At 40.4% G+C, this 144,179-nt stretch overlaps 2 protein-coding genes, 1 long non-coding RNA gene and 1 pseudogene across 9 annotated transcripts in view; 2 read left to right on the forward strand and 2 right to left on the reverse strand.

The window, feature by feature from the left end:
* The first annotated feature begins 27,729 nt into the window (after positions 1–27,729).
* Positions 27,730–30,869, forward strand: LOC148789847 (uncharacterized). 4 transcript variants are annotated; one of them, XR_016079317.1, is made up of 4 exons: positions 27,730–27,842; positions 27,925–28,142; positions 28,958–29,060; positions 29,988–30,183. It is a non-coding gene; the product is annotated as an uncharacterized LOC148789847 (long non-coding RNA). The 4 variants fall into 4 exon arrangements; XR_016079319.1 differs by lacking the exons at positions 28,958–29,060; positions 29,988–30,183 and adding an exon at positions 30,525–30,869; XR_016079318.1 differs by lacking the exon at positions 28,958–29,060.
* An 8,716-nt stretch (positions 30,870–39,585) lies between these two features.
* Positions 39,586–104,773, forward strand: LOC104603188 (uncharacterized). 2 transcript variants are annotated; one of them, XM_010267163.3, is made up of 15 exons: positions 39,586–40,031; positions 51,508–51,587; positions 51,803–51,920; positions 52,031–52,209; positions 58,102–58,184; positions 58,371–58,555; positions 81,415–81,476; positions 81,682–81,790; positions 81,875–81,991; positions 88,453–88,572; positions 88,716–88,836; positions 88,933–89,089; positions 93,857–93,929; positions 103,508–103,635; positions 104,445–104,773. In XM_010267163.3, exons 1-15 carry the CDS (start codon positions 39,959–39,961, stop codon positions 104,565–104,567), a joined length of 1,728 nt encoding a protein of 575 aa, XP_010265465.1. In that variant the 5' UTR covers positions 39,586–39,958; the 3' UTR covers positions 104,568–104,773. The 2 variants fall into 2 exon arrangements, with proteins under 2 accessions (XP_010265465.1, XP_010265464.1); XM_010267162.3 differs by having other exon boundaries at positions 39,595–40,031; positions 81,872–81,991.
* On the reverse strand, positions 60,425–65,155 carry LOC148789848 (THO complex subunit 5B pseudogene; annotated as a pseudogene). Its single transcript, XR_016079656.1, has one exon. The product of XR_016079656.1 is annotated as a THO complex subunit 5B pseudogene (transcript).
* Positions 104,774–143,436: 38,663 nt separating the features above from the next.
* The window catches only part of LOC104603189 (uncharacterized), a 7,412-nt gene continuing 6,669 nt past the window's right edge, over positions 143,437–144,179 (reverse strand). For both annotated transcript variants that reach the window (XR_016079207.1, XM_010267164.3), the window contains one exon: positions 143,437–144,179. This exon is cut by the window's right edge and continues 382 nt beyond it. The gene's annotated coding sequence lies outside the window, so the exon portion shown is untranslated.

Below are 144,179 nucleotides of genomic sequence, written 5' to 3' on the forward strand. Positions count from 1 at the left end.
CCCATAGCTTCAAACTAGCTGCCCACTAGGGATAGCTATTACTATACAATCATATCCTACACTCAGGATTCTATTGGCCAACCATGATGGAGGATACTCAAACACATATACGCAAATGCCACAAGTGCCAAATCCATGTTGAGAGGATCTACAAACCCGCCAACAACCTTCTCCCCATTATCACACCTTGGCCCTTCCATACCTGGGGAGTAGACCTCATAGGCAAGATACATCCCCCTTCCAGAGGGTACTACTTTATCATAGTGGCCACAGACTACTTCACCAAATGGACAGACACCGTACCCTTGCGAAGAATCTACATAGAAAACATAGCCAACTTCCTAAGACAAAGTATAGTTCACAGATTTGGAGTTTCAATGAGGATTCTGACAGACAACGGCCTATCCATTAAAAATCAGGAAGTCCGCGACCTTCAAGGGAATACAGTGCAAGATTTGGGACATCAACAACATACTACCCATAAGGAAATGGACAAGTAGAGTCCACAAACAAGACTCTACTAAGGATGTTGAGTAAAACAGTGGTCGACAATCAAAAGGGTTGGGTAGAAAAGCTGTCAGAAACCCTCTGGGCCTGTCGCACCACTATTAGGAAGAGCACACTGGCAACACCCTACTCATTAGTATAAGGCCAGGAAGTAGTACTACCAGCAAAAATACGGGCCGTATTTGCTCGAGTAGCCCCTTCAACGGGTAAGAAATATGAGCTGCATCTTCCCTCGGGTAGTGGTTTGATCTACCTAGGCCTTGTGAAGCACGATTTCATGGAGGAGCTCATCATAGAGCTCCCTAAGATTAGCAGAAATACACTTGATATGTTGGAGATGTTGGGCAGATATGGCGCTCCCGATGGGAAATGCCTACAAGGCAGCCACATCCTCTACCATGAAGGTAAATCCCCCAAACGCCCCAACAAAGGTGTGGGTACGACAACACCAGTGTTCCAACAAAAAGACCTATGTACTTCACTCCCTCCCCACTGGTAAGATCCATATAACAATTTATGAACCTAATTAAGCCAGAATCCTGTAGCATCCGACAATACATGGGATTCTCGAGGATATACCTCGCCTAAGCAGTATAGCTATTAGGGGATTTCGAACTATCCGTCTTGGACTCCTGGCACTTATAGGACATAGATTGCTCTGAATGCCCACATAGACACAACAACTTGGTAGCGTGAATGGGATCGAATATGCCCTCCACACCCCTCGACATGAGTACCGAAGGCCGGAAACCCAATTCCCCTTCGGCTGCTATAGCTGTTTCCCTCTCTAGTACTAGCTCTGTTGTGTCCACTTCCCTGACAAAATCAAAGAAAGGACATCTGTCCTCTTTTCCCCTTTCTTTTGATGGAGTGCCATGATAAAAAAACAAGAGTAAGATAAAATACTTCTCAGGCGGGCCACAGTCTCCTTATAAAATACTTCTCAGGCGCCAGAAGGGGAAACAACGTCAAGGAAGATGAAACGGTGCAAGTACGGGCACCCACCCATTGGTTAACGAAAAGGCAAATTGTGTTGACTTACAAAAATACCCTCCAAAGGGTGGGACATATCGGCGCATTAATTCAAAAGCAGTGCCACATCATCAACCGCCACTTTAAAAGATAGGATATCGGGACCATGCCTCACGCACAAGTCAGCACATTTAATACAAAATGATGGCAAAAAAACACCTAATGATAACCGCCACATCACCATCACCTCACACATCGTCGTCTCCAATAGATACCAAACACAACATGTCATCAGGCACCGCACATCCATCCCACATCGTAGTCCCACATCGAGAACCGTCTAACGCACAGGGGGCTCGTCACCCACACCAGCACAGAACACATTAGTGACTCCTTCTAATCCCCTTACCGTCGATGGCCTAGGGGGCTGACCATTAACAGAAAGGGGTAACACACATTGCAATACCCCGTGCCTATTGCTAATCCACTCCCTGAAAATTGCTAGGGGGTGCTGAAATATAGAAACTCAGGATGAACTTGCCCATCGCCAGAAAGGAGCATCACTCAAGGCAATTCCTAGTGTCTTTTGCTAATTTCCTTTCTGTCAACGGTCAAGGGGGTAGAAACGCACAAAGATAGTGTAGCATTGACCTTTGACAGGAAGGAAATCAGCAAAAGACAGGGGGCTAAACTATGGAATACAAGAAATCCCCACCACAAACACAAAGCGCACAATGTCTTTACAAAACCAAAAAATAGGGTAAATCCCCAGACCCAATGCACGCAAACGAACCCCTCACAAGACCTGAATAATGAGAAAGCGAGTGCTTATCGACAAGCTCCCACTTACCGATAAGCAGGGGGCTAATGTAGATATATAGTGTTCATCCAGACCCTTAGAGAACATTAAACACTGTAATGATACCACACAGACGCATGCGAACAGCCTACAGTCAACTTTCCCTCTACGATGAACCCATGATGCACCACTGGCCTGTGATGAGCCCACAGCGCACATCGCAGAACCACGATAAACTCACGGTTCATCTCACACTTTCGACGGGCCTGCTCGCAGCTCGAGCTAAGAAAAACCTAGGCCGAACCCACATTAAGACCCGCACATGCTCAAACCGACGATAAACCCACGATCCGCTACGGAATGTGGCAAGACACCACGTAGGGCTAACAAGATATCGCCTGCCAGGCGGTGATGTCACTAATGCCATGTCAATTAAGTAGGGCGCACAAGAGGTGGTAGAACACTTGAGTAATGAGGGCTCCTGAGTGAAAGGAAATCTAATCCTCAAGAAGATCCCCATGAGACACGTGGCGAAACTCCAGTGGTGCACTTAATGATTGACAACAAACACAATACCCCATTTCCTAATAGGAGATGAGCATTTTTATCTCCTACCATTTAGGATCTCGGGATCTCCCCCATAAATAGAGATCCTCCTCGTATTGAAAGTCATTCTGCACTCGAGCACCCTTGACCTCGAACTCCCAACTCTACCACTCAAAACCAGCACCCAAACCCAAGAATCCATTCTCTCTTCAGTTCCCGGTCTTTCTTTGTCTTTCAAAGAGACCATCCCCCAACCAAGCCATACCCTACCTACACCTACTTGAATTATGTGCATAGGGGATGGGGAAAGTAGTGAAGAAATGCAAAAACAATTTGAATATGAAAGTTATTGACTAGGCCACATAAAGGGATGAAAGTAAAGATGAGAAACAACCACTAGAAAAAGGGGATCATGCATGCCTTTGTATTTTGCTTGATTGAGAGTGTCGATGCATTGGGTGACACTAATTTATTTGGATCATGATGTTTTCTTTGACTGGTAGTGTTTTCATCCTGTAAAACGTGTAAAGGATCTAGACGTGGGCCTAAGTCAATAACGGGTCCTTGGTTGGACCATTTCATGCTTGAAGCAAGGGAGTTTTGCTTAAAGTTTTGATGTAGCTTGAAGCTGTGTGGCCCTAGATTTGGGCCTATTCCTGACATAGGCTGAATATTATCCCATGGTGGGTCAAGCAATTTTAAAAAATTGTGAGGCCCTTTGATTGGGCCAAGGACAAATGTGGGCTTAAGTTTATCCCATGGTGGATCTAGCGAATCAAGTTGTTGCGATAAATTGTGAGGCCTTTGGCTCAGGCCAAAGTCAAATGTGAGCTTAGGGCTAGCCCATAGTGCATCAGTGCCTAATGAATATTTACCAAGGATGGGTCAAGAAGCAGACAACCTTGCTATGGCAGTTGTAAAGAGTTTAGAGGCCTCAAACTTGGGCCTTGATTAAAGATGGACTTGGGTGTCATCAATGGTGGGTCAGTAGTTTTGAGAAGCATACCTTCTTGGTAATCCAAGATTTCTACCTTGATGTCTATATTAATGACATGATCTGAATTAGTCCATCCTAGGAGAAGCTTGATTTACTTAATTTCTTGTAGGAGATATAGGGTAATTTCTTCTACATTTGAGTCATAGATGGGCTCAAGATCGATTGAACTAGGTCATGCTTAGCCCATTGATATGCCTATATTTTTACATATTTTCATACCTCTAACTTGATGATTTTGGTAATAATGTTTTTGGAATTAGCATGGTATTGCATTAATTATGATGAAATTGTCTTGCAAGCTGACTTGGAGCATAATTGTGCAATCTTAAGGAGGAATTCGATTTAATTGATCAAGATAATCATAGAGGAAGGACCATGCAGGAATAATGCTCTAGGATGTAGCCATGACAGAGAGAATCCATTGAAATCGGATTTGATATGTATGCACAAAAATCGGAAAATTTCCTGTTTTGATATAGTTCCCGTATTTTGGGCATAATTTTCTTCCTACAACTCGGATTGAGGTGATTCAAACAGATAATTAAATATAAGAGATAGGGCTAAAACTCTTGTGTTTATCACTCAACCTAATTCCACCGCTAACCAAGTGCAATTCAAGTTTAAAATTTCGGGTCTGGCAGTTGACAGTGCAGAAGAGATAGGAATTCAACTAAGATAAAGACTAAGAGACCTAATTTGTGTTGAATTAGGAGTCTGCATTGAGAAGCAATTGAGGGGAGGGTGCACTATAAAAAGGACCACCGATTCAAGGCAAATGGGCGCATCTTTAGAGAGAATTCAGTAGAGAAGAGAAGAGGAAGCTGTCTCAGCACTTCAGAAGAGAAGATGAAGCAATTTCAGCACGCCAAAGAAGGAGAGGAAGAATCCGAATTCAAGAGGGAGGAAGGCTTAGTTGCTGCACTTGTCTTCGACCTCCAAAGGATAAAATTTTTTTGTTATTCTATTCCTTCTTTGATGTGTTCTTGCTGTGTTTCCCCTTTAATTTTCTTGAATATGTTAAATTTAATGATGTCTAGCTAAATTCTTTTAGCTAGGGTTTAGATGGATTTTGATCTTAAGATTATATAGTTATTTGTTTAATTCAATTCAATACCTTTATTATTTGCATGAAGAATTTTTATTGCTATGCTTAATTCTTTAAAAGAATTGGCCAATCTTTTAATGATTCGATGATTCACGCATGATTGACCAAAGGATTGTTATGAATTAGATCCCTAGGCAATAAAAATCGCATAATAGACTATGATATCGAAAGATGATTAACTCATGTGTGGGAATCAAGGAAGCTTAGTGAGTCAAATCCCCTTCTACGATTAGAGGTTTCCAAAGAAGTTAATGTTTATTTTTCCTTTTGACAATCACTTAGAAATTTGATGGTAGAATTGGATTAATAAAGGGTTAATATGACTTAAGAAAGCTTATTAATTAATTTAGGGAAATCTACCATCACATGCAAGTAACTTTAATATACCTTAGGGTAATTTCGGTCTTGAGTTGGATTAAATAGATAATTATGTAACATTGATTCAATGAAATCTAAACCCTATCTGCATTCATCCATCAATTCAATTTTTATTAAGTTCTTGGATTTGCATTAATTTTTTTTAGCTTTTATTCATTCAATTGATTCACGAGTTCAACTTAGGTTAGTTTAAAATTGATTTGGTACTATGATCTAGTATCTATGGGATTGACACTTTTCTCATCATTATACGCACATTTGACTAAGGTACACTTGCCTGAATTAACTGTGCATAAATCACACAACACCCATTCTGCATCCTGATGGGTTCCATGTTGCATCTTTAGACTTAAGTTGTCAATTACCCCCAAGTTGGGCCGATCAGGATCATGGTCAACTTGCTCTTGGTGTTCCCTACCAGTGGTGGGGTCTTGGTCAACCCAATTTTGGCTTCTCTTGCCTTGTCGTTTGCCTTACCAATCTTTTATTTTTATGATGAGGCTAGGCTCTGGATTATTCTGTTGTGGGTTTTGATTTACCCGCCTTGTGTTATGCCAGTCATTTGTGTCTATGTTTGAGATGGACTCTAGGTCATCTTGCTTCAGCTTTAGCTTTTCTTGCCATGCACCATGCCAGCCTTCTGATTTAGTAATGTGGTCCTGATCGGCCCATTTTAAGTCTTGTTCCAGTTTCCACGTACCATGACATATGTCTATGTATTTCTTCATACCATGCCGATCTCCTATGTCAAATTCAGTGGTATCCTATTGAGATTCTAGGGCAAAACTTTGCCCCTGATCTAGACCTGTACTAAGATTTTCTTGCATCCGGTTTGTGGGAATCACTTGAATTGAGGCAATAGAACCTTGTTCTAAGTCTAGTTGGTCGGATTGCACATTATGCTCTTCTTTTTGAATATGTTCGTTAATGTCTATCTACTTTATGGGCTTGATGAATTAAGTTGGATTGAATGGTTGATCTTCTTCAGTTTTCTGCTGCATCATAGTGATAATGTGTGTTACCATTTTTGGGGGTTCCTTTCCTAACCTTTGAATTAGCTTGATGAATTAGGTTGGATCAAAATCCTCGTCTTCTTTAGACTTTGATACAACTTTCACTGATTGGATGGGCTTGATGTATTTGGTGGGATCAAATTGTTGTCTCTTTTGTTGCATGGTGCTGACCTGATGACTTGGTAGGGCTTGTTGCAACTTTGTTGGGCCTTGAGGATCAATTTGATGTTGGCCTTCTAGAGCTTGGATCTGCTTATTCTCACAGATTGCTTGTTGAGGTTGACTGTTAGGAGGTGATGCACTATAGATCGCTGCTTGAGTTCGAAGCTCACTCCCTAGTTGGTCCACCTCTATTTCTAATGAGTCAACATATGTGATACCTCGATGGTGAATGCATTACCAACTATCAGAGAGTCTTCTAATTGACAACCTGCACAAACTAGGGCTTGAGAAGTAGGATGATAAGTTAAAGTCAACCTGCTAGCATATTGTTTATTCAAGGTCTTTAAGACCATTGAAATTTGGTCCTCCTCACTAGGCCTCTTATGAACTTGGGCTGCTTGGGCCCTCCACCTAGCTATGAAGTCTATGAATGATTCTACTGGTCCTTGCATGACCAATTCTAGTTTACGCTTTGACAATAAGATGTTTGTGTTATATGAGTAGTGATTTACAAATGCATCAGCTAGGCATGGCCATGTCTTCACTGGGCTAGGCTCGGTGTTCTTTAACCAAGTTGTAGCAGGTGCAATTTGGCTCCTTAAGAATGTTTGGGCTAGAAGCTCATCGCTAACGCGCACTGTAGTTTTCTCGCTTGTTTGTTGGTTAGGGGCTCCCTAAAGACTAAAGAAATGGATCAAAAAAAGGGGGGACTTCTGCAACGGGCTATGCCACCCATTACTTATGAGGGAAGTCGCATCCTTCCCATCGCAAGCACCTACAATGTCATGATCACATTGGTTTACCCTTTTTTCTTTGGAAGTTCAACGGACGGTCGCCCCTCCAACAAGAAAAGGTATAAATATTGAAACTTCTCTGCCATTTGGATTGGAGAATTTATGGAGGAAATCGGGTTTTAAATTTCCAGAAACTGCACGATTATATAGCCAAAGGGAATACGCCGCGCCTAAAATCATCCCAAGTGCTGTAGTTAAGCCCATGGACCTTAGTATTTGTTGATACATTCTGATGTAGGCCCTTGGGCATCCTGTCCCATCATATTTGTCTATGTCAAGCCACTTAAATCCTGGAGTAGCCTATGTCCTATACTCAAGTCAAGGTCTCCTAAGTCCAGGTTGTTACCTTGCAACTTGCTTAGCCTTCGTTGTATGTGGTCTAACCGTTGGTCCAACCCTAGGTCGATTGGGGTCACAGGCAAGAATGCTGCCCCTTTCATGGAATTTTGGGTGTGTGGGTGTATTGGAATAGAGGACCGGGGTGTTTGGGTTTGGATTGGTTCAGTTATTGTTGCCCCTTGCATTGGGACCTGGGCTCAGCTTTAGTGGACTGGCATTAGTGAGGGATGGATCGAGTAAGCATACCCTTGGGTGGGTTTCAATGGAACTATGGCCCATGATACTTGAGCTTGCCTAGGATGGACTTGAATGGGCTAAATTGGCATAGATAGGGCTTGTGAAAGTTGAACTTGAATATATTGCCCATGGTTGGGCTAAGCTAGGGTCCATGATGGTTGAGCCTGTGTATTTTGCCCCTGGTTGGGCTGAACTGGCATAGATGTGGCCCATGATGGTTGGGCTTGAGTGATTTGACCTTGGTACGGCTGAATTGGCATAGATGAGGCCCATGATGATTGGGATAGAGTGATTTTCCCTTGGTTGGGCTGAATTGGCAAGCATGGGGACCATGAAGTTTGGGCTTGGTTGTATTGCCCCTGGTTGGGTTGGAATGGCATAGATGTGGCCCATGATGGTAGGGCCTGAATGCTTTGCCCTAGTTGGGCTAGGCTTGACCATTGGGTTGGAGCTGCCTGACTTGACTCTTGAATAATCTATTTGAGTTTGGAATTTTTCCATATGTTTCCACCACATCTATTCAATAACCCTTAGGTATTGTGAGAAGTCCATACTTGGGTTAGGTTGGCCTTGGGTGTTTTGGGTTGTGTAGGCTTTTATTTCAAAGAAAAGGAAGAATTGTGTAGGCTTAAGCAATGAGAAAAACAAGAATACAAATGCAACAAAAAGAGAGATGCCAGACAACAAGAATTAGATCTGAACTTGCATTCTTACTTGCTCACGAGCTAATCTCGAGATATAGTGATCTAGCGCGATCTACACTCTTAGCCTTTTATACTCTCTCTTCTTCCTCCCCAGTGTTCTAACTTAAGCTTCAGAGTATTCCCGTCGGGTAAATCCTTGGGAATCCTTCTTCTTCATCTTCTCAGGTGTAGTTCGTTGCCAGCAAGGAGCCAGTCAACAGCCATCTAGGAGTGCTCAGATCATGCCGCATCATTTGGCACCGTTTGTGGGAAACGCTTCTAAAAGCCTTCCTCCAAGCCTTTATAGCATCTTCTTCCAAAAACTTAGCATTCTTCACGGCTTCTTCCAGCAATACCGGATGTGGCAACAACCAGAATGCTTCTAGGGAGCAGCCCCAGCTTCCTACTGTCTACATTGGACAGTTTACCGTCCCCCTCACCGTGGACGGAGTCCCCAGTTTGACTATGCCTCTTATAGTGGCACCCGCCATTGCTCCGCTCCACTCTACAGTAGGAGCAACCTTTGTGGAACCCTCGATTGTGCCCCCAACGGCCAACCCGAACCAACTGGAGGACTTGGTGCAATGCATGTGAGCCATTAAGGCTCAAATGCAACAATTCCAACAATTCCAACTCTACCAACAACAAGTGCTACACCATGTTTCCCAGTACCAGTACCAGCAGCAGTTTCCCCTTCTGCCTCAGGCCCAGCCGTCGCTTCCCCCTCGGCACCCGACCACGAAGCAGGCCAAGCCATCCCGCCGGAGTGAGCGGCCTCGTCGGGGAGAAGCTTCCCAGGTCCAGGATCCAGCCAAGAGCCTCGCCTCTTTCCGTAGCAAGAAGGAGAGGCCGGCTACCCCCGCCTCGCAGCTTGTGGGCAGGTCAGGGGCCTCTCACCCAACAAAGCCCGTGTCACCATAGCCTTCGCAGTTCAAGCTCCCGCTCACGGACAATCCGTTCGAGGTCCTGGCAGCAGATTACAAACAGGGCCCTTCGGTCCAGAGTTGTCACCAGCGGTCCGAGCCTATCGAGCTCGGCAACACCGAAGCGTCGAGCACCAACGCCGAGCCAGCAAAGCAGCAGTGAAGACGTCGGCGAGCTCGCCGAACTACTTCCAGAGCCTCTCCCGAGCTCAAAGGAAAAGAGGAGGTATGCTCAGCTGAAGTGAAAGCTACCCCCCTCCTCTCGGTTTCTTCCCTGCTATCTCTAGAACTCCTTGTTGTCACCATGCCAAAGGATTTCAAGCTCCCTCCTCTAGACAAGTATGATGGGTCTTTCGATCCAAATGACCATGTGGATGCCTTCCAGTCCTAGATGCACCTAGCACGAGCCAGCAAGTCTTGCATGTGCGTGGCCTTTTCCACTACCTTCAAAGGAGTGACCCGCACCTGGTACCAAAACCTCGCGCCCGGCTCGATAAGAAGTTGGGCGCAGTTCGTGCAAGTTTTCTCCTCCTACTTCGTCACCAGCAAGAGGTGCCCGCGAACTCAGGAGAGCCTCCTCGGCATAGTGCAAAAGGAAGGGGAGTCCATCCAGAGCTACATCAATCAGTTCAATGACGCTTGTTTGCAGATACCCGACTTGGATCACGCAGTTTGCCTCACAGCAGCCAAGCGAGGTATCACCCATAAGGACTTCAAGTGGCACGTAGTTGTCAACCAACCCAAAACCGTAACCGAGTTCCTTAAGCTCGTGGATCGGTTTATTGGGACTGAGGAGGAGATCAACCAGAAGGGCGAGTAGGCCCCAGAAAAAAAAGAAAGAGGGACCCAGAACCCCCGTCTCAGGGTGACGGCAGGAAGAAGAAGGACATAGCTTGGGGGGCGAGGCCAGTCCAACCCTCCCGAGCTCCAGCAACAGAAAGGGACTCCACGCCCCTCAACACAAAACGGATTGAGATCCTCATGGCGATCAAGGACGCTCCATACGTGAAGTGGCCACCTCGGCTGAAGGCCGACCCTAGCACCCGGAATAAAAATTTGTATTGTAGTTTTCATAAAGATCACGGTCATAGTACCGAAAGTTGTAAAAACCTCCGCGATGAGATAGAAGAGCTCATCCGTCGCGGATATTTATGAAATTTTGTACAAAATAATAATAATAATAATAATAATAATAAAGCAGGTTGACAAGGGGAGCAAAGGAGACGCTCTCGAGTCCAGCAGGCAAGCGGAGCAACCATAGAAGCCCCCCCCCCTAAGGAGAGACCAGTTCGGGGGATCATCCATGTTATAGTTGGAGGCTCGATCGTGGCGGGCTGCACCTCAGCTGTAGCGCGCGCGTCAGCTCACGAGACCGGCAGGGAAGGGCAGAACCCTCCGAAGCGTCCAAGGACAGAAGACCCCATCTTCTTCATAGAGGACGATGCACGCGGGGTCCACTACCCCCACGATGACGCGCTAGTCATAAAATTGAAGATCAATGACTTCGAAGTCAAGCGAGTCCTCGTCGATTCAAGCAGCTCAGCAGACATCCTCTTCAAAGCGGCCTTCGACAAACTTCAGCTTCAGGTGAGCGACCTAAAACCCGCGGACACTCCCCTGGTGGGCTTCAACGGAGAGGAAGTTCGGCCCCTAGGAAGGGTGATAGTACCTGTGGAAGTCAGCACCTGGCCTAGCATTGTGAGGCTCAACCACGACTTCTTGGTGGTCACGACCCCCTCCTCGTACAACGCCATAGTAGGTCGGCCAATTACCCATGCTTTACGGGCTGTGGTGTCCACCTACTACTTGGTCATGAAGTTCCCCACGGACTTCAGCATTGGGGTAGCGCGAGGTGACCAGCTTGAGTCTCGCAAATGCTACGTCGCCACCCTCAAGGGAAAAGCCAAGGTGGCCGACAACCTCGAGCTAGAGCGACCTACGGAGCAGAGCGAGGGGCGAGCTGCGCCTACGAAGGAGACCATCTCTATCCCAACCTCAACAGAGGACCCTGCCCGAACACTTCAGATCGGTGCTTCCATCAAGGAGCCCCTGCGATCCGAACTGGTACGCTTTCTACTTAAGAATTTAGATGTTTTCGCTTGGTCTGTGGCAGAAATGCCCGGCATAGACCCCATCATCATAACTCATAAGCTTAATACTGATCTTGCAGTTAGGCCCGTTAGACAGAAGAAACGCAACCTAGCCCCGGAGCGGTGGAGGGCAGTCGACGAGGAGGTCGGGAAGCTCCTTGCAGCCAATTTTATCAGGGAAGTTCATTACCCGGGCTGGGTGGCCAACCCCATTCCGGTGGAAAAGGCTAACGGTAAATGGCGCATGTGCGTCGACTACACCGACTCGAACCGAGCTTGCCCAAAGGACTGCTTCCCACTCCCTAGGATTGATCGCCTAGTGGACGCGACCTCGGGGCATGAGTGGTTGAGCTTTTTAGACGCCTACTCGGGCTACAATCAGATCAGGATGGACCCAGCCAGTGAAGAGAAAACTGCCTTCATAACCGAGCTCGGCCTGTACTGTTACAAGGTCATGCCCTTCGGATTAAAAAATGTCGGGGCAACCTTCCAAAGACTTGTAAATAAACTGTTTGAGCCATTGATTGGCCAAAAGGTGGAATGTTATGTAGACAACAAGGTCATAAAAACCCAACCTTCTTGCGACTTAATACAAGACTTGAACTTAGTTTTTGAAATTTTGCATAAATTCAACATGAAGTTGAACCCGAATAAGTGTGCCTTTGGGGTCACCTCGGGTAAATTCCCGGGGTACATTGTGAACCAACGCGGCATTGAGTCCAACTCGGACAAAATAAAGGCCATCTTAGACATACAACCTCCCCGGAAAATGAAGGAGGTTTAGAGGCTAAATGGCCGAATAGCCGCCCTGAGCCGCTTCATGTCCAAGCTGGTAGATCGCTGCCTACCTTTCTTTAAAGCAACGAAAAGCGAAGGGTTCGAATGGACCCAAGATTGTCAGCTCGCATTTGATGAGCTCAAAAAGTACCTCGCTAGTATACCGGTCTTAACCCGGCCCGAAGAGGGCGATGTTTTAGATGTGTACCTCTCGGCAAGTGACAAAGTGATCAGCTCGGTACTAATAAAAGAAGTAGATCGGGTCCGGCGACCTATCTACTATGTTAGTAAAGTGTTGCAGGGAGCAGAGACAAGATACCCAGAGATAGAAAAACTGACCTATGCACTAGTTATCGCTGCCCGAAAGCTCTGCCCGTACTTCCAAGCTCACATTGTTATCGTCCTCACCGACAAACCTCTGAGGCAAATCATACTCAAGCACGAGGTCTCCGGTCGACTAACGAAGTGGTCTGTTGAGCTCAGCGAGTACGATCTCCAATATAAGCCGCGGACTGCTATTAAAGCACAAGCGTTAGCAGATTTCGTTGCAGAATGCACTTTCAGCTCTGAAGTCCCCAGGCCAGTTGAGCACGGGGCCCCCAGTTCGGGCGAGCCCAAAGCTCCCAGGCCGGTTGAGTCCGAGCACCGTGAGGTTGCAGCCAGTGCGGCATCTCTCCAAGTTAGGCCAAGCGTGAATTGGGATGAGGAGCCCTGGATCCTTCACGTAGATGGCTCCTCGAACCAGCAAGGCAGTGGAGCCGGAATAGTCTTGCATGACCCAAGTGGCACAAAGTTGTAGTACGTACTACGCTTCGAGTTCACGGCATCCAACAATGAAGCGGAGTATGAAGCGTTGATAGCCGGGCTAGCTCTAACCAAAGAAATGAAAGCCAAGCACATCATCATCTGTAGCGACTCCCAGCTCGTGGTCAATCAGGTCATAGGAGAATACGAAGCTTGTGAACCGACTATGATTACCTACTTAGCCAACGTACAGGAGGCCCTGCTCAACTTCCAGTCATACTTCATCAGGCAAATCCTAAGGTCGGAGAACGCTGAGGCCGACACCCTGTCCCGGTTAGCCAGCACCAGTGATAACACCATGAGAACTGTGTACATAGAGAACTTGCCTCGGCCTAGCATTCTTGGGGGGGGGGGCAGAGGAGGTCACTCCCGTCATTCAAGCAGAGTTGAGCTGGATTGACCCGTTCGCGAGCTTCCTGCTAAATGGGACCCTCTCGCTAGATCGCAACGCCGCCAGAAGGGTAGAGCGTCAGGCGGCCAAATATATCATAATAGACGAACGACTGTACCGAAGATCCTACACGCTCCCCTACCTACGCTGTTTGCCACCTACCGAAGTAGAGCTCATACTCCGCGACACTCATGAGGGTCTGTGCGGCGGACACTTGGGGGGCAGGGCCCTCGCCCAAAAGGCACTACGACGGGGACACTACTTGAAAGAATGGTAGGATCCATCTATGGGACGCCAATAAGGTTGTCGAATGGGTGGGCGAATTTCAAAAATTTTCCTACCTTCTTCCAATTGGGTGCGTCCTACATACTGGATCCTTCACAAGAATCCTCTGGAAACTCTGAACACTGAATCTTTCTCAGTCTTTTTCGCACGACTAATGTCAAGAACTGATTTCTTGACTCCCTTTTGCTACAAAGATCAAATCTTGCAAGAGGGAATGGCGGCGGCTGGAGGAGAACTCCTAGGACGAAGATGGCTGAACTGCTTCTCTTCTCTCTGGAGTCTGTATGAGATCTAATCCCTGTTTGCAGGATAATTTCTTGCACCACAAACCCTTGGTTTGAAATCTGATATATTTCTCTTGGGTTTCTCCTCCTTTCTTCTTGATTAAGAAACCTCCTAATTAGGAGTTATCCCAATCCAATTCAGTATTTGGATAGGTGATTATCTTAATCCTATTTGCATATTAAGTTAGCTTACTCCTGATCTTATCAGAAGGTTACCAGATTCAAATATAATTTGAATTTGGTCTCCTAGGGTGGATAAGGTTAAAGGCCCAATCCTTTTACTAACATTAATCTCAGATTCGCCCCATAGATGGGTGATCATATCAACCCAGCTCGAAATGGGCTTTTGGCCCATTAAGTGTTCAGTGTTTAACTAGTTTCCAATCTTCTACTTCTTGGGTTTGGTAGCTTTCTTCTGTGGCTTCTTTGCCTTTCTATTTTTTTTGCCCGATTTGTTAGTTTCAACAAGCATAACCACAGGCTCATCCTTCTTGAGTAGATCCTCGGCCCTCTGCAACATATTGCTGAGTTCCTGTACGTTGACATTCAGCTTGTTCATATTTTAGTTCATTGTGAATGCATTGAAGGAAGAGGGCAAAGAATTTAGGATGGCATCCACTTGCGTGCCAAGATCTAGCCCGGATCCAAGAGCTTCTAGTTTGTTAATGTAGCCCATCATCCGAAGACAATGGTCATGAACTTTCTGCCCTTTGGACATCTGCGCGGTCATGAACAGTTTCAGGACCTTCTGTTGAGTAGAATAGTTCTGCTCTTCATACATTGTCTTTAGACTGTCCAATATGTCTTTGGCTAATTCGATCTGATCGAACTGCCTCTGTATTGAGTTGTCTAGTGAGGCAATGACAAAATAGCGGGCTAGGGAGTTCTTATCCTCCCAATCTTGGTAGTCCCTCCTACGGGCCTCAGAAGCCCTATCACCCGGACGCTCCGGGGCAGGATTTTTCACCACCTTATCTAACTTTTCGGAAGTTAGGACCAGCATAAGATTTCTGTACCAGTCGGCATAGTTTGGGCCCTTAAGCTTGTTATCGTCTAGAAGCTTTGCGAATTGAACATTTGCCATTTTCTAATAAAATAGCAAAGACGTTAGTCCACAACCTTAGTTTGATTCATGTTACTTACATAGACATGGCTTTTAATCTATGTTCCATTCCCATTTGTACATCTCTGAGATTTCCCTCCTTTCTCAGTGACGGAGACAACGAAATGTCTCTGGAAATGTGGGAAATCACATGGGGTGCGTGAAGCCAATTATTTCAGCTGCATAACCCCACCACCTTTCTGTGATGGATCATATCCACTCATCAAATGAGTTTCCCTTTGGCCTCTATCAGACAAGGTTCAGAGCCGTTTTCAGGTAAACCTTTCTGTCCAATGAGTGCTTACCCATCATATTCAGGTTACGCCAAGGTACCGTGAGAGAGTTCCCATTTTCTGGTGAAGCCCCTCCCACACCGGTCTATGATGCCCCTATCATCCTATGAAACACTCTGACAGATCCAACAGCAAATGGATAGCCCAATTTTATGGTGCGTTTCCTCATTACTGAAGGACCCATCATTGTGCTAACGATGAAAGGCCTTTAGAGAGTCCATCATATGGATCTCCCTATCACATGCACTCATATTTGTTGGAGGGAACGAGATTACACCCTACTTCTAATTTAGGTCAAACCAGAGTGGCTCCCACTGACTTTCATAAAGTCAGATTTCTGGTGGGCCTTAATCGGCTAGGGGTTCTATACGCATCCCTTTTCAGGGTTGTGGGGCCCACCAAGCAAGGAGGGGTCATCCAATGACCTTAAGGGACACCATGGCAATGATGTGCATTCAGCCATGGTGTGCGCAAGAGCCACTAACGAGTCTTCATGGGCCAAGTGCTTATGGCCCATGGTCGCAGCACATCAAACATCCAATCATCACATGTAAAGGAAGAATTGATCCAATCAATTAACTGCTATAAAGCCCATTAAACAGCCCATTAAAATCCATAACATTAACAATTAATGTCAACTAGGTGTATGGGCTGAATCGCAGTTAGCAGTTCGGCCCATACAGCTTTTCTCGCAATAGTGGGCTTTTGCAGTTTTAACCCTTTAAAACTGGACTTTACAGGTGGGCCGAATTAATCCCTGTAATTGAACATCAGATTTGGAACAACAAGTGTGAGAAAGATGGACTGAAAAACAGTCCCTTTTGAACCCTAGATTCGGTCCAAACAGTTTTGGTCCAATCAAGTTCGAAATGGTCCAAAACTGATTTTCAATTCAAGAATTAATTATTGAAAGATCTGAAATTAATAATCTTGATTTTAGGCAATCACAAATCAACTATGGACTGTTCGCACTACCTGCAAAACAGAGGTTAATCATTAACGTTGCAATTTCACAAACTGCAAATCGCAGGAAGCAATTTCTCCATCTGCAAATCTCTAGTGCCGCCATCTTCTTCCTTCTTCTTTAATCAAGAAAATAAATAACAGAAATCCTATTTCAATTAATTAATTACATTCTTGATGAAATCCTAAACATTCAGTCTAGAAAATAAAAAAAATTATTTACAGACCGAATTGAATGAAATAAATGAAAAAGGGTGCGCAGACCATCTGCGCCAAATCTGCATTGCGATCTCCAGGTTCGAACAGTCCATTAAATCAAAATAAATAAAGAACAATTCTAAATAAATTTTGGATTTAACAAAATTAATTTCAGATCAATCGCCCTTAACAAGAAACCATTTTTTTGAAAAAAAAGAAAGCAATATGCACAAATCTTGGCAGAACATCTTCTATCCATCTGTGTAGGGTCAGATCTGATTTTCTTTTGGTTCAAGATTCGAACCTGTGTCTCTGATACCACTGAAAGAATGGTAGGATCCATCTAATGGACGCCAATAAGGTTGCAGAATGGGTGGGCGAATTTCAAAAATTTTCCTACCTTCTACCAATTGGAAATCATATTCCCTAAATTTAGAATACTATATTCAAGGATCCTACTTGAACCATAATCGAACCAGATCTGAACCAAAAAGCAAAAGGGAGGAAGATACTTGATCCAGAGAAGCAGTATCTCCCAAAGTTGGTGTTCACGCCCAAAGAAGAAACCAAGATCCGCTCCTACTGAAGATGACACAGCTGTGGATGGAACGGAACCAGCAGGGTGCGTCCTACACACTGGATCCTTCGCAAGAATCCTCTGAAAACTCTGAACACTGAATCTTTCTCAGTCTTTTTCGCAAGACTAATGTCAAGAACTGATTTTTTACTCCCTTTTGCTGCAAAGATCAAATCTTGCAAGAGGGAATGGCGGTGGCTGGAGGAGAACTCCTGGGACGAAGATGGCTGAACTGCTTCTCTTCTCTCTAATTGACAACCTGCACAAGAAAGGAGGAGAAACCCATAGATGGGTGATCATATCAACCCAGCTCGAAATGGGCTTTTGGCCCATTAAGTGTTCAGTGTTTAACTAGTTTCCAATCTGCTGCCCAGTTGGACTTCTTTGTATGGCGTGGGACCCAAGCATTGATCTACACACCAGCCACATGGGTTCGGCCCAACCTTTATTACAAGGCCCAGCCGAATTCACTGAAAAATTCAGTGAACCCCTAAGTCCATCACATGGACCCTATGGGCCCAACACTTACATTAAGTGGTCCCTAGGCCAAGCCATCTTATAAAAACCTAGGGACTGTGGGCAGGTGCAAGATTAACCCATCAGGTATTATCCTAAATGGTCTTACACTTAACCTCAGCCCTTAATGATCAAGCACTGCCCGACAAGAGAGGACCTCTCCCTCGGCTACAAGGAACAGTGCCGCATTCTCCACTCACATGGATCTCGGGAATTAAAACCATTTGCAAACATTTCAAAACCGTACATATATATATTTTAATTTTGCAAAACAAAATTCCAATGATTGAAATCAACTGCCGGCAGTTTGGTTTCCATCAGAGAGAGTGCATTCCTGATCATTACCCTTGTCCGACAAAGGGGCTGATCCTGTCACTATGATCATCCACTCAGATGAATTCTCAGACTGTCCAACATACCCAGGTTTTGAACCCCATCTAAGGATCTCACTGATTGGCATATCAAAGACAGCCCGATCCGACACCTAGTGAAGTGTCATAATCGAGTCTAGGGGTCAGGTGTAACTTTCTAGTTTTGCCCTTCTATCTCCAAGGTCCAGGGCAATACTGGAAATCTGGTCCAGTTCAAGGATTCGAGTAATCCCATACTGCATGTGCCTTGGGTCTTACCCTGGTGGCTAAGACAGGCCATCCCAACACTTGGTGGCACACCAGTATCAGCCTTGGCCGGATAAATCTCCCTAGACTTATCCAATGGCTGTGAACATTTAAAACTAACACGAGTCTCTATAAGTGTCCAGTTTTAGGGTCTTACACAGAATTGTACCAAACAACATGAATCAAACATGCACTTTATTTATTTCCACTAAATAACAAAAGTACATCAAATCGGATTGAAGCTAAGGGCATACAAAACTGTCTAACACTACCGGCCAACAATGAAAGCAGACGCCATTGAGCTCGTCAGAAAGTGTGACAAGTGCTAGAGGCATGCCAATACCCACCATCTGCCCGCTGCCGATCTCAAGTATCTCACTAGTCCGTGGCCTTTTGCGTAATGGGGCATCGATATACTTAGATCGTTTTCACCAGCAATAGGCCAGAGGAAGTTCCTAGTAGTCGCAGTAGATTATTTCACCAAGTGGGTAGAAGCTAAACCCCTTGTAACAATCACAACCCGAAACGTTCAGAACTTCTTTTGGAAGAACATAGTGCGCCACTTCGGGTTACCTCGGGTATTGATTTCTGATAATGGTATGCAGTTCGAGGACATCAAGTTCCAGAACTGGTGCCAAGACAAGGGGATCCGGCAGAACTTCACTTCGGTCGCACATCCTCAAGCATACGGCCAAGCAGAGGTTACGAACAGAGCTATTCTTCACGGACTCAAAGTGCGCCTAGACCGAGCTAAAGGACTATGGGCAGACGAGCTACCCAGCGTTCTATGGGCTTACCAAACCACAAAGAAGACTGCCACAAGAGAAACCCCCTTCAACATCACCTATGGCACCGAAGCAGTCATTCCAGCTGAAATTGAGGTTCCCTCACTACAACTGGAAGCATACGACGACAAGGCAAATGAAGATGAGCTACGTACCAACCTCGACCTACTCGAAGAAGTAAGGGACCTTGCATATATCAGGACCGCAGCTTATCAACAAAGAGTAGCTCGGTACTATATTGCCAGGGTCAAGAAGCAAAACCTCCGCGTTGGCGACCTGGTCCTTCAAAAAGTTATTGTACCTGAGCCCGGGCCGGTAAGCTCGGACTGAATTGGGAAGGACCTTACCGGGTGAAACGAGTTCTCGGGGAAGAAACATACGAGCTCGAAACCCTTGAAGGGAAACAAGTACCTCGGGCATGGAATATTGTCAACTTAAGGCAATATTACCTATAACTACTGAGTATACCATGAGTCACTCCTAGAGCCCAAGGGCCAAAATGCCGAGTTAACACGACCTCGGCCCAACAAGACCCAATCACCTCCATGGCATGGGCAAACTTCAAGGGTAGACTATAAGTCACACCCTCAGCCTAAGGGCTAAAATACCAAGCTAACTGAGACCTCGGTATCAAGAAAGACTTAGTCACTTCAGCGGTGAAGGCAAAATATGAAGTATTAGAGGCATAAGCAACTCGGATTTAAACCCACGAAGCATAGCTCGTCCCAATACGTTGGTTGAACTAAGGAATAACTAACGAACGCATAGTTCGGGCACACGTGGTAATCACTTCGCGGTACACCATAGAGATGCCTCAAACGTTAAAGGACAGCTCGGGCATGTAGCTCTGAAAGCTCAAGTGACGAAATCGCTTTAGCATAAATAAAGGGAGCACACCATACTTAGAAGAAAAAGAAAGGAATTTCATTACCATTACAAAAAAAAAAAAAAACCAAGCAAAACAGCTCGAGAAATCTTAGTAGAAGGTAAAAAGGGCACAACCGCCCAAACAAGATCTTTTCAAGACCGGGTTTATGGCACCCGGGAGCCACCAGAAATCAGAGCAGAAAATCGACGCCGCCAGCCTTCGGGGTCCACCTCGTCCTCGTCCTTCGGGGAGTCAGGCTCTTCCTCCTCTGCCTGGTCCGCCGTCTCGGGAGACAGGCCCTTCATGGTGATGCCGTCAAGGTTGAGCCCGAAAAATTTCTTCTGGACCAACCAGCGTAGAGCTTGAATCCGGAGTAGTACGAGCTCGAGCCATACTCCACTTGGAGATCGTGATACTCCTAGGAGTCCTTGAAGTCCCAGACCGCTCTCTCCCGCTCGGCCTCCACCATGTTGTCGAAGTTCCGAGTTCGGTCTAGAAGAGTGGACTCTAAGTCCCGAACCTGTTGGCGAAAGAGCTCCCTCTCCGCTGCCACCCTCGTCGGCTCCTCCCTGTAGCGCGCGCTCTTTTCAGAACGCCTGGCAATCTGTGCCTCCTGGTATCGGAAGAGCATCTCCTGGGATTCTCTCCCCTTGCGAGTGTGAAGGAGCTCGCCCCGAGTCCAGTCGAGCTCGCCCTGGAGCTTCTAAACGATGACCTTCTGGTTATGAGCGTCGCTAGAGTGGACGTGCGTTTGGAGGGCCATGGCGTGGATGGCGGTGTTCACCTGCCAACAAGAGACTGAAGTCAGAAGACAACAAAAGGAAGCGAAAGACAAGAAGAAGAGAAGGACCACTTACCACCATACAGTGAGAGGCGGCGAGCGCGGCAAGATCCGCAAGCTCCATCGCCCCCCACTTAGCGACCTCCTCGTTGCAGATCACCCTTCGGCTCCTCTGTCGAGCCACAACGAAATCATTCACACCCTCCCAGTTCCCCACTGGGAACCACGGGTAGGGAAATGGCTGAGAGGGACCAGGAGGGACCACCCCTTGCTGCGGGAGCTCACCCTCCTCAAGGCTGGCCCCGCCAGCACCTCCTTCAAATGGAGGCGGCGAAACTTCGGGCGGCGGAGAGGTGAAGTCTGGCTCAGCAGACCCAAACTCGGTACCCCCAGAGGTGGAGGTCCGGTTGGGGTGCGACCTCTTCACTTTGCGCTTCTGGTTGCTCGAAAGGAGGCGGCGCAAATCAACACCAGACATGCTGGCTGCCAAAGAAGAAAGCACAAGATATCAGTTCGGTAAAGAACAGAGCATATGTATATACACAATATTACTACAAGGTACTACGTGACCTAAAAAGACAACCTACCCGGACTCAGGCCGGCCTGCACGAGCTTCTCCTTGGTCAAGTAGTCCGAACAGAGGAAGCCTATCGATGCCCCAGACAACATCGTTTTTCGAGTTTCGGGATCTAGCTCGGCCCCGGGGTCATGGATGGCGCCCCTCCAAGAAGTTGGGAAGGGCCACCCCTCGGGGTTACGGACCACAAAATAATCCCGCTTCTAGGCGGGAATCTTATTCGGTAGGTCGTACAAGAGCTTATAGCCGTAGCAGGGAGAGAGGTAGTAAAAGCGCCTCTCCGGTGGAACCCCAGGAGTGGCATTTTTTATACAATGAATAGAGGCAAAAATGTCAAGGTTCAAAGGAAGACAATACTCATAACACAAAGATATAGTCCCAACCATGTTCCGAATAGCGTTGGGATGAAGCTGATCGATGGTGACGTTAAAATGGTTTAGCACCTCCACTATTAAGGGGTGTAGAGGGAGACGCAGGCCAGCCTCGAGCTGTTCCTGGAAGATAACTATATCATTGGGACCATGCTCCCAAGGGAAGTTGCCAGTGGGGAGGCTGTAGACCAGGTCCCCAGGGAGGTGAAAATAGCGAATTAGAGACCTGAGTCTCTCCGCCGTCATGGAGGAAGGGCCGAAAGTGTCAGGCTCCCTCCCCCAGGAAGTAGATGCTACATCACCGGATGTCTCCTGAGCCTTTGGGACCTACTCCCAAGCTCCCCCCGAGCTCGAGGGAGCATCGTCGTCCTGGTTACCGCCTCGGTGGTAGGTATGGTATGGGTACCCAGACATGATTGATAGTGATTGGGACTACCGGAAAAGACGAAACGAAGTAAACTGAGGAACTCAAGTAGACTAGATGGATGCGCGACCTCAGAATCCGAAGGCAACAAGATGGCATGAAAGGAAATGAGGCCCAGGGGGTCCTCCTATTTATAGTCATTGTGCCCCCGAATCAACGGCCCAGATCGAGGTAGATCCGACGGTTTGCGGTCAAGCCAACCGCACACCTTCTGAAACCGAAATGTGACTGGCTGCATGTATCCCATGATTGGGTAATGACGGCTGCACGATGTCAGGAGTTAAGAGCCGCTTCAGCACGTTTTCGGTATTCGAAAAGTCAGAAGATCCCTTGATTCCCGTGCAGGCATTTAATATGAGTAGTCAATCAAGTTTGAATTTCGGTCAAATCAATCCGTCACACTTCATGAACTCCTCATGCTAAGGAAACACTCTTAGCTCGAGGAGTGGGGGGCAATTGATGGAGAATGATTTGACCCGACTTGCTGAGATGATAACACATGGACCTGACTCAACATGAGCAATAGCTCAGCAGCATGGCTTGACCGCGACCAAGTAACGAGTCTGTAGAACAGCTCGCTACGTCATAGCTCTCTATAGGGGGAGCTCACTACAACGCGAGCTACTGAGAAGGGAATACTCTGAGATTATTTCAGCTCGTGTGTTAGGGGAACCATCTCGCTCCAGCACCTGGGTAGAAGAACTGCCCCGAAGACCAACTTTGATAAGGGTCACCCCGATGTACTCCTAAGAGCGTGCTACAAAGTATCTCGCGGCTAAGCAATGCTACGCCCTCAGGAAGCTTCTATCTGACGACCGTACTTGTCAGACTGCGCCACGTCTCTCGACTGATGGCACAGTCCCTGCCCGTTTGACAATCTGCCCCACGTCCCTCGACAGATGGTGGCGTGCCTGTCCCTTCGAAGACGTGTCACTCAGCCAAGCGGGTAGTACATTGTAACGATCCCCTGCGCAGCCCTGACAAGTAACGACTGCGACAGGAGCCCAGTGGCGGTTACGCCTGATTTGATAAGAGCACCCCTATAAAAGCCCTTTAAGCGGAGAGAAGGACTCTCTCTCTCGAATTAGATCTGAACTTGCACTCTTACTTACTCACGAGCTAATCTTGAGATATAGTGATCTAGCGCAACCTACACTCTTAGCCTTTTATACTCTCTCTTCTTCCTCCCTAGCGTTCTAACTTAAGCTTCGGAGTATTGCCGCCGAGTAAATTCCCTGAAATCCTTCTTCATCTTCTCAGGTGCCGTTCGTTGCCAACAAGGAGCCAGTCAGCAGCTATTTAGGAGTGCTCGGATCGTGCCGCATCAGATACCTAGAAAAATAAATTTGGGGTTTTTATTATTCTGTCCACCCCAGAAATCTAAACCCCACTGTACAAGTAGGATGAATCCTGATCGTGGACCAGTGTGAAATTCACGACATGATGCGGTTTATAAGGGGCTACTAGTAAACTTGGTGGGGGCTGTAATTTCATATTTCTAAGGTGGACTATAGTTTATTTATCCCAATAAACATTCATTAGCCCCCAAAAGTTGAAAAAGGAATATGAGATTCTTGATCATACCCTTGACCAACTTTTCCCCCTCTCCAAATCAAAAAAAAAAAAGAAGGGGTAGGTAGACTGTCCCCTTGGGAGGTATAGTCGTAGATGCATGGCCAATCATGCCCAAGTGCCTAGGGAATTGACACAATAATGTGATCATGATGCACTACACTGACCGTTTGGCATTCCAAAGTAAAAGAGTTATACTGTACAATGATGCATTACAATAACCTTTGGACAAATAGGAGCTATAGTGTATTCGTACGTTGCATGGCCAACGTACGAGCGTTGATTTCCTTCCTTCTGAATGTACATACATCTCTCTTCTTTTCTAGGAGGACGATGGAGCAGGGTGCCCTTACCACAATCATTCTTGCACAAAGGGTTTCTCAATTAAGCGTGGAAGATGCCGAATGGATCGTAAGTGTCAATAATGACCTTTATCAAGATATGGACATGAGGCATCCTGTACTGGGGGTTCTGTTCAATCACCAGCATCCGCATGATAGACGTCACATATACAGAATACCGGCAGTTCTATAGACAAAGCCGGAATCTCTAAAGAGATGTCAACACTTTGATGCAAGAGAATTTAGATTTACGATAACAGAATTTCAAACTCAGATGCAAAATCACAGAAATCAGAGCACGTATTGATAACAGTGCATTAAACAACCACCTCCAATAAGTGGAGAACGATCTCCGTGGCCGCTAGCAATGCAGATGCTACTACATATGGAGTGATCATTGTTGTGAATCGTCTATTGTGATGAAGAGGTGGGTGGTCCATTCCACCCCCTAATCATTATCCCACCCCCAATAAAGCACCCCCTCTTGGGATTTTAGCTACTGTTTCCTTTATTCTAGGAGCACAGTATAGGGACATCTTAAATGGCAATGGAGGCATAGACATTTGAAATGGAAATGGACGTGTATCTCTTTTAAGTGTGGTTGCACCTCATACATGCCAAGTGGACTTCTCTAAATGACTCCATGCACAATCTACGTGCAAATGAATTGAACACAATGTCAGACAATGATACCTGACAAGATGGAATTGGTTGTAAAAGACAAATTCCAAAATGTTGTTGAATTAAAATCTAGAAAAGTACATGAGTCAAAATACTCTTAAAGATGATACAAATAAAAAAACAAAAGATATACGTAAGAAAAAAACTCTAGTGCGTTTGCCACCTATACGACCGACGGTGAATCGTTTCCCATCATTATACTTCTCCATGAGCTCGAGCCATCTCCACTCCCACAAGAATGTCAAGGGGACCTCACCCTATGCCGTGGTGATAGTATTGCCGTTCGGGCCAGTATCAGAAATGGCAAAAACCCACACAGGGGCTTCGACGAGGTGTGGAGGTGTTCTGTGCAGACCAAACCCACACCCTCCTAATGGCACTAATCCACCAAGCAACCCCACCCCTTTTGAACGACCGTCGGCCCAACGGCCTAGATTGACGATGGGAAACAGTGGTATCCAAAAGCATTGTTTCCCATTGTTGCACTTACACATGAGCCCGAGCTATCTCCACCTCTCACAAGGCCGTCAAGGGGACCTCACCCCACGTCGTGGAGATCGTATTGTTGTCCACCACTGACCATCTATATCCCCACACCTGCCCATCTCAACAAGGATGTCAGAATTGGCAAAAACCCACACAAGTGCTCCGACGAGATGTGAAGGTATTCCGTGTACACCAAACTCAAGGAGAGACTTCCAATGGTAGGGAAAGAGAACCATTAAAAAAAATCCACTACTAGGTGCTCGGAAAACTTTAAGGCTGAGTGGATAGCAAAAATTTCAGTCATTATAAACGAGTGAACACCATGTAGGTTTACACTTGCTACACATAAAAAGGATTTGTCACTTGTTAGTATCATAAGCAAATAAACCAAATGAAATGCCAATGATGGAGGGGGGGCATTGCTGGTCGTGGAGTGAAGTTTTATAACAGGACATTGTCATTTGCTCTTTACTAGTCGAAATGCAAACCATTTATTATTTCAATACGATGTATTTAAGTGTTCCATTTGATTGTACTTTGTGGAAGTTGATTTCATGGTTTTGTTAGTGATAGGTGGGTTGTGTCATTGTTTCCAACTAATTGAAATGAATCGTTGTGTGAGGATTGTCTCTTATGTTAATGTATTGATGTTATATTCATGGCAAAAAAAAAATGTCAATTGGAAACATTAGGACAAGGTGCTTCACAAAACTATTCGAGGAGGTGTTAAATAGTCTCCACCAACGGCTCGAACCAATGGTGGGAAATGGTGGTTATGCAAAAGTATCGTTTTTCACTGTCGCGCTTCCCCATGAGCCTGGGCTATCTCTACCTCCCACGGGGTCATTGAGGAGACCTCAACCCATGCCATGGAGATGCTGCCATTGCCCATCTATCCCCATGCCATCTGTTCGAGCCAGTGTGTCAGAAATGGCAAAAACCCACACAGGGGCTCCAATTGGGCTGTAGAGGTATTCCATGAAACACAAACCCACATCCTATTATTAGCACTCACCCACGAAGCATCCTCTCCCCTTCTGGGCGTCCATTTGCCCAATGACTTGGACCGACAGTGGGAAATGGTGATTCTACTGAAACCACTTGGGAAGCTAAGTATTGCAAAACTGATATTTTTTGTGGGGGTGGGGGCTCTGCCCCTTTTTCTTAACTCTTGGATGGATTTACACATATTTTTATGGTAGTTAAGTTATTTTAGTGAACAAAAAAAAGCATGCATACCATATGATTAAAAAGATTGAAATGCAACATCGATATGAAGTGTAACAACAAGACACCAAAAAAGATGGCCACACATAGGGGGACATAAGTTAATCCAACACCAAAACGACGGGGGTGGGAGAAGTCTTATAAGACAATCCTAAAACTACTAAACCAAAGCAATGACCACTTATTTCCATTCGACTAGTGAGAGGGGAACAAAAACAAACAAAACAAAAACAAGTTGCCAAACTATAGTCATCACTTCAAGAGCTAGTTGATAGGCTGATTTCATGGACTCAATATGCCCTCAACAAAAATTGATTACTCTCTCCAAATCTTGAAGGCATTCCACAACATTGCCATGACTATTTGCCAGTGTAACCTCGTTTGACCACCCACGAGGAACTGCCTACTAAAAAAATTTGCAACCGCCAACCAACTCATTTTGAGTCATTTGGTTACCTAGCAACTACTCCTGCAAGTGCAACAACATATGCCAATTGCAATGATCATTTCTTATACTAATACTAACAAATAATATCATCCCACTAAAAATATTACCTCAAATTTTAATCAACAACTATAAAACAACTTTTGTGGGTTATTGGGAGTTGTTGAAATTGGAATGATACATTTCTATTTGGAATAACAATACTCATTTCCGCTTCTATGGAAAGGAAAGAATCAAAAATATTCGTCAATTAGTATGAGTGTAGTGAACAAAAAAATGACTCAGTAGGGAGCCTCTAAGAAGCCTTCCAATGGTCGAAACCAGGGGAAGAAGAAGACCGAAGACATGTCCTTTTACTTTTTGGGGTATAGTCGTAAATCTAGGCAATTTTTCATTGACGTATTCTATACAAGGCTATTCACAATTTTGGTTTCTGCAGTGGACCTACCAATAAAAACCCCAAAAATATATCAAAAATTCAAAAATAAAAAAAGAAAAAAGTAAGAATTCAAAGTTCGCGTATAAATGTAATAAGGGAAATTTAAACTATGCTTGGTACGAAGGAAGAGGTAACCTATACAAATCTTGTATTGGTTTGAGGTTTTCCTCCCTTTCCAACACTTTCCATCAAACCAAGCATGCCTTTGGATTTCTCTACATAAAACGGATAAATACATGAGTTCAAATCTGTGCCCAAAAATGTTCCACACAATACGAGGACACCAACTATCCTCCCACGCACACCCTCCATTCAACACGTGTAAAGCTAATGGAACGTCCGTTAGTTCATTCCATTAGCTCCAAATCTACGCCCAAAACCAAAATCTCCCCCATTCTTGCTTACTCTTCTCTCGACTCTTGACTTGAAACTGTGCAACCCTCAAATCCGATCATCTCTAATGTTGATGACCGTTCAAACAGATAGATCGGAGGTATGAACTCGTCCCTCTCCTCTCATTTATCCTTTCACATCCTTTATTTATTAACTCATTTTTTTAATACAAAACACAAAAGGAAGGATCACCGACTCACCGGCGACCACCAGCAACAGTAAATAGAGAAGCGGAAGGTGAAATCTTAAGATCGAGGTTCCTAACTGGCTCTTATGGCAAGTTCAGTAGAGATATCTCTGTCAAATAATCCACTTCTTCGTCCCCTAGTTCCTTTAAGATCGAAGCCAATAAGGGCAAATAGTTGCCTGGTTTGGCCTTGCCTTCCTGTCTCAATGACAGGTAATCTCTGCAATATTTTTTTTCCTTGTTACAGTCTTCTATGTAGTATGCTTTCACTAAAGCTTCCTTACAGATTGGGTTATTGTAAGTTGAGAGCTAACCAATGCCAACAGTTAATCGACCTCAACATCTACTTCTAACAAATTGATATCGATGACAATCTCCCAGGCGATAATGGATTTGATCCTTTGGGACTTGTAGATGACCACGACAACCTGAAATGGTTCATCTAGGTGGAGCTTCAGAATAGGAGGTGGGCCATGTTGGGTGTCGTAGGGATGTTGTTGCTTGAAATCCTCATCAAGATCGGCATTATCAATGTAGCAACATGTTACGATGCTAGGAATGTTGAATACTTTGCATTGTCTTCTTTGTGATTGAGTTCATCTGGTTCCATTACATGGAGATTAGAAGGTGGAAAAACATAGAAAACCTAGGAAGCATGAACAAAGATCCCATCTTCAAGAACTATATAGCTCAAGGTTCTAAATATTGATACACCTGATACACTGGTAGGGGTGTATCGGTACCCTATTTTACTTTTTTCAAACTAGTTTAGGGGCGGTTTAAGGTTCCTCCACCCCCTGAACTAGTCAGAACCCCGATACATCCTCTGTAGGGGCGTATCGAGGTACTCCCAATACGATATGTATTGGCCAATATGGGTCGATACATGGCGATGTTTTGAACCTTGATATAGCTTGCCTCCTCATGGATTGCTAAGCTGAGCTTTGAATGAGGAGCTCATAAGTGTCAAGGTTCAGTTCATTATGGATGAGAAATAAGGCTAAGTTTTGATTGTGAAACATTTGCAGGGAGATTTGCAATGTTGGCACTCTTTGGGTTTATTGTCCAACACAACGGCATCGAAAAAGTGACAAGTCAGCATTTTGATGCCTTAAGGGCATCAATTCAGGGGTATTTTCGGCCTTACAGTCATCAAATTGTGTCCTTATCCCAGTTGATTTCAATGTTGTGACATCTGAGACTCTCTGTGCAAATTCTATGTAAAACTAAGAAGTTTTCATGACTGAAATGTAAATTTTGGGAAGCTGGTGTGAAGTCCAGTTGAGAGAGGGGGTGTTTTTGTGAAAAACTAAAAGCAGAAGGGCGTCTCCAAGCTGCTAAACCCAGTTTGGCGCCCCTCCTACTGTATTAACAGGCTCCCCACGTTTTAGCAAACCCTATGGCGCCTTTTAACCCATTCTTTTCACTCTAAACAAACCCTAGCTACCCCTAACTGCTAAATCCTCACATTCAATCCCTTCTAATCTCCACCATCCATTCTAGGTTACTCTCTTTTTAGCATTCTAACCCTAGGAGCCACCTAACTTCTAATCTTCACCATTCAGCCTTTAACATTAAATCTTAGCCTTACATAATATTAGGTGCCTTCTCTTTTTTTTCTTAGCCTTAGGATCACCCTAAAACCATTCTAGCCCTTCATTCTAAACCCTAGGGCACCCATATTTTTGCTAAAACCGAGTTGTCGCCCCCCTCTTTCTCTCTAATTCCAGTTATATTCACCATTCTCGATAAAAAGGGTCTCAAGGGCCCTGTAGAAAGGGTTGGTCAATACACCCAAGTAAGAAGGAAGGCTGATCTTGAGAAGTTCAAGGGTAGAGGAAGAGGAGGACGCCCAGGCAAGAGGAGGGGTTCCTACTTGCAGTTCGCCAACACCACTACTGCCACCTCTAGATTTGAATCCCAACCATATATTTTCTTCAGTTTTAGAATTATTTTTTGTTCTTTAATTTCCAATTTAATTTTTCCTTCCTACAAATTTATTACTATTAGATTTAATTTGTGTTTTATTTCTTTTTTGCATATCTGAAATTCGACCAGGTAAGACGGAAGGCCTAGCTCGAGAAGTTCGAGGGTGGAAGGAGAGATCTGGAAACTGCTACCTCTGATCGGATTTTCAGACATTTTTATTTTGTTTCTTTTATTTAGTTGTTTATGTTATTTATTTATTTTTATGCACTTGTTATTCTCAGTACTATTCGAATTTGGTTTTAATGAATTCCATTTTTTTAATTAATTAATTTTGTATTTCTGCAACTCCTACTTGCATTCTCTTCTCCCGGATCTAAGTACGTAGTTATTTTTCCCTTGCTTCCCTGTGGATACGACCCGTTCTCACCATTTACTACGTTTATAGTTATTGTGAGAAATGGAAAAATTATAAATGTTCAATCTGGTGTTCCGGAGTGGTTAACGATGCGCTTCTGGATACACCAAGTTTTTGGTGTCATTGTCGGGGAAGCAACAGAGAAAATTTTTTATTTGCTTTATCCGGATCTGTTTCACTATTTTTTCTTTTTCATTTTATTACTTGATTCGTTATCTTAGTTTAGTTCTTGTTTCTCTTTGATTCTATAGGACGGAATAGCGAAAGGTGGGGTACCGGATCATTGCGGAACTGCGGGAAAGAAGAGAAGATAAGAGAAATTGGTGTGCGTTTCAGGTGTAGTCGCCCCATTTTATTTTTTATTTTTTATTTTTAATTTTCAAAATCCTTTTTTGGTAGAATAGTGATTTTTTATTTTTTTTAATTAATTTTTTTCTAGATCCGATTTTTTTTAGTATTATTTTGCTTCCATTTTGTTTTTAGATCTATTCTTCTTTCTATATTTTAATTTCTTGTTCGATTTTTTTGCTTTATTAGGTTTGTGTTTTTCTTTTATTTCAGATTAAAAAAAAATTCTGTTCATTTTTTTTATTTTATTTTATCTCTTGCAGTATAATTTTCTTTTGTTTATTTTATTTTATTTTATTTTATTTTATTTTCGGTTTAAATTTTAGATTCGTTTTTTTCTTCTTTCTTTTATTTCAGATTAAAAAACAAAAAAAAAGAAATAAAAAATTATTTTATTTATTTTTGCAGCGTATTTTTCTTTTGTTAATTTTATTTTCGTAATAATTTTTAGATTTGTGTTTTTCTTTTATTAAAAAAACAAAAAAAATATAAATAGAAAAAATTCAGCATAATTTTTTTCTTTTGTTTTGTCTATTTCTTGCATCATTTTTCTTTTTGATCATTTTATTTTCAGTTTAATTTTTAGAATAGCAATTAGTCTGTTAGAATTTATTTTTGGTAGTTGTTAATTCTGTTTAGCACAGTAATTGTTGTTTTATTTTCTATTTGCAATTATTATTTGTTGCTTTATTCAATTTCTTTTATTTTTGTTGTTTACTTGAATAATTAATTGCTAAATAGGAAATTGTTTAAATTTTCGAATTTCATTTTAAATTTCAAATATGAATTTAAATTTAAATTTTAGGAATTTAAATTTCAAAATTTGAATTTGAATTTAAACTCCCAAAAATTTAAATTTTGAATTAAAAAAATAAAAAAATCGAAAAAAAATTGAATATTTCTCTTGCATTTTCATTCCATTATTTAGGGTTTGATATTCTTGAGCATGCATCATATAGGTTTATTTATTTGCTGAAATTATTATTGTTAATTGTGAATGTGTTAGGTGCTCTTTTTATTATTTTAATTGTTCCTTTTGCTTAGTTGTTTGCTTTCTTTTTTTTAGTTTTAATTGTTGAATTGCATTTTAGAAATAATTGTTCATGCATTGTAGCTAGTTGGATTTTGTTGTGTTTATTTTGTCTTTCCGTTAATTCATTTAAGGGCATCCAACCTAAATAAGATAAAGTGGGGATTTCATCACCCTTCCTTGGCCCAAAAATCACCACCATTCACGTGGGGTTCACCCTAACCCTAGTTTAAAAGTTGTATAGAAAGATCCTTTAGGGAAACCTCACATTTGGTTCAAAGGTGTGTTAAATTTTAGGAGAGCTTGAAATTACTTTCCATAGCCGGCGATTGGTGTCTAAGGAAAGAGGTTAAACGGCTACGCCAAAGCGGGTTTTGTGGTTACTTAATTAGGTCCATGCGAGAGTAAGGGGAACCTTCCACATCCCCATCTCTTACCTAGCTAACTAAAGGAAGTGGTGTAATTCCAAGTGAACCTAAGAGGATTCACATTGGTTGAACCACTAGTTTAGGAAACCCCAGGCCAGCCCCTTGGTCATGTGGTTGATTTGCTTGCATTTTTAAAAAAATTATAAATTCAAATTCAAATTTAAATTTCAAAATCTAAATTTGAATTTAAATTTCAAAAAAAAAAATAATAATAAAATTTAAAAAATTTAAATTTCAAAATTTTAAATATCAAAATAAAAATTTGAATTTAAATTTCAAAAATTTAAATTTCGAATTTCAAAAAAGAAAAGAAAACAAAAACATTAAAAAAATCAAATTTGAATTTAAATTTAAATTTCAAGAATTTAAATTTCAAAATCTAAATTTGAATTTAAATTTCAAACTTCAAAATAAAAAAAAAATTAAGAAAAAAAGAAAAAAAAAAGAAAAAATTAAAAATTCAAATTTGAGTTTAAATTACATAATTTAAAATTCAAAATTTAAAATTCAAATTTCAAAAAAAAGGGGGGCTAAAACAAAATGAATTCAATGACAGGAGTTTGTGGAATGAAAAACTACTTCCAACCTGAGCCACAGATAGATTGGAACCATGTGTCTCGACAACTAGATAGGATTAATGGGATGGCCCATAGAATTGACCAAGTCCTTTGCATATCGTCAACAAAGTGGCCCTTACCCAACCTTGTCAGCCTATCAATCATGTTCTATCTGTGCAAGCCCGGCCCATCATGTCAGCCACTGCCTTGCGGCGAGCCAATGTCAACCAGTTATTCCAAACCAAGTACATGTGGCCAATAGATTTTTCCAATCCAATGCTAACCCATTCTCTAGTCCATATAGCCCTGGGTTGGAAAATCAGCCCAACTTCAATTATAGGGCCCAAGTCCAAGAAAACCCCCTGCCAGATATGCACTCTCAATGGTCTGAAGCCCAGACTCGTTGGGAGTACAATGATTACCCTAGGACTCAAACAGCTCAACCATGTCAAGCCTACACATTGTCCCAACAGCAATACCACCCATCTAACTCAATGGCCCAGAATTTTCAGAGGACACAAGTACAGAGTTCATTCCAGTAAATGTACCCTAGGAACCAATCGGTTCAACCATATCGGGTTTACCCATACCCGTTGATGACCAATTCATAAAGCTTCAGTAGTTGATCCTAAATGAACAGCAGTCCATCGATAGATTAGAAAGCCGAATAGGACAGCTAACCGAAGCCAAGAAGAGGAGAGGAGTAGGGCAATTACCAAGTTAACCGGTTGTGAATCCTAGAAATCAGCCACTGGGTTTTCCTCCACAACAAGTTCAACCACTTCCTAAGAACCCTCAACTTGAAAATACCAAGGCTATTACAACGTTAAGGAGTGGGAGGATTTTGGAGAACCCGTGTGAGAAAAAGAGAGTTAGTGAAAAGGAGCAAGAAGACCCTAAGTTTGGGGGAGAAGAAGAAAGAAAGGAAACATTAGAAGAAGATCCCATAGTGAACCAACCTATAGTCACATTTCCAACTGAACTCACAGTCGGGCCGGTGCAAAAGAAGAAAGAAACCCGCAACGAGGAGAGCAAGGAAGTCTATATTAACGTCCCTCTCCTCGACGCAATCCAATATATCCCGACCTATGCCAAGTTCTTAAAAGAGTTGTGTACTCAAATGATGGAGCCACGATCGGCTCCACAAAAACTGATGCTCTCAGCAGATGTTAGTGCTGTTCTCCTAAACCAACTTCCCTGAAAAATGAAAGATCCTGATGCTCCTCTCATAAGCTGTGTCATATCTGGAATCACCTTCGATCAGACTCTATTGGATCTTGGAGTCAGTATAAATATGCTTCCATCCATTCACGACAGGTTCAGGATCGGCGAGTTAGAACCTACCCCGGCAATTCTGCAACTCGTTGATTGGTCAGTCAAGACTCATCGAAGTGTTATTGAGGACGTCATTGTCAGGGTAATGGTTTGTCACTTCCTAGTGGATTTCATCGTCCTAGACATGACCCCAACCGAGGAACTGAGCCATATCCCGATAATCTTAAGATGTCTGTTTCTAGCAATGGCCAATACAAACATCAACTGTAAATCAGGAGAAATGGACATTTCATTAGGGGAACAGAAAGTCCGGTTAAACATTTTTAGTGCCTCTAAGTATCCAAACCCAGGGGAAGATTAGTGTAAGGTGGATATAGTTGATGATCTTTTAGAGGCCCTATCTACCCCGTGGTTAGCCCAATCTGAAACCTGTTTGTTGGAAGATGAAAGTAAGTTGGGGAGTATAGATGGAAACAGTGCGTGAATGTGTCCGACTGAAGACGTTAAACTTATCCACTCAGATGAGTTCTCAGACTATACCAACATACCTAGGTTTTGACCCCCGCTAAGGATCTCACTGATTGGTACATCAAAGACAGCCCAATCCGACACCTAGTGCAATATCATAATTGAGTCTAGGGGTCGGGTGTAACTTTCTAGTTTTGCCCATCAATCTCACCCTGGCAGTTGAGACAGACCACACCAACCGACTTGGTGGCACCACAGTGTCAACCTTATCAGGATAGGTCTCCCCAGACCGACCCACTGGCTGTGAACATTCTAAACTAACATGAGTCTCATTAGGTGTCCAGTTTAAGGGTATTACACAGAAACATACCAAGGGAACATGAATCAAATATGCACTTTTATTCATTTACAATAAACTCATAAAGTACATCATTCTGATTGAAGCTAAGGGCATACAAAACTGTCTAACAGCTCCCACTTGCACTTAGGTCCAATGCCCGTCTCACGCACGATCCCGACCAATCAACGCCGAGACCCGTCTCTCATATGGCCATTACTCGTCGACACCAACACTATCTCGTGCATGGCTACGACGATCTGGTCCATCCCCCGTCCCATGTACGACAACGATCAATCGACGCTCACACCTATCCTGCGCACAAGCTCACTACGATGTCTATGAAGCACTTGGCCGGGGGGGTAGGATCACCTCACACCCGTGCAAGACATGGTCCCTTGCCTTTGGCCATCCATAAATCTCTCAATAGGTGGAGTCATTAGCAAAGCTGCTACCACCGAGACAACTAAGGGAAGACCTTAGAAGCTGAGGCTGACGCCTCTGCGCTTCTGAGCTAGGGCTATCTCTGACAAAGCCAAGGTCCCCACTCAAACCTCCACCACGGACTCGAGAGTGGGGGGCAAATGATGTAGGCGCACATGGCAGGCCCAAGAAGGCGACACATGGTATGGGTCGGGTTGCATCCTGGCCATCCATTACTAAGAAACTCCTAGCAAGTGCAAGTATAAATAAGTGGCATCACTCCATAGGTAAGCTATCTTGGCTTTTACTGCTCTAAGTTGTCTATCTCCTGGGTGACCTTGTCTGAGTATTTTCTCCTCAGGCCTTGTCCGACCCAATGTTATGCACTTACTAACTTGACTGTGGAAGTCTCCGCCCTTGGGATAACACCTGGGGCCTCTGACGTACTTCCTCCTTCAAAGGTCAGACATCGAAGCCCTCGGATCTACCAGTCCTCAGCATGGTTTTTAAAACCGACCCGGAGACAGAACTGGTCAGGGATCCGGTTACCGGGTTGAACGGTCCGAGCATTACCAAACGCTTGGTCCGTTTTGACAAAAAAAATTTAAAAATAAAAAATTGTCAAAACTGTTCGAACGGTTCGAATGGTTAACCACCCGATTCAGCGGTTCATTGACCAAAATCAACAGCTTTGGGGGAAAATTCGGTTTTTGGGAAAAATGGAATGAGTCACCTGACCGTTTCCTGGTTTTTCCGATCCGACCGTTCGATCCGGTCCGATTTTGAAAACCATGGTCCTCAGACTCAACTAGCCCTCGTCTATGAAAGCATAATTACATTGTTGCCCTCGGCCCATCCTTGGCAGCAACACCTATAATTTTTCTACTGTTAAAACAACATTTCTAAAGAAAAAACATCCAAAAAATATGAAGATGTTAATCTGAATTTGTATTACTACCATATGAGTTTTATTTATGGCATTAGTAACACTATCGAGAGGGTTCATTCTTTGTATTACTACCATATATATATATATCCGGCCAAAATACCAACCCAACTTACAGAACTTTTTTAATTTGAATCAACTTGATTTTACATTCAAAAGGACTTTGTGCTGATGCACATCTTTATGGCTACCTAACAAAGAATGAGAATGATAAAATCACTTGTTAATTCAGTTTGGTTGCTGCAAGAAATAATCGACAGCTTCAAATTGATGCAGTCCCTAGCTACCAGAAGATCGAGGAAGGCGAATCCAAGCCAGGCAATCAACCACAAGAACCACTCGTGAATTCAGCTTGTAGTCAATGTTCTACTGTGACCAAACACAAGGAGCAAAAGTCTCATTGCAGTCCCTAGCTAGCAGAAGGCGAGGCCAAACCAGACAACCACTCACCCTTCTTGCTTTGATCTTAAAGGAACCGGGGGGGATGGGTGGAAGTTTTGACAGAGATAACTATAGTGAAGTTGTGAGTTTGCTGGAAGAGCCAGTTAGGAACCTCGATCTTGGTGGTCACTGGATATAGCCGGAGGTGGGTGGAACCTTTCCTTATAAAAAAATAAAATCAAACCCTAAGGCTGTGTTTGGTTTGAAGGAAAAAAGTAGGGAAAGGTAGGGAATTGTAAAGGTTTCCTACCTTTCCCTTCAAACCAAACTTAACCTAAAGGAAATGGGTTGGGGATATGGGGAAAATATAAATAAAAAAACATATGAGAATGGAGAGAAAAAAACACACCAATATAATGATTGGGTGGCCGCCAATAATCCTTCCTTTTCTGTTGTGTATTGAAAAAACAAAATAAGTTAATAAATAAATGACATATGAGAAAGGGAACGATGAGATGAAAGGGACGGATTTGTACCTTTGATGTATTTGCTGAATGGTAGTCGACGCCGGAGACATCGGATATGAGGAGTGCAGGGTTGCATAGTGTCCTTGTCAAGAGTGGAGAAAAGAGTAAGTGGAAATGGGGGAGGGAGATTTTGGGTTTGGGCACAGATTTGGAGTTAACGAGATCACTTTAGCTATTTGGCCTCGGTTGTTTTGGGAGCCTCTAATTCTCTAAACATACATCTTAGCTAATTCAAGTTCTTATTTTTCTTTTCAATTAAAAAAGTATTAAGTGTAAATACTATTTTATCCATCTATCTATGTCTGTATTACTTATAAAAGTGTGAATAAGGAGGTATTGGCTTTTGGATTTTTTTTTTTCTAAAATACCCTTCATCTTGAATTTATTTCATCTCCAATGAAAGGGTAGAAAATGTAATTAAAAGAATACCATTAAGTACATTCAATTACCTCTCATTAAGTCTCACATTTAAGTCATTAAATAAATCACATTCTATCTCATTGAATCCAACATTTATACTTTAGTTTATTATCATTAAATTTCACTAATAAATTCATACACAATAATTATTAATAGAATGAAACTTTATATTTTTAAAATAAACATAGAAATGAAATCATATTTTTCATCTAGGTGGTGGGTAAGTAGTTCAACCATTTGTGTCAAATGGATAATTTCATGATGTCATAAATAAATAATACAAATTTAAAATATAAAAAATACTTTTTTGTCATCATTAAATTCCACTAATAAATCCATACACAATAATTATTAATAGAATGAAATTTTATATTTTTAAAATAAACCTAGAAATAAAATCATATTATCTATCTAGGTCGTGGGTAAGTGCTTCAACCATTTGGGTCAAATGGATAATTTCATGATGTTATAAATAAATAATACAAATTTAGAAATATAAAAAATACAAAAAAATATATAAAAAATAAATTTTGAAAAAAAAATTGGACACATTTCTATTATTATATATTTGTCATATTAGAAAATAACTATGATAAAATAGACATAATTTTATTAATGATGGACATCAAATATACAACTTAAAACTGATGGGAAATTAAACCATCTCCCTATTTAGGGGGTGGGTTAGTGGTTCAACCTCTTAGGTCAAATATGTTAACCCATGATGTATAATTAAAAATATATATTTTTTAAAATAGAATAGTACAAAAAATATGAAACAAATTTGGGCACATCTATAATATTATATACTAATAATATAAACAAAAATAAGTATGATAAATAATAATTATTTTATCAATGATATAAATGAAATGCAAAATTTAAAACCAATTTGAAAATGAAACCATTTCCATATTTAGATGGTAGGTAGGTCAATGATCTAACATTCTAGGTAAAATTGGTCAATCTATGATGTCAAAACTAAGTAACAAATATTAAATACATACATACATACATACAAACTCAAAGAAAAATATAAGCTTTATATAAAACATTTTGATACAATTCTATTATTATATATGCAACATATTAAACAAAAAGTAAATGTGAAAATAAGAATTACTTTTATCGATGATAAAAATGGAATACATGATTTAAAATCAACTGAAAAAGTAAAATGGTTTTCCCATCCAAGTGACAGGTTAGTGGCAAAACTATTCGTGTCAAATGGATGTTATTATTAAATAATAAAATACATAAAATTCTAGAAAATATAGAAATTTGTCAATATTTTTGGGTACATTCTATAATATTATATATTCATCATATAAAACGTGTGATTAATGAGAATTATTCTAATTAATGATAGGAATAGAATAAAAATTAAGATAAAAAAAATAAAGAGAATTAATGTTTAACACATGAACCAACTAATCATGTCAAATGGTTCAGTAATTTAATTAGCTACGTCATCATAAGCAAGTGGTTTGGTAGGGATGCAAACAAATTATATCAGATTTGAATTATATGATCCAAAGATTCCACCGGATCTCATAAATATTGATTCAAATCCGAATCCGATCAATATGTTAGATATTCGAATCTAATACGATCGTATTTAATTTTTTTAAAAAAATAATAAATTATTAAAAGGAAAAGAAAAATATAACAATTGAAATAAAAAAAATATAAATATTTTTTCAATTATTTCTACTGTATAAAAAGTTTACAAAAATGCAATATAAATAACATATTTATAAATAAATAATAAACAACATATATATTATATATAAATAATATATATACTATGATATAAATAATTGATTTGACCACAATATTAAAACCAATGATCAAGCAATATATTGGAATTGCAATATATTTTTCATAATTTATAAAATTTATAGAAAAATTTGAACATGCATTAATATTATATATTTTTCATATTAAACAAAAAATATATTTGAAAAATAAGAATTATTATTATTAAAATTAAAATAGCTAAAATTCAAAGAAAAAATGAATTAATATCTTAATCATATTCCATTTTCTTTTCTAAATACATTAATGGTCAAACAATAAGATCATTTGGTTAGTCAATATTATCATCAATATTGCCACATGCAATCACATACACTTTAGTATTTATTATTAAATATCATTCATAGCATGTCCCAATTACGAAATTAACGGGACAAACTAACGACAGTCCGGTTAGCTCCGCACACGCTTAAGAAAAAACGCATGTAGAAGGACAGCTGGCGGCCTCCCATTGTGTGGGACGTTTTTGGGGCGCCAGGCCTTAGGACGTGTCTACACGGGTGACTGCGTAGTAAATGTCGGATGTTAGATTACTTTGCACAACAGCACTCATCCAGGAAGATTCCAAAATCCGAATCTCATTTCCGAATTACCACCATAAAAAATTGCGAAGTGGGAGAAAAATAGCACTCTCTGGCGGTCGAAGGGCGTGGTCCGATACGATTCCTCTTTTGGCCATCTCTCCTCTATCTATTCCGATTGCAGCTCTTCCTTCACCTCCCTCGAGATGGCAGCCTCCGGTTCCTCTTCCCGCTCTGTCTTTCTTGGCGTTGACGTTGGCACCGGCAGCGCTCGAGCAGGTCCGACTCTCTTTGCATTTCCTATTTTTACATTATTAGTGAGTTTATTCTCTGTGGCTGTATTGATCATTGTGTATTTTTGTTCTTTTTTATTGCTACTATTCTGCAATCTTGGATTTTAGGTTCTTTTGTTTTTCTTAATTGGGGTTTTAGTTTTCTAGTATGTTTTAATTAAATCCTCTTGGTTGATAATTTGTTTTAATTCTCCTGCTTCTTTCTGGCTTTGTGCAAAGCTGTTTCAGCATTTTCTCGTAATATTTTTACTTGTTAAGCTCATTTTGATCCTTGAATTCATAGCTCTTCAACTACTGATGATCTTTTGCTTTGTTATCTCTTGCTTGATAATTTCTTTTAAATGATTGGTCTTATTAAAATTTTACCATATAAGACAGCAGAGCAGAATGATCACGAGATGGCTGCATCGCCACTCTCCTGCATTAACTACTTGTTAAGCTCGTAATATTTTTACTTGTTAAGCTCATTTTGATCCTTGAATTCATAGCTCTTCAACTACTGATGATCTTTTGCTTTGTTATCTCTTGCTTGATAATTTCTTTTAAATGATTGGTCTTATTAAAATTTTACCATATAAGACAGCAGAGCAGAATGATCACGAGATGGCTGCATCGCCACTCTCCTGCATTAACTACTTGTTAAAAAACACAAATCAAAGGTAATAGTTTCGAACCCAAGTCATTTGCTTACAACAATAATTAATTAACCATTATGCCAACCTTAATTGCTTATTAAAATAATATATTTTTTTATTCTTAAAGTAATCTTTCTTGCCTTGGTGGATTTTTCCCAACAAATGCTAAAATTTTATTATTAATGTTTATATAATAATAAGATGAATACAAATTATATTTATTTATTAAAAGTTAAGGTATATATTAACTTGTATACATAATAAATATTATCTAAATCTATATATAATAAATATTAACTAATAAATGACTTAAAAGAATATTAACTAATGAATATTAGTATATATACACACACATACATTTTAGTTCTTCTATTATTTTTTCAACGGTTACTAATTATATCCCGATACTTTATATAAATCATTAAAGAATGGTTTTCATGTTTAAATAAATTAGTTATAATCACATAAAACTCATTTTTATTGTTGTTCATGTTTTTAAAGATTTTTTTTTTGGACTTTTTAGTGTATCCATGCATATCTTGATTTTTCGTTCATATCTATGCGTTTCCAAAGCGTATCTCGATACGTCTCTTAAAATTACCTTTGCGATACCTTGCGTTTCCGATACTTTGAACCTTGCTCTACACCACACGAGCGTACTATACTTCCAGTTGCTGAAGAGATAACAGGTACTGAGGTCACACCCTTGTAGCCTCTCTTCTCATACCTTGATGTTCCTATTGTCATAAGGAAAGGTAAAGAGAAGTGTACTACACATTGCATTTCTAAACATTTTTCCTATGGCCTTCTTTCTCCTTCATATTATTCACTTCTTTCCTCCGTTGCTTCTAACCCTATACCCAAGTCTGTATCAGAAGTTCTCTCTATTCTAGAATGGAAGGATGCTATGAGAACCGAGATAGAGGCTCTATACAAGAATGACACATGGGAAGTGGTTGATTTGCTTGAAGGGAAAGAGCCATTGGGTTGTAAATGGGTGTACACCATCAAATATCATGCTGATGGCTCTATTGAGATACAAAGCCCGATTGGTTGCAAAAGGCTACACACAGACTTATGGGATTGACTACCTAGAGACTTTTGCCCTTGTTGCGAAGATGACCTCTGTGAGGGTCCTACTATCTTTGGCAGCTCATTCAGACTAGCCCTTCTATTAGTTAGATGTGAAAAATGCCTTCTTGAATGGAAAATTACATGAGGATGTTTATGTGTCTCTCCCACCAGGGATGTATGGCACAAACATGGAGGATAAGGTGTGCAAGCTGAAGAAGTTTCTCTATGTGCTCAAATAGTCACCTAGAGCCTGGTTTGAAAGGTTTAGGGCTGCTCTTGTTAAATTTGGTTACACACAAATTTAGTCTGATCATACCCTCTTCGTGAAGAGGAGAGGTTCATTGGTGGTATATCTTATAGTCTATGTGGATGACATTGTAGTGACTAACACTAATGTGACAGGGATTGGTAACTTAAAATCCTTCATTCATGCTGAGTTTGATATCAAAGACATGGGGGAATTGAGGTATTTCCTAGGTATTGAAGTGGCTTAGTCTAAAGATGGAATTTTTATTTCTCAATGCAAGTTTGTGCTAGACTTGCTCACTGAAACAGGTAAAATGGGTGCAAGACTAGTGGCTACACCTATTGATATGAGTCACAAGCTTTCTGCCTCTAATGGAGAACTGTTGGAGGATAAGGGAGTGTTTCAAAGGTAACTAGGGAAACTGCTATATCTTTGTATGACTCGCCCTAACATTTTATATGCTGTTAGCTGCATTATCCAGTTCATGCATGCTTATAGAGATACACATATGGTAGCAATAGAGAGGATTTTATGTTACTTGAAGAGCACTTTGGGGAAGGGTATTCTTTTGGCTACACATGGTCTATGAAACTGGAGGCCTATACAGATGTTGACTGGGCAGGCAACATTGATGATAGGAGATCAACTTCGGGATACTGTAGTATGGTGGTAGGCAATATTGTTTCTTGGAGAAGCAGAAGCAATTTGTGATTTCTAGATCTTCAGTCGAGGCAGAGTACAAAGCTATGGCTCATGGAGTTTCTGAGTTACTTTGGCTTTGATCCCTGATGGAGGAATTAGGTGTTGAGTATGACAGACCACTGATGCTGTATTGTGACAATCAGGCTGCTATTAACATTGCCCATAATTCTGTGCAACACGATATGACTAAACACATTGAAGTTGATAGGCATTTAATTAGAGAAAGAGTGGCTTTTGGAGAAGTTTGTCTACCTTTCATTGCATTTGAAGAACAGTTAGTTGACATTCTTAATGAAGGAGTCTCCAAGGCCAAACTACAACATGGTACAGGCAAGCTGGGCATGATTGACATCTATACCCAGCTTGAGGGGGAGTATAGAGAAGATAGGTCGAATGGCCCATAGTCCACAGTTGTTATTTCTCTTTATTCTTCTGTTCTGTTTTGTTGATGGGACTATTATCAGTTTTATTTTGTTTAATTAGCTGGCCACCCAATTAAGGGCTTACTTGTAATTTTTGAAAATTAGTAATTAATTTTTTAATGAAAGGATTAGGGGAAGGAGGGATAGTACGAACAACTCTTCCCCTCACCCTTCTCACAACTGAACTCTCTTCTTCTCTCTTCTTGCTGCTGCTATCTCCTTTGTTTTTCCCTTCTCCTAATCACTTTTCTTATTCTTTTGGGACTGTTTTTCTTCTAAAATTATACAAAAAAAATAAGAATTATAAAAATTATTTACTATTATACATAAAAAATAAAAATGTTATATATAAAACATATTATTGTATATAATAAAAATTATTTATTATATATAAAACATATATATATGTATGTATATACTAGGCTTGATTAGGCTTGTGAGGAGCTTCACTGGCTCGACTTCGACTCGAAGCTCGGTTTAAATCGAGCTGAGCCGAGCTCGAATAGCTTGTGAGAAGCTCGGCTCGTGGCCACCCTTATCAGTAAGGTTGGGTCTCTAGTCAGAGAGTTGGGCATTAAGGGTTGGGTCGGTTTATTGTTAATTTTTGGTCTTTTGGGATGGGAGTGGTGTGTTCTAAGGTTTATCTGGGTGGGGTTTGTCTTGTTCTGTTTGTGGTGATTTCTTATCACTGTCGTATCTCTTTCTTTCTTCTCTTTATTTATCTTAAAAAAAAGAAGAATGGGTCATCGTCATCATCATCTAAACCTTGTACGTAATTGGTTTGTAAGATTGATATTGAGAAAGCTTATGACCATGTGGAATGTTTTTTATAGAAGAGATTCAACGATTAATGGGGTTTGGAGAGAAGTAGAGAAGCTGGATATTTGCATACATGTCCACAATTTCATTCTCAATTTCTATAAATGGTGTGTCCTTTGACTCTGAGTTCTTCCAAGCATAAGGGGGTCTTAGGCAAGGGGATCCAATCTCTCCTATGCTCTTTGTGCTGGTCATGGAGATGCTGAATTTATTGCTGGAGAAAAGTGGTCAGTTGGGTTTGATTGAAGGATTCGAGGTGGGTAGAGGTGGTCCATGTATTTCCCATATGCAGTAGGAAAAAGATGGGATTGAAGTCGGCACCGTTCTATTGCCGTTCGCAGATAGGAAAGCATACTTGATCCTGGCGATAATGAGCTGGATTTTGATATGGAGATAGTGGATGGAGGGTTGATACAGATCCAATACTGGACTCCAATCTGCAATGATATCGAACAAAACGAAGGTAGCTTCCTGATAAAACTGATACAACTTCTTTTTAATCTTTTTAGAGAAACAATCTTTGACAATATTGCGAAAACTTTGGGAGGATTGAGGGTAAACCAGAGAAACCTGCGTGCCGTAGAGCTTTGTGTGGCAGGGATTAAACCTGAGACCCTGCCCCGATTGATCGAAATATCTTCAGATGCCGCCTGGTGTAGAGTCTGGTCAGCCTCAGGAGTTGAAGTGTCTCTATGGAGAAAACGATTAGAGGTTAAAGATGACAATGAGGTGGCTGGCTGGAGTACATGTGGGCACCGGGGAATGGAGGAGAGGGGTGCTGTGCAGGACAGAATAAAGAAGGAATTGGGAAGAGGTGCAGAAGGAATTCATTGCTTTGCTGGAGAGAGAGGTTGACGAATGCATTGCTTTGCTGGAGAAACTAGAGAAGGTGAAAATTTCAGATCAGTCAAGGGATGAACTATGGTGGAAAGAATGCTCAAATGGGAAATTTTCCATGAAATCCTACTTCTCTTCTCTTTGTAGGGACCATTCAAGTTCAAATCAAGTGGAAGGTGTATGGGAGATCTGCTTCTCCCCAGAGTTGAAGCCTTTGCTTGGTTTGTGGCAATAGACAGCATTTTGACTGTGGACCACTGACCACCTGAAATCTTGAGTATTCAATATGGCTAACATGTGCTTTCTTTGTAAAGAGCCGGGAGAAAATATTTTTTTACTTGTTTCTCTCCTGTAAGATTGCTGGTTTTATTTTGGAGACTGTTCACAGCCATATTCAGGGTAAGAGATTTTCATCCAAGATCACCTGCAGAAATCTTTTCCTCCTGGCCAAAGATGAGAGGAAGCAGGAAAGCAAAAATAATTTGGAATTGCACACCATTTGCCATATGCTGGAATATCTGGAAGGAAAGAAATAGAAGATTTTTTGAAGACAATACATGGACATTGGACGGATAGTGGCGACAATTAGCAAATCTGTTGCGGAGTGGGTGTTGATATTACCAGAATTTAGACAAGTCACTAAGGAGGATATGGGGGAAAAGCTTGGGGAAGTGTTCAGGTTTCAAATGTATAACTTGGAAAATCTTTTTATTTTTTATTTTTTAATTTTTTGCTAGATGTGTAACTTGGATGTAACATGAACAGAATAGTAGTTTCTGTTGTTTTCTTGTATGTGTGATACCGTATCATCACCTGCTAGGTTGCATGTCTTTTTTCTTTTAATGAACATTTATTTTTATAATAAAAAATATTGGGTATTGTTTATTTTATAGGTCCTTTCTTGCTTTTGTTTCTTTTATAGCCATTCATAGGAGTGTTGCAAATTTACTTTCTAAACTTGAGTGGAGATATACAATATAGGTAGAGATAGATGCTTTGTTAAGGAATCAAACATGGTAAATTGTTGATCTTCTAATAGGTAAAAAGTAAGAGAAAAGAAGCAAAAAACCCTAAAGATTTTAGGCCAATTAGTTTGGTGACTAGCATTTACAAAATCTTGGCTAAAGTGTTATCCTTAAGGATTAAAGTAGTGCTACCCTCCATCATTAGTCAAGCACAGGGTGCTTGGTGTAGACAGAAGCGCGTCGTTAAACACCCCGGAACACCAGTTTAAATATTTATAAATTTTACCATTTCTCAAACAACTACTAACGTAGTAAATGGGTGAGAACGGGTCGTATCCACAGGGAAGCAAGGGAAAAATTAATATATACTTAGATCCAGACAAGAGAATATAATCGAGAACTGCAAAAAAATAAGAAAATAAAATCTATTGTTGCTGAAATTAAATGATTCGGAATTAAACAAAACAATAACTAAAATTCAGAATTTAACAATGTGCAGAAATCAACAAAAAGAAATAAAAGAAATACACAAAGTTGATCCAGAATTCGGATCCAGTGGCGGTAGTTGTAGATTGGCCAGACAGCTTGCAGAAACTCCTCCTGACAAGAACCGGGTGTCCGTCCTTTCTACAACCCTCGAACCCCTCGAGACACCTTAGCCTTGAACTGGATGAATTCAGATCTGCAAAACAGAAAAACGTACAAGAATTAAATCTAAAAGATTGCAGAAATAAAAATAACAGAAAAGAAAATAAAGAAAAGAAAAGAATGGTTGATCAGATCCAGTGGCGGTAGTTGCAGAATGGTTGAACAGCTTGCAGGAAACCCTTCTGACAAGATCTGGGCGTCCTCCCCTTCTACAACTCTTGAACTCCTCAAGAAACCTTAGCCTTGTTAACTGGGTAAATTGACCAACCCCTTCTACAAGACCCCTGGGACCCTTTTTATAGAGAAGGGTAGACACAACTGGGAATAGGGAGAAAGACGGGGGCGGCAACTGGGTTATAGCAAAGTTAGGGACCCCCTAGGGTTTCTAATGGATGGTTAGGATGGTTTTGATGTGATCCTATGGCTGAAAATAAAAGGAGAGGGCGCCCAATATTATGTGGGGCTGAGATTTGGGCGCCCAGAAATGGAGGGTGTAGATTAGAACATGTAGGGTTGAAGGGTTAAGATTAAAAGAATAGGTGGCACCCTAGATTGAATGGTTGGGATATAATATGGAGGGAGTGGCTGATATTTGGAGGTGAGGGGCTGAATGGTGAGGATTAGTAGTTAGGTGGTGCCTTAGGGTTTAAAAACTATAAAGGAGAGCCTTAAAATGAGTGGTTGAGATTAAAAGAGGTGGAGGGTGGAGATTAAACACCTAGGGGCGGCTAGGGTTTGCTAAGAGTGAAAAGATTAGGTTAAAAGGCTCCATAGGGTTTGCTAAGGAGAGGGGAGCATGGTAATACAATAGGATGGGCGCCAACTGGGTTTAGCAGATAGGAGGCGCCCTCCTGTTCTCAGTTCTTTACAAAAACACCCCCTCTCTTAGCTGGTCTTCACACCAGCTTCCCAAAAACTGCACTTCAGCCTAGAAAACTTCATAGTTTTCTACATAATTTGCACAGAGACCCTAAGAGGTCACATAATTGATTTTAATTGGGAAAAGCGTACACTTTGACTATTCTAAGGCCGAAAATACCCCTGAATTGATGCCCTTAAGGCATCAAAATGCAGGGTTATCAGAGTTTTCGTGCAAGGGAGACAAATAACAGATTAGATTCTAATAGTGAGTGGATGTCTGGAGATGAGAAAGTCCGGAAAGCAAGGGTTTGTTTGTAAGCTGGACTTAGAAAAGGCCTATGATCTAGTGGATTGGAGCTTCTTACTAGAAATCCTAGGGTGTTGTGGGTTTGGAGTCAGATGGTGTAATTGGGTAAAGGGATGCATAAGTTCTTGCCATTTTTTGTCTTGGTTAATGGGATAGGCAAGGATTTTTTCCCAGCTCTTAGAGGTTTAAGGCAAGGTGACCCCCTTTCCCCTTTTCTTTTTACCCTAGTTGCAGATGTCTTTAGTAGCTTGATCTCGAAGGCAGACAGGGAAGGTATAGTGAGAGGCTGGAGGATAGGTAGGAACGGGATTAGGGTGATCCATTTACAATTTTCTGATGACCTAATAATCTTTTGTGAAGGGGGTGATAGGGGAACGGTAAGTAATCTCAAGTCTTTGATATGGTGCTTTGAGAGAGTATCAAATCTGAAAATAAATTTGGAAAAGAGCTGTGTGGTGGGAGTGGATCTGGATGAGAAGACCCTTGAGTCGGTGGCTGAGTCTTTAGGTTGTCCTATTTCCTATTGGCCTTTACAATATTTAGGTCTTCCTCTTGGAGCCAACCCTAAGGAGAGCACATTTTGGGCCCTGGTTTTAGAAAAGTTTGAGAAAATGTTAGCCTCGTGGAAAATGAACTATATTTCTTCAGGGGGTGGAGTTACCTTATTGAGAGCTTCCTTAGCAAATCTATTGATTTATTATTTCTCTGTGTTTACGATTCCGGTCAGAGAAGCCAAGAAACTAGAGAAATTAATGAGTAATTTTCTGTGGGAGCCAGGGGAGGAAAAAAGGGATCACTTAATAAATTAGGGAATAGTGTGTAGGAGGAAAGAGGAAGGTGGATTGGGACTGGGGAATTTAGTTTTGAAGAATAAAGCACTCCTAGGAAAATGGTTGTGGAGATGGCCCCTAGAACAGGAGAGACTTTGGCATGAGGTGATAACTAGCATACATGGCAGTTTGGGCAATGGATGGGATGCTGGTGTATCGCGTTGAGTCACTCTGGCAACTCCTTGGAAAGCAATTCAGAGTATTCTTCCTCTTTTCCTCAACTGTATCAGGTATGATGTCAATTCTGGTACTTTTGTTTTGTTCTGGGAAGACATCTGGGTGGGCAATTCTGCCCTTAAGGACAGCTTCCCTTCTCTCTATTCCATTTCTGGCTACCAGGGTAAAACAATTTCTCATTTTCTCCCATCACCTAATTCTCCATCTTCTTTGAGTTGGGACTTTGGGTTTCGTAGGGGTTTGAGGGATCATGAACTATCTTATGGTTCAGACCTGTTGTCATTGCTTGAAAGTGTTTTTCTGGACCTTTCCAGTTCTGATGTCAGACTTTGGTCTCCAAACCCAAAAGGTTACTTCACATGTGCTTCCTTTTTCAAGTCCCTTTGCTCTCCCTCGGGACAAGTGGGGTTCCTAGCTAAGGAGATTTGGTCTAAACCTGTACCTCCTAAAATTACTATGTTCTGCTGGGAGGTTTTCTATAGGAAAATCAACACTTTAGATCTACTGCAGAAGAGAAGGCCTTCTATGTTTGTCTCCCAATTGGTGTGTACTTCGCAGGGCTAATGGTGAGGATTGCCCTCACTTACTTTTAACTTGTCCCTTTTCTGATGCTATTTGGGGTTGGATATTTGCTTTGTTTGGTTGCAGATGGAATATGACCACAGCCATAGATCAGATCTTTGATCCTTCCTTCTTTGTGTGGCCCACAAAAACTGGTAAAACAATGTGGAGAATCATTAGAGCTGCTGCTCTGTGGACAATTTGGGAAGAGAGAAATGCGAGGATATTCCAAGAGAAGGAGAGAAATGTGCAGAATGTAAAGGATTGTATTTTGACCAGGGCAATCCACTGGCTGAGATCATTAGATTCCTTCAAATCATACTATTTTGATGACATGTGGAGGAGCTGGAGGGCTGTGGCTAGCAGCAGTAACAGAAAGAACAGGGTACTAGATGTGTGGGTACCTCCTTCAGAAGACTGGACAAAGCTGAATTTTGATGGTAGCAGCCAAGGAAATCCGGGGCCTTCAGGGATTGGTGGGGTGCTGAGAGATAAAGATAGTAACATTCTAGCTTTGTTCTCAGGCTCCGTGGGTATAGGAGACTCTATCAAAGCTGAGCTCCTAGCGGCAGTACAAGGCATTCAAGTTGCGGATCAGTTAGGAGTTCAGAATTTGATTATTGAAGGAGACTCCAAAGTTGTTGTGGGTTGGCTAAAAAGATCCAGATTCAGTGATCTGGTGCTACAGGGGTATTATGAGGAAAGCTAAATGGTTCTCAAGGAACATGAATGTTATTTTTCAGTGGGTGGGTAGAACAGCTAACACCATAGCGGATGGGTTAGCTAAAGTTTCAAGGGAACAGTTCTTTGTAAATTTTTTGTTACTAGTCTGAGGTAGTATATTGTTGCTATTGTGGAGAGGTACTAGCTCGTGCCCCTCCTTTGGGAAGGCTGTATTGTAATATCCTATTGATTTTATGAATAAAATTTTAATCATTTATCAAAAAAAAGTTAGTGGGGTGCAAGTAGGTTTTTTATAGAAAAATACAAGGTAGATAGTTCTATTGAATGATACAAATCAATATTGGTAGCAAAAGGATGTGCAAAGACTTGGGGATAGATTGTTTTTAGATTTTTACACCTCTTGCCAAGCTGAATTATGTTTGGGTATTATTGTCTCTTGCTGCTTTCTATTTGTGGCCTCTATATCAGTTTGGTTACTCCAAGTCTTAGATTATACATTTTTTTTTTCTTAAAAGAGATATAACTTGCTAATAGTGCTCATTATCTAAATAGGTGATATAGTGGTGACTGGGAAAAATCTTCTAGAAATTGAGCATCTTAAGTGCAGAAGTTAAACATAAGACCCTTAACACAAGGCATTTTAAAAATTTTGTAGTTGAGTTCTTTGCTTGATGAAGCAGGTGTTCATTATGAAACTCCATTTATGCTCTACCATAGTAATCAAGATGCTTTTAATATCGCACACAAGTGAACTCAGCATAATTGACATTGTGGTAGATTGACATTTTATTCATGAGAGCATTATCTCTGGAGAAGTTTGAGACCCTTTTGTCACTTTATAAGCAACTGGTTTATATATTCACTAAAAAAGTCATAAAGTCAAAGTTAAGATACATATTTGGCAAGGTTGGTATGGTTATTATCTTTGTCCAGCTTGAGAATGAGTGTTGAGAGAGTTTATTTGAGTGAGTTACTGCTAGTGCTATTTGTTTCAGTTCTTTATTTATGTTTTTTGAGTCTTTTATTTAGTTATGGGTGACCTGGGTACAAGTGTCTTTTGTAAAGTTGAATTTTACATATAATGGAAAGGGGGCAGCACACCACCTAAGTTATTTCATCCTCAAATCCTTCTTTTCTTGTTTCTTTCTTTTATTCTCCTCTAATTAAATCTAGTAGCAATCAACTTAGTTTCTTCAAGAAAACAAGCCATATTTTTTGATTCTTTTGCCATTCAGACTTGGAAGTTAGATTGGAAATATATATAGTGTTGAGAGGATAACCTTGTTCTTCTTAGCTACTAATTGATCAGTTAATATTTTGCTAAATTAATCGGTTTCTTCATAATTTTGCTTAACAGTAAATGTTAATTGACCTAATCACATTTCAGAAGTAAGGGTTGGCTCGACTTAGCATTTTACACTGCTTCAGGTTTGGGCCTTTGGGCCAGGCTTATTCAAATTTTGACAAAATCTTATTTTGAGACTGCCCAAGTTGACCCCTACTTAGAAGGGTTTATAATTTTTTTTTTAAGATTCACATGACATAAATTCATGCCTAATCTGTGAATTCTAGTTGTAACTTGTGAGTTTAGTTTTGCATGGATGACAGGATGTCCAACTGGGTCATTTAAACTTTTTTGTTATAGTTATTATGGATTTTATTAGTTATTCTTATCAACCACTACTTGATGCAGGTCTCTTTGATGGGAATGGAAAGCTTCTAGGTTCGTCTAGTAGCCCCATACAGATTTGGAAGGATGGTAACTGCATTGAGGTGAAATACAATTAAGCTTTGTTGGTCATGATGATTTCTAACTAGTATTTTAAATAAGTTGTAGGAGTTGGGTGAAATGAAATAAGTTCTTTCTCACATTCAAAAAGAAATAATAAATCAATAATAACTTAATTCAGTTTCAAGAATTTAGACATGTGAAGCTTACATCCTTACCAGAAAACCTGTGCTTTTATAATAACTTATTTTTTAAACAGCAATCTTCAACAGATATCTGGCATGCAGTCTGTGCAGCTGTAAAAGCAGCATGTGCTCTTGCAAATGTTGCAGGTGAAGAAGTTAGCGGTCTGGGATTTGCAGCTACTTGTTCTCTTGGTTTGTGACCTCATGCTTATTCTTGAATTTCATTTTTTTCCACTTATGCCAAAATTTTATATTGTATGGAGTTTATAACCTGAACTATTTAGCATGATTGCCATTTGCAGTTGCAGTGGATGCTGATGGCTCTCCTGTTACAGTTTCTTGGAGTGGTGATACAAGGAGAAACATTATAGTGTGGATGGACCATAGGGCTGTAAAGCAAGCTGAAAGGATAAATTCCTGCAATTCACCGGTATTGCAGTATTGTGGGGGTTCACTCTCCCCTGAGATGCAACCGCCAAAGGTTAAGCAACTGATCTGATTTTTTTTTTCTCATATTTAATCATACTCTGTTGTGGGTGTAACTAGGAATTTAGTATGCATGTGGATGTCTGTATGAAAGAAAAAGAAGAAGAGAAGAGAATGCAAGAAGAAATGAGGAAAAACTTTGTGGAGGTGTACACAGGTAGCAACCTTGTGGTGTATTTGGGAAGAAAGGAATGCAAGATTATTCAAAGATACGGAGAGAGACAAGCCCATCATTAGAAATGCATCTATTTAGGTTGTGCATTGGGTAAAGACAGTGATGATATCATGAGGTATTGGCAAGTGGTGTGTCATGGAGTGACAGAAAGGAGCCGTGGGCAAGAGGTTAAGGCTGGGCACTTAGAATTTCTTGCACACTTTGGACATCTTAGCTGGATCTCCAACATACTGGAGCATCTCAAGTTGGGCCTCCAACGGACTGGAGCAGCCTAAACTTTGCCAGGATTAATCTGGATGTATCTAGATGGGACTTGGATATTATCTGGAATATTCTCTAGAAGGGTGTAGAAGCCTGAAGGTTCTAGAAGGTGATCTTGATGCTTCCTGATTGTATCAACTGTACATGGTTCTAGAGTCTTCTTGGAGGGGAGTAACTCATATATAGGTGTCCCCTTATTTGTAACCATCCAAGTCTTGTAAGCATTCTCACTTAGTTCAATACAACCTTTCCTTTTATAATACTTGGCGTGTTCTTATGTGCCTTGGTTGGGTGTCCTTTGCACTTAAGAAACCTAGCAAGAGTGCTCTTGGGGGTGAGTTTGGTTGACTTGTTTGGAGGGTCCAAGTGAGTGCCCCACGACTTGGCCAATGAGAGCAATTGGGTTGTTGCCGGTGGCTAAATATTCATGTAAAAGATCTTGACAGCAGCATATCACCTCCACCATATTCCAACAGCATCAAACTATCAGAGATTGAATTTCACTGAAACTGTCAATTGATGGAAGATACTATCAGAGATAGGATTTCACCTCAAAGAGGTCTCCAAGATGTGGAAGAAGGAAGTGTTAGTAGAAGAAAAAAGAGTTTTCTGTTCGATGAAAGCTGGGGAGGAGTTTTGAAGCCAAGTGAAGGTGGGAGATCCACGATCCTCTCGACTCAAGATGTTGCAGGTTGGTTTAAAGGATTTATTGATGGAGTGATCCAAGTGGTGATAATACCAGGTTGGAGAAGTGAACTGAAAAGAGACGTGAATTTTTTTTTTTTTTTTTTTTCAATAGAGAAAAACTTAACAGTAAAGGTGGGGAATATTTCAAGAGAGGAGGAGTTTAGTTTTGAAGCTAAGTGAAGGTAGGAGATCCACGATCCTCTTGACTCATGATGTTGCAGGTTGGTTTAAGGGATTTATTGATGGGGCGATCCAAGCGGTGAGAAGGGAGTTTGAAGACAGGTGCTGGTGTAAAAAGGAAAACCATATAAGGCCGGTGACCTAGAAGATGGTTCAGGTTCACAATGAACAAAAGAAGATGCAGGAGCTCTTGTTAGGAGGGTCCACAAGTGTTTCCAGAATATTGTTGGGAGCATGTAAGGAGGATTGGAGCAAAAAATGATTGTCACCTAAGAAGAAAGTGGGAGAATGGAAGAAGAGCCTAAATGATATCATGGACAAAATTCCATCTAAGAAGTTGGCTATGTTGTTCCCATTTGAAGACAACAAAGCTTTGCTTGATTTAGGGGAGTTTCAAGCAGATTTCATGAATGTTGAAATGCTGGAAGGCATGGTTATAGTGGCGAACTAGACTCCTTGCAATGGAAAAACTATCCCTAAAGGAAGCTTGATATTGAAGATTTTTGGACTTACTTTCAATTTGTGATTGAAGCATGTCTTTGAAAAGATCGAGGCTGTCTGATGGAGCCCTATAAGAAGTTTATATTGGCGATTTGCAAGTAGTGGAGATCAAAAGTATACATGGGCAGTTGGACAACGACTGGGATGCAAAAGTAGCCCCTAATGCATCATCAACATATCCTTGGAAAGCAATTCATGTGGTTTATCCTTCCTTCCTCAGTCATATTTGTTTTGATGTGGGATGCGGGAATAAAGTATCATTTTGGGAAGGCCTATGGTTAGGGGAACAACCTCTAAAGGTCCAATTCCCTACACTTTGATTTGTCAAATTATAATTATGTACCTATTTCCAAATTTGTGACCTTCAGCAACTCTGGGTTAAACTAGGATTTTGGTTTCAGAAGGGGTCTAAGGGAGATGGAATCTGAGACTCATACTTCTCTTGGCCAAGCTAGATTCAATTTTCTTGGACCAAAGAACAGAGGACTCAAGGGTTTGTAGCCTACCACTTTGGGTTTAAACCTCCTAGTGAAAGAAACTTGGAGCAAGGCTATTCCATAAAAAATTCAGGCCCTTTATTGGGGGATCTTTCTTGGAAAGATAAATACCTATGACTTTCTGAGAAATGAAGTCCAAATAAATGCTTTTCCCCTAATTTTTGTTGCCTTTGCAAAGCTAGTGGTGAAGGTATTTCCCATTTGTTTATTCACTATACTTTTGTGCGTTGTGTTTGGTAGCATTTTTGTCCTCTTTTTTGGATGTAGATGGACTCCTCCCCAAGACATGGTGAGTCTCTTTGATCCAATCTTTCTGAGACAGCCAAAGAAGAGAGGAAGGGTTTTGTGGAAATCAGTGTGAGCAGCACTGATTTGGATTGTTTGGGAAGAAAGCAATGGGAGAACTTTGAATGAGAAGAGCATGTTGGAATTGAAGATCATAGATACTATAAAGATAAAAGTTGCAAACTGGGTAAAAGCCTTGGACACTTTCTGTGATTTCTCCTTTAATGATATTTTGAGATCACGGAAGGAAGTAGCAAATTCGACCCAGGAGGAGAGAGTGATTATGGAATGGAGCCCACAACAATCAATGTTGTGAAACTAAACTTTGATGCAAGTTTTTTGGGAAGCCAAGGAAGGCCTGGGTTAGGGTGTGTCTTTTGAGATTCAGAAGGTAATTTACTAGCACTATATTCATGTACTGTCAAGCAAGGAGATTCACTGACAGCAGAAGGGGACTTCCAGGTGGCTATTTCATGGACAAAAGTTCACAATCAAATGCCCTGGATTTACAGGCACAAGATCCAGGAAATTAGATGCACAATAAGGGAATTCAATGCTACTTTTACTTGAGTGAGAAGGCTGGCAAATGGCTTGGTAGATGCTTTAGCTAAACAAGGGGCAAATAGGCAGCAGATATTTTGGGCTAAATTGTAATGTTTGGTCTGGGATTAAAGTTCAATTCATATAGGGGTAGTCAGTTGAAAGTGGGTAATCTACCCACAGCAATGTGACACCCAGTTTAATTATATATTTAATAAATTCTACCTTTGCTAATCTAAACAGGGGTGAGAAGGAATAGCTTATTTTGTGTTCTGTTGTAATTTTTTTTTTTCAATTGAAGGGTGGCTAAGAGAGTTTATCCCTTCCCCCTTCTTTTTCTTCAAGTGTACTAATTTTCTTCTTAATGAATGGTATTGATTAAAAAAATGCTGGGGAGACATTCCTAACTACATTGGGAAGGAAGGAAACTAGATTTGAGGGAGTTGGGGAGGGCAGTCAGGGAGAAGAGGTGTTTGGGGGTTAAGGGCAGAAGAAAGCAAGAGATGGGGAAGAGTGGGTGGGGAACAGAGGAGGGGAAGGTGTTATGGGATTAGAAAAAGAGAAAGGAGGGGAGCAAGATATTGGGACTGAGGGAGGTGGAAGCGAGGGTGAAGGGGATGAGGTTTGGGATGAGGTTAGAAAGTATAGGAGGAAAAAGTATAGAACTTTTCCCCTTGAGGGAGGCAGAGAGGAGGGGTTAAAAGCAGGTCCAAGGAGGAATATAGGACGAGCCAATGATTGATGAAACACATAAAGTTGAGAAGACAATTGACATTGAGAAAGCGGTGAAGAGGGGAATGGTGGTCAGGGAAATTTTGGGCCTTTTTTTCTTAGGTGGGGAGGTGTTTGCCAAGGAAGCTTTCAGATCAGTGGAGGAAAGGAATGGGGAGAATGAGAGAACAAATGTTTCAGCGGTCAATTGTAATGTTGATAAATCAATTATTTAAGAGATGGAAGCTTTCAAAGGAGGTTGTGGGAAAATCATTAAAGGGGTGGAAGGAGAGGTAGAGGTCACAGTGGATTCAGACAGGAATCAGACTGTCTCGGGCAAGTCAAAGGAAGTTGTGGGAGTTTTGAGCACAGTTAGGTGGTTCAAAACTCAAAAGAATCAAAGAAATAAACAGCAGATTCCGGTTTCTAAGGTTTTTGCAATGATAAATGAAGGATTATTTGGGGTAGGGCCTAAAAAGTTAGTTAAAAAATCCAAAAGACCAATTACAAGAAGACAAGAAGACCACATTTAAAAAACCGAGAAGAAGAGATAAAGGAGTGGGTTTTATTTTGGGGGTTAAGAGTTCTTGTTGGTTTTTTTTAGGGAAGGTGGGCTGGATTTTCATTGTTTTTGGGTTGTGATGTTTTTTGTTGTTTTCTTGTTTTATGTGGGGGGTGTGATAGTAGGGTTGATCCTTGTATTGCCAAGGTTTTTTTGTCAGTTTTCTCTGGGTTTTTTTGGTTTAGTCTCTTCTCTTGGGTTATTGCTTATCACCTTTCGTGTGCTTTTATTTTCTTTTAATAATTCTTTATTTATCTTCAAAAACAAAAAAAAAAAAACTAAACTTTGATGGATGTAACTTAGGAACTCAAGGACCATCTAGAATTGGAGTATTTCAAGATGGGGAATTGATCATAATTTCCATATTTTCAGGCCCTATTGTCTTCAGGAATTTAACTTGTATGTAACTCTTAGCTGTTAAAAAGGGTTTGGAAATGGCTGTGGTGCTGAATATCATGAATCTGGAAATGGAGAGGATTCTATGGTGATAATGAAATGCCTTTTTAGTAGGAGAAGAGTCTCATGGAAGCATTGATACATGATGAGGGAGATAAGGGAACCAACAAGCATGATACATATTGGTTATAACTGGACTGCAAGATCAGCCAACTTGTTAGTGGATGGATTGGCTAAACAGGATGCTACTTGGGAAAACTTCTTTGGGGGCATAACCTACTGATGGGACATGTAACAATGCAAATTATAAAGGGGAAGGCCAAATCATGGAGTGCTGGGCCCATATTATGCATATCTTATTTATTCTTTATTCTTTCAATAATGATCAATAAGATTTACCGGTTACCAATAAAAAAAAGTTATGTGCAATTCCTCTGAGAAATTGGTGAAGTTCCTTTTTCTCTTTTGCCTGAGTTTGTTCTTTGGGAATTCATTTCTCTTCCTATTTTTAATGCCTTGGTTCTGCCTCTATTCTATTTTGAAATCTGTCTTATCTTGTTCTTCTTGCTCCATGAATGGTAAAGGGCCAGTTTTTTGGAACGTGGTCTTTTGGAAATCGGATTTGGTCCTCACAAGACCGTGCTCACACTGTTCGCACAGTCCCTTGCAGCCTTGCATTGGGAATATCTCCCCATGAAAAAAAGCATAAAAGTACGGAGATATTTCCAATGCAAGCCTGCAAGTGACTGTGCGAACGGTGTGAGAAAAAAGAAATAGGAGGATCGTTGAATTCTTGGGAGGCCTTAGATCTTTATGAATTCCCAATGCAAGGCTAGGTATGGGTGTTAGCATCCTTTTAGATGGGTTGGCCCTATCTCTATGAATTTGGGAAGTTTTCAAGCATAGAAACTTTGTTTATAATGGGTATGCTATTTCAGTTGTAGTGGGTGATATGTTTTTCTCTACTCTTCTCTCCACTTCTATAGTTAACATTTATAACATTTCTTGCTTATTCTTCAAATGAAACTTCTTTTTGAATTTTGAATTTGATGTTGTTTCTAAATAAAGTACTAAGGAAAACTAGTTTCACAGCTCTTGTGGCTAAAAGAAAATTTGCAAGAATCTTGGTCAATGGCATTTAGGTGGATGGACCTGAGTGATTGGTTGTCATACAGGTATTCCATGCTAGCTACTTTGATGATATCCTTTCATATTGATTTGATTGCACAACTGCTAGATGCTTGTGAGTTCTTTATGTTATAAATGTTCTTTTCTTATTTATTTACAAAAAATATTTATGTTATATATATCAAGTCATTCTTACTCCACTAAAACCATCTTGATTCTTTGCATTTTCCTAGGGCAACAGGAGACGATACTAGGAGTTTGTGCACCACAGTCTGCAAATGGACGTATCTTGGTCATGCACACATGGAACTTATCAATGAAAAAGGTTCTCGAGATATGGAAGCTTGTGGATGGGATGATGACTTTTGGGAGGAGATTGGCTTGGGTGACCTTGTAGAAGGGCATCATGCTAAGATAGGTATGCTATTTTGTGTTTCTTTCTATATATATTTATATATTTCTATAGAACCCATATTAGCATCCAACCTCAAAATAAAATGAAAAAACAACTAAAACTGGAAATTAGCAAAGAATTTAAATTGCTTACTCAATATTTTTGGTTTAGTGACTTTAGGAATGGTAATGGGGTGGGTTCGGTGTAGGACCATAATCCCCATCCCCATTAGGGAGAAAAAATGAACCTCCATCCCCAACTGGAGATGGGTTCCCCATCAGGGATTTGAATAACTGAATTCTTTGTTTTTCTTTAAAAGATTGCTGTGGGCTTGAAGGGCATAGGATCCCATATATGATTGGGAAAAAATTTACTTAAAAGAAAGAAAACTATTTATCCATGCATGGTAGTCCTAGGGTATGTATGTAGTAGTGTTATTGTAATTATACAGAACTATTTTCAAATATTGCAGTCGGATTCAGGTTGGGGCAGGGATTTCACTCCCCATTCCCCATCCTGTTCAAGGATGTCCAATAGAGTCATTTAAACGTAGTGAGGATGAGGAAAACTGCCACCCCTAAGTGTCTTCACATTAAGAATTAAAATAATGAACCTTGTTTGTTATCATCAACATATCATGTTGTGCAGTTCATAGTAGTTGAGGTGGCAAGGCAAGACTAGGCAACAAGGTACTGCATTGTTACCTAAGTGCTTAATGCCTAGGCAAGTGCCAGTTAGGCAGTGGCTTCTCGACAAATAAGACCTATAATTTTTTGGTTATTATCCATATTGACATGCCCATTTTTTTGATTTCTCATTGTTTCATATTAGAACTCCGCTAGTGTGAGCTTGTCTTACACCACTGGTCCCAAGTGCGGATAAACTAAGGAGGGTTGTGTTAGGTTGGCAGATGACATTGAAACCTTTGCCCAACTCTCATGGTCATGGATCCTGATTTGTCTTTTTGTGTGAACAGAACGGAATGGCAAAACAGGATTCATGTAGCCAACCCCATATAGTTGGGACAAAGCTTAGATGATAATGATTATTATTATTATTATTATTATTATTATTTTGTATCCGAAATACTAGAAGAAAGCCAATAATAATGAATTTTGCATATAAAGATACATGTTTACTATGGGGGTGTTCTGTTCATGGTTGGCTAACTGCATTGCTGATGCATTAGCTAAAGAAGGGTGTCTAAGAATCAGTTCTTTTGGGCTTAGTTTTGAAGTTTTAATTTAGGGGAGAGATGATAACTTCTTTGAACTTTTGAAGGTTTTGTATGTTTGTACATATTTGGTTATAAAATTAATAAAATCAATGGTGACTTATAACAAAAGATGCTATAACCATGAAACGAGCTTAGAAGCATGGTTCAAAGTATCAATACGATACGCCCCGTATCGGGAGTATCGTGTCGTATCTTTTACAAATGATACGGTCTGAAACGCCTGTTTGCAGGTGTTTCGGACCCCCATTTTTTTTAATAATAAAAAACAGCCTATAATCTTTCCAAAAAACCAAAGTTCGAAAAAAAAAATAAAAAAAATAAGTGTTTCGGCCGTTTCTAAGTACCGATACGATATGGCCGAAACTCGTATCGTATCGATACTTTGAACCTTGCTTAGAAGTAAAATGTCAAAAACATAGGATTATTATTAAAACAAATATATATGTAAGTAAACATGAAAGATTGCTATGGAACACATAATTTATATCTTTAAGTGCATAAAAATATTACAAATAAATTTTGTAGCATATATAGATAATTTACTTTAGATAGAGAAGGTTATATTGTAAAACATAAACAAATTACAAAATAAAATTTCAAAAGCATAGGATTCATATGAAAAGAATAGATATGTAATACGAAGAAAATATGTAAACTGGTTATAAAAAGAAATAAACTGTTATAACATACGTAAAAACTTATAATATTTACATATATATGTATATATATTGTGTATTGTATTTAGATATACATAAAGATAAAAAATTATATAAATATACATACACATGCACATGCACGCACATGCTTTGAGGCTTACACATCACCTCCACCATTAGCCTTTTGAAACCTTGCTTCAGGAAGATTTTTCTGACATGTTAAGAGAAGATCCGGATCTGTTAAGAAATCCTTAGTTAATCCACCTACCTCTTGATTGCTTCAGGCTGGGGATGACTCTCAGAGGTGTCAACTTTTCTGCCTTCGTAGTCTGTTTATAGGGTGATATAGGAGCACACATTAAAGTCCATCTCTTGGTGGCACTAATTTCTTCATAAGAGACGCTCACACAAGGGACTTAATTGCAGTGGTGTTGCAAGTCGGGTTAGTTTGGGAATCTTTAATGTCACTTGCATTTAGGGGTGCACATGGACCAGGTCAGCCTGGGCTGAATTCTGCTCCATTTTAGGCCACATCCAGGCATGGATTGTGTTATGGGCCTGAGAATAGGATTGCGTCACGGGTTGGTCCACGGGGGAAAGCTCCTGTTTTCCCTTGTTCCCTTCCTAGCTGAACCTATCTTGGCGTCCTAGAGGGTGATTTGTCCAAGAGATCACCGAACTCTCCTTTTACTCTCTTTCTTGACTGGAAATTTGATATCCTCATTCAATAATGGGGTCTCCTTAAATAGGAGATTACAAAAGTCCTAATCAAAGGGAGTCTCCTTGCTGAATAGGGAGACTTCCAGTTCTATCTTGCTAAGGATAAGATAAGCTAATCCTAATCTGATAAGCTACTAACAAGATAAGATAAGAGCAATAGAATAAGATAAGAACAATAAGATAAGAACAAGCAAGATGATCTAATCTAATCTAGATAAGGCTACTGTTGCCGAATTGGGTAGGATGAGAATCACTGAATCACTACTGCTGCTGGCGGTGGGTCAGGTGCCTGTTGCTGCCGGTGGCGACGGTACGTCTTCCCAAGGAATGTGTCCATAGCATTACTCCCCTCCTGGACTACGAGCTTGTCCTCAAGCTCGAACTCTGGATATGTGGCATGGAATTTTGCCAATGGGAGCCATGTGGCTTCGGCCAATGGTAAATTACACCATTCTACCAAGACTTCAACAGCAGCACCAACAAAGAGCTTAGCTGACTGATGGGGAAGCTCAGTACCAGTATCATCAGGAAACAAGTTGCATAAGATGTTGTTCTGAGGTCCTTCTTGAGAGCCATCAATCCCAACACATACAACATTCAACTTCAATAAGTACTCAAACCTCAAAGTAACCAGTTTTGCAGGCTTGGGATTTGAAACCTCATCATCATGTATATGAAGGATGATTTTAAGAGGATGAGATCGATAGATTCCTGATTGGTCAAGGTTCTCTTTTCCAGTAACCTTCTTTGGCCGCTTTCTCCTTCTTTGGCCCTCCTCTTCCTCATCAGGCGCATCATCCTCCAACTTATTCATTTCTGTATTTGTAGAAACACCATTGTCCTTAATTGCTTGCTGGTGGGCAAAGGCTTGAGCATCCTTCATGCTTCCTATAATTTCCAATTCAATACTCTCCCCAAATGCCTCCTTCTGAGCCAGTAATTGTGAGTAAATCACATAGAGTGGAGGTGGCAGTAATTCTGCTAAATTATGCTGCTGTAATTTCTTTGTATGCAGAACCCCTAGTTGGTGTTGGACATGCAAGGATGCTTTCTTCAGAGATTTCGGGAGACTTGAAAGGAACTTCTTTCGGTGTGCAATGGTCTCCATAAGGATTTTCTTGTGTTGCTCCAGTTTCTCATGAAGTTTGCAGAGTTCTTTTTGCCGGAAAAGCTCAAAATTAAGCTGCCTTAGCATCAGGTCATGTGCACTGTCTTTTGATAGTACAGATCCTTTAATATCTTGAGGGGCTGAACTGAAAAACTCTTCCTCAGGCATAAGTTCAATATCCGGATACTTTGACTTGAAATCTTTGCGCACCTTTATGGCTTTCACAAAATGAATTTTCTCATACATCAAATTGTGGAGCTGCAATGTAGTGAAATCTACTGGTGCCTTAGCACATTCTGTTTCTGCTTTAACACGATCCTCTTCTAGCAATATAGAACGATTTACCTTATCCCGGTCATCTGTCCGTTGATTCCAAAAAAACTGCTTGCAGCGATACAGCCAGCCTAAGGGGTCTCCGTTGCCGTTGTACGACAGGGATTCCAGCCTGCTGTACTTGGGGATGACTGCGGCTACCGGGGCGACGTCCTGCTGTTCGCCAGACGACTCCGTCAAGTCTGGTCGGTGGCTGTTTGTGGTTACAGCCCCTTCTGGATTCCTCTCATTGTTAGAGAAATACGATTCCAGCAAGCGTCGCAGCTCCCGGACATTGTCTTTGACCTCACGAACCTCCACGCTGGTTTCCACGAGCCTATGCTCCAGTCCGTGGACCCTGGATGATAGCTGCTCCAGATCTCCCATGACGGTTGGCTCTGATACCAAGTTGTTATGGGCCCGAGAATAGGATCGCGTCACGGGTCGGTCCACGGGGAAAAGCTCCTGTTTTCCCTTGTTCCTCCCCTTCCTAGCTGAACCTATCTTGGCGTCCTAGAGGGTGATTTGTCCAAGAGATCACCGAACTCTTCTTTTACTCTTTTTCTTGACTGGAAATTTGATATCCTCATTCAATAAATGGGTCTCCTTAAATAGGAGATTACAAGAGTCCTAATCAAAGGGAGTCTCCTTGCTGAATAGGGAGACTTCCAGTTCTATCTTGCTAAGGATAAGATAAGCTAATCCTAATCTGATAAGCTACTAACAAGATAAGATAAGAGCAATAGAATAAGATAAGAACAAGCAAGATGATCTAATCTAATCTAGATAAGGCTGCTGTTGCCGAACTGGGTAGGATGAGAATCATTGAATCACTGCTGCTGCTGGCGGTGGGTCAGGTGCCTGTTGCTGCCGGTGGCGACGGTACGTGTTCCCAAGGAATGCGTCCATAACAGATTGCTGGGTCCGGTCTGATGGGCCATGATGCTATAGGTATACATGAACTATGTGACTCAATACCTTTTTATTTATGAAATGTTAGTATAATAGTAATTAACAGAAGTTTTGTTTTGATGGTAGTACCATAGGCATTTAACCACCATCATTACTTGGTCTAGTTTTTGTTTCTCCTTTCTGTCATCAAAGTAATCTTAATATGTTTTTTTATTTGAATTATATTTTTTGAGTTGGTTTATTTTTACATACTTTGAATGTGTTATTTATTAACATTGTTTTGTTTATATGAATATATATCGTCTATACATTTCTAATAAAAATTAAATAAAACAATAAATGGCATAGTTCTCCCTCTCATTGTTTCCTTGAATCGAGGGGCTTTTGTGTAGAGTAGACAAATTATTGATCTGATTTTGATTGCTAATGAATGTGTCGAGGAAATGAAAAGATCCTGAAAGAAAGGTATAATTTGCAAGTTGAACCCAAGGTTTTAAAAGGCTAAAGGCAAAGGTTGGGTCTTGGAGAGGAGAGGCGTAACCTCAAACTAAAAAAATATAAAAATTATGGGCATAGTCCATAAACAACAAAAACAATAAAAAAGCAAACAACTGAAGTTTCATATAATTATTTATGGCTTGGTTTGCATATTAATGGTCTAATCACCAATGGGTGGGAAGGGAGGCTAATGCATTTGTTGACTATGTAGCCAAGCAAGGAGTAACTAGGGATCAGTTGTATTGGGACCAATTGTAATTTGTGTGTGTGTGTTTCTTTTAAAGAGTTGAGGCTGCACCTTGCACCTGTTAATCTTCTAGGTTGAGAGAATACCAAGAGTTTCAGGGGTGTCAAACAATATATCTGACCCCCACCCTCAAAAAGCCTATATATTTTACTAGTTATAAGTATTTACAAAGAGGCCCTTGAAGGGGTAAAGATAAAAAAGGAATAATTACAAAGAGGCCTTTGGTGGGCTGAAAGATAAGAAAGAAAAAGAATGCTATGGTACAACAGGGACCATAGAACAACATTATATCAAGTATCTCTACACTCCCCCCCAAACTGATGCTGAGACATAAGCATCAGTTTGCCCACAAGAAATAGATGTCTCGATCTTGTCATAGGCTTCGTGAGAATGTCGGCAATCCGTAAGTCGAAAGCTATATGAGGAAGGGAAATAGAGCCAGTAAGAAAAAGATCCCTGATGAAGTGACAGTCCACCTCAATGTGTTTGGTTCTCTCATGAAACACTGAATTAGATGCAATCTTGATAGCACTAGTGTTGTCAGCATAGAGAGGAATATGCATATGGATGTGAACACAAAGATCAGCAAGGAGAGAATGAGAATCCTGTAGTCGAAGATTGCATCTAAAAAAAAAAAGAAAAAAAAGGAGGGAGAATGAGAATCCTTTTCCATCCCACTAGTCTCCCCCTGAAGAGGATTCTAAGAAGACTGAAAATTGGGTTGAGACTCAAAAAAGACCACATCTCTGGTGACATACTTTCTCTTGGAGACAGGATCATAACACTTGTAACCCTTTTGTGTAGGAGAGTACCCCAAAAATATTCCTTTCGTAGCCTTAGGATCCAGCTTGGTCTTCTTTGGATCCTTCACATGTATGAAACATGTATAGCCAAAGACCCGTGAAGGAAGAGGAAAGTCTGGAAGAGTGGGACACAGAACAGAGAAAGGGGTTTTCATACCCAACACCTTAGATGGCATCCGATTTATCAGATATGATGCAGTAAGTACAGCTTGAGACCAGTATTGCTTTGGAACCTTGTTCTGGAATAGTAGGGCTCGAGCTGTCTCCAATAGATGTCTATTCTTGCGCTCAACAACTCCATTCTGCTGAGGGGTATTAGCACAGGATGATTGATGTAACATGCCAGTATCTTCCATGAATAAGTTCAAGGATTTTTCAAAATATTCAGCAGCATTATTTGACCGGAATTGCTTAATCTTCTTATCAAATTGTGTTTCAATTATTTTGCAAAATGCCATAGTTATCCGTGGCACTTCATCTCGTCCTTTTAACAGGTAGATCCATGTGCATTGAGAGTAGTGGTCAATAAAATTGATAAAGTAACGAAAGCCATCAATGGAAACAATAGGTGAAGGGCCCCAAACATCAAAATGAACCAAATCAAAAGGAGCTCGAATTTCTTTATTGGAAATTGGATAAACAGTTCTACATTGTTTTGATATTTGACACACTTCACAGACTAAACTCAGACTTGAAATGCCCTTAAACAATTCGGAGAACAACATTTCTAATGAAGAGAAAGATAAATGACCTAGCCTAGCGTGCCACAGATGCAACCTAGCTATTGACTCCTCACTCTCTGGACTACTAGTAGTAGATGCTTGTAAGGCTGAACCGATGTCTGCATCAAAATAGTAGAGGCCTCCATACTCATGACCGCTCCCAATCGTTTTCCTCGTCAATCTGTCCTGAAAGACACAACGAGTAGGAAAAAAGGTTATACTACAGTTCAAATTTTTGGTAAGTTTTGAAACAGACAAAAGATTTGAGGTGAGACTGGGAACATGTAGAACTGATTTAAGAGAGAGGTCCTTGCTTAGGTCAACCACCTCCTTTCCAGAGATGGTGGAGAAAGACCCGTTAGCAACTCTCATCTTATCCTGACCAGACAACAAATGCTATGAAGAGAATAAGGAGGACATATGTGTCATGTGGTCAGTTGCACCGGAATCAATAACCCAAGAAGTAGAGTCAATAGAACTAGTTGCACTAAAGGCAGAGACTATACCTGATCTGGCAAGAGAGGTGGAAGCAAAAGAATTACTCCTTAGACGGGCTTAAGCCCGGCTAAGGACCTCTACCTCACTAGCAGTGAAGCCCAAGGCACCGACTCTAGAGGAATCAGCAACCTGCCCCATGTGAGAAGAAGACACTGCTGGAATACTCTGTGAGTTGTCACCAATGTTATTAGTGCAAGATTTCCACTTGCCGCATGACCCTTTTGTTGCTTCTTGCCCTTTCTCAGTGCAGCTGGCTTCAGGTGAGGATACAAGATCCAACAGTTCTCTTTCACATGTCTCTCACCACCACAATGAGTGCACTTAAGATGCTTCTTGTCTGGATGTCTATTTCCCTTAGTAGAAATCAGGGCTGAATGTTCTCCAAATTGTTCAGCTGGTTGAATCTGAGAGTTAACCTGCATCTCCTTTCTCCTGACTTCTTCATTCCTCACCAGATAATAAACATGGTGTAACTCAGGCAATTCATCTCTTCCTAGAATTTGTGATCTTATGCCCTCATACACTGGGTCCAGGCCAGCCAAGAACTTAAAGGCTCTGCTCTCTTCAATCTGCTTATCATGTCTCTCCTTGTCCCTGGCATTTTCCCAGTCCAATATCAACTGATGGTCAAGTTCTTCCCAAAGTCCTTCCAGAGTTGCAAAATATGTTGCAACTGTCATATCCCCTTGCCTTAAGGCAGCAATGTCTTGATTCAATCTGTAGATTCTAGCATTAGTTTTCTTCTGTCCATAGGTTTTACACTTTTTCCCAAATCTTGGCTGTTGTAGGAAAGTGATGAACAGTCTTGGCAACTCGTGGAGTCATAGAGGCAAGCAACCAGGACATAACTGTGGCATTCTCCTTGCGCCACATTGCATACTCTGCACTGCCAACTTCAGGTTCCTTCTTATTCCCATCTAAGTAGCCTGTGAGATCACGGGAAGTAATAAAAAGCATTGCAGAAACAGACCACTCCTTGAAGTTGTATTCATCCAGCAGCACACTTGTAATCTGCAAGCTGTGCAGATTAGGGTTTTCCAGATTTGAAGACCTCCCACCAGGTCTGTTATCCCTAGAAGAGACCTCTCCAGATATTGAAGACATCTTGGCTGTAGACTCTGTGTAGGTAACACAGATTAAGACTAGCCGAAGCAATGACAGTGCTGAAAAGAGACTAGTTGCAGTATTGAAGAAGGTTCTGAAAGCTCGCAACACTGTTTCAGACTTGCCGAGACTGCTACAGTTCTGAAGTAGTTCAGTTACAGCAGCAAATAAGATGTTCTGTGAGCTGTTAACCGACCTGAAACTGAGAGCCTCCACCACTTGTACTATGCAGACTTCACTTGGGCTTCGATTAATTCAACTGTAGAGAGTGTTTCTCCCCTTACTGTCAATACTAGGACTGTTGAAATCAGTCCTCAACTAGGTCTGTCCTATACAGACCTCTCTTAGCAGCCGAATGGCTACTAACTACTGGAATCAGTCTAGTGGGACATCAACTTCTGGGTCTTCCCTTGCGCCCAACAACCAAGGGAAACCCTAGGTTCGAACCTTGTATTGTTCTCCTGCAACCCTAGGGTTTCACAGCAGCAACCAAGATAAAAAAAGAAAGAAAGACAGCAAGAGAGAAGAGATGGCGTTGGCTGTAACCAGGAAGGTGCTCAATGCTCTGATACCATGAAAGCTGAAATGCTGTAGTCGAAGTAGTAGAAGAGAGGAGGAGACCAAGAGGTGCTGAGAATGTCGAACTGCAAGACCCAGTCGACAGTACTATTATTTATATTAGAGTACAGTACAATGTTACAGGAAATGTCTGGAATGCCCCTGATTAGTGATGGGACACCCAGACTACTTAAAACACTAAACAAACTTAGGCCCATTAACACAGGCTCAGTACATAACAACTTAAATTCAAATAAAGGCTAATAAGAACACTTATCAGCCGAACCATCAATACATAAAAAAACCTTCAACCTAACAAAGTATCTCTACACCCCCTCAAACTGATGCTGAGACATAAGCATCAGTTTGCCCACAAGAAATAGATGTCTCGATCTTGTCATAGGCTTTGTGAGAATGTTGGCAATCTGTAAGTCGGAAGCTATATGAGGAAGGGAAATAGAGCCAGTAAGAAAAAGATCCCTGATGAAGTGACGGTCCACCTCAATGTGTTTGGTTCTCTCATGAAACACTTAATTAGATGCAATCTTGATAGCACTAGTGTTGTCAGCATAGAGAGGAATATGCATAGGGATGTGAACACAAAGATCAGCAAGGAGAGATTGAAGCCAAACAATCTCACTGCATACCGATGACATAGCTCTGTATTCAGCTTCTGTAGATGACTTAGAAACTGTCTATTTTTTCTTACATTTCTAGGAGATAAGGGAATCTCCCAAAAAGACACACCATCTGGTAGTAGACCATCTAGTGTCAGGACAACCTGCCAAATCTGCATCAGCATAAGCTCTCAACTGAAGAGGAGATGCAGAAGAAAAGAACAGTCCTCGAGACAGAGTGCCATGAACATGACGGATAATCCGATGGACAGCAGTCATGTGGGGCTGACGTGGGGCTAAAACAAATTGACTAACTACCTGAACTGCATGGGAAATGTCTGGACGAGTCATGGTGAGTTAAATGAGCGACCCAACCAATTGTCGATATAGAGTAGCATCAAAAAGCGAGGCCCCATCAGATTTAGACATCTTGACATTGAGTTCCAAAGGTGTATCAACTTGTTTGGTGTCTGTAAGACCAGCAAGCTTAATAAGATCATATGCATATTTGTGTTGACAAACAAAGTAACCACGATTGTTACAATGTACTTCCAGCCCCAAGAAATAAGTAAGAGAACCCAAGTCTTTCGTATGGAAGGAATTGTGGAGAAGAGACTTAAGTTCTTGGATTCCCTACCTTCCCTTGAGCACTTCTCTTTTCTTCTCTCTTTATCTTTGCTTTTCTTAAGGATCTCCTAAGATAATTTTTCCCGAAGAGTGTCTGAAAGAATGGTAGGATCCATCTAATGGACGCCATGAAAGGTTGCGGAATGGGTGGGCGAATTTCAAAAATTTTCCTACCTTCTTCCAACTGGGAATCATATTCCCTAAATTTAGAATACAATATTCAAGGATCCTACTTGAACCATAATCGAACCAGATCTGAACCAAAAGGAAAATGGAGGAATTATACCTGATCCAGAGAAGCAGTATCTCCCAAAGTTGGTGTTCACGCCCAAAGAAGACACCAAGATCCGCTCCTGCTGAAGATGACACAGCTGTATGTGGAACGGAACTAGCAGAGTGCGTCCTACACACTGGATCCTTCGCAAGAATCCTCTGAAAACTCTGAGCACCGAATCTTTTTCAGTCTTTTTTGCAAGACTGATGTCAAGAAATAGTTTTTTGATTTCTTTCTTCTTCAAAGATCGAACTTGTAAGAAAGGGATGGCGGCGGTTGGAGGTGAACTCCTGGGACGAAGATGGCTGAATAGCTTCTCTTCTCTCTGGAGTCTGTATGAGATCTAATCTCAATTCGCAGGATGCTTTCTTGCTTCTTACCCTTGGTTCAAAATCTAATGTAATTCTCTTAGGGTTTTTCCTCCTTTCTTCTTGATTAAGAAACCCCTTGTTAGGAGTTATCCCAATCCAAATCAGTATTTGGATAGGGGATGATCTTAATCCTATCTGCAGATTAAGTTAGCTTACTCCTGATCTTATCAGGAGGTTACCAGATTCAAATCTGATTTGAATTTGGTTTCCCAGAGTGGATAAGGTTAAAAGGTCCTATCCTTTTGCTAACATTAATCTCAGATCCGCCCCATAGATGGGTGATCATATCAGCCCAGCTCGAGATGGGCTTTTGGCTCATTAGATGTTCAGTGCATAACTAGTTTCCAATCTGCTGCCCAGTTGGGCTTCTTTGTATGGCGTGGCACCCAAGCTTTGATCTACACACCAGCCACATGGGTTCGGCCCAGCCTTTATTACAAGGCCCAACCGAATTCACTGAAAAGCTCAGTAAACCCCTGAGCCCATCACATGGACCCTATGGGCCCAACACTTACATTAAGTGGTCCCTGGGCCAAGCCATCTTATAAAAACCCAGGGACTGTGGGCAGGTGCAAGATTATCCCATCAGGTACTATCCTAAATGGTCTTACACTTAACCTCTTAGCCCTTAATGATCAAGCACTGCCCGACAAGAGAGGACCTCTCCCTTGGCTGCAAGCAATAGTGCCGCACTCTCTACTCACATGGATCCCGGGAATTAAAACCATTTGCAAACATTTCGAAACCGTACATATACATATATATATATATATATATATATATATATATATATATTAATTTTGCAAAACAAAATTCCAACGATTGAAATCAACTGCCGGCAGTTTGGTTTCCATCAGAGAGAGTGCATTCCCGATCATTATTTTTGTCCGACAAAGGGGCTGATCCTGTCACTATGATCACCCACTCAGATGAATTCTCAGACTATCCCAACATACCCAAGTTTTGATCCCCGTTAAGGATCTCACTGATTGGCATATCAAAGACAGCCCGATCCGACACCTAGTGAAGTGTCATAATTGAGTCTAGGGTTCAGGTGTAACTTTCCAGTTTTGCCCATCTGTCTCCAAGGTCCAGGGCAACACTGGAAATCTGGTCCGGTTCAAGGATTCGAGTAATCCCATTCTGCATGTGCCTTGGGTCTTACCCTGGTGGCCGAGACAGGCCATCCCAACACTTGGTGGCAGTGGCTTAGTCAATGGCTTACCCTGGTGGTCGAGACAGGCCATCCCACTTGCACTTAGGTCCAATCTGGTATAAGCCGGAGCCCATACTTTCCACATGTCAGTGGCTTAGTCAATGGGTCTGCCACATTATCTGTTGATGCTACTTTCTGAATTAGGATGTCCCCTCTACCAACGATCTCCCGTAGTATGTGGTACTTCCTCTTGATGTGCTTTGACTTCGAGTGGGCCCGAGGCTCTTTAGCCCGGGCGATCGCTCCATTGTTGTCACACAACAACGGGATGGGTGATGTGCTGGACGGAATCACTCCCAATTCGTGTATGATTTTCTTTATCCACACGGCTTCCTTGGCAGCTTCACTTGCGGCAATGTACTCGGCCTCGGTTGTGGAATCTGCAGTGGACCCCTGTTTGCTGCTTTTCCAGCAAACAACACACGATCCTATCGTGAAAACATATCCAGATGTAGAATTTCTATCATCTAGATCCGACTGGAAATCGGCATCAGTATACCCTAGAACTTGTAGTGAACCACCCTCGAATACTAGACAAAACTCTTTTGTCCTTTGAAGGTATTTGAGTATGTTCTTCACAGCAGTCCAATGCTCCTGCCCTGGGTTGGCTTGGAATCTGCTTACCACACTCACCGCCTGAGCAATGTCCGGGCGAGTGCACAGCATGGCATACATGATGCTCCCTACGACTGAGGCATAGGGAACATCTCTCATGCTCTCAATCTCATCGAAGTCTTTGGAGACATCTTCTTGGAGAGAGTGACTCCATGCCTGAAAGGAACGTTTCCTTTCTCGGAGTTCTCCATGCTGTATCTTTTGACAATTTTGTCAATGTAAGCGGCCTGGGATAATCCAATTATCTGCTTCGATCTATCTCTATAGAGTCGAAGACCCAGTATGTATGAAGCTTCTCCAAGATCTTTCATGGAGAATTGCTATGATAGCCATACCTTGACCGAAGTCAACATTCCTACATCATTCCCAATGAGTAGGATATCGTCCACGTACAACACCAAAAAGGTGATCTTATCCCCACTGGACTTCCTGTAAACACAGGGCTCATTCGATTCTGCTCAAAGTCAAACTTTTTGACGGTAGAATCAAAACGGATGTTCCAACTCCTAGAAGCCTGCTTAAGTCCATATATGGATCTATTAAGTTTACATACCATGTGTTCTTGACCAGCAGCAATGAAGCCTTGCGGCTGCTGCATGTAGATATCTTCAATAAGATCTCCATTCAGGAACGCGGTTTTGACATCCATCTGCCAAATCTCGTAGTCATGGTACGCTGCTACAGCTAGCAGGATCCTAATGGATTTAAGCATGGCCACGGGCGAAAAGGTTTCCTCATAATCGATGCCTTCTTTCTGAGTATACCCTTTCGCCACCAAACGAGCTTTGTAGGTCTCAATCCTGCCATCGGGGCCCTTCTTCCTCTTGTAGATCCATTTGCAACCAATTGCTTTCACCCCGGAGGGCGGATCTACTAGAGTCCAGACTCCATTGGTCTCCATCGAGTCCATCTCAGCTCTCATGGCCTCCACCCACTTCTGGGAATCTATGTCTAACATAGCTTCCGCATAAATTACAGGATCCTCCTCACTAGTCAAGGCTTCCACCAGGTAACTCTCCTGGTCATAACCATATCAGACTGGTGGTCTGGATGCCCGAGTGGATCGTCTAGGTTGGTCACTACCTGGAACTTGTAGGACATCTCCCACTGCTCATGATCTCTCCTCCTCAAGAACTCTTTCCTGACGATGGGTGTTCAGGATGTATTCGGTTTCTAAGAATTGGGTGTTTCGACTGCAGAACACTTTCTGCTCGCTTGGGTCATAGAATAGATAACCCACCGAATCTTTTGGGTAGCCTATAAATAGGCAACGATTGGTTTTGGACTCCAACTTGTCCGCACTTGTTCTTTTAACATGTGTAGGACAACCCCAAATCTTCAAGTGTCTCACACTTGGTTTCCTTCCGGTCCATAGTTCATATGGAGTTTTCGGAATCGATTTGATTGGAACCCGATTCAGCACGTAGATAGCAATCTCTAATGCGTATCCCCAAAATGATGTGGGTAATTCTGAGCGTATGAGAAGTGACCGGACCATGTCCAACAAGGTCCTATTCCTCCTCTCTAAAACATCGTTGAGTTGAGGTGTAGCAGGAGGAGCTAGTTGTGACACTATTCCACTGACCTTTAAGTAGTCCCTGAATTCGTCAGAGAGATACTCGCCACCTCGATCCGATCGAAGGGCCTTAATTTCTCTCCCTAACTGTTTCTCGACTTCGTGTCTGAACTCCTTGAACTTTTCAAAGGATTCAGACTTGTGTCTCATTAGGTACACGTAACCATATCGTGAAAAATCATCTGTAAAGGTGATGAAATACACGTGTTGATCCCGTGTCCTAACACTCAGGGGACCACATACATCAGTATGTATTAGGTCAAGTGTGCCTGCAGATCTTTCAGGCTTACCGTCAAATGGCTGCTTAGTCATCTTACCTTGTCGGCAAGGCTCACAAGTGGGAAGATTTTCTACGGTTAGAAAATCCAAAGGACCATCCTTTACCAGCCTTGTGATTCGGTCAACATCGATATGGCCTAGTCGGTAATGCCAGAGGCACGTGGGATTTATTGTATCACAATTCCTTTTCTTGGGATTTTCGACCGACGTAGTTTCGGTTAAGTTAGTTTCCAGAGAAGGATGTAGAACATAGAGACCGTTCTCCAGTTCCCCGCATGCGATGAATTTGTTATTCTGTTTAACAGTAATCATATACTGAAAGAATGGTAGGATCCATCTAATGGACGCCATGAAAGGTTGCGGAATGGGTGGGCGAATTTCAAAAATTTTTCTACCTTCTTCCAACTGGGAATCATATTCTCTAAATTTAGAATACAATATTCAAGGATCCTACTTGAACCATAATCGAACCAGATCTGGACCAAAAGGAAAAGGGAGGAATTATACCTGATCCAGAGAAGCAGTATCTCCCAAAGTTGGTGTTCACGCCTAAAGAAGACACCAAGATCCGCTCCTACTGAAGATGACACAGCTGTATGTGGAACGGAACCAGCAGAGTGCGTCCTACACACTGGATCCTTCGCAAGAATCCTCTGAAAACTCTGAGCACCGAATCTTTTTTAGTCTTTTCTGCAAGACTAATGTCAAGAAATAGTTTTTTGACTTCTTTCTTCTTCAAAGATCGAACTTGTAAGAAAGGGATGGCGGCGGTTGGAGGAGAACTCCTGGGACGAAGATGGCTGAATAGCTTCTCTTCTCTCTGGAGTCTGTATGAGATCTAATCTCAATTCGCAGGATGTTTTCTTGCTTTTTACCCTTGGTTCGAAATCTAATGTAATTCTCTTAGGGTTTTTCCTCCTTTCTTCTTGATTAAGAAACCCCTTGTTAGGAGTTATCCCAATCCAAATCAGTATTTGGATAGGGGATGATCTTAATCCTATCTGCAGATTAAGTTAGCTTACTCCTGATCTTATCAGGAGGTTACCAGATTCAAATCTGATTTGAATTTGGTTTCCCAGAGTGGATAAGGTTAAAAGGCCCTATCCTTTTGCTAACATTAATCTCAGATCCGCCCCATAGATGGGTGATCATATCAGCCCAGCTCGAGATGGGCTTTTGGCTCATTAGATGTTCAGTGCATAACTAGTTTCCAATCTGCTGCCCAGTTGGGCTTCTTTGTATGGCGTGGGATCCAAGCATTGATCTACACACAAGCCACATGGGTTCGGCCCAGCCTTTATTACAAGGCCCAGCCGAATTCACTAAAAAGCTCAGTAAACCCCTGAGCCCATCACATGGACCCTATGGGCCCAACACTTACATTAAGTGGTCCCTGGGCCAAGCCATCTTATAAAAACCCAGGGACTGTGGGCAAGTGCAAGATTAGCCCATCAGGTACTATCCTAAATGGTCTTACACTTAACCTCTTAGCCCTTAATGATCAAGCACTGCCCGACAAGAGAGGACCTCTCCCTCGGCTGCAAGGAACAGTGCCGCACTCTCTACTCACATGGATCCCGGGAATTAAAACCATTTGCAAACATTTCGAAACCGTACATATACATATATATATATATATATATATATTAATTTTGCAAAACAAAATTCCAACGATTGAAATCAATTGCCGGCAGTTTGGTTTCCATCAGAGAGAGTGCATTCCCGATCATTACCTTTGTCCGACAAAGGGGCTGATCTTGTCACTATGATCACCCACTCAGATGAATTCTCAGACTGTCCCAACATACCCAGGTTTTGATCCCCACTAGGGGTCAGGTGTAACTTTCCAGTTTTGCCCATCTGTCTCCAAGGTCCAGGGCAACACTGGAAATCTGGTCCGGTTCAAGGATTCGAGTAATCCCATACTGCATGTGCCTTGGGTCTTACCCTGGTGGCCGAGACAGGCCATCCCAACACTTGGTGGCACACCAGTATCAGCCTTGGCAGGATAAATCTCCCCAGACTTATCCAATGGCTATGAACATTTAAAACTAACACGAGTCTCTATAAGTGTCCAGTTTTAGGGTCTTACACAGAATTTTACCAAACAACATGAATCAAACATGCACTTTATTTATTTACACTAAATGTCAAAAGTACATCAAATCGGATTGAAGCTAAGGGCATACAAAACTGTCTAACAGTGTCTCCGTTCCCCTCCCCTGTAGCTTGCCCTTAAGAAGGTTAAATAGGGAGTGGGGTAGTTATGTAACTACCTCCTCCTAGGTGAAGGACACCTGTCCCTCCCACTTAAAGAGAGGGAACTCCCCACTTAAAGAGAGGGAACTCCCATACGGGATACTTGATTATAGTTTTGATAATTTGGCTAGCAGACTAGCTAACCCACTTATTTGGGTTATTAAATTATTAAATATTATTTGGATTAAAAAAATATGCCTTCAACAATGATATAACCAAAAAATGGAGGGGTGAGGAGAGAGAGACTACTTTCTAAGCACAATTGCAAACGAGAGGACCTGGTGTGGGAAGACAAAAGAGGTTTTATCTCTCATTGACTGTAATAATTACAATCTTTGTACTCCTATATTTTCTTTCTTATTAATGAACTACTGAAGTTATCAATCAAAAAAATAAATAAGAGCATATTAATGTTTCTATTGATGAGCTGGGTATGCTTGTTAATGGGAAAGCCAGGCCTGATCATTGCCTGACCCATATGTACCCCTACTTGCATTGTTTTGATTTTCTATCTTGATTCTAGTGGTCGGTTTTAGTTCATAGGGTTATGTTTCTGTGTCTTGGAATTCTAAATTAGGATACTGTTCTCGCCTCTGCATGAGGTTTGCATGGTTTTCTTCTTCATCAATAATAAACTCAGTTTAATTTACAAAAGAAATTGCCTTGTTAATAATGAATTTCAGTGTAACCTACCAGTAGAAACAAAGTACGTGTTTAATCCTTTTTTTTTATCAATTACAGAATCTTTCATTAATTAAGAAGAATTGCAATGGGTACAAAAACAGATGGGGGGAGAGGTAAACTCTCTTAGCCCTCCCCAGCAGAATTTTCTATTATAATGTGTCCCAAAAAAAATTATCCATTCCCACCCCTTGTTTAGCAAGTGTGTCTGTCAGCAAGGGCATTGGCATCCCTTGTCACCCATTTGAAGTCCACCTCCACCCCCTGTAGCAATCTCATGATTTTTCTCATCATAAAGATATAGAGCCACCATCCGTCCTCCTGCTCCCCTTGAAGCCACTTAATCATAAGCTTCGAATCACTCTCAACAGACAACTTTCTGATATTCAGCCCTTTGGCCTTCTGGGTGCCTTTTGTAACAGCCATAATTTCAGCTCTCAATGAGTCACCTATTCTAACTGGACCTGAATAGATTGCAATGACGTTTCCTTCATCACCCCTAAGGACTCCTCCAATACCCGATGGACCCAGATTACCTTTGTTGCTGCCATCAAAATTGAGCTAGATGAAGCCCTGAGGAGGTGAGGACCAAAGAGGCCTAATAGCCTCTGTAAAGGAAGAACCAGCCACCTCCCTCCATGTTCTCAATAATTCATCCACAGAAATATCCTTAAAGTGATCAAGAGGCTTCACTCAATGGACTAGTAACTATCATTAATTTTCAGGAAACTTAGTACAATCTGTCACCTTCAAAAGCAAGGTGATCCCTCAGCAAATTACAAACAGGCCCAAAAAAGGTTCTGCCTACTAACTCCTTGCTTTGCTAAAGTATCGGCCATTGCATTGGCTGATCTTCTAGTCCATTTAAATCTGACTTCAAGCTCCCTTGTTAGTTGCATAATCTCCCTTGCAGGTTGTCTAAGGGACTAGGCACCTAAGCTGTTTGTTTGCATCCAACCTACTACCATTTTCGAATCTCCCTCCACTTCCAACTACTGAAAACCCAGCTGTTTAGCCAGTTTGAGTCCCTGTAGGAGTGCTAGAACTTCTGCTCTAAGAGAGTCCCCCAATCCTATCGGGCCAAAATAAAGGGCCAGGACTTTTCCTCCCCTATCTCTAAAGACACCCCCAATTCTAGAGGGGCCTGGGTTACCTACAGAACTGCCACCAAAGTTTAGCTTAACAGCTACAGATAACGGGCGCGACCAATCCTCTTGAATAGCTAAAGAGGGGTAGGAAGAAGCTGCTACTGTACTCCACCCTCTAATTAAGTCATATGCAGAGAAGTCATTGAACTGGTCTAGTGAATTCAGCCAACGTATGACCTTGATGGTGATCCCTTCTATGACTTCATGTGCTGATTTTTCTTTCCCTTGAAAGATTATGGTATTTCTCTCCTCCCACATTGCCCAAACCACTGCTGCCCTCATTGCTCTCCACATTATCCTTCTTTTCTTTGACTGATTGTAAAAGTTAGATTCAAAAAGATCTACCACGCTTGTAGGAGGAACCCACTTGTACCCAAAGAGAGAGGGAAAACCAATCCCAAATAACAGAAACAAAAGGACAAGAGATTAGTAGATGATTTACCGTGTCACCACTCTTCAAGCCAAGGCTACAAACATGAGGGGATAAGGACAAATTTGGCCTTTTTTTTTTGAAGCAAGTCCAACGTGTTGATTTTTTGGAGAACCACTTCCCAACAAAAAGCCCTCACATTTGGAGGTACAGGAGCACTCCACACTTCTTTTATAGGAAAAGAGAACTAAATTGGAAGAGTCCACCGAAGCATTGAAGAAAGAACAAGAGAAACAACCGGAGGACTCTTTAGACCAAATTCTATTATCAGGACAAGAACGACCCAAAAACACCTAATTTAGAAGGGAGAAAAGATCATCTGCCAATGCTATTTCTGACTCCCTTAACCCTCTCCTAAACCTTAGATCCCACGACTCTTTTGAAACACGAAAGGTAGAGATGACTTTAAATTTGTTCAAGGACAGGGAGTAGAGGGCCAAAAACCTATCCCTAAGAGGCTGGTCCCCAACCCAAACGTCCTCCCAAAAAAGGACCTTATTACACGAACAAGCGTCATACCTGATGAAAGGAGAAAAGGTTGGCAAGATACCAACAATGTCTTTCCATGGAGAGGAACGAGAAGCCCTTGGGTTGAGATAGATCCATTAGCTTCCAATACATGTATGCTTTTTATCACTTTATGCCACAAACTTTCTTGCTCCTTGGGAAACCTCCACAACCACTTACCTAAGAGTGCTGTGCTTCTTAAGCGGATATTTCCAATCCCTAAACCCCCTTTGTCTTTTGTCCTAGATACCACTTCCCACATCACTAGGTGATCCTTTTTTGACTCCCCGGGTTCCTAGAGGAAATCTCTCATTACTTTTTCCAACTGATTTGCAACCTTGGCAGGCACTTTGAAGGTAGATAGGATGTACACTAGCAAATTTACTAGTGTTGACTATATTAAAGTGATTCTACCTCCTAAAGAGATGTAGTTCCTCTTCCACCCTACTAGTCTCTTTGTGAATCTTTTCAAGACTGGGTACCAGAAACTTTTTGACTTTGGATTTCCTCCCCGAGGCAAACCCAAGTACTTTACAGGCCAATCACTCCCCTCACAACCCAACAACCTAGCCAAGGAAGCCACCTCCTCATTTGATTTATTAATCCCATCCACACAACTTTTATTCCAATTCACTCTCAGATTAGAGACCTTTTCAAAACTTCTACCAACAATTTCAGATTGACCATATCCTCAGGCTCTCCCTTACAAAAGAGAATTATATCATCTGCAAATTGTAAATGAGTAATCACTACTTCTTGTCTCCCTACTCTCCACCCATTAAAGAGATTTCTGGAGTCAGCTTTGGAGATCATACCACCCAATACATCCACTATTAAGGCAAAGAGGAAGGGAGAGAGAGGGTCTCCTTGTCTTAGACCTCTCTTTGTAGGGAAAAAAAATCCCTAGCTACTCCATTCACCAAAATAGAGTAGTGGCACGAAGCCACACAACCTTTTACCCATCTACACCACCTTTCTCCAAAACCTCTGTTTCTTAAAACTTCCAGTAAAACATCCCAATCTACCAAGTCATAAGCCTTTTCCAAATTAAGTTTGCAAATCAGCCCCTTCTCTCCTTTTCTCTTTTTGTAGTCAACACACTCATTGGCAATAAGGATTTGGTCTGTAATTTGTCTCCTAGGCACAAAGGCCCCCTGGTTTGGAGAGATCAGATAAGAAAGTGCCTTTTTAATTCTTGAGGCTAACACCTTAGAGATGGGTCTAAAATCCTTTGGGTGTCTTGCATCCATCTTTTTGGGGACCAGATCTATAAAAGTAGCATTGGCACTTGAGTTAATCCTACCTCTCTCAAAGAATTCTAGAAACACCTCCATTTAATCCCCACCTATGATTTCCCAGCAATCTTGATAAAAGGCCATCGTGAACCCATCTAGACCAGGGGCTTTAGTTCTTTCCATTGAGAAAACAACATCTTTGACTTCTTGGACCTCAAAATTTCTTTCCTATTCCTCCATTAGTTCTCTACTCCTTGTTTGCCACTGAAAATCAGAAATGTCCTCTCTCATCTTGCTAGGACTGTCATAAATGGTTTAAAGTGGTCCACAAACGCTCTTGCTATCTCTTCCTCCCTTGTAAGCACTTCTCCATTCCATTCCAGCCTCTCCACAATGTTCTTCCTCCTCCTACCATTGGACTACTCTGGTGGTAATGACTTCAACAATAGCACCCCTGCTTCTTTCTTTATGTAGAAGAATTCTTTGATTCCTCTCTTCGTAGATTGTCCAGTAAATTGCTGCTCATGTACACTTCTATAAGATTCTTCCCTTGTTCTTTGGCCACCTAACAATGGTAGAGACGAGCAGATTTTTGTACATTTGATGGAGGATTCCACCTGCACCCAAACAAAGAAAGAAACCATTCCCAAATTGGAGAGGAAAAAGGCAAGGATATTAATAAGTGAAAGAAATTCTCACCATTGACCTTACAAAGAGAGCACCAATGAGGTGAAAGACACCAATTAGGTATTTTTCTTTGCACCGATTCACAAGCATTAATTCATTAATTCTTTCTAAGAACACTTCGTTGCAAAAACCAGCCACCCTATGTGGAATAGGTTTACTCCACACCTTGACCGGAAAAGACAACCCCTAATTATCACTCGACTGAATTAGGGATGAGAAAAGGAAGCACAAGAGAATGAACCGGAGGAGGACAGAGTCCATATCCTCCTATCCCTTTTAACAGTATCAATTCACACACCATCAAGATTTTGAAGAAAGCTCATGACACTTGTTATTTCACACTCATGTAGACCCCTTTTGAAACTCAAATCCCAGTGAAATCCATTACTTGAATTCGAAGGAACCAAAAAAGAAATGGGTTCCTACCTACGATTGGAGGTGGCATAGAGAGAGGGGAATTGTGTCCTTGACAGTAGATTGCCCACCTAAACATTGTCCCGAAATTTAACCAAAGTTCCAGCCCCAGGACTATATCTGATATGAGGTAGGAAAGAAGGAAGGATATCACAAATGGATTTCCAAGGAGAAGCTCTTGTAACCCTAATTGAAGTTCCAAAATCCCATCCTTCAGCCGCAATCCTATGTTTGCTAATGAAGTATGTGTTTAATCTTAAAAGAAAGCCTGAAAATTTGTCTGTGAGAGTGTGTGCACTTTTATACATGCATCTTCGTATGCATATCTGTTCATGCTTGAATGCATTTATATTTATCCACAAATATCTCTTCCCTCTTCGTCATGCTATTTGGAAAACCTTTCTTTTTTTGGTTCATTTACAATTGTGCTAAACAAGTAAGCAAACCCTGAATTTGTACAGTTCATTTCCAGTACAGTAACAATTTAATACTCTCAATGCTGCCTTTTACCATTAGCAATGTTTCCTCTTTTTGGTTTAAGTTAATAATTTTGCCATAATTAATGTCAACAGGACGAAGTGTTGCATTTCCTGGCCATCCTTTGGGTTCTGGTCTGACTCCAGCTGCTGCGAAGGCAAGAAACTTAGTAGTGAAGAATTCACATTGATTTCAACTGGCGCTCCCTTGAGGTCCATTAACACAGCAAACACAACTATTTTAGTCAAAAGAAAGACGTGCACTCCTTTCTGTGGGCTTCTCAGGGTGATTTTGCTTGGGACTATTGATACAATTTTGTGCAGTGTCTTTCATTTTTCCTTACAAGAGATTGAAAATTTCAGGAGCTAGGACTGAAAGTTGGAACACCAGTTGGGACTTCATTGATAGATGCTCATGCTGGTGGGGTGGGGGTGATGGAAAGTTTGCTAGTTCCAGAATTGGAGGCTAAAGGTTTTACATGATTTTAGCATAATATTAATAATCTATGCTGAAGGTACCATATCTCTTTTAATGAAGTGCTCTATGTTTCAGAAGATGATAAGGAAGTTATCTGCCATCGAATGGTATTAGTTTGTGGAACATCCACTTGCCATATGGCTGTATCTCGGAGCAAAGTTTTCATTCCAGGGGTGTGGGGCCCATACTGGTCAGGTGTGTTTGAAATACCCCATGATCATTAGTAGGTGATAGAAAAGGATAAAATTGTATTCATCTTTTATAAGTAAGCACTATATTTCTCATGAGAAGCCACATGCTGATGTTAATAAGTGGCTGCATTTTGTATGGCTACTAGCATAAGAAATTAGACAACTTTAGGAGGTAAATAAATAAAAAATTTTTTTCTCTTTCTCTCTGTCACACACACACACACACACACACTAGTATATCTTGTATTTTAGAAGGTAAATAAATAAGAAAATTTTCATTAAAATCAAGACCAATACAATAAGGTGCTGGTGATAGATATCACCTGAATCCTGATAGGTCCAAAAATAAAATAAAACTAATTCAAGGGTACACCAAAAGCTATCCCCAAAATCCTCTCTTCTGATCCCTGCAAAATCTTGAAGACATAGTACCCAATCACCCAGCTTTAAAATTATCCCTGCACACATTTTATCCTTGCTCTTCAACTTTTCTTAAAATAATCTCCTATTTCCTTTCTTTTCACACCTCCCAACAAGAAGCAGAAAGTATGCAGCTCCAGAAAATCTTCACCTTCTTATTGCAGTCTGTCCAACTTGCAAAAATTTCTCTTGGATGTTCAGGTGATCACATTTCCAACTTAAACAACCAGAAAAAGAAAGACCAGTGTGTCTTTTGTTTTGTTTTGAAGGCTATTGATATTTCATTAATCATGTGGATTATGTAGGATGGGAGGAGAGAAGTCCTACTAGAGAGTAAATGATGTATAAAGAAGAATAAGTATAACAGAATAGAATAGAGAAATCACAGAGTAAATAGAGACAATTGATCACAGTTGAATGGGATAGATAAGTATCTTACTTATATGTAACTTCAAAACAAACTTTTTTCTTCCAATTATTTTGGTTGATCAAACTTTTGTTTCATTTTCTCCTTTTATACAACTCGATCACAATAAATCGATTTGTATAAGCACCAAAGGGGGTTATGTAGGATGGGAGGAGAGAAGACCTACTAGAGAGTAAATGGTGTATAAAGAAGAATAAGTATAACAGAATAGAAGAGAGAAATCACAGAGTAAATAGAGACAATTGATCACAGTTGAATGGGATAGATAAGTATCTGACCTATATGTAATTTCAAAACAAACCTTTTTTCCAATTATTTTGGTTGGTCAAACTTTTGTTTCATTTTCTTCTTTTATACAACTCGATCACAATAAATTGATTTGTATAAGCATCAAAGGGGGTAAGGTCTTCATTTACAAACTTCAATTTGAACCAAATTCCATTAAATGACAAGAAGGTGAGAGGATGTAGATGGTATACAGAATGTACCGATGGATCTCCTTTGAGGCATACACCTCAAACTCCTTTGTATGAGGAGCCTTTTGCCTCCATCTGTTTTGCTGGCTATTGCCTTTTGTGTTCTGAACTATGCCTTACGTCTCTAGGTAATGGAATGCCTTGGGTCATGCCTCCAGGCCTCCCACTTTTTTAAATATTGGATTTAGCTTATAGGTAGGATATAAGTATGTGTTAGTGTGGAAATCTTAAGTTCTTATTTTTTTTTCTTTTTCGGTAAGGCCCATTTAGGGAATCATATGGATAATTCCATTTAATTACATCCTTGTAAGTGAGCAGAGAGCACCATTTGATTTTGAATTGGTGAAATGAACATACAAAACAAATAAAAAAAAAGAATTCTTGAAAAGAAAATTTCATTTACACATCAACTTTACAAGAATGAGAAATGTTAAATTCTAGTGTTTTGTGCTTTTTCCCTTCTCTTTTTGGTTCTTTTTTTTCTCTGTTCTTAAGTTACATAATCAGGGGTATTTCCTTGGTTTTATTTCGTTGTGAATATAAATGATATATGGGTGGCAATTGGGTCTTTCGACTAAAACTGTCTTCAACTCTATTCTCTTCGTATTCCTCTTCTTCTCTGCCTCTTTTCCATTTCTTCTCTCTATATTGGGTTTATACCAGGATTTTCTTTATTATTTTACAAAATACAGGTCTGATCACATGGTATCAGTGTTCGACAGTGTATGACCTTAGCTCAAATCAGAATGATGTACATTATGACATTTAATGTAAATGAATAAAGTACATATTTGATTCATGTTATCATGGTGTGTTTCTGTGTAATACCCTTAAACTGGACACATATGAGACTTGTGTTAGTTTAGAATCTTCACAGCCGTTGGATAGATTTGGGGAGATTTATCTTGCAAAGGCTGATACTGATGTGTTGCCAAGTTGGTTGGGGTGGCTTGTCTCTGCTGCCAAGGTGAGACCTGAGGTACATGTAGTGTGGGTTTTCTTGAAACCCTGAATCGGACCAAAATTCCAGTACTGCCCTGGACCTTTGAGATAGATGGGCAAAACTGGAATGTTACACCTGACCTTTAGACTCGATTATGATACTACACTAGGTGTCGGATTGGGCTGTCTTTGATATGCCAATCAGTGAGATCCTTAGAGGGGGTTAAAACCTAGGTATGTTGGGACAGTCCGAGAATTCATCTGAGTGGGTGATCATAGTGATAGGATTAGCCTTTTTGTCGGACAAAGTGAATGATCGGGGATGCACTCTCTCTGATGGAAACCAAAACTACCGGTAGTAGATTTCAACCGTTGAAATTTGTTTTGCAAAATATATTTATATAGAGATATACATATATATATTATGGTTTCAAAATGTTTGCAAAAGGTTTTAATTCGCAGGATCCATGTGAGTAGAGAGTGCAACACTGTTCTTTGCAGCCGAGGGAGAGGTCCTCTCTTGTCGGGCAGTGTTTGATCATTATGAGCTGAGAGGTTAAGTGTAAGACCATTGAGGGTAATACCTGATTGGCTAATCTTGCATCTGCCCACAGTCCTTGGGTTTTTATAAGGTGGCTTAACCCAATGACCATTTAGTGTAAATGTTGGGCCTATTAAGAGCCCATGGTGATGGACTCAGGGGTTCACTGTCTCTTACAGTGAATTCGGCCCTGCCTTGTAACAGAGGCTGGGATGAACCCATGTGGCTGATGTGTAGATCAATGTTTGGGTCCCACGCCATACAAGGATAGCCAATTGGGCAGCAGATTAAGAGGTTAAGTGAGCATATAGACTTAATGGGCCTAAAGCCCAATTTGAATTGACTTAATAAGATTAATTAAATAGGGGCGAATCTGAGATTTGGATCAGCAGATAGGATAAGGGATTATCCTTATCCACTTAAAGAGTCCAGATCCAAATAAAGATTTGGATCAAAGGAACTCCTAATTTGATTAGGAAGGCTTATCTTTATTTGCAAATAAGATAAGGGATTATCCTTATCTCTTAAAGAGAGTCTAGATCCAAATAAAAGATTTGGATTAGGAAATTCCTAGTGGGATTATGACATCCTCTCTTTAAGGCTATAAATAGAAGAGCAGGGTGAACCTCCAAAGATATAACAACAGAACAGAGTTCAAAGTTTGTAGATCACAGATAGAGGACATTACAGTTTGACTGCTCTTGTCTTCTGTTCTTTTTTTTCCTGCTCTTGCCGCCCCTACCCAGTTCGATCTCTACCAGTGGGAGTGATCAAGAACAGTTCTTGATATTGCCTTTTGTTAGAAGAGGCAATCTGAAGTCGTGTTCACCAGCCCTCCATCATATTCTTGCTGAAGAATTCGGTTCTTGCTGAAGAGCCATCCTACTGATTCTGCTTCACCTTACACCGTGTCATCTTCGGTGGAAGCAGTCTTTGGTCTTCTCCTTGGGTGTGAACACCTTCGTTGGGGGTTACTGTTGCTCTGTATCAGGTATATCCCTCTCCTCCCTTTTGGTTTCAGATATTGGTCCAGTTTGGTTTCAAGATTGATTCTTGAAAATGCAGTTTTCTAAAATAGGGAATGCGATTCCCACATGAGTGAGAGAAATTTTTGAAATTTCGCCCAACCTTCCTGCAGGGTTCGGACATCCATATGATGGATCTTTCATCCTTTCAATCAGAGCTTGGTTGATTGACCTGCTTGACTGCATCTTTGAAGGATGCCTCAGACAACATTGGTTGAAAATTTCTGCATCTTTGAAGGACTACATGTTTGTGATGTTTACAAAGCTCACATGACTCGCATTCTAACTTAGTGAATGACTAAAACCAATTTCTTCAAAACACAAATGGATGGATGACCCAAATGGCAATGCTGCTGGTGAGGAGAGATAAGTGAAGGGCTCTTTGTGGACCATTGTCATCCAGGTATTCCAACTTAATGAACTCCACCAATCATCTTCTTTGTCGTAAGATCTTGGAAAACACAATAAGAAGGATAAAAGGTTATAGAACAAGTGTTTGAGTCAGCTTACTCATAGACAAAAGACTGAAAGGAAAATGTGGAGTGGAAGCTCTCCTGGTGTGAGAGAATACCCCAGAAAGAGGGGATATCACTACTTCCCAGAATTTGAGCTCTTACTGGCTTAAACTCAGATCACAAGATGGATAGAAATCTAGCAACATCCAAACACTTTTTCTGTTCCTGTTGCACCTTCAAATCTGTAGAGAGAGGCTGATAAACATTCAACTCGTTCTCCAAGTCTTTCAGAGCAGCATAATATTCCTCTACACTCTTGTCTCCTTTTTGAAGGGTAAAACAATGTTGGTATAACTGGTCTATCATTGTTACATTATCTTATCCAGAGTACAGTTGGCTGGCATGTTCCCAGATTTCCTTTGCCGTGTCCAGAAATATAAGATTTCCACTTATATGATTCTCCATACTATTCCACAATGAAGTCATAATCTGTGCATTTTTTTTCACCCATTCATTATACCCTTTAGACCCATTCTTTGGTTGGCCCTCTCTAATATATTTCAGCTTGACTTTTCCAATTAAAGAAACTTTCAGAGGCCATGGTGCATAGCTCGTGCCATTAAGCCTAACTGTAGTCAATGGAGTATTCATTAAATCTAATGGCACTACTACAGCTGATTTAGTGCTACTAGTGGAAGAAGCCATAAAGGTCACAAAAGGCTGAACAAATACACTATAGTCACCCACGACAAGAAAATCAACTTGTTTCACCAGTTTCCAGCACTGAAAAAAGCCAGAGACCACAATTGGAAACCACAGAATTCCCACTTGGGAGACCAACCACTTCACGCACTTACAATAGGGTTATCACCACACCAACAATACATTGTTTGAACTCCACCCACTGTCACTTAACTGCTGCACTAGTCACACATACCATAACAGTCCCTCTTTTGGGCTGTGGCAAGAGGGAACTTTAAGAACATCTAAAACACTGTATCAGCTACAACTGGAGGCCTTAAATGCCTCCTTTTCTGATGGGTGTTTACTCCTTTTAGGTCCTTTGCCTTGTAGTGAATAGAGTGATTTCTCTATTCCTAGGGCATAAAAACTAGCGCAAACAGTGAAGGCCGAGCCTAGTGCTATGTTACCATGTGATAAAAGCCAATAAAGGAGTGAAAAAAAGTTGAAATAAAGAAGAAAACGGATGAAGGAAGAGATTTAGTTGAGGCAAGGTCCAAAGAGAGAGGAAAAGGAAGAAGAAGAGAGAAGAAACAAGGTCCAGGAGAAAGAGATTCAAACAGCTTTCTCCCTCTTATTGACCTTTGTTTTATCAAGCTTCTGATAAAAAGCAAAATTACAAATATACCCTCCAAGAGTTATATATAATATCAGACTAAGAAACAAAAGGAAAAAAGACAATATTGCCTGTACAGCATAAACATCTAACTGTTCACTTATTTATATTGTTTTTTCTGATGAATTAGTGCAATATTTTATTAAAAGTTAAAGCAAAGTACAAGAGCAGAGGGGAGAGAAACTCTCTTAACTCTCCTCCATACAAAAACAAAAAGTTACAAAACAACCCAGAACATTTGATCTCTTGCCACTGCCTGTTTTGCTAGCACATCAGCAAACGAATTAGCACTCCTTTTAACCCATTGCAGTTTTCTTTCCATTAAGGTAGCACCAAAATCCAGCTTCTTCCTTTTGCACCAACCTACTACCAAGTTTGAGTCACCTTTAACAATCAAATTTCTAATGTTCATCTCATTTGCCCTTTGCACTCCTTCCAAAACTGCCAAAACCTCAGCTCTTAGCAAATCATCTACACCAATTGTCCTGACTAGAATGCAAGAATTTTACCTTCTTCATTCCACTCCTCCATTGCTTGACGGGCCAGGATTCCCATCACTACCACCACCAAAGTTCAACTTCATGAAACCAACAATTGATGGAGACCAAATAGGAACTGTAACAGCCATAACTGGACCTGAAGCAGCCACCTCCATCCTTTTTCTATGCAAATCAACCAATAGAACATCACCATAACAGTTTCAATCAAGATAAATTCCTTGTCTGCATTCAGCCCCTGTAAGTTATGTTATTCAGTCAGGCATTGTCAGGTATGGCAATAAGTGATTACTAACATCATTAATACTTGTTTTTATATCTTCAGCAATGATACCTGAGTACTGGTTAACAGAAGGGGGGCAGAGTGCAACTGGTGCTTTATTGGATTATATAGTTGAGAACCATGTTGCTTCTCCTCGTCTTGCGAATCGTGCAGCTTCTCAAAGTAACTTTTACTCTTGTCGTGTTGATTTATTATTTGAAGTTTTATTAAATCAGAACTATTTATCATTTTTGTGATACTGATTGTTTTCATATACTTATTAAAATATCAGGTTGATTCTTTCATTCTGTTTCAATATCTTCCAGGTATTTCCCTCTTTGAACTGCTAAACAGAATCTTAGAATCAATGATGCATGAAATGAATGCTCCTTTTCTTGCTGCCTTGACCAAAGATGTACATGTCCTTCCTGACTTCCATGGGAACAGGTATAGCCTATTGATATGATATATAATGGATTTAGTTTTTAATGACAGAAAGTTAGTTCTGAAATATTGAAATGTGCACATCTTTCAATTGCTTAGGTCACCCATTGCAGACCCAAAAGCAAAAGGGGTAATCTCTGGCTTAACACTTGATACAAGCGAGAAGCAGCTGGCTCTTCTATACCTTTCCACAGTGCAGGGCATTGCATATGGCACACGACATATAGTGGAACATTGCAATTCTAATGGGCACAAAGTAAGAATATGCTTTTTAGATCATCATAATCAACATCTTCTTAATCTTTCTCAACTGCTATTCTTAAGGCTTCACTTTGAAAATATGGGTCTAAAATTCACATGCAGTTCAGATTTGCAAAAGTTTGTTTGTCACATCAATTTGCACTCCTAGAAATAAAATTTTATGCACTTTCCATGCAAATTGTGTCCCTTTCTCCCACATTCATTTTCTTGATCAGTTTTCCCACCTTCATTCTCTTCCATATGAAGCAATGAACACATTATTTACTTCTCATTTTACTCCTACCTACCAAATAAAGTAAAAATATAATCTGAACCAAAATCTGCACTTCCATGCATACTGCAAAGAAATGGAGGCTAAGGTCGATTTTACCTAGGTGTATACCCTCCACTTTAACCTTTATTTTGTAATTATTAGATGTAATACATTCTCTTGGAAATCTGTTGTAGTTTCCTCTCAATTCCCTGAACTGAGTTGGGTTTAAGTTGGCTCGTTATGGATGTCTAATTAAATACTTGTGACATATTATGCAGCATTCAAAAATATAGGGCTACTGCAACCTTCATTGGTTATTCCAATAATATTTTGTTAATGGGGGATGTAATAAATTGGAAAAAAAATAATGCCGAAATTTCCATACAGAGACTATATGACCATATAGGTTCCCTTTGCATACTGGTCATTGCTAGTACCAGCATCGAATACATAGAACCTGAGAAGGAACAACTGAACAAAGCCAATAACTAGTGTTTTAAACATGGAAGTGTGATGCAAGGCATTCAATTATCTTAAGGCATGGGGCATAGACTGGAATGCCAGAAGTTATGCCTTCTGACCATTTAATTTTTTTAATTAAATAAATAAGTAAAAATAAAATATAATAACTAGAAAATTTAATGAATTTCCAAAAAGATAGGGAAATAGGAAAATTGAATGAAACATTTTTCTTCTAAGTTGATAACAGTACCAACATATTTGATATCCCGATCTATGTTAGTAATAAATAAAATAGAGAACCTAATCAAGTGACAACTAACTGTAAATATATCATTCATATTGCTAGAATTAGAAATCTAGAATCAAACCATCTCATCATTCATCAGTGAGTCATAAATGATCAGTGTAGTAGTGATGTACACAAACATGGCTCAATAATTACTAATCTCATGGATGTGTAAGTCACATAAATTACATGAAATAGAAATAACATAGTTTTTTTTTTTTTGAGAATTAATAGAATGCACATATTTTTGAAAGATGTGACTATCACATGGGGTGAATTTTCCATTCAAAATGGTCTATCGAAGAAAAAAAGAATTTTCCGGTCAATTTTTTTTTGAAATTAGGGTTCAATAACCCAGGAATTCAGCTAGGAGAATAGCAAAATACATGTGAGAAAACATGCTTTTCTCCTCAAGATCGAATTTGGGATACACATTCAGCTGTTCTTCAAGCTCTTCAAGGCTACATAATACTTTTCTACACTTTTATCACCCTGTTGGCTGTTGGAGAGAAATAATCCTAATACCAACCGATATATTCACGTCACATTATCATGTTCTGAATTCAACTGCCTAGCGTGTTCCCAAATCTCCTTTGTAGTATCCAAGAATATAAGATTGACACTAATATGATTTTCCATGCATCTCCATAGAGAGGTCATAATTTATCCATTCTCTTGTATAAGAATGGCAATGGGGCGGGTTCGGGGCAGGGCACCCCATCTCTATCCCGTTCCCGATGGTGGGGCAACTCCTACCCATCGGGGATAGGGGACCTTGAATTTTCCCTACGCTGAGGCAACCACCTAAAAATACATCATATTTAGGGGTGTTCTAGAAATAGGATTATTTGAATTTGGGGTATTATTAATTTTTTTTTATTAGTAAAGAAAAAGGTAATTTTATTAAATTTCAGTGGAAATTACAACTGATTGGGAAACCATCAAACCAATCAGCACCAAATTACAATTTTGCCCAGAATAGATTTGGTCATTCAACTCCTTGTTTTGCTAAAACATCTGGCATTTCATTTGTTCTCCTTATCCATCTAATAGAAAAGATGATCCTTCTTGCAAGGGATTCTATGGGATTATGGGATCCTAAAGGTTTTAGGAATTTGGGGGAAATTTAAGGATATTTTGGAAATTAATATTAAACCTAGGCATATTTTAGTAATTTACGACCAGGTTCGGGGAATTATATGCAAATCCCTCCCTGTCCCATTGCCATTTAAGGTTGGGTAAAACCCACCTAATTTGGGGCAGGCGAGGCCCCGGTTTTATGGGGAAAATTGTCATTCCAACTCTGCACCGTTTAGACCCAATTTTTAGTTTATCCTCTGTAATGTACTTCAATTTTCCTCATCAAATCAAAGATACTTAAACCAACTTAGCCCATAGTATGTAATTAGTACCATTAAGTTTCTCTGTGGTCAACTGGACATTCATTAGGTCTGATTGTATCACTATAGCAGACTTAGAGCCATTTGTAGATGCAGCGATAGTTTAACCCTACTTCACTAAATGTTCACTGTTGGACTGCCACTATTGTTTCCAACACTGAGGAAAAATCAAACAACAGGTTTACCACTCACCTGAATCAACCACTACTTTTACAATAACACAATTGGAGTTCAGCCACATAACAATTTATCAGCTACTTGACACAACTGAAGAAACACTACAATCATTTGAACATGAACAACCAGCCCCTCTTTGAACTGCTGACTAGAGGACTCTTATAAACTCACCAACTCACAAACAACGGCAACTAGACGCATGGAAGCTTCCTTTTGTGTTTCTTTTCTTCCTCTCAATGAATAGAGAGAACTTGCAATAGGAGAGGAAGCAAATGACATCAGAGACCAACCAGTCTGATTAGGTGGCTTTGATACTATTATCAGTGAAATAAGGCAGAAAATATGGAGGAAGAGGAGAGGAGAGAGGGAAGACAGAAAGGGAGAAGAGACGAGAAAGAATTTTTTTTTTTTTTTTGATAATTGAGAAGTTTCTTCATAACCAAAATATAATCCAAGTTACAGCGCCCCAAAGAGAAGCACGGGGTGCGACCTCTCTTGAAAGTAAAAGTAAGTGTAAGAAACCACAGTACACTAATCAAATCATTACAAGGTTGCCCAATACAGATGTTCCCTCAAGACCCCCTATTTAGCAAGACTATCAGCCATAGCATTTACCGACCTTCTCACCCAACTTGGACTAACATTCATGTTGCTTGTTAACCAGCTTGCCTTCTTTAGGAAACCCTTGTAGCAACAAATTACTGAGCTCGGCTCTGTTAACTAGCCCACAACCACCTTAGAATCTCTTTCAATTAGGAGATGCTCCACTCCTATTTGATTTGCTATCTGGATACCTTGTAGAGCTGCCAATATTTCTGCCTTGACTGAATCTCCTATTCCCACTGGACCAGAGTACGAGGCCCAGATGTTGCTGTCCTTATCTCTTAAAACCCCTCCTATACATGAGGGGCCATGATTTCCTTGACTATTACCATCAAAATTCAGTTTAACCCAGCCTTAGGTGGCGGATTCCAATCTACAATGACCTTTTCTTTCTTGGAGGAGCTGTTTGCCACTGTTGACCAGTTTCTCCAAAAGTCATCAAAGGAAAAGGAAACACAGCGGAAAATATCCAAAGTTTTCAGCCAGTTAATTGCCCTTGTTAGGATACATTCCTTGACAAGTAAGAGGCTTCGTTCCATTTTCTTGAAAGACTCTTGCATTTCTTTCTTCTCAAATTGTCCAAAATGTAGCAGCTCTAATACATTTCTACATAGTCCTCCTTCTTCTGGTGGGCCACACAAAGGTCGATTGGTAAAAAATCAGACTTACATCTGAAGGCCGGTTCCATCTGCATCCAGACAAGGCAAAAATCTAATCCCAAATAGCAACAACAAAAGAGCAGGAAGTTAGTAAGTGGAAGCAATTCTTACCATTAGCTTTGCAAAGAATACACCAGGTAGGGGATAAGCACATGAAAGGCTTTTTCTTTTGCAAACAGTCTAAAGTATTGATCTTCCCATGTAACACTTCCCAGCAGAATAGAATAACTTTAGGGGGAATAGGGATGCAAACGGATCGGATCGGATTCGAATAAGGGTATATCCGAATCTGGTTTGACACTGTTCCTGGCAGATCCAATTGGAGATTCGAGATGGCACCTTGGTATATCTCTGAATTGTAAATGTAAATCATAATGTTTCTTGTTGGCAATACTATGAATCTGGAGCTGCAGATACTGTAAATAGGTTTGATAGTCCATGGTTGTCATTTGATTCATTTCTAAATTATTTCCAGTATTTGGATGGTTGAGAAGTACTTTGAAGGCTCAGGAAATCTCAGAAATGTAAATGCACCTTTAAAGTGATATAATCATTGATGATTTATTTTTTCCTTGTGATTTTTTTCATATGGGATCTGTAAAACAGTTTTCCCAATCCTTTAAACATAAATAATATGGAAATATAGGATGTTCTAGTACCATTTCAATTCCCTAGTCCCAAGCCATGACACTCGTTTATAAATTTTGTTTTTTTTTCTAATTTATGAATATAGGTCCCAATCCTGACTTGTAGGTAGGAATTTTGATTTGGTATTGAATTTTTAACTTGTATTCACTTTGTATTGCTTATGTATTTTTGTTGATGTGAATTAGATGCTTTGTCTGTTAGAGTTTATGCCTTGTAAATTTGATTTGTTATTTCTCTTTCCATGTATTGGTTGACACACTCCTTTTTTAATCAGATTGACACACTTCTTGCATGTGGTGGACTTGCCAAGAACCATTTGTACATTCAAGCACATGCAGATATCACTGGTCTCTCTCTCTCTCTCTCTCTCTCTCTCTCTCTCTCCATGTGTGTGTGTTACTAGTACATGTATGCAGTATATTAGCTTTGACATTTTCTGTTGACTTTAGTTAACCCTTCAATAGTCTTTCTCTGTGAGGAAAAGTCAATTCACATTGACTGTTTCAGCTAATGTTTCATAAGAAAGGTTTCTTGGAATGCAGTGTTAGTTTCTGTAGTGTTTCCAATTCTGCACCACTCTTCTAACTGGTAAATGGATTAGTTTTTGCTTGTAATTGCAAGCTTGCTGATTCTTGCTTGCAACATAAGATATTAATAAAATTTTATTGGAATTTGAAAAATAAATGATACTCTGCATACCCAATGAAAGGGAATAAGAAAAAATTAATATCACAACTTATATTTAATATAACTCTAAGAAAGTGATTTAAATTTTTAAGATGAAAGAGCCTCGTTCAGTGGAATAGGTTTGTGAAGTTCCTCAACCCAACTTCTCTAACTAGGATTTTAGCTGGTTTTTAGTTCACTTTCCAAACCTTAGCCTCATTTTCATTAAGAAGAAAAACGTGGTGAAGGTATTCATTTGTTTAATGATCAGTGAAGTTTTCTGTATAAGTATACATTTTTTTTTCTTAACATGTGGTATTAATAAAGTGATTAGATCATTCAGCCTACCATGATAGACCTAGAGAATGATCTGGGTTCCAGACTCTGCAACTCAGAATGGTTATAATGGTGAATGGGCAGCCTTAGTGATTAGATCATTCAGCCTACCATGATAGACCTAGAGAATGATCTGGGTTCCGGACTCTGCAACTCAGAATGGTTATAATGGTGAATGGGCAGCCTTGCCAGCTACTGGGACCAGGAGGGATCATTATCATCTGGAGAGAAGCACGGTTTTCAAAACTGGACCGGACCGGACGGTCAGACTGGAAAAACCGGGAACCGGTCAGGTGATCGGTTCCATTTTTCCCCAAAACCGGATTTTCATAAAAAAACGTTGATTTTGGTCAACAAACCACTGACTTGGGTGGTTAACCGTTCAAACGGTTTTGACCGTTTTTAATTTTTTTTAAAATTTTTTATTTCTTTGTCAGAATGGGCCGACCGTTCGGTTCTGTTAGTGTAGGGGTATTTCTGTCTTTATACTTATGTTGAGGTTCCTGATCTGTAATATTATATTAGAACTAGTGTCCCTCACTTAAATAAGGGCACATGTGTCTTTTCCATTATATTAATAATATAAAAACATGTCTGGCCGAATGGGAGAGTAACTTTTCCCTAATTCGAACCAAACTTTTCTTCTCTCCTTTTCTCCTCCTTTCTCTCTCTCTTTCTTCCTTCTTTCTTCCTCTTTCTTCTTGGCTGTTATCAGACTAACAGAACTCAAAGGCAGGCCGAATTATAACATGGTATCAGAGCTCAACTAAGCAACTCGGATCTGCCCAGATTTCTGTTCTCTGCGCACTCAATCTAGGGTTTTCCCTTGATTTATCTGCCGTCGATTGAAGATAAGGGAAAAGGGCTGAAAAGGAGTGGTTGCCCTCTTCCCTTGGAGGTTTCTATGCCTCCAGTTGTGTCTTGTGTGGTCGGTTGTTGTGGTTTCTAAGAAGCCCTCCCCTAATCGATGAAGAGAAGAGGGCTGATTCGTGTGGTGCAGTGGGTGTCTTGTGTGGACTGATTTTCTTCTCGTGTGGTTTGTCTTTCAAGTGATGAGGTAAGAGATTTCTATGCATATCTTCTGTTATGAATCAAATAGGAAGTATGTTTTAGATCGTATGATGAGATTTCAGACTGTAGTGTGCTAGGGTTTATGCTGTTTTTTTTTTGTGTGATTCGAAGGAGTGGTGCTCATATAGTGGTGAGATTTCAGGTAGTCGTAGGGTAGGGTTTGTGGTGTAAAGAGTGCAACCTTCAGCAATAACAAGTGCTGAAACCAGTGTGATCAAGCAGTGTGCAGTGTGCCGAATTCAGTGACAACAAAATTCAACAATGGGAGATAACAGTGATAGAAAATCTAATGTGATGATACGTACTGACTACCTGAATGTTCAAATGACCTCCATTAAACTGAATGGAGAGAATTATGTACCTTGGGCTAAATCTGTAGAAGTTTTTCTGAAGGCAAAGAAGAAGGTGAAACACAGAAGGGAGGAGAAACCCTCCATTGATTCTCATGAGTATCCAGACTGGGAACAAGAGGATGCACAGATTATCACGTGGTTATGGAATAGTATGGAACCCAAGATTAGTGTAAATTTCATGTTTCTTGACACTGCCAAAGATGTGTGGGACCATGTTAAGAAGTTGTATTCTGGTCAAGACAATACAACTAGAGTATATCAGCTGTATCAGGAATACTTTAATCTGCAACAGGGCAATCAGAGTCTTGAGGATTACTATGCTAGTACGAGGAACATCCGTAATGAGTTGAATGTTTATCACCCCCTCACTTCTGATGTCAAAATTCAGCAACAATAGAGAGAATAGCTTGACGTGGCTCGATTTTCGGTGGGGCTGAAATCTGAGTATGAACCAGTACGGGCTCAGATACCAGGAGGGTCAGCTCTCCTTTCTTTAGAAGAGGTGTTTGCTCGACTTTGGAGGACTTCTATTGGATCTACTGAGAACTCTAATGTCTTAGATAGATCAGCCTTTGCAGTGTCAAGGGGCCGTGGTGTTAGAGGTGGATCTCGAGGAGCTCAGTCTGGCCGTGGTGGTGGCAATGGTCTGGTATATTGCCGGAGTGGTGGTGGTGGACCTACATATAACCGTGGTGGTGGTCGTATTGGAGGTAGAGATTCAGGGGGAGCCCGTGGTAGAGGACGTGGCTCGGGTCCGAGGAGGTGTACTCATTGTGGTATGGATGGACATACCATTTTAATTATTGCTATGACTTGCATGGTCCACCCTCAACCTGGGCCAATCATGCCATAACTAGTGACACCAGTTCCAGTTTCAGATAGGAGAATCGTTCAGCTGATCAGATGCCTCCTACATCCACAGATGGTCTTGGGAAGGAGATGGTGAGTGTTCCCGTGATGAGTAAGAGAGGTTTGTCCAATCCACATCTCAGCAGAACACGACTACTTTCGCACACTCAGGTATGGCTTGTTTGGCATCCACACCCAGTCCCTGGATTATTGACTCTGGAGCCTCCGATCACATGACTGGAACTCCAGGTGTGTTTTCTTCCCTCTCTCATTCCTCAACATCACAATCTGTTACCCTTGGTTTTGGGAAGCTTTAACTTGATGGCAATTTCTCAACTAAGTCCTTCAGAACCTTGGTTTTGGGAATCTCCAACTCTAGTTTTCTTCGCAAGAGGATCTGGTGCTCAAATATTCCTCCTGGAGTCTATTTCTTTGTGTGGGAGGCCTGCCTCCACAAAATCAACACTTGCGACTTGGTTCAGAAGAAGAACAAAGGCAGATTGTTTATCTTCCCCCATGCTTGCTCTTTATATCTGAAGGAAGATGAATCCATTGATCACCTCTTTCTTCATTGCCCCGGAACAAGGAAGATCTGGTTCTACTTCCTTAATCATGTAGGATACAGCTTGGTTTTTCCGGGAAACGTAATTGATTACATCTGGCAATGGATAGGAAGTGGTCTTGGAAGCAGGGGGAAAGTTTATTGGTGCACAATTGCCCAAGCAGTGATATGGTGTGTTTGGGAAGAAAGAAAAAATCGTCTTTTTGAAAACAGAACCAGATCTTTTGAAGATTTACTTTCCCACATTATTTTCTTTGGCAATCTATGGGCCTCTGTTTCTGCAGAGTTCAAAGGCTTATCTCTAAGTGACATGCAAAGAAATTTGGGGGAAATCCCGTTCTCTTCACCAAGACCTTATACCAGGTCAATTGCTGTTCCTGTAAGTTTGGTATCAGAACTGAGTCTAAATTTTGATGGCAGTGCCTTGGGCAACCCCAGAGTTGCTGTAATTGGTGGAGCTTTTAGAGGAAGGGACAAAAGCATTAAGTGGGCTTTTAGTGGCCCAATCGGGGTTGCTGATTCATCAAAAGCAGAAATCATGGCTGCACTCACAGTTCTTCGAATTGCTAAAGAAAAGGCCTGGTCTGTTCTAACTATAAAAGGAGACTCTGCAAACACAATAAGATGATTAGGGGAGAGTGATAAAAAAAATAATAATGAGATGGTTAATGGAGAAGGAGGGAGGCTGTCATTCCTATTTCCTAATGTATTGGAAATTTAATATTCCTAAATAGGGATTATGCAAGCATTATGCAAATATTCCTATGCAAGCAAGTAGTATACAAATAGAAATTAAATAGAAAAATGTTAAATGCACATTAAAAAGGCAAATTTCAGCCAAACCTGGCAAAGAAAAGGAAAAAGAACAAGGGCAGAACCCTTGTTTTTATTCAAAGAAGGAGAAGGACCACTAACGAGTGATGATTGAACCAGTTCGAAGAAGTAGAAAAGAAGAATAATAGTGGGTGGAGCCCCTGTTTTTTGTTCGAAGAAGAAGAAGACAATTAGAAAGTAAAAAAGAAGAAAAGAACATGGTCTAGGTGGACTGAAAGTTTGAAATTGAGAAGTAGAAGAAAAAAATATAAAGAGGAAAAAAGTGGTGGAGCTCCTGTTTTTCATTTGAAGAGAAGAAAAAAAAAATGATGGTCTGGGGTTTGGGCGGACTGAAACTGAGAAAACAAAGTGTCTGGTTGTATGTAACATTACATACTTGGAGCTGGAGGTGAGGAACAATGTAGTTCTCCTTCTTCCTTGTCATTCAGTGTTTGGTTGAATGTAACAAAAACCCTACAAAACAAAAAGTGGGGTTTAAGTTTTGTGTTTTGTTTGTATCATAAAATTGTAATAAAAATACAATTTCACTATGTAATAGGTGTATTTTAAAAAGGTAAAACAAGCAGTAGGATCCAATAAAAATCAAGACTTATTGCACAAGGTGTCTGCCTGGTCGCCTAGGTGACCCATCTAATACTTTGGGCAAGCGCCTTATGTTAAAACCTTTAGTCATCTGGGCAAGGTGACCCTTGGAAACCACCTAGTCACCTAGGTGTCGTAAAGACCTGGGATTGTGTCCTGCCTTCAGCTAGGTTGGGGGGTCTAGGAGTTTGGGGGAGGGCTACCCCTTGTGTATCCATAACCCAAAATTCAAAAAAAGAAAAAGAAACTACCTACATGGAAGTTGGGAATGAATTACAAAAACAAAACAACAAATTAGGGTTGATAGGTTTTTCCACCATGATGAAACAAATATTAATGGAATAAACTCCTCAAAAAGAAAAGACAAAGAGATGTTAAATTGGAATATCCATTTCAATTCTAAGAATGAGTTACAAGCTATCTTTCCTTTTAATTGTTCTCAAAGCACAATTCCAAAATTGAAAACATTAGCCTTGTAGTCATATGGCTTCTATTCTATTACTTTCAATTTGAAAAAGAAATACAATGAAGACAACTAAAAGAAAGCCTAGAAAAAGCAAAAATTAGAAACAGTGGAGCCATAAATCGATGGTGAATAGAAGGTTTATGCCCTTGTATTTCTCCAATTTTGCAAATGGGTTCCTTGTCTCGCTACACCAACTCTTTGTAGCCCTATGTTCACTCCAAGACTCAAATGGTCACAGATCACTTGAGAACCAAAATTCAATCAAATTATATTATTAAGTTATTTTGAATGGTTTTTCAAGAAAATAATTTATTTGAATAAAACCAATTAGACTGAATGTTGAGCTTCCGAAAACGAAGAAGATTTTCTTGGCGATACCAACCAAAGTTCTAGACCCTAAAACCAAGTTAAGAAGATTTTCCTGTAATGTTGCAAGGTAAGCACAATGGTTAACCTACAAAAGAGAAAACCCTTCCTATGTATTTCTTCAAACTGGTGCACTCTTTGTAGATCTCATGGTGAGGACCGTTATCACTCATTTATATCATGTAGGCAGAGCTCTTGGTTTGGCTTCTATCATTGTTTGGGTGTAGATGGGATATGCTAACAGAAGTAAGTACAGGCTTTAACCCTTTTATGTTCTATTGGCCCCATAAAAGATGAAGGAAAATGTGGAGGTGTGCATGAGCCGCCTTGTTAAGGACAGTTTGGGAAGAAAGAAATGTGAGGATCTTCCAGGAAAAGGGGAGGAGCAGTCAGGCCTTGAAGGATTGCATTATGTATAGGGCAATAAATTGGTTAAAGACTAGATTTGCTTGATCATTTCTCCTTTACTGATTGTTGGAGGGATTGGTTATCAGTAGCAAGCTGTTCCTCCTCCAAGGTAAAGGTAATGACAAGCTGGGTTCCCCCTCCTCATGGTTCTTTGAAGCTGAATTTTGATGGGAGTAGCCAGGGCAACCCGGGTGGATTGGGAAGTGTATTGAGGAATGAGGCTGGAGAGGCTGTCATACCATACTCTGGTCTCTGGCCCTTTAGGTGTTGGAAACTCTCTTTGGGTAGAGCTGTTAGCTGCAATACAAGGAATTCTTGCAAAAGAAATGGGTGTGGAGCAGATTTTGGTTGAAGGGGACTCTAAGACAGTGGTGAACTAGTTAAATAATCCAGAGGATGTCACGTGGGGTTAGAAGAATGAGATAAAGAAATTCAAATGGCTGACAAGGAATATGTCTGTAATAGTACAGTGGGTTGGGAGATCAGCTAATGCATTTTCTGATGTCTTGGAAAAACAAGGGACAAATAGGGAAACATTGTTCTGGGCGCAACTGTAATTTGTGTTTTTAAGTAGTCATGCATTTTTTTATGTAGTTTTTGTGTTTTCTGTGTGTAGAGGCAGCACCTCGTGCCTCTCTAAGGGGATTTTCATGTAACCAATCTTTGAATTAATGGAATATGATTCTTTACTTATAAAAGAATGTATGAATTGGGAAGCCTAAATATAAAAAAAAGCAGAATTACGAAGCTAATTAGGAAGCCATCTAAAATGATTTCATGGTTCTCTTTAAAAGTGTTGAATGCACAATCTTAACCTATTGTCTAAAAATATCTGAAATCTTGTCTTTAAATGAAGAAATCACTTTAAAATTTTAATGGTTTTGACTTTTCTTGTGAATGATGTTAAATGTAGGGCTTATGATGAGTTTTACCATAAATTAGGTACTAGACATGGAGAAAAAGGACTTTGTAAACCATCAAACTTAAAAGAAAGGGAAGGCAAAGATTTAAACCATGTTAGGTGCATTGAAGATGAAAATCAAAGAGTCTTGCTAAAAGATGAGGAAATCAAATGGAAATGGAAAAGCTATTTTGAAAATTTATTTAATAAACAATAGGGAGAGGGTGCTAATGGGGGAAAATCTAGCAATGCTAGTAGTGTTAGAAATAACATGTACCTTCGCAGAGTTAGGCTTATTGAAGCAAAAGAGGCACTAAATGAGATAAAGGGAAAGGCACTAGGACCCAATGGGATTCCAATAGAAGTGTGGAAAGGTGTGGGAGAGGTATGCTTGTTTTGGCCAACTAAGTTATTTAATAAGATAGCAAAAGAAAAGAAGATGCTTGATGATTGGAGGGGATTAAACTCATGAATCACACTATTAAACTTTGGGTGAGAATAATTGAACAAAGATTATGACTTGAAACAAGTTTATCAGAGGACCAATTTTCCTTTATTCCAAGGAGATCAACCATGGAAACTTTATTTCTTTTGTGAAACGACTGGTAGAAAATTTTGGAGAGAAGAAAAAAGATCTCTATACGGTATTCATTGACCTAGGGAAGTTATATGATAAAGTTCGTAGAAATATAATATGGTCAGTCTTGGAAAAGAAAGGGGTTCAAAATAAGTATATAGACTTAGGATATGCATGAAGGGGCAAAACCAATGTTAAAAAACTAGTGGGAGAGACTTCAGATTTTACAGTTACAATGGGTCTTCACCAAAGGTTAGTACTTAGCCCTTATCTATTTGCGTTGATCATAGATGAATTGACTAAGCATATTCAAGAGGAAGTTTCATGGTGCCTGTTGTTTGCAGGTGAAATTGTTTTAATTGATGAAACTAAAGAGGGATTTAATGCAAAATTAAGCTTACGGACAACTGTCTTAGAAACTGGAGGTTTTAAAATAAGTAGGACTAAACACAGTATTTGACATGTAAATTTAGTATTAATAGGAGTGTAAATGATGACACAGTTGGGATTGGAGACCAAGAGATAACTCAATGTGACCATTTTCAGTACCTTGGTTCAATAATTCTTAACAAGGGAGAGATTGAGGAGGATGCCACCCAAAGAATTAAGTAGTATGGGCAAAATGGAGGGGTGTATCTGGACTTTTATGTAATTAACAAATACCACTTGGACTAAAAGAAAAATTCTATAAAACAGTTGTAAGGCCAACTATGTTGTATGGAGCTCAATAGAGTGTTGGGTAGTCAATAAACAAACATGTCTAGAAAATGAGTGTGATAGAAATGTGAATACTAAGATGGACGAGTGGAAAAACTAGAAAGGATATTATGATGAATGAAGTCATCTGTAGGAGACTAGAATTAGCTCCAATAGGTGACAAAATGAGAGAAAGTAGAGTATGATGACTTGTTCATGTGCATTGAAGACCATCAACAACACCAATTGGAAGAAGTGATTTTTGTTACAAGTTGAAGGGGCTAGAAGGGCTAGGGGTAGACCAAAAAGGACATGGATAGTAGTAAGAAATGATTTAAAAACTAATGATTTAACGGTGGATATGGCTTTAAATAAAACAGATTAGTGAAGCGGGATTCACGTAGTTGATCCTATATAGTGGGGATGAGGCATGGATGATGATAATGATCTTTTCTTGTATTATAAGCTGTAAACTATATGATCAGTTAAATTCAAGCTATAATAACAATGTGACCACAAAAAAAAAAAAGAATGAAAGAATATATGATATTAGAGATTTGCTCAAATGTTTTCTATAAATTTTTTTGTATCTTTTATACTTGTGTTTTTCATCTTTTTAAATTTTTATTATTATTTAACTTTGATATCAAGGGCTGATACATTTTGACCGAAAAAGTTGAATTGTTGACTTGCCACAAAACAGGAAAACAACTCTATTATTGGGTTGGTTTGAAATTTGTATTTTATTTCTATCATCAATAAAAATAATTATTTTTTATCATACTTTAATATGGTTAATTAATATAGGATTCATTAAAAGAATGGTTGTTATTAGCCTCAATATAAGACTTAATGAGAGAGAATTAAATGAGAAGAAATGTAGTACAAATTACATTTTGTGCCTTCACAATTAGAGAGACCTTCACTGTACACCATTTTGCTTTTATATATTGTATATACATACTGTGGGTGAAAGGGAAGGAAGTTCTATAAATGTTCAATTTAGTTAGGCACTGATTCTAACATTACACATTGAACGGCTACCAGAATAAGTTATGATAACCCTGATGGCTGCACAAATCTGATGTACTAGTGTCAGACACGATACATGTAACATGCCTGATATAACACCGGATAATGCTTGAACACTTCTAGAGTATTTTCTATAGCATTGGTTCACTGGTAAAGCTGATTCTGAGATTCCTATTATCCTCTATATTTACCAATGTCAAGGCTTCCTGATCCATGAGCAACACAGGTTGTCCAGTAATTCTTCCAAGAGAAAGTGAGTCTGTACTTTTGGGTGCTGCTATTCTTGGTGCTGTTGCTGCAAAGAAGTACTCTAGTCTCATTGAAGCCATGAAGGCACTAAATGCAGCTGGGCAGGTATGGACTAAAGAACCTGAGCTTGATTTTTTTTTTGTTTTCTTTTTCCTTGCACTAATTGAAATTGCATGGAGCTACCAAAACAATAATTTGAACAGCTAGGTTCTTCTAGCTGAAACTTTAGTTGGTTCTGGTACTTAAATGCCAATGATGTATATTAAACATTCTAGATGTGGCCCAAAAGTTAAAACACTTTTCAATGATCTGAATATGTGCATTTTGTATGGTCTCGTAAAAAATCCATTCTTAGTAGTCACCCATAAAGATTACTAGAGGTACTTCTGTTCGTAGGGAAAACTGCGGCTGTTTGACAAAAACAGCCTGGGTTGTTTGAGAGGTTCCTGCACATGACAATGGGTGTGGTGTAAAAGAATAATTGCAACCAATGTTCTTTTACCAAAAAGACATGGACCGAGTGGGGTAATGTGTCATGGAGAGGATGCTTCCAAACATCCCAAGCTGTTTTGTCCAAGCAGCGAAAGCTTCCCCCTGTTGATATGATAACATGGCATTGGTTCATACGGACATTTTCCATCACCAAATATTGAATGTTTTGAGTTTTGAAAGATAATGGGGCATGATGAATTCAATTCGCAATAGCTGTATATTTTCAGTGATTATAATTTTCAATAACCATAAAACTCTGTTCCTGTACCCTCGAACTTTTGGGTTGCGACAATTTGACTCAACCTTGATGTGATATTCATTGGTTGCATAACTGATTCTAAGACTACTTTTACCATTCAAAATGGCGAATTTGGATTTGTGATCTAATATATTTTGATTTTTTTTTAATTTTTTAATTCCAGGTTATCCATCCTTCTAAAGACCCAAACGTGAAGAAGTACCATGATGCCAAGTATCGGATTGTCCGGGAGCTTTATGAGCAGCAGCTGTCTCATCGTTCAATCATGGATCAAGCATTGTCATAGATCTTGTAGTCCTCCTTATAGTATATTTTTTTTTCTTTTTTTTTTAGGGGGGTGGGATTAACCACTCTGGTTTGGATGTAGAAACACCTGAAATGTTGGTCTTTACTGTTGCCTGTTGAGTATTGTGTGTTGACAAGTGTTTGATAATTGATATGTAATTGGGAGAATTTTTTTAAATGAAAAAATTGCAAAATTACTATCTGTAAGCCTCATCTTGATTTTCTTTTCTTTTGTGCATTTCTTCGCCTGGTTAATTTCTTACTCAGGACAAAAGATTGACAATGATTTGATAGATCATATTTTACAGTACAGTTGTGCAACTGTACCAAGCAATTTGTCTAATGACGGTCAAAACCCGTTCTGACGTCGCAATACAGCAGCACTGTAGAGATATTTTCTTCCTGTACAGCTTAGCCTTGTGTTGATGATGGGTGCTCCAAGCATTTACCCAAGTAGGGCTGCAAACGGTATCCGATTTTCCAAATTCCAATTCGATACATTTAAAAGGTGATATGAATTGATCCATTTGTACTTCCACCAAATATAGATATATTCCTGTTGTTTTTTTTGGTTGAAAGATAGACTCCTATTTGATAGATACAATTCAATTTAAATAAATGATTAGAATTTATATTATGTCTATTAGTGAAGTTAGATTGATATTGTGTTTCTACTAACTACTAATTAGTCATAGTCATAAACTCATAGGATCAGGTTCCATATTCAATATCAAACTCATTTTATATCATTTTATACGTAAAATATAATATTTTCATTACTTTAGTTTATTTTATTTATACTATTTAATATTTGTTTGCAATCCGAATTTGATTTGAATCCCATATAAATCCAATTCGAGTTCAAATATAAACAAAACAAATTTTCATCTAGCAATATCTGATTCGATTTAATCTATTTGCAGCCTATTACCAAGGCTTTAGAAGGTAAAAGGAAGAGGTGAAGCAGTTGTAATATAATTTTTCTTAAAATTATTTTTCAGACAATGTCTTTTTGAAATATATATTTTTCTTAAAATTTGTGTCAATATAATTTATTTCTTTTAGTAGCCATTTTACATACTTTCATTTTATTACATACGTATTCTTTTTAATACGGATCTTATGTTTTGAAACTTTTATTTTGTATTTTTGTCTTGTCTTTATAATTTTCTCTATGTTATAGAATTCATGTATACAAACTAAATTTATTTGCTTATGCATTTAATGGTGTATTTTATTTTATTTCATGGTGCATTAAGTGCATGGTGTAGGTACATGTTGATCACTATAACCGTAATAGCGTAGAAGGCGCTAAACCGATGCCACAAAGATACTTGTGACGAGTTCATGACTCGGCACAAATCTGCGATGAGCTTTGAGCCTGCATAGACTTGCGATGAGCTCAAAGCCTCAAACGAGCTTGTGATGAGCTTAGGGCCGTCGTAGACCTACAATAGACCCAAAGCCACAATACCAAAGATAAACTCAAAGCCATCGTGAGCCTACGATGAGCACAAAGCCATTACGAGGCTACGATGAGCTTAGAGCCATTGCAAACTTCCGATGAGCTCACATCCATCGTGTATCAGTGACGAATGAAAGAACATGATGACTGACCAACGTCACTTGTGATAAAACGTCCAATAGGATTAAAAGACACGTGAGATTAATATTGACATCATCCGTGCCACATCAGTCTAGTAGATTCACAAAAGGAAGTAGCATACATGTATTATGAGAATCCTTAGACGAAAGGAAACATCATCATTGAGATATTTCATAAGACACATGGTGAAACTCTAGAGGTGTCCCCTTGACAATTAACACTGAATCAAAGATTCTTTTTTCAAATAGGAATCAAACTCTTTTGGCCCATTCCTTTCGGGACCTCGGGATCTTTCCCTATAAAAGGAGGTTCACTCATAATGAGAGAACATTCTGTTAACCATAGCCTTTAGCCTACCTTTTGCCTTTGAGCCTTTTCTTCATCCTTCAAGGAGACCTCCGTACGTAGCCTTACCACACTAGAATTAACCTTTCTCCTATCCCTGAAGAACAAATCAATGAGCAAGAGAACATCAACCCAGAGATCAAAGATCAGGCCAATCAAGAGTCAACCGGGCAGGTTGACATCGAGATCCTCTCCAACAAGGTGTACGAGTTCGAGACTCATTTCGACCACATAGAATAGATGCAAGCCGAGATGAGAAGCACCTTGCAGTTACTCCTTCAGAGGTTGTCTATGACCGAACGTTCCCCTTTCACCTTTGTTGGCCCTTCCACATCCATCCCTGCCATTCACCCTGTTAACCCGAACCCCATCATGAACGAACACCATCCTAGGACCAACCCTGTGCCTACACAATATATGGTACAAAGGACTTGTTTTTCTATGCTGAACAACCCCATGTGACCCCAAAAAACAATACGGCAACAGAGGCACCCATCAGCCGTGATGAATTGAAGGAGTAATGTCTAGGGCCTGATGGAGGAGAGCCAAAATAGGGCCCAATCTTTACGTATCCTCCAAAAACCCTACTATGACAGGATCTTGTACAAACCTTATCCCTCTGGCTATGTCCCACCACAACAGAGGCTATAGTATAATGGGCAGAAAGGGAGCCCACGAGAGTATGTGAACAAGTTTAGGGATGCCTTGGGATCATTTTCCTTGGATGGAGACTTGAAGGTCCGGGAATTCTCCAAATCCATGATTGGACCTGCATATACTTGGTTCGTTAATCTGACTACGAGTAGCATTGGCGAAAAGATTCTTGTCCAAATGGTTTACCCTAGAGCGGAGGCTGACAATGGCGGACCTGCACAACACAAAGCAACACACAGGGAAGGACCTCTTGGCTTATGTCATGATGTTCTAAAAGTTGACACACTCGGCTTTTGATGAGCATGCTATTAAAAAGAGTTTTGTTGAATTGTGCGTGCAAGGGATGCATCCAGTCTACAGGATAGGCATTGAAAATGTTGAAGTTGAAACCTTTAGTCAGTTGTGGAAGTGCGTAGAGAGGACGACACACACTATCAAGAGTACCACACCCTAGTCTACCCAGGCGGCACCACACTATGGAAGGAATGAATCGTATGTCGTTGACCAAAGGCCTTGAAACACCAAGGGGCCTAACCAGGGGAATAGCTTGCTACCGCCATCCTCTCCTCCTTTGACTTGTAGCAAAGATGAAGTAATAATGATAATGAACAAACTGGTGGAGGATCGTGTTATCAACCTACCACCACCACCACCGAGTCGATCAAGAGAAAAAGAGGCATGGGGGGAGGTGGTGTAATTTTCACCAGTCGCCAAACCATGATTTAATGGACTGCTTCACACTTCGGCGGTTGTTTGTGCAGAAGGTGAAGCTGGATGACTTTGTTAAAAGGAAACCAGCTCAGGTGGAGACCAACTCCCTCCTTGCACACACCCAGGGAGGTAGTATCAATGTGGTAGGTGCACCAGGTCAGGACCACCCTGACATGCTGACCCAGCGGTTCGAACAGGGAGCCAGCGCTACAACAAGGCGATTCGCCATCAGGGCACTAGTAGAAGCATTCAAAATGCCACTTGAGCCCCATCGATTGGTCAAGTCACATGTAGAGTTCACTCTAGATGACATGCTAGCTACTGACCCCCACCACAACTGGCCCCTATACATAACGACCAAGATAGAGGGCTACGAGATGCAGTGATCGATGATCGGTCAGGGAAGTTCTGTGAACCTGATCTCTATTCACACCTTGAAGCTGATGAACATATAGAAGGAGACCGTCAAGGGATTGCCTATGGAAGTTACATATTTCAATGGTAATGCATCTATCACAGGGGGGGTCCATTGAGCTGTTAGTTCACCGTCAACCAAGAGTTTCAAGTGATCTCGAGGAGGACAACATACCACACTTTGTTAGGGCGCCCATTGATACATGGCCTAGCACTGGTCCCATCTACATACCACCAGTGCATCAAGGCCAAGCATAGGGGCCGTGTAGTGAGAATCCCAGCGACCGTGTCCTATTTGATAGAATAGAGACCCACCTTCAAGACATGATTTACTAAATAGAGCTGGCTGAAGAAGGTGAGACTGGAGTGGCTAAGGTGGAGAGTGTATAGCTGTCGAACCTAGGAAGCGAGCCTCCTTTAGTGCTTGAGAGAAAGAAGCGGTCCAGGTGTCTACGGGTCACCAATGAGAACAAGGAAAGCTATTACACGATTGTGGAGGAATACGAGGATGCTGACACACTAACCACAAAGAAGGCCATCCCCGAAGTATGAATTTATTTATCATATTATCTGCCATAGCCACTAAAAGCAAATGTTCACTATAAATTATGTCTCAACAAATAAAGAAATATATGCACATATTCTAAATTTTGGCTCAATCAGAAATATTTTACCATGCCATCTCCACGAAAGGATACCATGATGATCTCATTGCAAAAGAACTATGAAAATACAAAACAAGGATCATCAGAATCAAAGGTACAACGTAACAAATTTGTACACACAATTAGCAACAAAGGGAAATACTAAAATCACTTAAATAATAGGAGCACAACAAGGAAACAATATAGTATTACGATGAAATCCACACGCCCCCGAAGCATATGCAAGATTCCAATGGTGTTGTAGAAAAACCACTAGAATAGATCAATATGGCCACAGAAGGAGTGGAGAAAAGGCCGTTATACATTTCGGCCAAGCTAGAACCTGAAGAAAAATAAAAATTGTTGGACCTTTTGAAAGATTTCCAGGATGTTTTTGATGGAATGGTTAGGATCCATCGTATGGAATGGCAGAATCATGCTAGATGGCTGGGTGAAATTTCAAAAATTTCCTAATCCTTTCGGGAATCGAATTGCTTATGTTTTCAAAAAACAGTATTTTTCATGATCGGTCTTGCACTGAATTGGACCAAATTTGAAACCAACCAAAGACGGATATGTATACCTGAAATGGATACCACTAAAGAAAGGGTTTCTTGGAAGACAAAAGGAGAAGAGAGAACAAGAGAGAGAGGTGTTCTAGTCTACTTTGCCCTCTTCTTCTTTTATCTCTTTGTGGAGCACTTCTCCTAATCAAATTAGGAGATTATCCGAATCTAATTTGGATCTAGACTCTATTAAGAGATAAGCATTGCCCTCTTAAGAAGATGAGTTCTCCATACCCATTTCCAAACCCAGATTCGCCCCATGTTACATGACAATTTAAGGTGTTATGTGACAGCTTAATTAATCATATTAATTATGGGCCTTAGGCCCATATGGCTCACGACCCAGGGGTGTTGCATGGCCAACTTAGGCCTGCTTTGTATGGCATGGGACCCCACAATGACTTCACATAAGTTCACATGGGTTCGGCCTAGCCTCTGTGAAAAAGCTTGGCCGAATTCACTACTAAATGCAATGAACCCCTGAAAACATCACTATGGGTTCAAAGTGGGCCCACCATTTACACTTAAATGATTATTGAATTTAGCAATCCTATGAAGACCCAAGGATAATGGACTTAAGTAAGATAAAACCTACCAGGTAATCAACCCTATAATGGTCTCTTACACTTAACATATCAGCCCATAATGATCAAACACTACACGATAGGGAAGGGCCTCTCCTCTGGCTGCAAGGTGTAGTGTCACACTCTCTGCTCGGATGGATCCTAGGAATTAAAACCTTTTGAAAACATTTTTCATAAAACATAAAACATAATATATATATATATATATATCATATAAATATATTTTGCAAAACCAAATCTCAAACACAGTTGAAATCCACTAATGATAATTTAGGTTTCCATCAGAGAGAGTGTAAACCCTATCATTCACTTTGTCTGGCAAAGGGGCTGATCCTATCACTTTGATCACCCACTTAAGTGAATTCTCAAATTGCCCCAACATACCCTAGTTTTGACCCTCAATGGATCTCACTGATTGGCATATCAAAGACAGTCCAATCTGACACCTAGTGTTTCAACCAAACACACACTATGTGTGCTTTGGGTCTAACCCTAGCAGCTGAGACAAGTTGCCCCAACTTCATTGGCAGCACATCAGTGTCAGCCTTGGCAGGATAAACTCCCCAAGTCTATCCAACAACTGAGAACATTCTAAACTAACATGAGTCTCATAAGTGTCTAGTTTAAGGGGTAATTTCACAGAAACATACCAATATCAACATGAAACAATAATGTACTTTTATTCATTTATAGCAAATGTATCTATACATCAATTTGATTGGAGTTAAGGGCATACACTGCCTAACAGTTTTTGCTTGGTTGTACGATCAGATGCCCAGATTAGACTTGGCACAAGTCAAGCACTCACTATGCATTCAATCCTAAATTCAAACCTATGAAACAGTCACTAAAGATCTTCAAGCCAGAAATAACACTGAAAATCAAAGAGGAGGTCGAGCGACTTTTGAAAGTAGGCTTCATCAAACCAATCACTCACCCACAGTGGTTAGCCAATGTGGTTCCAGTCAAAAAGAAGAATGGCTTATTAAGGTTAGTACCCAACTCTTAGCACATTAGCTCACGGTTATTAGAAAGAGATTAGTGCACTGACTTTTCCCCACCCCTACCCTAGGTGTTGTGTCAATTTCAGGGACCTGAACCGGGCCTACCCCAAAGACGAGTTCCCGTTGCCAAACATGGACATCCTCATTAACTCAACAGCCAGGAACCAGTTCTCTTTCCTAGACGCCTATAGTGGATACAATCAAATATATATGGATCCTATATATGCACCACACACAGCATTCAGAATGCCAATCGGGAACTTCTACTACAAGATGATGCCATTTGGCCTGAAGAATGCTGGAGCCACATACTAGAGAGAAATGACAAGTGTGTTCCATGACATGATGCATAAAGAGAATGAGTGTTATGTAGATGACATAGTGGTGAAAGCAAAGAAAAGAGAAGACCACTCCGACGTATTAAGAAAGGTGTTCACTAGATGTAGGGCCTTCAACCTAAGGCTCAACCCACTGAAATGTGCGTTCGGAGTATGGTTAGGGAAGTTTCTGGGGTATAGAGTTGACCACATTGGGATCCACCTAGATGAGATAAAGGTGAAAGCAATCCTAGACCTACCTTCCCTAAACACCGAGTCACAACTCAAAACCATCCTAGGGAAAGTCTCCTACCTTAGAAGGTTCATCCCTGGCCTAGCACATGCAGCGATGCCCCTTTTAAAGTTGACCAAGAAGTCTACAGAATACAAGTGGTCAACAGAACACCAGAATGCTTTTGACCAGTTGAAGCAAACGCTGGACAAAGCCCCAACCATGTCCTCTCCAAAGAATGGCTAGGAGTTTAGGGTGTACATAGGATCAAACTTAGAAGTCGTAGGATGTCTGTTAGCCCAGGAGAATGATGAGGGCATTGAGTGTCCAATCTATTACGCTAATAGAACCTTGAAGACGATGGAAAAGAATTACTCTCACATGGAATAACAATGTTTAGCATTAGTCTTTGCTACACAGATGTTCAGACACTACATCCTAGGCCAAAAGGTGAAGTTGATTGCAAGAAGTGATCCAATAAAATACTTCATTGACAGACCCCCACTCTCCAGGAGACTTGTGAAGTGAGTGATGCAATTAAGCGAGTACAACATTGAGTACACCTAACCAAAGGTAATCAAATGCTAAGCAATTGTAGACCTCCTAGCTGCCTTCCCAACCAATGACAATTTCCCCATCTCTGAAGAAGTACCCGAGGAACTTCCCATCATCGTAGTAGTAGAAAATGGAGAATGGACCTTGACATTCGATGGGAGTAGTACGAACTCCTCCACAAGAGCTAGAGTCACATTGACTTCAGATGCTGGGGAAACTTCAGCCTATTTTTTCAAACTGCAATTCCCCTACTCGCAAAACATCGTAGAGTATGAGGCACTTGTGTTGGGTCTAATAGTAGCTAAAGACTCTAGGGCAAAGAAAGTAAAAGTAATAGGGGACTCAAACTAGTAATTGGGCAGATGGATGGCAGCAAAATAGTAAAAGAGTTGAAAATCCTATCATATAGGACACTGATCTAGAGGTTAACCAAGGACCTGGAAGTAACATATGAGCACCAGAGCAGAGCCAAAAATAGATATGCCGATGCACTAGCCACCCTGGGATCCAAAATACAGCCGAGTGATTGGAGATTGGGTTGAAAATCACTAGTCACCATAACAATCCAAATGCATTGTGAGCCATCAATAGAAAGATTGGGACACTGGGTTGAAACAAAAGATGATGTAAAAGAGGATGATTGGAGACACAATATAATACAGAAGCTGAGTAGCCCAATGGTGGCAATGCAAGATGGAAAAATCCTCCTAAGATTCCAAATGGTGAATGGAGTGTTGTATCATGGAGTGGCAGATGGAGTCAAGGCAAGATGCTTAGGGCTCAAAGAGGCAGAAGTAGTCGTAAACGAAACTCACATAGCATATTGTGGAGACATGACTACAACACTTTATAGGAGACTCCAGAGGATGGGGTATTATTAGCCAGATATGAAAGTAGTTGCAGCCAAAGCACAGAATGACTATGAAAAATGTATACCAGAGACGGAGAAGAATGAGTGCCTCATAGTGGGTGATATAGACTGGTGAGACATGTACACAGAAGATATCCAAAACAACACCACACTAGTCGACCCAGATATGCGAAGGAAACTCCTAGAAAAAGCCAAAAGGTTCTCTCTACTCCTTGAATACTTTAGATAGTGCATTTTTTCTTGGATTTTTGCATGTTTTTTGTTTAAGCTTATTGTCTTGGGTTAATGAATTCAAAGAGAAGGGAAGCTTAAAGGGATTGCAATCCCTATGGCTCAAAGAGAAGGGAAGCTTAAAGGAATGATTGCAAAAAGAGGGATGGTGTGTAGACACTTACCTCTTTGCTCCTCTAAGGATTCCTAGACGTGGAAGAAGGGCAGAGTGTCTAAACAATGGAAGAGGGCATTCTCACTATTGGTAGCACCTCCATAAATTCAAAGAAACCACACTTAAGCTCAAATTTTAGTGTTTTGTTTAAGTTTTTCATCACATCTAGTTGAATTGGGATTGACAATTACAAGAAAGGGGAAAGGGGTGCCTAACACCTTATCTCTCCCCCTTAAGGTGCCAAGATTAGTCTTATACTTTGGGTTGAGTCTCATTTTCGTTCCTTGAACTTGGGAGGGCCATCACTCCCTTGTTCCCTCTTATGATGGATGACATCTCCTCAACTCTTAGCCATGAAGTGAGCCCAAATTCAATGCCTAACACCTTTGATAGCTGATGGGTGCATCTCCAAGATTGGTTTGAATCCTCTCTAACCACTATAAATAAGTGCTTTTGGATTAAAAGAAAAATAAGCACATCATTTATGAATATCAACTATAGTAAGAGAGAATTATTGTGAGCAACAATCCTTAAGAGAGAAGAGTTTTTTTTGTGCTATAAAGTAGTTAGAAGTGATAAAAAATGAGTAGCCATCTTGACTTATATGGTTCTTATTCAGATTTAAGAATCACATCAAATTGTTAAGTTTATTAGTTTGTGTAATCTCTTGTCGTGTTTAGTTTACTATGTATTTGCTATCATCTAGCTATTGAGAGGCATTAATTTATTTGAGGTGTTCAAAGAAGAGAACACCATTATTGGTAGGGATAATACCAAGAGAGTCTGTCGAGGTATAGTAGGCATCTTGAAGCCCAGCTAGTTTGTCAACAATTTAATTGGCACCTGAGAACTCCAATCAATTTGGTTAGTAGAATTCTTAGGAGGGGCCTAAGAAGAGGACATAGGCCAGGGTTGGTCGAACCTCTATAAATATTTCTACATGCTTTATTTTGTTGCAATTTTTATTTTTCTTTATGAATATTGTTTATTTTATTACATTCCACCTACACTCACATAGCACACACTCTGCCTTCAATTCATTGTTCTTGCACTTATATTTTTAGAAGGCTTCAAGAAAAGGGGGAAAGCTTTTAAGTACCCAATTCACCCTCTCTTGGGTTAGATATCTTGTTAACACCGATCTTGTCCTATTTGTTATTAGGCAAGATCTGGTTCCAAATACTAGGAACCAACCCCACCCACACTGGTTCTAAGGTCTAGGAGTTTAGCATACCCAAACCAATCTAGAGACCAACTTGGTTGGCCTTGGTTGGTTTTGGTGGAATAGGCCTTTATTGACCTTGGTGGAATCAACCTTGGAACCAAACTTGCCTTAATAAATCCCAAAAAACCTATGAGGATGTGAAGATTTAAATCCAAGCACTCATGGTTACAAAGACCATGGTCTCACTTGACCAATAAGTTACATGAATGGTTTGATCACTTTTCTTCAATTTAATCTTTGAATTTGTATAATAAGTAAAGTAAATGGTAATATTTACAAAGTTTAAATTATAATGATATGTTTTCAATTATATATTAATATATTATATATGTTAATTTCCAAATTAAATTACTCAATTTAATCAATAAAGGTAATATAAGTTTTGAACAATATATTATTATTACTATTATTGTTGTTGTTGTTGTTGATAGGGTAGGTTATGATTCCAAAAACCTAGAATTGACCCCTACAAGGTAGGCTCCATGTTTTGCCGTGGAATCAAACTAAAGTGAACCATTCTCACCCTTATGGTTTTCCAAAAACCTAGAATTGACCCCTACAAGGTAGGCTCCATGTTTTGCCGTGGAATCAAACTAAAGTGAACCATTCTCACCCTTATGGTTTAGCTAATTGACTAAGTGTACTCTTACTGTTTGAAAATTGACTGATACTACTCTTACTATTTTGACAATTGACTAACTCTATCCTTACTGTTCAAATCCATTAGTATTCCATCAATGTGACATTTAAAATTCTTATAAAACCCAATATTACCCCTCCCTCATCCCCTTCCTTTGACTGGCAATCCCTTCTTCCTTAGACCTCGGGTCTCTTCTCTCTCTTACCTAGAGTCGTGTAGGTGTAATCCTCAAAGGAGCAAATCTGGATTTTGATGGCTGACGGAGAAACGAGAGACCGCTGATCGAGATATATTGATGGCTAACGGAGAGACTGAATCAGATTTGCAGCGGTAACTTTTATTCCATCAACACCAGTTATTCTAGCAACAGGAGAGATCCCGGAAAAGAGAAAGTCAAGAAGAGTGTCTTGCTACGGATTCTGATTCACTTCCTCACAGAGCAAGTTAGGTTGTGTCGAATCAAATCTGCTCTACTTTTTTTTCCCTTACCCCCACTTTCTCGTCAGTCTAATGCTTTCTCTCTCTGATTGTTAAATGGAAGCAATTTGACTTTGTCACCAAGCATTTGAACTCAGGAGTCAGCGAACGAAAAAGCACCTGTCTTAGCGATTTCGCAACTATATACTGGGAGCTTCGTCGGCAATTGGTTTCATGGTGTGTGGAGATAGCTGCCATTGACATTCCTCAGACGAACGAGAGGGTTTTCTACATCTCTCAAGGTCACATGGAGCAATTGGAAGCATCAACGAACGGGAGGCTGCAGGTACTATGGATCCTCTAACTCCCAATTGGGTTGCCTTCCCAGGTCTCGCCGGTGTTGCTTGTAGGTCATGATGTGCCTCGAGATGGCCATCTCCTATATCCTTGCCAGTGGGGAATCCACTCTCGGGGCATCGCTCTGCTGCATCTGGCCTGTCCCCGAGGCACGATTGACTGAAACGTGCGTACAGAAGACCGAGCTGCCTCGTAACGAAACTAGTCGGCATCTTAACGAAACCATTCGGCCTTCTGCACACACATTTCAGTCAGTCCTCCGTCCTTCTCCCGCTGTGATCGGGAAGAGCTGCCTCGTAACGAAACCAGTCGGCATCGTAACGGAACCAGTTAGTCTTTTGCACGCGTCAGTCCTCCGTCCTCCATCCGTTGTGACCGGGAAGAGCTGCCTCGTAACAAAACCAGTTGGCATCGTAATGAAACCAGTCGGCCTTCTGTATGCGCATTTCAGTCAGTCCTCCGTTCTCCGTCCGCTATGACTAAGAAGAGCTGCCTCGTAACGAAACCAACTGGCATCTTAACGAAACCAGTCGGCCTTTTGCACGTACATTTCAGTCAGTCCTCCGTTCTCCATCCACTATGACCGGGAAGAGCTACCTCATAACGAAACCAGTCGGCATAGTTATTCTCTGATTCACCTTGGTCGTCGTCCTCATCGATAGTAGCCTTTTTTCTCAGAATATCAAACTGAAGGCGAAGAGATCACTGTCGTCCTCCGTCCGGTTGACCGGTTGAGTGTAAGGGTGAAATTGTCATTTTACATTTTCCATCTATGTTTGATGGCCTAGTTGTTTAGTCAATTGTGAGTAGGGGTAGCATAAGTCAATTTTGAAACTGTAAAGGTACACTTAGTCAAACCATAAGGATAGTTTAATAAATTTACCCTTTAATTAAAATGGGGTGTAATTTAATTAAAAAAAATGCTTGTTTAGTGATATTTATCTTTTGTGACGAGTTTTTATTGTTGTTGACAGTGAATGTCAAAAACTAGCTATTCACTCCATGATTGAGCAGGATGGAGTCACCACCCATCAAAATAAATAAGTTGGAGTGATGGGCCTCAAGGCTCTGGATTAAAAAAATGCTTGAATTAATAGTGACTCCATGTCTTCATCCAGGATAAGACCAGTCTGGGTAAGTGGAGAGAGAGAAAGAGATAGAAGGGCTTAGGCACCCTCTCTCTAGTTGGTGTGAATGCCAATTTATCTTTTGACATTTAAATAATGAAAATTTATGGATTTGAATTGAGAACCTACATTCCCCGATGGCTTGAAGATGTATAGTAACTGTGAAATCCTCTCTCTTCCTCTTGGTCAAATCCCTTTTGGAAGTAAAGACCTGAGCAAAAGGGTAAAAAAGTATATCCCCACCCCTCTTTTATCAGGACCCCCCACCTTTAGACTCAGTTGTTTAGCTAGAGGGATTGAAAGAATGAAATGGTCACCTCCTCCAAACAAGGGAGAGTGCAAATACTACCAAATTCGCAAGAATAAAGCAAAAAAAAAAAAAAGAATAAAAAAACAATTGTCAAACATTAGAAAAACCTTCTGAAATAGTGAGGTAAGATGCTTACCTTTATTTAGCCTTTGGTTTATGGGAATGATGTTGCTCAAACAATGGTAATATCTAATGAATAAACTGGAAGCCTCCACGGAAAATTTTTTGATGGAATGAAGTTCTGAAGTGAAGGTCTTAGGTCGAAATCGATTAAATGGTGACAAGGGTAGTGAATCAGAACTGTTGACACTCACTATTCTCTTGGATCATATGGAAAGTACCTAATTCACGACGGAAATCCATTGGAACTAAAGAGATTATCTCTTCCCAACGTCAGACCTTGCTTGTTCTCCCTTTGAAATTGATCTCCCCCTCCTTCTGTTTATGATTTCTATTCTCATTTTGTTTAACTCCCTCTCTCTCGATCTCTCCCTTCATCCCCTGGCTCAAGAGCCCCTTTTTAGGCTTCTCTTCTCTTTAGGTCTCTCCCCTCTTCACCCTATTCAAGAGACATTCTTCTTCTTTTCACGAGTTCTTTTCTTGGGAACAACACTTCCTATTTATAATGGGAAGGGATCAATTCAAGAATTAATCCATGAAAGATCTGAAATTAAAATTTTGATTTTAAACAATCACAAAGCAAGTATGGATTGTTCGCACCACCTGCAAAACAGAGGTTAATCACTAGGGTTGCAGTTTCACAAACTGCAAATCGCAGAAAGCGATATCTCTATCTGCAAATTTCCAGTGCCACCTTCTTCTTCCTTCTTCTTCAATCAAGAAAATAAAAAAATTACAGAAATCCTATTTCTATTAATTAATTACATTCTTGATCAAATCCTATACATTCAGTCTAGAAAATAAAAAAAAAATTATTTACAGACCGAATTGAATGAATAAAATTAAAAGGGTGCGCAGACAATCTGCGCCAAATCTGCACTACGATCTCCAGGTTCGAAGAGTCCATTAAATCAAAATAAATAAAGAACAGTTCTAAATAAATTTTGGATTTAACATAAATTAATTTCAGATCAATCGTCCTTAACAAGAAACAATTTCTTGAAATAAAGAAAGTAATCTGCACAAATGTTGGCAGAACATCTTCTGTCCATTTGCGCAGGTTCAGATCTGATTTTCTTTTTGTTCAAAATTCGAACCTGTGGCTCTGATACCACTGAAATAATGGTAGGATCCATCGAATGGACGCCATAAAGATTGTGGAATGGGTGGGTGAATTTCAAAAATTTTTCTACCTTCTTCCTACTGGGAATCGTATTCCCTAATTTAAGAATACAATATTCAATGATCCTACTTGAACCATAATCGAACTAGATCTAAACCAAAGACAAGGGAGGGATTATACTTGATCCAGAGAAGCAGTATCTCCCAAAGTTGGTGTTCACGCCCAAAGAGGACACCAAGAACCGCTCCTGTTGAAGATGACCCAACAATGAATGGAACGGACCAACAGAGTGCGTCCTACACACTGAATCCTTCGCAAGAACCCTCTGGAAACTCTAAGCACCAAATCTTTTCAGTCTTTTCTGCAAAACTGATATCAAGAACTGATTTCTTGATTTCTTTCTTCTTCAAAGATCAAATCTTGTCAGAAAGAATGGCAGCGGCTGGAGGAGAACTCCTGAGACGAAGATGGCTGAAATTGCTTCTCTTCTCTCTGGAGTGTGTATGAGATCTAATATCAATTCGTAGGATATTTTCTTGCACAAAATCCTAGGTTCGAAATCTAATTATTGTTCTCTTAGGGTTTCTCCTCTTTTCTTCTTGATTAAGAAACCTCCTAAGAAGGAGTTATCCCAATCCAAATCAGTATTTGGATAGGGGATGATCTTAATCCTATCTGTAGATTAGGTTAGCTTACTCCTGATCTTATCAGGCGGTTACCAGATTCAAATCTAATTTGAATTTGGTCTCCCAGAGTGGATAAGGTTAAAGGCCCAATCCTTTTGCTAACTTTAATCCCAGATTCGCCCCATAAATGGGTGATCATATCAGCCCAGCTCAAAATGGGCTTTTGGCCCATTAAGTGTTCAGTGCTTAACTAGTTTCCAATCTGCTGCCCAGTTGGGCTTCTTTGTATGGCGTGGGACCCAAGCATTGATCTACACACCAGCCACATGGGTTTGGCCCAGCCGAATTCACTGAAAAACTCAGTGAACCCCTGAGCCCATCACATGGACCCTATGGGCCCAACACTTACATTAAGTGGTCCCTGAGCCAAGCCATCTTAGAAAAACCCAGGGACTGTGGGCACGTGCAAGATTAGCCCATCAGGTATTATCCTAAATGGCCTTACACTTAATCTCTCAACCCATAATGATCAAGCACTTCCCGATCATTACCTTTGTCCGATCAAACCTCCTAAGGGACTAACAATGTTTAAGTTGGGGGTGTGATAACCCTGCATTTTTATGCCTTAAGGGCATCAATTCAGGGGTATTTTCGGCCTTAGAATAGTCAAAGTGTACCATTTTCCCAGTTAAAATCAATTACGTGACCTCTGAGGGTCTCTATGCAAATTATGTAGAAAACTGGGAAGTTTTCAAGGCTGAAGTGCAGTTTTTTGGAAACTGGTGTGAAGACCAACTGAGAGAGGGGGTGTTTTTGTAAAGAACTGAGAACAGGAGGGCGCTTCCTATCTACTAAACCCAGTTGGCGCCCATCCTTCTGTATTACCATGCTCCCCTCTCCTTAGCAAACCCTAGGGAGCCTTTTTAATCTAATCTTTTTACTCTTAGCAAACCCTAGCCTCCCCTAGGTGTTTAATCTCCACCCTCCACCTCTTTTAATCTCAACCACTCATTTTAGGGCTCTCATTTATAGCTTTTAAACCCTAGGACACCACCTATTCTGCTAATCCTCACCTTTCAGCCCCTCACCACCAAATCTCACCCACTCCCTCCATCTTATATCCCAACCATCCAATCTAGGGCACCATTTATTCTTTTAATCTTAACCCTTCAACCCTAGATGTTCTAATCTACACCCTCCATTTCTAGGCACTCAAATCTCAGCCGTACATAATATTGGGTGCCCTCTCCTTCCATTTTCAACCATAGGATCACCCCAAAACCACCTTAGCCATCCATTAGAAACCCTAGGGCGTCCCTAACTTTGCTAAATCTCAGCTGCCGCTTCCCATCTTTCTCCCTATTTCCAGTTGTGTCCACCATTCTCCATAAAAAGGGTCACAGGGGCCCTATAGAAGGGGTTGGTCAACTCACCCAGTTCACAAAGCTAAGGTTTCTTGAGGAGTTCAAGGATTTTCAAAGGGGAGGACGCCCAGTTCTTGTCAGGAGGGGTTTCTACAAGCTGTTCAACCAATCTACAACTACCGCCACTGGATCTTATCAACCATTCTTTTCTTTTCTTTATTTTATTTTCTGTTATTTTTATTTATGCAATCTTTTAGATTTAATTCTTGTTTATTTCTCTGTTTTGTAGATCTGAATTTGTTCAGTTCAAGGCTAAGGTGTCTCGAGGGGTTCGAGGGTTGTAGAAAGGACGGACGCCCGATTCTTGTCAGGTGGGGTTTCTGCAAGCTGTCTGGCCGATCTGCAGCTACTGCCACCAGATCCGGATTTTGGATCATTTTATTTATTTATTTCTTTTATTTCCTTTGTTGATTCCCATAATTTATGAAATTTTGATTTTTATTTATTGTCTTGTTTAAATTTGAAACATTTAATTTCAGTAATAATAGATTTTATTTTCGTATTTTCTAACATTCCCGATTGCATTCTCTTGTCTGGATCTAAGTATATATTAATTTTTCCCTTGCTTCCTTGTGGATACAACCCGTTCTCAGTCATTTACTACGTTAGTAGTTGTTTGAGAAACTATAAAAATTATAAATGTTTAAATTAGTGTTCTGGGGTGTTTAACGATGCGCTCCCGGACACACCAGAAGCCCGCCCAGGTAGAGACTGATCCCCTCCCAACACATTCGCAAGGGGGTAGAATAAATGTGGTCAGGATGTCAGTTTGCAGGGATGGTGACTTGTTGATCCAATGATTCAAAAATAGTGTCGAGCTCCAACAATTTTTTAGCAAACAAGAAGCAAGCAACCCGGCCCGAAGACTCGTCATTAGAGCACTTGCGGAGGCATTCTGAAAGCCCCTGGAACCACATCGTATGAACAAACTAATTGTAGAGTTCACATTGGAAGACATGCTAGCGATAGATCCGCACCAGAACCACTCCTTATACATAACTGCCAAAATAGGGGGGTATGGGATGCAATAGTCCTTGATCGACTAGGGAAGCTCTGTGAACATAATTTCCATTCACACCTTGTGGTTGATGAGCATACCCCGTGATGCTGTCAAGGGTTTTCCAGTTGAAGCCACTGATTTCAATGGTAATGCATCCATCACGGAGGGCTCCCTCATGCTACCGGTAGCCATCGGTCCCTTCTCCATAGAACAGGAGTTCCAAGTGGTGTTAGGAAAAACCTCCTACCGTGCCTTACTCGGAGGCCCACTGATACATGGCTTAGAACTAATCCCATCCACTTAGCACTAGTGTATCAAAGCCAAATACAGAGGTAGAACCATAAGGATCCTTCCTACTCGCATCTTGTTTGAGAAATCAGAAGCCTACCTACAAGACACAATCTACTACACTGAGCTCGCTGAGGATGGAGAGACCCGAGTGGCCAAAGTCGAAGCACCTACAACTACTAGAGCAACCAAGTGACCTCCGGTGGCAGCAAAACAGAAGAAGCAATCCATATGTGTAAAAGTGACTGATAAAGCGGGAAAAGTTACTACACGATTGTTGAAGAGTTTGAAGGAGTCGGTCCTCCCATTGCAAAGAAAGCGATCCCTGAGGTATGATTTATTATTAGTTTGTTTATACAATAAGTTCAGCAACCATTGTAATCTCATTCTCTTTCATCAATAAATACATCATATTCCTATGCCTAGAGCCATTTTGTCAAAAACAAATTATTGGAATTGTCACATAATGATACTGTGGTGTTCACATCGCAGCCAAAACACAACTCATCACAGCAGAACATAACAAAGCAGAAGGTACATAGTACAACATTCATAGTCATTGGAAATAAACAATTATAAACAAACAATTGAAATCCCACCTACAACAAGATCAACCAAAAGAAACAGTAGAGTACTACGATGAAATCCACGTGCCTCCTAAGCATATGCAATATTCAAACAATGTAATGGAGGAACCATTAGAGGAGGTTGACATGGCCACTAGAGAAAGAGAGAATAGGCCATTATACATATCAGCTAAATTGAGCCAAGAAAAGATAAACTTGATAGGTCTCTTGAAAGGTACTAAGGCTACGCTTGGAAACGATGCAAATGTGTGAATGCAAATATGTAGTGTAAAACGGTTCATATAAATTGCAAAATTGGGTTAGTTTTGCATTGACAAATTTACCTTCTTACCAAACAGACTTTTAGCTGTAATGGATGCAAACACTAATTCCAATAAAGCATATGCTCTTTTTTATGAAAAGCCCACTTGAATGCAGATTTACTTCTTTTTTATTGATGTACTTTTACATCTTATTATCAATGTAAATATGCATTGATCTATCATTTGTTAATACAAAAATGTAATGTTGCCAAACACAAGCAAAAGTGAACCAGAGTGCAAATTTACCCTGAACCGGGATTTACACTCCATTTGCGTTGTTTCCAAATGCAGCCTAAAACTTACTTCCCAATTGAAAAAAATGAAAAAAGCTTGAAATCCTATTATAAGTTTTACTGAACCCCTTCTTCCTCTGTAATTGATAAAGTTCCAAGATGTTTTCACCTAGTTGTATGACCAAATGCCAGGGGTAGATTCGGCATTAGTCAAGCACTCACTCTTCATCAACCCCAAGTCTAGACTAGTGAAACAACCTCAACGAGTCTTTAAACCAGAAGTTGTCTTGAAGATCAAAGAGGAAGTTGAACGACTCTTGAATGTTCTTATAGTAAGTACGTCGTTTTGGTCAAAAAAAAAAAAAAAAAGAATGGCCAGCTAAGGTTAGTACCCACACCCAAACCTCATCCCCTTAATGTTCTTATAGTAAGTATGTAATGCCTTTCTTCCTCCCAAATACCCTAGGTGCTGCGTAGACTTCAGAGATCTAAATAAAGCCTGCCCCAAGGACGAATTCCCACTACCCAACATGGAGATCCTTAGTGATGCCACAATTGGGAACCAATTGTTCTCTTTCCTAGATACACATAGCGGCTATAATTAGATTTACATGGATCCCATAGATGCACCCCATACAATGCTTAGAACGTCGATAGGGAACTATTACAAAATGATGCCCTTCAGTCTGAAGAATGTTGGAACCACCTACTAGAGAGCCATGACGAGTGTTTTCCATGATATGATGCATAAAAAGATACAATGTTATGTGGATGATATCGTCATGAAATCCAAGAGAAAAGAGGATCACGCTGAGGTACTAAGGAAAGTATTCACACGATGTCGAGCCTTCAACCTAAAACTCAACCCTCTCATGTGTGCGTTTGGAGTGCGATTAGGAAATTCTTTAGGCTACCAAGCCGACCACATTGGAATCCACCTAGATGAAGGCAAGGTGAAAGAAACCCTTGACCTCCCTCTGCTAGGCACCAAATCGCAGCTAAAGACGTTCCTAGGGAAAGTATCTTATCTTCAGATGTTCATTCCTGACCTGGTACATGTTGCATCACCCCTCCTCAAGCTCACCAAGAAATTTATAGAATATAAATGGTCATCGTAGCATCAGAGTGATTTCGACCAAATAAAATAGGCCCTAGCTAAGGCACCAACCATGTGAAGGAAAGGGAGATCCATCATATGGACAGCCGAACCTTGCAGGGAGGTTGGGAGAAATTTCAAAAAATTTTCTTCCTTCCGGGAATCGTATTCCCTAATTTAGAAAACTACATTTTTAAGGTTTGTTCTTGAAACAAACCGGACCAGATCTGAAACCAAAAGGAAGTAAGTAGGGATGTACTTGATACGAAATAACATTAACTCCCAACATAGGTGTTCATGCCTAAAGAGGTGACCAAAACCCGCCTCCACTGAAGATGACATAGCTTATGGTGAGGCAGGGTCAACAAGGTGGTTCTTCAACAAGAACCTAATTCTTTAGCAAGAATCACGCAAGGGGCTGGTGAGCATGACTTTAGATTGTTTCTTCTAGCAAGAAAGAATATGAAGAACCATTCTTGATCAGATCCAAATGTGGAAATCAAACTGGGTAGGGGCGGCAAGAACTGGAGGAGAATTTTGTAGATTGCTGAGTGCAATAAATTGGTGAATTCGCCCCCTATTTATAGCCTTCTTTGGATCACCTTCCTAATCCAATTAGGAAAGAGTTTCTTGATCCAAATCTGATTTTTGGATTTGGACTCATAAATGGGTAAGACATATCTTATCCTCTTGCTGATCCTAATCAGCTTATAAACAAAATTCGGCCCAATTAATTAAGTCACTTAAGCCCAGTTCGAAATGGGCTTTAGGCCCATTAAGTCATATAGCTCACTTTCTCTTTTAAATGCTGGATAGTTTGGTTCTCTTTGTATGGCGTGGGACCCTAGCATTGATCTCCACAAAAGCCATATGGGTTCAGCCTAGCCTCTGTTACAAGGCCTGGCCGAATTCACGACTAAAGACAATGAACCCCTGAGTCCATCAACTTGGGCTCTTAGCAGGCCTAACATTTACACTAAATGGTCCCTAGGTGCAGCCACCTTATAAAGGCCCAAGGACTATGGACTTATGTGAGATTAGCCCATCAGGTTTATTATCCCTAAATGGTCTTACACTTAACCTCTCAACCCTTAATGATCATTCACTGCCCGATAAGAGAGGACCTCTTCCTCGGTTGCAAGATGTAGTGTTGCACTCTCCAGTGTTGTCACAAAACAATGGAATGGGTGATGTACTGGATGAAACTACTCCTAATTCTTGAATGAACTTCTTCATCCAAATGACTTCCTTGGTTGCTTCACTTGGGGCAACATACTCAGCCTCAGTTGTGGAATCCGTTGTGGACCACTGTTTGCTGCTCTTCTAGCTAATTGCACAGGACTCCATCGTAAGGATGTAACCAAATGTAGACCTTCTATCATCTAGATCTATAAATCGGCATTGGTATACCCTAGGATCTGTAGTGAACTACCATCGAATACCAGACAAAACTCTTTTATCCTTCATAGGTAGTTCAGTCTGTTTTTGACAACTGTCCAGTGCTCCTGTCATGGGTTTAGATTGATATGTACTTACCATACTCACTGCCTGTGCAATGTCAGGCCGGGTGCACAACATGGCATACATGATGCTTCCTACGGCTAAGGCATAGAGAATCTCTCTCAGGCCCTCAATCTCTTCGGGAGTCTTGGAAGACATACCCTTGGAGAGAGTGACTCCAGGCCTGAAAGGAATATTTCTTTCTTGGACTTCTCCATCCTATATCTCTTGATAATTTTGTTAATGTAAGTCGATTGGAATAATCCTATTATTCTCTTCGATCTATCTCTTTAGAGTCGAAGACCTAAGATGTAGGAGGCTTCTCCAAGATCTTTCATGGAGAATTGTTGTGAAAACCACACTTTCACCATAGTTAACATCCTTACATCATTTCTAATGAGTAGAATGTCATTTACCTACAGAACCAAGAATGTAACCTTATCTCCCACTGTCTTCCTGTAAACATAGGGCTCATTTGGATTATGATCAAAGTCAAACTGTTTGACGGTAGAGTCAAACCGGATGTTCCAGCTCCTAGAAGCTTGCTTAAGCCCATATATGGATCGATTAAGTGTACACACCATGTGTTCCTGACCTGCAGCAATGAACCCTTACAGTTGTTGCATGTAGATATCTTCAGTAAGATCACCATTCAGGAATGTGGTTTGGACATCCATTTGCCAAATCTCGTAGTTATAGTGTGTTGCTACAGCTAGCAGGATCCTAATAGATTTAAGCATGGCCACGGGTGAAAAGGTTTCCTCATAATTGATTCCCTTTTTCTGAGTGTACCATTTCGCTACAAGACGAGCCTGTAGGTCTCAATCTTACAATCGGGGCCCTTCTTCCTCTTATAGACCCATTTGCAACCAATTGCTTTCACCCCAGGGGGCGGATCTATCAGACTCCAAACTTCATTGGTCTCCATTGAGTCCATCTCTCATGGCATCTACCCATTTCAAGGAATCTATGCCCAACATAGCTTCCGTATAAGTCACGAGTTCTTCCTCATTGTTCATGGCTTTCATCAAGTAACTTTCTTGATCATAGTTGTAACGAACTGGAGGCCTAGATACCCAGGTAGACCTTTTAGGTTGGTTGTAACGAACTGGAGGCCTAGATACCCAGGTAGACCTTCAATTGGAAAACACATTTTGCTCTTTTGGGTCATAGAACAAATATCCCACAGAGCCTTTAGAGTAGCCTACAAATAGGTAACGACTGGTCCTGAATTCTAATTTGTTAGCACTAACATGTGTTGGACAACCCCAAATCTTTTAGTGTCTCACACTTGGTTTCTTACTAGTGCATAGCTCATATGGAGTCTTAGAAACGGATTTGGTTGGAACCCGGTTGAACACGTATATCGTAGTCTCTAATGCGTACCTCCAAGAGGATGTAGGTAGTTCCGAGTGTATGAGAAGTGATCAAACCATATCCAATAAAGTCCAGTTCCTCATTTCTGACACACCATTTAATTGTGGTGTAGCAGGAGGAGCTATCTGTGAAACAATCCCATTATCCCTTAAGTAGTCATTGAATTCGTCGGAGAGATATTCACCTCCTTGATCTGATCGAAGGTCTTTGATCTATCTCCCCAAATGTTTCTCGACCTCTTGCTTGAAATCTTTGAACATTTCAAAGGATTCAGACTTATGTCTCATTAGGTACACGTAACCATACTATGAATGATTATCGGTAAATGTTATAAAATAAATGTGCTGGTTACGTGTCTTAACATTCAGGGGACTACATACATTAGTATGTATTAGGTCAAGCATGCTTATAGATCTTTCAGGCTTTCCTGTAAATGATCATTTCGTCATCTTACCTTGAAGGCAAGGTTCACAGGTTGAAAGGTATTCTACAGTTAGAAAATCTAAAGGACCATCCTTTACCAACCTTGTGATATGATCTATGTTAATGTGACCAAGTCGGTAATGCCATAGGCACGTGGGATTAACTGTTTCACATGTTTTCTTCTTGGGGATTAGTTCCGACGTAGTTTTGGTTAAGTTTGTTTTCAAAGAATGATGGAGTAAATAGAGGCCATTCTTATGTTCTCCATATATGAGGAATTTATTATTCTGTTTAATAGTAATCACATTACTTAACAAAATAGAATATCCATCCATTGACAATTTTGAAACTAAAATCAAATTTCTTCTAAGTGTAGGTACATAAAGACAATCTTTAAGTATAATAATTCATTCTTTGAAAACTAATTATGGTTGTAGTTGTAACTATTGCAGAAGTCCCCAAGTAGAGCATAACTTCTCCGTCACTCAGTCTTCTACTTGTCTTGAACCCCTGCAATGTTTTACATGCATGAGTAGAAGCCCCAAAGTCAATACACCAAGAAGCAGAAGTGACCAACAAATTGGTCTCTATGACAAAAGATTCGAAATTACCTTTCTTCTTAGTTTTCAGATATTGAGGACAATTCCTCTTCTAGTGGCCGGTCTGCTTGCAAAAGTGACAGGCATCCAATGTCTTGTCTTTCTTTTGCCTTTTAGGCTTGCTAACCTTTTACTGAGGTTCCTTCTTTGCCCTTCTCTTTTTCTTACTCGAATTGCCACCTTCAATATGTTAGACAATGCATGCCCTTAGCTCCAATCAGATTGATGTACTTGATGACTTTTATAGTAAATGAATAAAAGTACATAATTGATTCATGTGTTTTGGTATGTTTCTGTATAATACCCTTAAACTGGACACTTATGAGACTCGTGTTTGTTTTGAATATTCACAGCCGTTGGATTGATTTGAGGAGATTTATCTTGCCAAGGTGAGACCTAAGGTGCATGCAGTGTGGGTTTTCTTGAAACCCTAAATCGGATCGAAATTCCAATATTTCCCTAGACCTTAAAGATAGATGGGCAAAACTAGAATGTTATGCCTGACCCCTAGACTCGATTATGGTACTACACTTGGTGTCGGATTGGACTGTCTTTGATATGCCAATCAATGAGATCCTTAGAGGGGGTCAAAACCTGGGTATGTTGGGACAGTCTGAGAATTCATTTGAGTGGGTGATCATAGTGACAGGATCAACCCCTTTGTCGGACAAAGTGAATGATCGGGGATGCATTCTCTCTGATGGAAAGCTAAACCGCCGGCAGTTGATTTCAAACGTTGAAATTTGTTTTTGCAAAATATATTTATATAGAGATATACATAATATATATATATATATATATATTATGGTTTCAAAATGTTTGCAAAATGTTTTAATTCCCGGGATCCATGTGAGTAGAGAGTGCAGCATTGTTCCTTACAGACGAGGGAGAGGTCCGCTCTTGTCAAGCAGTGTTTGATCATTATGGGCTGAGAGGTTAATTGTAAGACCACTGAGGGTAATATGTGATGGGCTAATCTTGCATCTACCCACAGTCCTTGGGTTTTCATAAAGTGGCAGGACCCAAAGACCATTTAGTGTAAATGATGGGCCCATTAAGAGCCCATGGTGATGGACTCAGGGGTTCACTATCTCCTACAGTGAATTCGGCCTGGCCTTGTAACAAAGGCTGGGCTGAACCCATGTGGCTGATGTGTAGAACGATGTAAGGGTCCCGTGCCATACAAAGAGAGCCAACTGGGCAGTAGGGTAAAGGTGTAAGTGAGCACATAGGCTTAATGGGCCTAAAGCCCAATTCAAATTGGGCTTAAATTGGTTAATTAAAAGGAGGCAAGATTTGATTTATAATCTGATTAGGATTAGCTGAAAGGATAAGATAAGTCTTATCCATTTAAGAGTCCAGATCCAAATATCAAATTTAGATAAGAAACTCTCTCCTAATTAGATTAGGAGGTTGATCCTAAGAAGACTATAAATAGGGGGCGAATTCTTCAGTTTTAACACACAACAATCTGCAGAATTCTCTCCTTGTTCTTGCTATCCCTACCTAGTTTGTTCTCCACTTGTGGAACTGATCAAGAAGAGTTCTTGATATTGTTTTTTAGCTGAAGAAACAATCTATATTCGTGCTCACCAGCCCTTTACTCTATTATTGCTGAAGAATTCGGTTCTTGCTGAAGAGTCGTCCTATTGATCCTACTTCACTATGCAGTGCGTCATCTTTAGTGGAAGCGGGTTTTGGTTTTCTCCTTGGGCGTGAACACCTTCTTTGGGAGTTATTGCTACTTCGTATCAGGTATATTCCTCTCCTCCCTTGAATTGAATATTGAATTTAATTGAATTTTGAATGAAACATCAAACCCCAGACCCATTTGAACCAAATTGGACCAAACTGGTTGGATCGAATCTGTGGTTCGTTGGGGGCTGTTCTCAGCCCTAAAATTTCCTTCATGGGCTGAGGGATTGATGGATAATTCAAGATGCATTTTGGCCCACATCTGTAAAACCCAGTTTTAATCTGTTAAAACTACCTTAGCCCAATTTAGCATAAATGCTATATGGGCCGAATTGCTCTTTGTAGTTCAGCCCATATACCCAGATAATATTAATTGATAATATTATGGAATTGAATGAGCTTTATTTATGGGTTTTACAGTTATTTAATTGATTGGATCAATTATGGATTTCATGCATGTGATGTATGGATGTGTGATGTGTTACGTCCAAGGGCCATAAGGACTTGGCCCATGCTGATTCGATAGTGGCTCTTTTCACACACCATGGTGTCCTTAAGATCATTGGATGATCTCCCTGCATGATGGGCCCCACATCAGCTTCCTCTCCAAGTAGAACCGTGCGGAACCCTAGCCGTTTAGGGCCCATCTAAATCCGGCTTTATGAAAGTCAGTGGGAGCCACGTTGGTTTGTCCTAAATAAAACTAAGGCGTAATTATTTATTCCCTCCTGAAAATATAAGTGCATGTGATAGAGAGATTCATATGATGAACTCTCTATAGAACTTCCATCATTACCATGAAGATGGGTCCTTCAATAATGAAGAGATGTATCATAAAATTGGGCTATCCTTTGTTGTTAGATCTGTTGGATTGTTTCATAAGATGATAGGGGCATCATAGACCGATGTGGGAGGGGCCTATCCTAAAATGGAAGACTCTCTCACGGTACCTTGGCATTAACGAATATGATGGGTAAGCACTTATTGGACAGAAAGGTTTAACCTAAAATGGCAATGAACCTTGTCTGACAGAGGCCAAAGATAAAGCTCATTAGATGAGTGGATATGATCCTTCACAGAAGGTGGTGCGGTTAGGCAGCTAAAACAGTTGGCTCCATGCACTATAGATTAAATGGACAAATGGAAATCTCAGAGATGAACAAATGGAAATGGAACATAGATTAAAAGTCATATCTATGTAGTAAACATGAATAAGTTTAGGTTGTGGACTCATAATCTGCCTTGCCTTTTATCGGAAATGGAAAATGAATAATTTGCCAAATTGTTGGACGATAACAAACCTAAGGGCCCAAATTATGTTGACAGGTACCATAACCTTATGCTGGTATTAACGTCCGAGAAATTGGACAAGGTTGCTAAGAACCCTGCTCCGGATCGTCCGGGTGATAGGGCTTCAAGGCACGTAGGAAGGAATATCAAGAATGGAAAGATAAGAATTCTCTTGTCTGGTGCTACATCATAGCCTCCCTCAACAATCTGATACAGAGACAATTCGATTAGATCAAAATGTCCAAGGATATCCTGAATAGTCTGAGGACAATGTATGAAGAGTAGAATCGTTCTACTCGTCAGAAGGTCTTGAAGTTGTTCAAGACCGCAAATGTAACTGAGAGCTAGATGGTTCATGACCATTGTCTCAAGATGATGGGTTACATTTATGAACTAGAGGCACTCGGGTCAGGGCTAGATCATGTCACCAAGGTTGATACCATCCTAAATTCCTTGCCTCCCTCCTTTAATCAGTTTATCATGAACTACAACATGAATAAAGTAAATGTTAGCCTTTAGGAATTCAACAATATGTTATAGAGGGCTGAAGAACTGATCAAGAAGGATAAACCAATAGCCATGCTTGCTGAAGGTGGCAATTCAGGTAAGAAAAAGAGGAGGGCAAAGAAAAAGCCTTAGAAGAAAACTAGCAAACCTAAAAACCAGAAGAAAGATAAGGCACTAGATGCATGTCAATTTTGCAAACAGACCGGCCACTAGAAGAGGATTTGTCCTCAATATCTGGAGACCAAGAAACAAGGTAATTTCAAATCCTTTGTCATTGAGACCAATATGTTGGTCACTTTTGTTTCCTGGTGTATTGACTCCGGGGCTTCTACTCATGCATGTAATACATTATAGGGGTTCAGGACAAGCAAAAGACTAAGTGACGGAGAAGTGATTCTTTACTTGGGGACTTCTGCAAGTGTTGCAGCTATAGCCATAGGAACTGTAGAATTGTATTTTAGAGAAGGAATAATTACATTAAAAGATTGTCTTTATGTTTCAAAACTATGTGTAGATGGTTATTCTGTACTTTTTAGTATCACAAGGTTGGTAAAGGATGGTCCTTTGGATTTTCTAACTGTAGAAGATCTTCCAACCTATGAACCTTGCCTTCAGGGAAAGATGAAGAAGCGACCATTTAACGGTAAGCCTGAAAGATCTGCAGGTACAATTGACCTTATACATATTGATGTATGTGGTTCCATGAATGTTAGGACACGTAACCGGCACGTTTATTTCATAACCTTTACTGGTGATTATTCTCGGTATGGTTACATGTACCTAATGAGATATAAGTCTGAATCCTTTGAAAAGTTCAAAGAGTTTAGATAAGAAGTCGAGAAATAGTTAGCGAGAGAAATTAAGACCCTTCGATCAGATCAAGGCGGCGAGTATCTCTCTAACGAATTCAGGGACTACTTAAAGGAAAATGAGATTATATCACAACTGGCTCCTCCTGCTACACCATAATTAAATGGTGTGTTAGAGAGGAGAAATCAGACTCTATTAGATACGGTCCGATCAATTCTCATCCACTCAGGGTTGCCCACATCCTTTTGGGGTTTTGCATTAAAGATTGCGATTTACATGCTGAATTGGGTTCCAACCAAATCCTTTCCTAAGACTCCATATGGGCTATGGACTGGTAAGAAACCAAGTGTAAGACACTTGAAGATTTGGGGTTGTATAGCACATGTTAAAAGAATTAGTGCTGACAAATTGGAATCCAAGACCAGTTGTTGCCTATTTATAGGTTACACCAAAGGCTCTTTAAGTTACTTGTTCTATGATCCAAAAGGGCAAAATGTGTTTTGTAGTCGAAATGCTCACTTCCTAGAGGAAGATTACATCCTGGATAATCATCATCAAGAAGTTGCTCTTGATGAGGAGAGCCCAGGGGTAGTGGAAGATGTCCCACCAACTCTAGAAAATAACTAACCTAGAAGATCTACCTGGGTTTCCAGGCCTCCAGTTCATTACGGCTATGACCAAGAAAGTTACTTGGTGGAAGCCACGACTAGTGAGGAGGATCCTATGACTTATTCGGAAGCTATGTTGGACATAGATTCTTTAAAGTGGATAGATGCCATGAGAGCTGAGATGGACTCAATGGAGACCAATGGAGTTTGAACTCTAGTAGATCTACCCCCTGGGGTAAAGGCAATTAGATGCAAATGGATCAATAAGAGAAAGAAGAGCCCCGGTGGTAAGGTTGAGACCTACAAGGCTCATCTTGTGGCGAAAGAGTACACTTAGAAAGAGGAAATCGATTATAAGGAAACCTTTTCGCCCGTGGCCATGCTCAAATCCATTAGAATCCTGCTAACTGTACTAGCATACCATGACTACGAAATTTGGCAAATTGATGTCAAAACCGCATTTCTGAATGGAGATATTATTGAAGATATCTATATGTAGCAACTGCAAGGTTTCGTAACTACAGGTCAGGAACACATGGTATGTAAACTCAACCGATCCATATATGGACTTAAGCAAGCTTCTAGGAGCTGGAACATCCAGTTTGACTCTACTATCAAACAGTTTGATTTTGATCAAAATTTAGATGAGCCCTGTGTTTACAGGAAAACAGTGGGAGATAAGGTTACATTCCTCGTTCTATATGTAGATGACCTTCTACTCATTGGGAATGATGTAGGAATGTTAACTACGATGAAAGTATGGTTTTCACAATAATTCTCCATGAAAGATCTTGGAGAAGCCTCCTACATATTGGGTCTTTGACTCTATAGAGATAGATCGAAGAGGATAATAGGATTATCCTAGTTTGTTTACATTGACCAGATTGTCAAAAGATATAGTATGGAGAACTCCAAGAAAGGAAATGTTCCTTTCAGACACGGGGTCACTCTCTCCAAGGGTATGTCTCCTAAGACTCTCGAAAAGATTGAGGGCATGAAAGAGATTCCCTATGCCTTAGCCGTAGGGAGCATCATGTATGCCATGTTGTGTATTTGTTCTGATATTTCTTAGGCAGTGAGTGTGGTAAATAGATACCAATCTAACATAGGGAAGGAGCATTGGACCGCTGTAAAAAACATATTAAAATACCTTCAAAGGACAAAAGAGTTTTGTCTGGTATTCGATGGTAGTTCACTACAGATCCAAGGGTATACAGATGTTGATTTCTAGTCAGATCTAGATGATAGAAAGTCTGCATCTGGTTATATCTTCACGATAGGACTGTGTGCTGTTAGCTGGAAAAGCAGCAAATAGGGATCCACAGTAGATTCCACAACTGAGGCCGAGTACATTGTCGCAAGTAAAGTTACCAAGGAAGCCGTTTGGATGAAGAAGTTCATTCAGGAATTAGGAGTAGTTTCATCCAGCACATCACCCATTCCATTGTTGTGTGACAACACTGGAGCCATTACTTAGGCTAATGAGCCATGAGCCCACTCGAAGTCGAAGCGGATCGAGAGGAAGTACCATGTACTGCAGGAGATAGTTGGAAGAGGGGATGTCTTGATTCAGAAGGTAGCATCAGCGGAAAATGTAGCAGACCCATTAACTGAGCCACTAACATAGAAAGTGTTTGAGAAACACATTGAAAGTATGGGACTCCGACCTATACCCGATTGGACCTAAGTGTAAGTGGGAGTTGTTAGACAGTGTATGCCCTTAGCTCTAATCCGATTGATGTACTTGATGACATTTATTGTAAATAAATAAAAGTACATAATTGATTCATGTGTTTTGGTATGTTTCTGAGTAATACCCTTAAATTGGACACTTATGAGACTTGTGTTAGTTTAGAATCTTCATAGCCGTTGGATAGATCTGGGGAGATTTATCCTGCCAAGGTTGACACTGATGTGCCACTAAGTTGGTTGGGGTGGCTTGTCTCAACTGCCAGGGTGAAACCTGAGGTGCATGCTGTGTGGGTTTTCTTGAAACCCTGAACCGGACCAAAATTCTATTATTGCCCGGGACCTTAGAGACAGATGGGGAAATCTGGAATGTTAGCCTTGATCCCTAGACTTGATTATGGTATTCCACTAGGTGTCAGATTGGGCTGTCGTTGATATGCCAATCAGTGAGATCCTTAGAGGGGGTCAAAACCGGGGTATGTTGGGACAGTCCGAGAATTCATCTGAGTGGGTGATCATAGTGACAAGATCAACCCCTTTATCGGACAAAGTGAATGATCGGGGATGCATTCTCTCTGATGGAAACCTAAACTGCTGGCAGTTGATTTCAAATGTTGAAATTTGTTTTTGCACAATACATATAGAGATATGCATATATATATATATATATATTATGGTTTCAAAATGTTTTAATTCCTGGGATCCATGTGAGTAGAGAATGCAACACTGTTCCTTACTGCCGAGGGAGAGGCTTGCTCTTGTCGGACAGTGTTTGATCATTATGGACTGAGAGATTATGTGTAAGACCATTGAGGGTAATACCTGATGGGCTAATCTTGCATCTACCCACAGTCCTTGGGTTTTCATAAGTTGGCTGGACTGAAGGACCATTTAGTGTAAATGTTGGGCCCATTAAGAGCACATGGTGATGGACTCAGGGGTTCACTGTCTCATATAGTGAATTCGGCCAGGCTTTGTAACAAAGGTTGGGCTGAACCCATGTGGCTGATGTGTTGATCGATGTAAGGGTCCGACGCCATACAAAGAGAGCCAACTGGGCAGTAGGTTAATGGTGTAAGTGAGCACATAGGCTTAATGGACCTAAAGCTCAATTCGAATTGGGCTTAAATTGGTTAATTAAAATGAGGCAAGATTTGATTCATAATCTAATTAGGATTAGCTGAAAGGATAAGATAAGTCTTATCCATTTAAGAGTCCAGATCCAAATATCAAATTTGGATTAAGAAACTCTCTCCTAATTAGATTAGGAGGCTGATCCTAAGAAGACTATAAATAGGGAGCGAATTCCTTAGTTTTAACGCACAACAATCTGCGGAATTCTCTCCTTGTTCTTGCTATTTCTACCCAGTTCGATCTCCACCTATAGAACTGATCAAGAAGAGTTATTGGTATTGTTTCTTGGCTAAAGAAACAATCTAAAGTCATGCTCACCAGCCCTTTACTCCATTCTTGCTGAAGAATTCGGTTCTTGCTGAAGAATTCAGTTCTTGTTGAAGAGTTGTCCTACTGATCATGCTTCACTACGCACTGTGTCATCTTCAGTGGAAGCGGGTTTTGGTTTTCTCTTTGGGCGTGAACACCTTCATTGGGAGTTACTGCTACTTCGTATCAGGTATATCTCTCTCCACCCTTTGGTTTCAGATCTGGTTCGATTTTGTTTGAAGAATGATCCTTGAAAATGCAGTTTTCTAAAATAGGGAGTGCAATTCCCAGATGGGAGAGACAAAAATTTTTGAAATTTCGCCCAACCTTCCTGCAGGGTTCGGCCATCCATATGATGGATCTCTCATCCCTTCACAATAAGCATAGCTATCGGTTTATCCTTCTTGATCAAATTTTCAGCCCTCTGCAACATATTGTTGAGTTCTTGAAGGCTAACGTTTAGCTTATTCATGTTATAGTTCATGATCAACTGATTGAAGGAGGGAAGCAAGGAGTTTAGGATGATATCAATCTTGGTGACATGATCAAGCCCTGACCCAAGAGCCTCCAGTTCATTAATGTAGCCCATCATCTTTAGACAATGGTCATGAACCATTTGGCTTTCAGTCATTTTTGCGGTCATAAACAAGTTTAGGGCCTTCTGTCGAGTAGAATGATTATGCTCTTCATACATCATCCTCAAACTATCTAGGATATTCTTGGATACTTCGATTTGATCGAACTGTCTCTATATCAGATTGTCGGGGGAGGATATGATGTAGCAACGAGAAAGAGAGTTATTCTCTTCCCATTCTTGATATTCTTTCCTATAGGCCTCAGAAGCCTATCACCCGAACGATCCGGGGCAGGGTTTTCAACAACCTTATCCAGTTTTTCAGATGTCAGAACCAGCATAAGGTTGTGGAACCAGTCAGCATAGTTTTGGCCCTTTAGCTTATTGTCGTCCAACAATTTGGCGAATTGTCCATTTGCCATTTTTGATAAAGGGCAAAGCAAATTATTAGTCCACAACCTGATTTGAATCATGTTATCTACATAGAAATGACTTTTAATTTATGTTTTATTTTCATTTGTTCATTTGAGATTTTCCTCCTTTCTCAGTGACGGAGACTATGATGTATGTCTCTAAAAATGTGGGAAATCACATAGAGTGCATGGAGCCAACTATTTCATCTGCATAACCCCACCACCTTCTGTGAAAGATCATATCCACTCATCTTATGAGCTTTCCTTTTGGCCTTTGTTAGATAAAGTTCAGTGTCATTTTAGGTTAAACCTTTCTGTCCAGTAAGTGCTTATCCATCATATTTGTGAACACCAAGATACCGTGAGAGAGTTTTCCATTTTATGATAGGCCCCTCCCAACACCCCTATCATCTTATAAAACAATCCAACAGACTTACTAGCAAATGGATAACCCAATTTTATGGTGCATCTCCTCATTACTAGTAAGCTCATTTTCATGCTAATGATGGAAGGCCTTTAGCGAGTTCATTATTTGAATCTCCCTATCACATGCACTTATATTTTCCTCGGGGGAACAAGTAATTACACTCTAGTTCTTTATTTAGGTCAAATCAAAGTGACTCTTTGATGAGAGTAGAATTTATCATATTTTTATCCCCAATTATTCTGTCTTTTATACTAAATTAGCATCTAATTGGACTCATATCTCTTGTATTTTGGTCCAGGGTATGAAAGAAGGCATTAAGAGCAAAGAAAGACAAATCGGATGATTTTTCACAGTTTCGACATCATTCAGTGATCTGGGCCTAACTCGCGTTTCCGAACTCCGAATGGGCTGATTGAAGATCCATTGGAAAGATAAGAGAAAATGCCACAACTTTCATGTTTTGGGCTTTCGCAGATTCGGCCTGCATCGAAGTCAAATCCGGGCCCGAAGTCGGGGCAATTTTGCAAGAAGGCCCAATCCGCAGCTGAAGCCCAACTTGCAGAAAAGCCTGGTTGAAGCCCAATTCGCAGAGGAGGTCTATTACGAATCCAAGAACAAGAAACTAAGAAGAATCCTTCTAGATCTAAATTCTTGATGTAATCTTAGAGTGAAAAAGGGATTGAGTTCAAGAGATAAAGAAATAGGATTAGAATTAGGATAGGACTTTCTATTTCTTGTAAAGATCAACTTCAAGAGAAAGTAGGAGACCACCCTCTCCCCTTTAATCTATAAGAAGGAGGGTTCAAGAAAGGTTCATTGAATCATTCAATCATTCAACTTCTGATTTGAATCAAGAAGCAATGAGCAATCAGTCAAGAAGGGTTCAAGAAAGGTTCAAGAATTCAAGAAACATCAAGTAGAGGAGATCTCAGCACCATGGGCGAATTCAAGAGTTTTTTCTTCCCCTTTATTTGTTTTAATTCTTCCATCATGAACTGATTTGTTTCTTGCTAGGGCTATGGAAAGCCTAACCATGTTAATGAATATATTTTTATCTTCTTGATTCATCCAAGATTGTGATTTCTATATAGTGTATGAATTATTGTGCTTAATGCAATTAAGAGCTTGGCCACCTCTTAATTGATTTGGGTTATGTGAATGAATTGAGAGAGAAATTCACATAATTTACATAATAATTCATAGTGTGAATTGAATGGTATATAGAGATATATATACATGATTCATCTGAATTTAATGGTTTTCTTGGACTTAATGCACTTCCATCTTGAAAGCTCTACTCGAGAGATCGAAGGGTTACCTGATGGGCGTAGGTTTAGTATATCTTGAGAGAGAATATTAAATAAATTTATGAAAATCTCAGCTTATGGGAATAACAATTAGTCTTGGATAATTGGACCCATCAATATCCATTGCATTGGTTAGGTGGACCAAAAGTCCTAGCGATTCCATCATTTGCATATTCGATTAGTGATCACCCTTGTTTTTATTTTCTTTTTCCAGTTTTATTTTTAGTAGTTCTTGCTTCCTAAAATCTGAAATTCGATTGTCCAAATAATTAGGGAAGACTGTGATTCTAATACTTATTTTGTTAAATCCCCGAGGGAACGATATTATTATACTACTTGATAACTAGTGCATTTGCTAGAGTTATATATTTATAGCTATCACTCCCACTGACTTTCTTCAAGTCAGATTCAAATGGGCCCTAAATGAGCTAGGGTTTCGTACAGTTCCTCTTGCGAAGGAAGCGGATGTGGGGCCTATCTGGAAGGGAGATCATCCAATGATCTTAAGGACACCATAGAAATTATGTGCATTCAACCATGGTGTGCGTAGAGAGCCACTAATGAATGAACATGGGCCAAGTGCTTATGGCCCATGTACGTAGCATATCACACATCACATACATCCACATGCATGACAATTGATCCAATAAATCACATAAACTGTAAAACCCTAATTAATTAGGTTAAAACAATATCAGCCCATTTACAGCCCATAACATTATCATATAACACCATCTAGGTATATGGGCTAAACTACAAAAGGCAGTTCGGCCCATATAACACTTGTGCTGATTTGGGCTAATGCAGTTTCAACTTAAGAAAATAGGGTTTTACAAGGGTGGGCCAAATTAGATCTTGTAATGGGCCATCAAACTCCTAGCCCATAATCAAAATTTAGGGCTGAGAACATACCCTATTGAACCACAGATTCGGTCCAATTAGTTTGGTCCAATCTGGGTCAAAATGGCCTAGGGTTTGGTGTCTATTGCAAGATCCAATTCAAGAAAATGATCTAAAAATCAATTATAGCAGAAAAAGACATTGAAGATCAGAAAACAATAATCAGAGGGTTGTTCGTGGTGCTGCAATCTTGCAAGAAAAAGGTTAGTAACAGTTTGTAGGTTCGTTTATGTAAAATAGAAAAACCTATTTTCTCTATTAATTTACACCTGAATAAATCCTATACATTTCGTCTAAAAAATAAAATAATTATTTACAGACCGAATTGAATAGAATAATATAGTAGGGTGCGCAAATTCTTGACGCAATAAATATTTCGATCTCCACCATATGAACAACCCATAAATCAAGAAATAAATATAGAACAATTCTATAATTAATGCAGATAATGAAAAAAAAATAATTTTCAGATCATATGCCCAAAAACTGGGAACCAATTCCCAAAAACACTGCAAACTGCGTAAATCGGGTAGAACCGATTTTGCCCATTTGCGTAGTTTCAAATCAGGTTTGATTTGGTTCAATAATTAAACCTGGCTCTAATACCACTGAAGGGTAATTTCAAATCAGGTCTGCGTAGTTTCAAAAATTTTCTTTGTCCCTTCCGGGAATCCTATTCCCTAATTTAGAAATCTGCATTTTCAAGGTTCGTTCTTGAAACAAACCAGACCAGATTTGAAACCAAAATGAAGTAAGTAGGACACTGAAACCTGTAAAGAAGAACTATTCTCACATGGAACAATAATGCCTAGCACTAGTCTTTGTTGCCTAGAAGTTTAGGCATTATATATTAGGATAGAAGGTGGTCTTGATAGAAAGAAGTGATGCAATCAAATATTTCATAGTAGACCAACACTGTTCGGGAGACAAGTCAAGTGGATGATGCAACTGGTCGAGTACAACATTGAGTGCACCCAACCCAAAGCAATCAAGTTCAAGCTATCACCGATCTCCTAGCATCTTTCCCATCTAGTAATAACTTTCCCATCTCTAAAGAAATACTAGGCGACCTCCTGCTCATTACAACAATAGAAGATGCTGAATGGACCTTAACCTTTGATGAAAGCAGTACCGATTCTCCCGCAGGTACGAGGGTCACCTTAACCTCCTCCTTCGGAAAAACTTCAGCCTATTCCTTCAAGATGCAACTCCCCTGCTCACACAACATAGTAGAATATGAAGCCCTGGTGTTGGGCTTAACAGAAGCAAGAAACTCTAGAGCAAAGAAAGTGAAAGTAATTGGGGATTCAAAACTAGTAATAGGACAGATGGAAGGAAACACCACAGTGAAAGAGTTGAAAATTCTACCATATAGAATCTTGATACAAAATCTAACTATGGACTTGGATGTGAACTATGGTCACCAAAACAAAGCCAAGAATAGATTCACAGATGCCTTAGCCATACTAGGTTTTAAAATTCAGTTGAGTGAAGGCCCGATCAGCATAACTATTTAGATGCAAGGAAAACAATCAACAAAAAGACTAGCGCATTGGGTGGAGTCTAGAAACATTATCGAGAAGGGTGATTGGAGATAGACCATCATTGTAAAACTCAGGAACCCTACATCCATGACACAAGATAGTAAAGTGCTACTCCACTACCAACTAGTAAATGGGGTACTATACCATAAAATGGCAAACGGAGTCGAAGCAAGGTGCCTAGGACCCATAGAAGTAGCTATAGTGTTAAGAGAGACCCTTGAAACCTACTGTGAAGACATCACAGCTTCGTTGTACTGCAGACAACAGACTTGGATACTATTGGCTTGAGATGAAAAAGGATGTAGCCAAGGCACATAATGATTGTGATAAGTGCATATTGGAGATTGACAAGAAAGAATGCCTTATTGTGAGAAAGAATGCCTTATTGTGAGAGATGTAGACTAGAGAGATGCATGCATAGCCTACCTCAAAGGTGGAGTCTTACCCCTTGATTCCCCATTAAGGAAAAAGATATTGTCCAAGATTAAGAGGTTTTACCTACAAGACGATCTATTGTACAAAAAGTCTTATACAAGAAAACCCTTGTGATGCTTGGTCGATGATGAAATAGAAAAAGCTCTATATGCAGCCCACAGCTCTGAGCCAAGAAGGCCCAGGCAACCCTAAGAGCGATCTTACATACCCTGGCAACCGCAAGAAGGCCCTGACAAGTGCAAGAGCGGTCTTACATACCTTGGAAACCCTAGAAAGGCCTTGACAACCCCAATAGTGATCTTACATACCTTGTCAATCCTATGAAGGCCCTGACAATCCCAATAGTGATCTCACATACCCTAGCAACCTCAAGAAAGCCTTGGCAACCCTAGGAGCAATTTTACATACCTTGGCAACCCTAGGAAGGCCCTAGCAACTTTAGGAGCGATCTTACATACCCTAGCAACCCCAGGTGTGATCTTACATACCCTAGCAACCCTATGAGCGATTTTACATACCTTGGCAATCCCAAGAAGGCCTTAGAAACCCCAAGAGCGATCTTACACACCTTGACAACCCCAGGAGTGATCTTACATGCCCTAGCAACCCAAAAAGGCCGTGACAACCCCAAGATCGGTTTTACACACCCTAGCAACCCCAGGAGCAATCTTACATACCCTAGCAACCCCAAGAAGGCCCTAGAACCCCCCCAAGAGCGATCTTGCATACCCTGGCAACCCTGGGAGTGAGCTTACATACCTTGGCTACCCCAAGAACACTTTGGAAACCCCACGAGTGGTCTTATACACCCTGGCAACTCCAGGAGCAGTCTTACATACCTTGGCAACCCTAGGAAGGCCCTTACAACCCTAGGAACGATCTTACATACCTTGGCAACCTAAAAGTGATCTTACATTCCTTGATAACCCCAGGCATGAGTTCACACCTCCTGACAAACACTGAGAATGTTTTGGTAACCCTGGTGACATAGTTCACATAAGACATGGCGATCGTAAGTAGCCACCTGCCCTCGACTACACCATAATATTAGAGCAGAGTCACATGCATGATAAAACAAATAGGAAAACCTTTACTCTGCCCAACCAATCATCGCTAACAAAAAGGCATAGAGTCTGTAAGGCTTTTCCCATACAAAGAGCAATAATAGATCATGGCTCAACTAATGGGGGGCTCAACCCATATCACACAAACACAACTTGACTACACCAAGAAACAACAAATACTCAGAACTGATAAGAAACCACTACAATTGGCCAATTACAAACTAAGTCCATCACGGACTCAAGGTATCACTAAGCACCCATCACGGGAGTTAAACAATAATCCTTGATCATCGCAAGCACACACACTTAACATCACCCTAATATAATATTGACATGACACTATGTATGTGCCTCAGTCATTTTTCACTCATTAAACATTGATCACATGCACTATCATTACCCTGGAATCTTATCACACTCCCAACAAACAACAAGCTACCCATCCAATGGGAATAACAGATAAATACAATACAAAGTAAGAAGAAAGCAAAATGACCCACATGATAAAAGAATGTTTCCATTAAGCAGAATAAACAGTTATACATTTACATGGAAAAAATGATAAAAAACGAAACTATTGAACACAAATCATCTATTTAACTCAGACTAAACCATTCATTGAGCATCTTAGTGATTTCCTCTAACTTTTCCCTTTGTTCCAAAATCTCAATGATCTCCTGATATTCCTCCCACAGCTGCAATAATCCCTTCTATTGACATGCGGCTTCACCAAGAAGGTTGCTATCTTCGCCTCAATCTTCGTGATGTAGGCATCCACACCCTTTAATCGCATGTGAAACTCATCTAGTTTCTTGAAAGACAATGGGTTGGACTCCTTATGACCGGTCTTCTAGAACACATGATCCATGCGAGTCACTCGCTCTTCAATATGCTCCATTTGGAAGCCCATTGCAGCTTTCAACCACCAGGTGAATAGAGACCATGACAATGACTCCATGGACTATGACATAATGGAGTTCATCAACCTAACCCCTATGTATAAGGAGGCACTCATAACCACAGGTGGAAATTCGGAAGTAGGCAACCACCCCTTCTGAATAACTAATGACGTTTTTATCAGCGACATTGTGGGATACGACGAACTGCTCCTATTGTGAACTCCCTGAACAATGACAGGATTAGACACTACAAACCCGATAGGAACCATTTCCTCTTTTTTGTATCTGTTTGTTACCTCCTGGTGCACTATCATAAGCTCTGCGGATATCTCCAAATCATCATGAT

The sequence above is a fragment of the Nelumbo nucifera genome, chromosome 8, assembly GCF_055504915.1.
Source record: "Nelumbo nucifera cultivar China Antique chromosome 8, China Antique-T2T, whole genome shotgun sequence".
NCBI classification, from domain to species: Eukaryota; Viridiplantae; Streptophyta; class Magnoliopsida; order Proteales; family Nelumbonaceae; genus Nelumbo; species Nelumbo nucifera.

Bases quoted from the DNA above. Each gene is read 5' to 3' on its own strand.
- LOC104603188 (XM_010267162.3), top strand. From the start codon at position 39,959: ATGGCAGCCTCCGGTTCCTCTTCCCGCTCTGTCTTTCTTGGCGTTGAC. The intron at 40,032-51,507 runs GTCCGACTCTCT...TACTTGATGCAG, and splicing joins CACCGGCAGCGCTCGAGCAG to GTCTCTTTGATGGGAATGGA. The intron at 52,210-58,101 runs GTTAAGCAACTG...CTAGTTTCACAG, and splicing joins CTGAGATGCAACCGCCAAAG to CTCTTGTGGCTAAAAGAAAA.